Below are 144,179 nucleotides of genomic sequence, written 5' to 3'. Positions count from 1 at the left end.
ATTGTGAAAATGATATGGGTTGCAGGCTGGTCGGACGGCAACTATGCACTTGTTTAGCACTGTGCTAACTCCAAAGCAGCCTTTCAGAGGACAGCAATATTAAAGGAAATAAAAGATCTGCATCCAAATGTTTAAATAATGAAGACAACCGTGCAAATATGAATTATGATTTAACATTGAAATAGAATAACTCAGAACTATTTACCATCTACCATACCGCACCATCATTTTGGTGCGGTACACACATTAGACAGTATAGCCATGTTTATTTTGCAATTCACTTGTAATAATTTATTAAAACCTTCCCCCCTAAAGCAGCAGCAATTGCAGTGCACCTGTAGTGTATAGGCAACAAGCCAGGCTACTTCAGCACCAGCAACAAGCCCTCATTCAAGAGCAATTGCTGCCATCCATTTACATGTATTCACAAATGGCAGGATCTTAGCCATACATGGGAGGAGTAGGAGGGTAGACCAATCCACTCCGACTCACTTGGGAGAGTGGTTGAGGGTATTTTCCTCTGAAGAGGGTAGAAACAGCTCTAGGAGAGTATGGAGGCAGTGAAAATCTGAAAAATGGATGGAGAAGGCAGCCAGAGGCCGAGAGAGCGACAGAGCGCAGCGGGAGCCAAGGGAGGAGGATGTAAAGTCTAAAATAAGAGTGACGTTGTCAGGACGGAATTCGTTATTTTCATAGTCAGCAGCGATGCACCGTACTACTATGTTGTCAGAACACATCTGTGAGTAGAACCGAATGAGGGTGTAGATTTACAGTTGAAAACAGTAGGTCCAAATATGTAACCCCTGATGTGGCAAATTAATATACTGAAAGAGGTACAGTAAAGAGTGAGGAACAGTGTGGTAAATTCTGTGTTTCTGATATTCTTTAAACAAGGGCTATACGTGTCAAATATCACATATTTTGTGTGTGTGTGCGTGTGCGTGGAAAGCTGGGATGACATGGTTTGTTCCAACATAATGATTGTTTTTTGTTGCAACATAGAAATGATTTTCGATAGGCATACATCCAGACATTTTTTTTTATAATTAATCATACAGCCTCAAAGAGCAGAGATGAATAAATCAAACAAATCTACCCATGAGAGGAAATATCTCTATATTAATCAAACAAATGTCTGCTAGCAAGTTGCCCTTTAAAATCCCAGCTTCCCCTGAGGAGTGTGTGTCAGTTAATATTTAATACATACACGTGTAGTGTCCAAAATCAATCTGTCACACCAATTAGTTCAAATTAATTCACATAGTGGTCAAAAAGCCATTGCGCTAATGTGAACTGCTTGCTTGAACACACTGGATAAGTACAAGGACAATCTTGTTGTTGGGGTTGGAGACTAAGCGCTCAGACAATTACTATAAATAATATGTTTTATTTTCTCCTCCGTTGATTATGGCAACAGCGTTAGAGAAACCCAGAGTAGAACATGAGTGGGTGCTTTGTTATGTATAGTGCAGTCCAGGTACTGTTGGTAGGAGAGGGGTCTCCTCTAACATCCTGGGGATGCTATGGTAAACATCAAAGCAGCCGGGACGTTAAGCAGATACATGTAGCTGGCGTCAAGGTGGCAGCATGTCATACATATGCATGCATCCGGGGTCGCTTATGGAATGCAATGAGACATCATCATCAGAGATCAGCCCCACTGTCACACTCCTCTGGATAACCCATTAATAAACACAGAGCTCCACAGCCCTGGACCTGCCCCCCTTTGGGTTGGAGGGGGGGGGGGGGGGGTTCTCTTGGATGCTTGCCAAAGTCAAATCTTTAAAAACCTGCCAGTGGTGTGGTTTACAACACCATTCAGAACTAGGTGGCAGGTTCCCAAATGTCACCAATCTTTTTCTTTAAAGCAATATTCAGTCATTGTTAAGAGCCACAAGAAGAAGCCTTGTACTTGAGTCACACCATGCTTTTAAACCATGAATCTTCTCAAGGATAGAATAGATATGTATTTTACGCAACCATTCTTAAAGGCTTGAGGAGATGCATTAGATAGAGATCCAACCAAATACGATTAGATTCTTAAGATCAGATTCTTGCAAGATAAGATTCAACTTCCGTACTTAATAAATAAAAAATAATGTTGGAAAGCTTGACCTCAAGAACTGTCAGTTTTTATAGTAACAGTTTGCAGAAAGCATAGAATAGTTTACTTTTCCAACATAGTTGCACAAATGCATATCACTTTGGTAAGAGCGCTTAAACTAATTGTAGGCAGTGCATTTACGCTGATGTCAACAATTTACACAAGCACATGTGATGTGAAAATCCTTGCTTGACAGCACTTTGAAGGTTTGACTTAATCAAAGACTGTGGAAAACTGTGGACTTGGGCTAGAGTCAATAGAAAACCTCTTTCATCTCATGATTCCACGATAGTGGAGTTTGACTGAACACATGTAACACAGACAGAATATAGACCCTAAAGGTTTTCTCATGGTTTGAGAGCCCTCCTCAAAACAAAATTACAAGGTGTCTTAATGTAGTGTAGGCTATCAACCAATAACCAAATTACTAAATTAATTAAAGGCCATGACACACTGTTACCTTCTGTTAGATTCCTTCTTTCTGGGTCAGACTGGGAATAAATTCTGAGGTCTTGGTTAAATACATATCTATGGCAGCAGGTATCAGTATACAGCTGTGTTCCCATGTCAATGCATGATTAAATGCATTATTAAAATAATATCTAATCACATTTTGAATGTTCTATGTCAACAACAGCCAATGGCTTTTATATAAGCCTTCCTCCAATTTGTTTATACTGATTTGGGTTATGGTTATCAAAAATGTTCGCCGCGCACACGCTCTTCGCATGCCCACTGACATTTTGCAGAGTCTCACTCCAGCCAAAGTCCCAAAGTTGGCAACCCTGCATATGTTACAATCAAAATGTACTCAAAGGCATTTGGTCAAACAGGGATTATATGTATATAATAGCTGAGAAAAAAACAGAAAGTAGTTGAGGACTTGGTGTTGAGGTGTTTCACATAATACAATATGAACGGTGGCATCCCGTGTTTCTACTTTGGCCACATTGTGCTGCACATCGAGATCAGAATCGTAAGGCGAATCCTTTTATCTTTAAATAGTCATTTAAATTATCTGAACAACAATGGTATGGAATTGACAATATTATGACTCTTTCCTTCTGTTAACAACTCTCACTGATATGGTCTTTGTTTGAAAGTGCATCCAGTACTTCTAACTTTGTTTATCCTCAGTCTCCATTTCCAATGCTGCTGCAGCCCCAGGTGGGCAGAATGAAGAACTAGGATTGTGTGTGTGTGTGTGTGTGTGTGTGTGCTTGTGTGTGTTTATGTGCGTATGTGTGTGTGTGTGTGTGTGTGTGTGTGTGTGTGTGTGTGTGTGTGTGTGTGTGTGTGTGTGTGTGTGTGTGTGTGTGTGTGTGTGTGTGTGTGTACGTGTCCAGGCTAGCACCAGTTGGGTTTCGCTGAGAAATCCGATAATGGCTTTCCATTTTAAATGACCAGGCTTGGGGACTGTGGCGTTACTAAACACATACCTCTCAAGACATCGTGAAACAAGCATCACAATGCACATTATGAGAGGATCGTGATTATTATTGACAAAGAAACAAATAAAGAATGTAAAAAATGTTTTGTTGTTGATTACCTTTCTGCACTAATGGCTATAAAAAGACCATATAGGTTGAAAGTGATTTTATGTAATGGGATGTAATCTCATAAAAACAAATACCGTCCAACAGTCACCTTATTTATACGCTCTATGTTACATAGTAGACTAGGATGTGGAGCCTAATAGAATGCACTTTTATAAACCCAATCATTATAAAAAAAGCCAAGGCTTAAAGCAATTCATTTAGAGCAAAAACAAATACTTCTCTGCTGAGCCATTCGAACAATGCTCAAATAAGATGCATATTAAAAGGTGTCGTTAGTTAAATAAATTCTTAATATATGGGCTGGCTACATAGTTAAGATCCAATTCCACAAGTCCCCATATGTTATTGGTCTTTCAGCTGCATTCCACTCCATGGTGTCTTAAGCTCTAATTTATGGCTTCATAACTATAATTGCTGAAGGGCAGCTGCTCCATTGCAAGATTCAACCACGTTTTCAGGACATCGACTGCATCACCTGCTGTTCCGCTTGGAACTCAACATCCCAGGTAGCAGGGGGGGGGGGGGCTCCCTGATAAATGATGCCAACCCTCATCTTGGTTTTCCTGCCTTCACCTGGGCTGAGAGTACAGAGTCAGACTTTGCCTTACTTCACTAGGTTTGACGCACACACACACACACACACACACACACACACACACACACACACACACACACACACACACACACACACAATTACTAATAGTGTCCTGAATAGAGAAGAGCTGAATAGAGAAAATCACATGTGGTGTACTGTCATGCTAATATAGATGTAACTTTATTAGCAAATATTATACCATATGGATTTTTTTTTTTTAACAACTCCTGGTAATTCATCTATATGTTGGCCTAAAAGATTCCCTCTGCTTTGCATTTCAAATGCAATCACCGTCAAATCCTACCATGTATAATTGAGTGACATCATTAAGTGCATAACTGCACAACAGTATTTATCATTGCATTTAGAGATAACGATCCTAACTATGTTAAATCTTAAATGTAAAATTCACTAGCAGGGCATTGGAAGTATTGAACTTGAAAATACATAACTGATGGTTTAGGGGTTGGATCTCAGCTCCACGGTTTACAACAGTTTGCTACATTAAAGCAGGTCTGATGAGTTTACCCACCATTTAGCTATTAGTGTCAAAGTAATTTTTATGCATTTATGATACTGACATAAGGAAAGTGTGGGCTCAGTGAGAAGATTGGCAATTTTCTTGACTCTAATTGCATATGCATAACACCAGGTCATGTTTCTCACAAAATTGGACAAAAATCTGTTGTAAGTCTTAATAAGTTAGTCTTAATAAGTCTTTAAAAGGTTGTAGTGGGCATCGTGTCCCAAAGCATACAAGGAAAATGTATGTGTGTATGTAAAAAAAAGTAAAGCAAGCTATTATTGTATTCCAATAATACAAATAATGTGCACATGTGCTTGGTTTCGAGTAAAAAGACATGTTGCATGGTTGGCCTGTTAAAATGCAATTATTTTATATCAAAGTCATAAACTTTGCAAAAACATACTTTATAGAAGGCTGAATCCAATTTCCAGGTTTCATTGATAACACAATTAATAATTTCAGCTTAGCAGAAAACAACTTTTCTTATTGACAAAGACGAGAGCACAGAGGAGGGTCTTGGAAACGTACATCATTTTAGACACAATTGACAAATGTCTGCACTCTTTGCAGCACGCCAGCTTTAAGTCGAAACGATCTTCTGGGCTACAACAAGCTAACCACATTCAGCTCGGATAAATGACACCCTCCTCCGTCCTCTAGCCAAGCAGCTTAGATTAGACTCCAGAGAAATAACAGAAGATAAAGAAAGCAGAATACACTCCTTACAGCAGCCTATGAAACCAAACGAGAAAATAACAATGGTGTTTTTGAAAACACATCCCATTTTGACCTTGAATATATGGTGTTTATTTGTGACAATACGGTGCGATTCACAATGTTGGCTTTAATATATTGACCTCACTGCCCTGCATCACACTGTGGTAATGGTCAGACTGTCCTTGAGCTGTGTTTTATTACATCATACATGTCATATCAAAATTCAACGCCGCTGCCATTTCCTGTGGGACTACACCAGTGGCTTGCTTTCACAGCCTTCACTGCTGAAACAGTAAACCCCCGCAGTGTTGAGTTTGTGTTTATTTGGCAAGTCCATGTCCACAAGATTGCTCTGAATCGAACAACAGTCAACAGCCTACTAAAAGCAAAGCAAATAATCACAGTGAAACAGAAACGATGTTCCTTACTGTGTCAACAAATGCAATCAGGGTAAGAGGAGAAGGACATTTTGAAACATAATTGTCCACATGAAATCATATAAATCCATTGTATGTACCGTTACCATTCCAACCTCTACTGCCAGGAAGAGGTTGGAACGGTAACCTACATAATTGTCTGCATGAAATCATATAAATCCATTATGTGGGTTACCCTTCCAACCTCTTCCTGGCAGTAGAGTAGTGTCCATTGAATAGATCAATCACAGAAGTTTGTATTTACACATCTGTATGGCAACATGCAATTGCGGATTGTATCCGTCTCCCTATTATTCATCCAGAACTAAAGCATTCATCCTCATGGAAACTATTTGTGTGACCTTTGTGCTCAGAATAAAAAAATGCACAAGCATCGTTCTTCCAAAGATGTCAAACTCAAGTCCAGGAGGCGAAATAGTGTATTATGTGATCTTAACATCTTTCTTCTTGTATTCTTGTACACTTCATCAAGCAAACTTGCAGTTATTTCATTCACTTTCTATGAAATGCTTAATTATGAAATCTGATGTAATAGTAAAATCCATAGCAATACAATCACAAGGCCCGCCATGTTGATTCGCCATGTTTCTACAGTCATCCAGAACAGGCAAACGGCTCTGGAGAGGACGCCTTTTCAATTAACAATCATAATCTCTATGATCTATAGTTTTAAATACTAAATAATTAAATACAATTTATAAATCAAGGAACCTCATCATAATCGTAATAGACGATAACATCATTTTGAGTTGCAATCTGCAACATCACTACTGTATGCCACTGCTCTAGAGAGAACAGGTTTTATTTTATTTTAATCCACTATCAATGTATGAATTTAGGAAGGACGGAACCTCAACACTTGACTACTCAATGCTGTCGTAGACGATGACCTTATTTTGGAAGAATCTACCGGCACTTTACACAATACAAGCCAGTGCAGACCACAGAAGTCGTTGGAAAGGAAGGTGGGGGGGGGGGGGGGGGGGTAAAGTTGGTTAAAAAAATCCTCAAAATCCTCCTTCTTGAAACAGGGCCTAGGTTTGTATCACAATGAGTTGAGTTGCCATGGTAACTGAACTGAGAGACTTATCTTGGTATCTGAAACTGAAAATACTGTCTTTCCGCAAACTCAGACTTAACATATCCAATTAACCTGGAATCCAGCTTCTTGAAACAGGGACCAGGAAATTAACTTTGTAGCGAATTTTCCTGATTGGTATCGAGGTCGCTTTCTGACTTCATTATATTTTACGGAAATATTGCCTAATGCTCCTTTAACCTACCTTTAACATGTTAATACTTTAATTCTCACACGCACATATACGCCCACACAACAATGTTAAGACTGGGTGTGTTTTTCTATCCATTTTTAGACAATCAATTTGTTATCACTTGTGGTGCTAGCCTGAGCCTACTAAAACTGCCTTTTTATTGATCCATTTTTCTCAAATTACAAATAATACATTTAATGAAAAACACCAGCATATAGGACTGCTATTCATGGAACATAGAGTAGGGAAGCTATCAAATACAACAACTAGAGTAAATAATATTTTATATGTATTATTTAGAATTTGACAGTATGGTAGTAACAAAACAGCAGTCACATACTCCTGTTTTAAGGTCAGCATTATATAATATTTAATGATGATTGTTCATTGTTTATTTATCCAGTGACTTTCACAACTGACAGCATGTCAAGCCTCATTATGATATGATGAAAATAATATTGCATGCAGTAAATGTAGCTTGCTATGATCACTATTGGCTCAGCTTAATGGTCCATGTGCAACCATCTACGGCCTTTTCTTTTTTTTGTTTTGCTTCGAGTGTGGTACGGTGACATATAGATCTATTAACTAATTTTCAATTCTATCTTGGTGAGAACTATTTGGCTTATTAAAAATGAATGAGTTTTAGCAACCTACTAAAAAAGTGCTGTTTTACCATTATATTTGGTGCGGTGGTCCACCTGAGTGCAGACTGCAATGTTTGGTGTGGGAGGATGTAATTGTTTTGGACGGCCTCCAGCACTAAGAAAGCTTGAAAAGGGGCTTGGGTACAATGTGAGTCCAGCATTGCAGAGGATCAAATGGAAGCCATATTTTCATGGGGTTCCACTTCTATGACAAGGAGTCTTTAGTTAAATAGCCCAGGCTTACCATTATGTTTTGGGGGAATTTAAATGCCAGCTTCATTCAGAAACAGCAAATTGCTTTTCTGTTTGTTCATCAGTCAAAAAAAACTACAAAAACATCTGTCGACAGAATACAAACTTTAATAATTGGATGGGCTGGACATTTTAACACTGCCACTACAATGCCATGCCAGTCTTTAAGGCAATTTGTGGTTCCAGCAAAAAGCCTAAGCCATTTCGATACCAATAATGACATTGTCAATATAACTTGAATCTCAGCATTTTGCAGGCACATTGCCAGAAAATGCCAGTCCAAATGGTAATGTCTAAACATATACGTACCTGCATGCTCTGTCACTCAAGATGCGATCAGCAAGATTAAAGTAGAAGCCAATGGACACGATCAAATTGTTCCTAATCTGACAGGCTCATTCATCATCCACGAGCAAAACACTCCCTGTCGTCACCAGGAACTGGATCTGGTCTGATGTGCTGAACAGATTAAAAAAAGGTGAGTGCTTTAGTGCTTTGTTGTGTTCTCCTCGTCTACTAGCAGTAGTGATGCTGTGGAAACATAATGCACAACCACTTAACCTGCAAGTAGCCTGCATCAGCAAAAATCGAAATCCTAGCAGAATGTGTGTAGATGCAAAGATTTACCATTTAGCTTTAATCCACTGTGCGGTTTATGTCCCCCAAAAAAGCATTTTTGTACTTGCTACACAGGCCCACATTGTACTTCAGTCTGGCTGGTGTCTAGTGGGCCCCTGTGCTGCCATGTCCGAGCAAACAACCATTTAGGAATGAAATGTGTGATATTAAACTAAGCCTAGAAGGCCACTGGGTACACGTCCTGATAATTTCTTTACAACAAAGAAAATTAAAATGTCAGCCAGCAGAAATGATCTGCTTTCTGCTCTCTGCAGCACACATTAGTTCCTCAGTTGAAATCCAAAACAGATGATGCACAGCTCTGAAAAAACAATAGTTATCAAATAATTTACTTACCCTTTTTATATCCTAATTAGGCATATTTATTTTGGCAATAATCATTTTCAATTTCACGCCATTTTAACCTGAAGTTAATTAAAACAAGGCTGTTCATTAGCATCGTTCCAGACCCTTCCCCAGACACGGCACCTGCACCATAATGCAATGCAAATAGGTAGCACAGGGCAAGCTAAGTGCTTTTTACATTTACTGCATGAGAGTCTCTAAAGAGAATGGCAGAAATTGGATGGTTGAGAAACTAACTTTTCAACATTGTCAAAATGCAGCAAAAATCTGTATGTTTGAATGAACATACTATTCATTTGAAATATTGCTGACCACTTCAGGCCATAATGTGATGCAAATACTAAACAATGACTAAACATTAAATTATTGGTGATAAGTTGAAAGAGATTCCAAGTTGAAAATTGGAATCTCAAGAGGGATGTGCTGGTTTATCGAGCAGAAAATAAAAGATAAGGCTAACAGACGCATGCCATGATCATTCAGAAGTAAAGAATAAAACTGAAAAATGGCTTTTCAAAATTGCTATATATATATAGGAGGATGCCACTTTAAAACAATATATTAGACAATATTAAAACAATACCATAAAGAGCAGCATACCATTACTGAAGCCATCACTTTTGTGATGGCTGTGTTAAAGACTGCATGTAGGCAGTGTCTGCAGTAAAGAAGTTCAAGTGCACATTTAAGTGAATACCATGATCAATAACCTGCTATGCTCTAAAAGTTAAATAAAGAAAGATCATTTAGAAGAGAAAAACTTTTTACTCTGTGGAATGACCTTTAATATTCTCATAGTACTCAATTAAGCGTGATGTCTTTCTTGGAGGGTTTTTGTTTGGGAGTGAGCACAGTTAGGATAGCTACTTGTACACATAGTACACTTGTATAACACGTACATTTAGTTTAGTCTGAATCCTTTGGAAAAGGCCTACGTCTATGTCTGAAGGAACCCCTGTATTTTGCCAACTCAGTAGAGCCATAACTGTGCACAGAGGATAACAGATGGATGAACAATGATCATTTGGCCTCAGGATGATTTCATTACTGTTTACACACCTCAGGTATGCACACTGTTGGTAATGGATCAGTTGCATAAAAACTACTTTAATGTCTGAATAAGATATGGTAGGTTGTGGCATTAACGTAACAGACTCAATAGCATGCGCCCCAACTTTTCATTTGTCAGAGACCCGGGGTGCCACCAAGGATGCACACTGTTTTACATGAGGAGCCCGTTTCAGGCATGAAACCACTGCCGTAGTGGCTTCATTAGCAGGTTTTGGGTGAGGGATGGGGGGAGGGGGGTTTAACCATAGGCTTTGCAGGCCGCATTCACTCCTTGATTGATGTTTTTATAAGCAAGACCTTGCACTTCCTTCCCCTCAGGGCTGTGCCGTGCTTCCTGGCATCAATCACTCGTCATTTTCATTCCTGCACCATCGCCCGACAGAAATACTGTAAAAGTGATATATGTGTGTATGCGTTAAGTAATTATTAAGTGTCCAGCAGAGCTGATCAATCTTCCCACCTCTGCAGCTCCCAATATATTTTCTTTGACCCCTTTTCTTCCATCTTTGCATTTTCTGCACCCCGCCTCTGCTTCCTGCAGTAATAACAATGATAGAGAACACCCCCACAGAATCTGGTTCCTTTCTTACCCATTCCAACCCCAGTGGGCTTCCAGGGGTCTTTTAATTGCTGAGCCGCTGCCGGTGTGAGGGAGTGAGCTGCCAGTGGTGTTGTGTGGAAGCCTTAGGCTCCTGTGGCGTTAATGAGACGGTTGTCATCAATCAAGGGCTGTTGGAGATGACTGTAAATAAGATCCTAGGAGGTGTTCCGGGTGGGATGGGTTCGGCTCGGCTCCATTCCTTAACACTTGAAAGGTGTGTGTAAACATATGTCAAGATGACCAGTTCAAGGGCTTAGGCAGAACTCAGGACGAGATTAGAATGTGATTGGGAGTGTTATGAGAGCAGGGTGGTCCACATTAGCACTGCTGTTATGGCTAGTAGTGGCTTTGGATGGAAAAAGGGTATAACATACGCTTGGCAGAACATAAGTGTTCAGTCGAGTTTTTTGTTGTTTAACGCCAAATAGTGTATTTCCGTGAGACACGTCTGGATGATGCTTTCAGAAGGGAATTTTAATAAGTGTAAGTTTTGCAGTAGCCAGTTGTGTTGATGATTTTGAAACTTTTTCTAAGAAACACTAGATATTTTAGCTTGTCTTCCTACAGGGAAAAGTAAATTAAGTCAAGTTCTTCTTATTTACGTTTCTTTCTTATTTACATTCTTGCTTATGAATTGTATAATAATAAGCAAAATATTAAAGGTCCCATGACATGCCACCAGGTGTGAGTGTGATTAGCTGTTACAAGCCGTTTAAAAAATCGGGGCATGTCCACCTACCACTTGTGATGTCATAAGAGCCAGATTTTCAAAACGGCTTGTAACGGCTAACATGGTGATGACATGTCCCATGACATGGTATGTCATGGGACCTTTAAAGCTATAAAGGCTTATAAGTGAGGCACCTTGTTCACTTTTACAAAGCAAACAAGAGGAGAAGAATAGCAGCAGACACCAGTTTCAAATAATTGTGTGTGAGTGTTTGAAAAGTTGAATCAACATCATATTACGTTTTCAGGGGTACCGTATTAATTTTACCCCAGCTATCAATAAGGCAAACTAGTGAATAGAGCACAGATCAGCTGGTATTTTACTATTATATATATATATTTTGTGAGCATTTACAGAACTAATTTTCAAGATTAAATGTGAAAGCTCTGAATGTATGACTCAAGCCACCAGCCCAGTCATATTCTGATGCAAATGAGGTAGAAAATTACCTCTTTCACACTCAAAAAAATAAATAATTAAAGCTTCATAATTGTGTGTTGAAGCAAACTGAAGATAGCTCAAACCCTCTGCTATTTTTGTCAAAATGACTAAGGATGAAGTGATATTGGTTCTAGTTCAATTTAAAACATATATCCAATATCTCTGTCATACTGACAGTGATAAACTAATACTTAACATAATAACTAACAAACTGTAAACTAAATGGGGGGGGGGGGGAGATATAGTCTTTAGCAAACATTTAAAAAACATGGTATTGTAAAAGGATAACCAGGCACCATATATCTTCCACAACTACTACAAGCCCATTTCACGCATAAATATACAAATGGTAAAACATAGAATCAGTGGAGTATGCTTATGTTCTTGAAAGAACAATGTCAATACCCAGTACCAACCACTCTATGTGCATTATTCACAAATAAATCTGCGCCATAACACTGATACAGTTAAGTGGTCTCCAGAAGACATCAAAACTCTGCATTATTGCAACTCTACAGAGAACCTTAACAGTCCCTCCCTAAACAAAAGACATGTCTCTTTACAAACAAGCAACAGAACACCAACACCCTGAAGCTCACAGTTCCACAATGTTGCACTGCCAATTACCAGCGGAAGATGCTTTTGGAAAGCTATATCTTGCCTTTTCTTCTCACGCCATGTGTTATGTGACATGACATACTAGGAGGGTCACCGCCTTGTGCTTCATCCCCTGGAGGTGGGAAGTGTTTGCAGAGACTCGGGTGGTTTAAAAACGGGCTTTGATGCTTCTTCCTGTGGTGCGAGTGTCAGAGATCAGGCCTCTCTCAATACGACGCTGTGGATCCCAGAGTGGCTGCATGGGGCTTTGCGTGCTGAAGTGTGTCGCCCCTTGAGGTGGGGGCCCCTGTGCAACCACTGGCTATAATCACTCTGCATGGAGGATAGAGGGGGGAGGGGTGATGACCTCCATCACCCGTTCAGTCCCATTAACAACCAGTAGACATCGGCACCCCGCGCTCACACCATTACAAGGGGTACGGTAGATATATTGAGGTACAGAAACACTTCTTGCACTGCTCTCCGCAGGGCCTCGTGTTCGGTCATGCCTGCGTTCTTGCCCTATAGTCCCCGCTGTAATCCCCCCCCCACCCCCCCTCCACCACCACCTGCCTACGACACCTTTGTATCTTCTGAGGTGGCACGGGTGAGACAAAGAGACAAAGACAAAGAAACAATGATTTCCTACAGCTTCCGTGCGACAGATTGAGTAACCCCCTCCTCCTCCTCCTCCTTGTATGGACTTGGTGATGAAGACTGTCCAGAGCTGGGCTGAATAAATCAACCAGGCCGGTGGGTCCGTATGCGACCTTGCCCTACCCTCCCCGCCTTGCATCCCATCTCCACGGCAGCGGTAATAATGACATCAGCGCAGGTAATATTACCCTTCAATATGACAGCCCCATCCATATAGATAAGAGGGAGATACAGCCGCTACGCCCCGTTACCGTGATCAGTGTCCTTGCCCACAAATTAGCAGAGGCAAACTGTGCCTTATCTGTGATTATAAACACGGCGTAACCCTATATGGGAGGGGTCTGAATCTGCATGAATGAGATAAGCCCCTTCGCAGGGTACTGTGGGGGAAATTCTAAACCAGGATGTTTGTTTCATGTTAATAAAGGGTAATCAACCTGCTCCGTCCCGCCACCCCATTCACAGCCAGGTCGGGTCTCCAGTTCTCTGTTTACCACAGCACGTTGACAACAAGACTTTCCCATGGATATGCTACACTGACATTGTTGATACATAGAAGAAAAAGGCTTTCTCACAAACACAGGGATAATATAGCAAATATACTACGGGTCAAAACCAAATCGGCAGAAACCGATATGAGGATGAACGAAAGGAGCCTGATATCACAATGTTCAGATGTTTTGTTATGATTTGCAACATTGCAGCATTTGGTGGTGTGGTCTTACGCAAGAGGAAAGAGGAAAAATAAATTTAAACTGTAGGGCTTTATCCCTTCAGCTACTCTCTGCCCTGCTACACATCAACAAAAGCCGTGTGTAGATGGTGATTTTCCAGTTCAAACACATGAGGAAAAGGGGGAAGCCTTCGAATTAGACTCAATTCTTCAACCGTTTAACATGCCGGGCATGCCGCTGCAGAAGCATCGAGATGAGAGAGAGGCTCAAAGGGTTTAGTTTGGGTTGCCGAATGAAAAGAGCTGCGCTGGGTGAATGTATATTAATATAAACCTAGAGGATGGCTCTACAATGATTAGTCAAACGATGCTTGAGTGGGTTTGATAAATGTTGTTTTTCAAATCAATTTAGCGTGGCTATAAATGAAACAGCAAGACAGACAATAAGTCACGCAAACTTCATTAGGCTTTCCTATTGTGAGTGTGATTCTAGTAGTAACTTAATTTAACCCCGATACCGTCTATGTGATAATGGCTTATTAAACGTAAAGTTCACTGTGGTTGTACAAATTAATTCCAAGCAAAGAGGAAAAACATTTGGTTTGTTTTGATGTTGTTGCAATGCTTATTTAATTGCTTGACAAAAACAATCAATACATTTTATCATAAAACATGGATTACTGTACGAACTAGAGACTATTTTACTCCATTCAAGGGAACACCTCAAATGATTATTGGTTCTTCAGCCAAAGTAAAGGCTTCAACTGTCCCTGACTGGTTTTTGCCAGAGACCTCAATCTATATGTCATGAAATACGATTTCTTTTGAAGTGACAAAATTTGTCTCACTTATAATTGATCATCTTTTCAGAAAGCCGGAGTCATCCTTTTTGATCAAGGCTTGTGGCTCAATCTATCTGAACCAACCGACCAACTAATTCAAATATGAAAGAATGAAAAAGCAAATAACTCTGATAGGGGAAGTTAAGCTATGAATGAATTATACTTAGATTAACAGAGATCGTAATACCAAACAAAACATTGATAATTATGTTATATATATATATAGATATATTACTGACAAAAAGATATTCTTAAGGATCAACTAAAGACCAACAACTAATCACAGAAACAAGCAAGCAACCAAGCAATTCACATATCACAACATCTTACATGAAAAATACCTGAAAACAGAGAGGCACATGCACACAGCACACCCTAGTTTGGGAGCTGGGGATATGGCTTGGATATGAAGAGACTGTGTCGGAGGCTGCCTCTCAGCACTGAACCGTCTGCTTTGAAGCCATCAGATTTGAAATCATTTGATTTGAAACCATCGTATTAAAGGCCATCTGATTTGAAGCCATCTGATGTAAGGGGTTGTAGGTAGATAGATAGATGTATAATTTATTGATCCCCAGGGGAAATATCTAAATCCCCAGGGAAAACTACAGATAACAGGTATATAAAACCGGAAAGAACCCACCCTAAATTGACACTGTCCGATTTGAAGCCGTCCTCCTACATTTGCTTGAATGTAGGAAATCTCATCTACAAATCTCTCTATTAGTACTGTCTGCCTGTCCCTCTGATCATCCAGAACACACACACACACACACACACACACACACACACACACACACACACACACACACACACACACACACACACACACACACACACACACACACACACACACACACACACACACACAGGGGTTACAGATGGCTTGTGTTAGTGGCCTTGCTCTACAAACAAGCTTCGGAAGACGACAGCATGCCAAAACAGCTCATTAAACGCTATTAGCTAGTCATTTCGGCTAAGTGAATCCCCTCTCGACTCTTTTGGTAAGCAAACAGCCCTTGGGTCACAGCCACATGAAGAAATAAAAGACAGGCAAATTACGCTGGGGCCACTCACCCTAATGGTGCTTATGGGACAGAGAGGATAATGTGCTACTGGTGGTAACGATCACAGAGCAAGATGTGAATCTAATTATGCACAAAGAAAACCAATGTCTTTCTTGTATGCTTGTATAGACATGTCATTGACGCCTACTCCTTCTCAGGGTCAAAACTCTACTAAACAGGAATACCAATGAAATGTGGACGCTAATGGGATGTTTTGGTTGCAGGCTTCATTGTTTAACAGTACTGCAGTTTATTAAATATGTGTTATGTAAAATAATTAAATGTATTGTATACACAATTTTGAGGTAGACCTAAACTTTCCTAAGGTAATTAGTTATTTCATTGTTTATGATATGAATTATGTTGTCTCAATTCGGATATTGCCCATGAGGAGAATAAAAGCATAGGTAATAACAAAGATAATGGTTACATTTAAAATAGATGCCTTTAATATCTCTGCAAAATCTGCAAAACCCAGAAGGTCCTTTGGATATATTTGTTCACCTGACATTGCAAAATACACTGACGTATAAATCAAGCTGCCTCGACGAAGACAGACCATGTCCCAAATGGAGACAAACAGAAGATGAATGTGGCCCACGGTTTTGATAAAGGTCAATTTGGTCAAAGTATGCATCCTTTTGAAGCAGTTACCCCCAGTATCCTGGCTCCATCTGCAGAAATAGAGCTGCTATGTAGAACAGGATCTGGTGGTGCTATTATCTTGTTCTGTGCATGACAATATTTAGAATGCATTAAATCCTTTTCACCATATTCTTCCTGTAGCATCCCAGACCTCACAAACATTCATCTATAACTTGAAGATTTCAACAGGCATGTTGTGTCAGACATGCTGATCAGAGGCAGGTTTAGTGTGGACGGAAGGCCAGAATAGGGAAAGCTTTCAGGAAATAGTGCAAATTACACTGTGCGATTCAAAACACGGGCCTGCATCATGAACAAAGGCGTTGACTCAAGTCCACTCACCGGGACCACATGCCCCACAATTCTGGCAACCTTTACAAGAGGCCAACGCAACATTAACGCAAATGCACTGTGACATTGACCCAGATGAACAGGAAAAGTAAGCCTTTTTTAACATGGTTAACACAGTACCGGATGGGACAATAAAAAGGAAACCAAATCACCACAGGAAAAAAACAAAACAGGAACAAACTAGTCCGAAAAGTAGCAAGAGATTTTTGAGATAGAGGCATCATTCAAAAGCCCAAAGAACCTCACTGAAGAAGAAGAACTCAACTGAACAGCCAAAATAATCTTCCTGGAAATGACCCCTGGCACTCAAACTATGAAGGCCACCTGGGACTGAAAATGTAAGCAAAGGTACCATCCATCACAATAGAAGGTAGTACAACAACAGCAGTGAAATGCTTCTGGTGTCTTTTCTACATCTATAAATAATATTTAAGAAGAAGATCTCGGATTTTGTTGGAGAAAGCATGCAGCAGTTCATCCCTTAACACACATTTCACATTGAAGTAAGTAGGGTTTCTCTTTCCAGTTTACTTTGGGATTTCTATTGGTGACAGAAGCTTAATTTGCTCTTTGTTCTGCAAGCATTGTGTATGCACAGCCTATGGTGTAGAATAGTCTCAAAGGTTTTCTTGTTGAATTGCTAGACAAGGCTTAACAGCATTATAATAATATGATACAATAATTAAATTATTAATACACATTTTCTACGACAGTAATACAACTACCAGCGTGATGCTTAGCCATTAGACTTAACCTTTAAATAGAACCAAACCTTAAAATATTTTGCACAGGGGAGTTATCAGTTTAAAATGTGTTCATTAAATAGCTGTTAACGATTTAATATATGCATGTATCTGGAAGCATTTGTGTCTTCTCTGATTAAATTAATAAAAGGCGCTGATTGTTGATCCAGAAAAGCTGTTGCCATGAATAGTAAAAAGACCAATTATGCCTGCACAGGTCAGAAGGCCAGAGACATACACATCTCCCACATGAGAACATGATGACATTACCCTGCATGCTCTGTCTAATAAGGTTTGGATAAGTCCAAAGATAGGTAAATCCTAGGGTCTATGCTTCCATAACTTGACATATTGGCAAGAAAACCTGGATAATAAGCATGGGGCAAAAGATAGCAGGGATGGGATGAGGTCATGCACATGTGACAGACCATGTGCTAGCTGTGAGTTAACCTATGTAAGGGGGAGCTGAAATAATCAATTGTATATTATTTGTCTTATTTATCTTATTTACATATGAGGGGGAAAAAAAGGTTTATTTTGACACGGTTTTATTCTGACACCAAACAGACAGCTATTTGAATGTCAAGCCAAGACCATCTGTTTTCAGGCATAAACAAGGATGAAGAAGTGGAAAGTAAACACTAACATCTCCGTCACTGGCACAATATTGGTTGTGGCATCGTCAAGATTGGCTACGATCAATATAATTTGTTGGAAATTAAATTAAATGAATTCTACAATGTATTGACAATCATGACGATAAAGTCTCATCTGAGTGCAGTGGCACTGCCTTCTGCACGAACAGGGGTTTAATTAAACTTCCAAACAAGAGTTAAGGATAAAGTCTTCACTACTTAATGCCCCATCAGCCTGCCATGAATGTGAGCACTAGCTGGTGTTATTTACACCAAAGGGGACAGAGTTAAGCTGCCTTGATGCTCTTGGATCTCTAATCAGAGAGATTGTAAATATCGCAGAATAATCCACCCGACTCCTGTAGTGAGTTAGCTTCAGGACTTCAGCCATGAAAATAGAAATAGAGGAAATAGAAAATAAATTAATGGTTGCCTTTTATGATTTTAACCCTGAGACTTAATTGGAATGCAGCCAATAACAAAGAAATAGACCAGCAACCACAACCTAGAAAACCGAGCAGTTATAAGAAAACTCTTCTAAACTTAGCTCATTCCAGATAAATAATTCCCTGCACATCTGATGCATTGATAAAACAGATTGTCCGTTGTGGTGGGGGCTTTCTAAATATAAAGAAGCAAAACATGGATACTGAAGTACAAAAGCAATATCAAACACCATTTGGGTGCTTTGATGTGAATTGTGTGCCTTTGTAGGTAGAATAATTTCCAGATCTTTTTGGTCCAGAGACCAATGCAATGTCCAATTTGAACGATTACAAATTGATTGTTATTTTTTATTTAAATAAAAATAAAAGAATCAAATCACAATAATAGAGCTGGTTAAAAAAGTTCAATGGGTCAGTCTGAGAATCTTACAGTCGCTATGCATATATTTCTGGGTTTATTCACAATGTGCGTATACTGAGGAAGCCTTTAGGCCAAAACCTCTGCTGAAAGGATTAAGTTCAAAGGCAGGCAGGAAAATTACTCACAGATTCAAAGTCTTCAACGGCACAGCAGGCCCTCTTAAAGTGGCACGACTTCAGCAACTTTCACATGCACTGTGCTGAGCTTTCTTACAGCCTTTCCCAGTCGTGGCCACAGCAGGGCTCTCCTTCAATCCCAGTGAGCATTGTAGATCTTGGCGATGTAAGCAATTTAAAAAACACTTCTATGACCTGTTCTTGTGTGTACAAAGTTTTTTATATGCTTCATACACTGTTCACAAAGACCCAGAAACATGTAAAAACTATGTTGAGCTGTGTGGAAAAAAAAAGAGAACAATCTGTTGCAATATGATACAAAATATGGTTCATCCTGAGACATTGCAACGCTCGTGATTTTGAATGGTGATGTTTTTTGTACATTAAAATAAATAAAATCAACGTGTATCCATGATCCTGTAGTTAAAACCACCTAGCTAATTAGTTAAATACCTTTAATGTAGCCTATACATCCAAACCCTGCATAAACAACTGCAAAAACACCTGGCAAAACTGCACAAATTAAATCCGATAATCTTTGTGGAAGAATACTGACTATTCACGCAACCAAACGCTACAAAGGTGGAGTCTGTGTAGCAGGTAAAGAACCGCGTTCCAACACCCATATGTGAACCGTGTGTCCCATGTCCCATGTATCTCGACCCTAAGAGCTTCACTGGACACTAGCACACTACCATACTACCATACACTACCTCAGTGTATGGTAGTGGCCTTACAGTGAGGCCCCAATGGACAAAATTATTTATGTGAGGCAGACTGCTCCATTGACATTGAATTGGACCAGATAATGTGTCCGTAGGAATGTTGCATATATCTTACATATACATACTGCATATCACTGTTCCAAGGACCTGGAACAGTTTATATGCAAAAAATACCACAAACAATGTATTTTGTAAAGGTGCTTGATTTTCAGTGTCATGACCCATGATCGTTACACCACTATATTGAGCGGCAAAAGACCCCGTTGTATATCTCAAAAAATTGTTTTTGAACAAAGTGCTAGGCACCACGTTTACCATGTTAACAATGTAATATTAGTCACCTCTTCCCATTGTCTTAAATGCTCTTGATTTGTAAAAAAAAGCTGTGTTTATTTTATGATGATTTAAAGCTATATTCTGAAGCTGAATATATAGGATAGTAGCCTACTTTACTTGACCCAACACCAGATAAGTAGCCTACTTTATACGCCAGAGTGGTAAAAAAAAAAAACTGTACACATTTATTGTTGAGTGTTTATTTATAAATATTTATTCACACTGGGACTGATAAAGGTGGAATGAAAGCACATTGATCAAACCATTATGTTTGATGTTTGTGCCATGAAGGCAATGCATTTAAGTTTGCATTGCCTCTAAGTTTGAAATACCTATATGACAAACCCAAAATCATTCGATTTAAAGTGCCTTGTTGATATAAGCAACACTTAGTAAAATGGTTTTATTTTAAACAATAACAGTAACCCTACCGCAAACTAGGAATTCATTGGACAAAAGCTTGTGTATTCTCCCAGTCAAAGCAAATCCTAGGCAAATAAAAACACATTTTCTGTTAATCTTCTTTCCATTCAGTTGGTCCCTTTCTTTTTATTAAAATGGGACACGGGTGGAATAAACCACTTCTAAAACACAGATCTGGGACTTTAGACACACTATCAAACCTATTGTTTGTTACTGACTTAATAAGCAATTCTGAATTTCTGACATACACTAACATATATACAACGTATAATGACTGCAAACTTCAAACTTGAAATACAAATTTCCCTGATGTTTGCAATGACACAATAATACATTTGTAGATGCCTTTTAACGTACCACTAACTGTTATACTAATACTAAATATTACTGGTGATTATTGTAAAACCATTAGCTGAAGACAGAATGAGGGAACAATAGAAAGGTATGACAAATTAAATCTTCACAGGGCTCTTAAAGATGGGTTTAATATATCTTGTAACCTGCCTCATTAGAGCCCTTGTCTTTTGTGATGGTCATCCATCACACCCCAATGTCACACAGGTCCAGACCATCTGAGCCCTGCTAAGATCATATTGATCCAGCATGTAGGGCTACCTGGATTTCAATTAGCACGTCCACATTCTATTATGGTCTTTTTTCTTTTTACAAAACCACAGTGGGGCACAGTCCAGAAAAGACAACCAGTTTAATAGAAAATGTGCTCAAACCAGGATGCCCTATATATATATTGTGACTGATCATAATATCTGTCGGAAAAAAGATTGATGCTTGAGGTTCTCCTGAAGACAAGATAGTCCATCTTCGGAATACCAAAAGCTCTAAGATAACGTAAGAGAGTTCAATTGATAACAATAGGATGTGATACTGCTGACAATTATTTTCTTGGCTGTGAAAGACTTAAAAATAAAGTATATCTTGCCAATTACCCTTGGAAAGTTTAGTAAAGATATAAAAAAAATGTATCCTGTATGTTATTAAAAGAACAACCCAACAAACAACAACATTGAACCATTAAAAAAACATTTGGTAGTTGTGTTTGGTTTGTGTGTGTATGTTAATGTTAAAACAGATCAAATGAACTCCAATGAAATCCAAATAAACTTTGGATTGTCACACCGCGTTAAGCCATGAATAATTATGACATTTCAAATAATCTCTATATTGGCAGATAACACATTTTGCCAAAGTATGTCAGCCACAAGCAAGCTTTCTGACCCGACTATTTGCAGGATTCCCCCGTCATGTTCTGTGATGACTTGAAGCAAATCATATTCCAAGAAATAATAAATGAATATTGAGCAGAATATTTTAATCACAGATAACAAATAATAATGTGTTCTTCAAGGCAAGTCTATTTGAACACATTGTAAACAATGTTAATACACAATCCTCAGTGGCGATAGGCATTCTATTGTCTGTTAGCGTAGACCACAGAATAGAATAAATAATGTCTAATCCTCTCATTCGGTTGGTTTATTACTGCTGCATCATGTGTATATTGAAATCGCAGAACAACAATGCATGTTCATTAGACTGATAGTGTTTTCTAATCTCACTCAATTTGACTTTTCATATTTTTTACAATGCCTTAAAATTACCATTTAGTGGCTGCGCTGAAACAATTTTAATGTTTTATAGTGGCAGATACAACAGGGAATTGTTTTTGTTATTTGTAATTAGTTTCACTTAATTGTAATACCCAGATAATAGATATTCCCATGTATAACCAGGAAGTATCAAGGAAATTATAATTTATTCTAATGTTGTTTCTCTAGTGTTTTAACTGTTTACATGTAAATACAAGGTTCAGCATTTGTGAATGGGTGATTTAGAACTCTTATGTGGCAGAACAACATTAACACCCAGGCTGCAAAATGTAAGCCCAACCTAATCCACTTTACCAGGGCAAGCCATTAAGAATTTAACAATAACAACATAATCACAGCAACAGAGATTTAATGGGCCGATAGGGTTGAAAGAGGACAGCAGTTCAGAGAAGCTGTTCTTGGTTTTGTTTAAGATTTTTTACTCTATTGACAAGGTGATGATAATGATCACTATATTTTGTTACCCCCCAAAGAATGGTAGAAATTACTAGATTAACTTTTAGACACCTGGATGAGTGCCCTTATTTGTGAAGAAGAGCAGAGAAATATCCTGCTTAGTTATTTAATCCTGCTTAGGTAGTTATTCATTCTAATGCAGGTGGACTTCAGGGCTCAACCTAAAGGGGTGAGCGAGTCCTAGGCAGTCCTAGTAGCCCAACAATTGCCAAACATAAACAGGACTGAAATGATACAGCCATGCTGTGTCTGCACTGGTCCCAAGGGAGAACAGAAGGGTCAATGTCAAATAACTCTAATGCACCAAATGAACTTAGTTATTTAGAGGGGAACACTGAACCAGTGGTCTGGCCCGGTGGATTTAATAATCATTGCATTTCATTTTGGTAACCTCACTTCTGAATTACCCCTTTGCATAAAGAAAGTCCAAACCAAGGTGCAAACAAGCACAATAAGCCAACATGTGACTGCCTTCCCTAAGGATAATGTTGAGTTGGCAGACTCATTCTCACACACCATTAATATACACCACTACTTAGTCTTTATTCAACACTGAACAAAGACATCTGACAAAGAAAGATTAAAAATGTTTGTGCTGGTGCTGAAAGCAAAATCAGCCATAGGGCCTAGTCATTCAGAAGCATTCTAAATCTATTCAATATCCCTGTGGCAATCCTTCCTCCTTGGTTTTCAATGGGAATTCACACGGGCCCTGTTCTCTCACTAATTGCTTATTTTTTTGCCAGGGCAAAATGATGGCTGATCTCAGGGGGGAACAGATGAAACATGTAATAAATAAAACTCCAACATCCCTATAAGGCACTGATGAGTGCCGCTCAACCTTGAAAGTCATTTGACAGCCTTGCTGACTAGTACCAAGGGGACTGTATGCTCAACTAGCATCATAAAACTATCACATTATTTTCACATTATGATAAGACCAAATATAAGACGAGTTAAAGCTGTCAGTCTTGCAACTGTATATGCAAAATGTGTTTTATTTAGGAAAAAACACAAATATTAAATTAATATAAAAGAAAATATTAAATTAGAAAAATATATAAAGTCAAACGACTGATTGCTACGCCACTATATTTAATGGAAAAACACATTGGCTGTTAGACTGTTAGAGACCACTTTAATGAACCAGTAGTTGATAACAGGTTCCTGACAGTATAGCTAATGAGCAATTATTTAAGTATTGTCCCTGACTTACGACTTGATTTACTAAGAATTGGGTGGTACATGGTACATAATCAATAACTTAGCTCTCCATAAGTTATGATTATTGTGTACATACAGAGGTGCCTCATATGTTAGAAGCAATGCTTGTGTACAATTCACAAGTTTCTCCTTGGTAAATTATGATCTGAGCATATGAGACTATTAACACCCACAACACACACACTTCTTGAAAACACTTGTAAACGTACCTGCTCCCTTTCCCTTGAGTGCAGTCAGTGTGTAAGTTGTTGATCTAAAACCCATCTAATTAATTATTCAAGGGTATTATTTTCTACATTGAATCTATTTCTTGCATCAGCGATGCCAATAATGGCTCCCGGAGGATTCCTGAGGTGCCATACTTTGGTGTTCCTTGATATAGAACGCATCGGCGTCATGAAAGTGTTGCAGGCAGCATCAATACACGTACACATACACACACCGAGACACATACACACAAACACCGATGTAGCAAAGGATAGCCTTGTTCAATGATAGCCTCTGCAATGTAAAAGTTCCGACATTGAATAAAGTATCAGCTAACATAAAGGGCCCATGTACAAACTCAATTCACCCCTTACAGCATAGCTGTCAAAGTCAAGGCCCGCGGGCCTACTCCGGCCCGCAGTGTAATTAAATTTGGCCCTCCAGACAATATCTAATGTCTATCAGAACTGGCCCACCGGTATATCGCATTTCAGCGTTAACGCATTGACGCGCGTTTTGCCGCGTCAACTCTGGCACGTCAACTCCGGTAGCCCGTAATCCCATACCACCCTCCCCCCCTGCTCTGCCAACAACTCCGCCAGCCTGTAATTCCGTACCAACCCCACCCCAAACCCCCCCCCGTTATAATGCAATGTCCCCAATTAATGTAATGTAATTGGCCCGCAACTTTGTACAAGATTTCAATTTTGGCCCACTGTATATTTGAGTTTGACACCCCTGCCTTACAGCATGGAGGAGAAGCTCCTGGCCAGACTGGTCCTGTATTGCCTCCAGTCTTGTGTAACTTGTAATCTAACTCATTGACCATTTGGCCTAAATGCACTGCCACTGTAATGGCTTATCTTCAGCAAATTAAAGCAAAACCTATTGAGAGTTTATATTCGTATTCATCATGATCATATAATGAAAAGGCTACAACAGGTCCTTAGCTGAGTTATCTCTGATAAGAGAAGGTGAAGGACTATGGTTGACAACAAAATAGGTTATACCTGATGATGCCAATCTGAGTGATTAGCAATCGTTTCAAGGTTTGTTAAATTTTGTACAATTTGTATTTGTATTCTACGATTTGTTTGCCGTTTAAGAGTCTGTCAGCAATTTCAAGTTGAAGACAATGGTATCAATTCTTGGAAGTGTTCATTGAACATTTGTGGTCAATAAAAGGATGAGGATGTTGACAAATCCGAGGGACCCAAAGGGCTTCAGTGACAAGCAAAATGCCAAACGGAAAACAAGACATTGCTTGCTTTGTCTGTAAACGTCAATGTTAAACTGTGTGGATGTGGACGAGAGATTCCTTTCAAAACATGTTCTGGTGGTGCAATACCACGGGGGAGAAGTAGTGTCGTCTGACAAGCCTTACTGCTATACTGTAGTTGTCATTTTTTTTTGTTGCAAGTACTGATATTTGTGATTCTCACCCTTATCCATGCCCTGCGCCACTGAACACTCTCACAGCTGTGGTTTGTAGTGCAATTTGACATTGTGTGACAGCAATTTGAACCCTAACCCTAACAAAAAAATTGAAATTGAAGCATCCAAAGCAAAGTACCAAATAATAATAACAAATATTTTTGTTAAATATAATTCTAAATAAAGATTAGATCATTCTAGAGAGGTGGCCACCAAATATTACCTACCTAAAGATAACAACAAAATATATTGATTTAAATTTTCCTTGGTTAGACACATAATCTAAGACACAAGTGATACATTCTCTTATATTACTACAAACAACGTAACCATCCATTAGGCATGCTGTTTGATAATTAACATCTTGAATGTCCCTTCAATCCATGTGATGATTATACTTTAATAAAAATATTTTTTTTATTAAAATAATAAAATAATAATAAAAAAAGGTATGCTAAAAAAAATAACACAGCATTACTATTTACATCAGCTGCGATGCGAATATGCAGGAAAAAAGATCTTACCATCTTACTATCATAATCGCGCCGGTAAAAAGACGGATGGAGTTCTCAACTGTATAGCCTGGTGAAGACGCGCTTACGCTCAGTCCTTTTACCAAAATATCCTATGGAACATTCTTAAATTATACTGTAGTTGTTTAACTTTGAAATTCAAGTGTTAAATTGTGTTGCGAATGGCTGTTTGCGGATGAGTGGGTCAATGAGCAGTGGGTGTGTTTTGGAGACGTCAGTTTCCCTGTTCAATAACTGAAATAGGCTATCACCCTTTTCATAGAAAGTTGGTATCCAAAAGAAAACTGTTGTGATACAACAGCACACCTTCATAATATCAGCAATCTATATTCACGTACCGCAGAGCAAGTAAACATTGGCTTGTTGCGCCGACCTCCATCGAGATGAACGATCAATACATATAACAGATAGAGATAATTATAGGTCTATGATTGTAGTTTACCACTACGGATGGTCATACTCTCCTTGTGATCACTCACACTGATCAGTGATTTAAGTATTGATATACCAAGTGGACAAACATTTGAATGCTATTTTGAATATAACATATACATATAACATTTATATTGGTTTCCGCGCAAAGTATATTTTCTATGCCTCGGTAACTATCTTTTGAACTAAAATGAAAAAGCATTCTTGAAACTGCAGGTACAAAATTTAACAATGACTCATGTGAACATAAATTTGAAAATGATCTCTTCCCCAATATTAACTGTGGTAAAGAAAAACTGTGCAATGTCAATTTCCCCCCCAATAATGGCTGCCATAAATAGATGCTTGTTTCATTTAAATGAAGGGGACAAATAAATCAAATGTCCCATTATCGTGGGCTGATTATTTCTGAGTGTGTTCTAAACAATGTTTTTCGCGAGAATTGGCACCAGTCTGCATTCCACACAATTCCTGCACAAGAATTACATTGTTATCGCCGTAGCATGGAATGAGCAGTTAATTTAGAGAAAAATAAATGTTTTGAAAGATCACAACAGAATTACATGCATGTGTGAAGACAGATGAGTAAGGTGGTGGTGGTGGAGAGGTGTGTGTGTGTGTGTGTGTGTGTGTGTGTGTGTGTGTGTGTGTGTGTGTGTAGTATAGAGAGAGGCAGGATCGGGAAAGATGGTGTTTATAATAAAGGAAATGGGAAACGGACAAAGCCAACCAAAACTTGGTCCAATTTTAATATACAAAAGGTATATTAAAAGTAGCTCTGGTCTATTGTAATTTAAACTGAAGCACTGTTATAGAAATTGGATGATGAAAGTGGTGACCTCAAGACTCACCTGGAGAAGACTACAGCTTTTTATCTCTCCTTCACGCATAAAGACTCATTTGCATCACAGGAGCAACTGTAATGCTAAGAATTTGAAGGTATGAGTAAAATGTGAACATCTAGACACATTTTGGACAGCTGTACTGCAGCCCTATCTGAATACTTGGCAGAGCTCTTGCAACGTAGGCTGTGAATCAGCAATGGAAATGCAGTAATAACACAGTAGCATGCAGAACAGTTAAAAAACTGCTCTGTAACATTTTTAAAGCTGTATCTTTGAAATTCGACTTCCAGTGCATTGATAAAAAGAGTCAATAATTGTATATTTAAGTCTGCAGTCAGGCAGAGAGGAGATTAGATTGAAACGGCTCCTGTATTTAGCTCCAACTTTATGCATCAGTAACCTTAAGAGCTACTAAGAATAAGCTGTATAACATACCCCCAAGTGTGTAGTCTCTAGTTGACCCCTGGTGAGATGCGAGAGCAGTGAGGGATAAACCATATAGGGATCTGTGTAGAAAAAACCCATCCATTCACCAAGGAAACAACCTATACCCCTCATTTCTTACTCATCAAAATATTAAAAGGTGGCCAAAGGCATCTGCAATTGTGCTTAGCACTGCACCTGCCTCGGGCAAAGTGACTCAAGCCCACTGACCCCTCTCAAAGCCTTAAATGGTAGTTTACTTTGAATAAACTCTGAAAAACCAAGGACTGTCTTCTGATGACAACACACAGCTTACCCTTAAGGAGAATGTACACCGGTTCCCACACGGAAGCAGGCTGGGGCACGGCAACGTGTGGCTCCAGATCACGCACGTCTTCCATACCGTATCTGGTCCAGATTGGCCTTTACATTGACCAGGCCAAGGTCAACCAAACACAAGAGAGCTCTGTTCAAAAACGGTTACTGTCACACACACGCACGCACACACACAGACACAGACACACACACACACACACACACACACACACACGCACACACACCAAGAGTGCCCTCTGCTGGGGACAGACAAGTTCACCTCCCAATCCACTACCCAGGTTTAGCAGGAATAGCCTGAGGGCGTTGGATCAGAAAACAAGAATCTCAGTAACATTCATTAACAGAATAACAAATTTAAAGTTGAACTGTCCTCTTACCTGGAACTTCTTTGCATCAAACTCAGAGAGAGCAAACTCTTTGAAGTAGGCCATGGCATTCATCAAGAGATCTAGAAGCGATTGGAATTATACAAAAACATAAAAATATAAGAAATTAGATTTTTCATTTTGAAGTGAGGTATCATGGACAAGTGAAGAACACAAAACGCTAGGGACCCATGGCAGCAATAGTGGCACTGCCATGCCCAATTGATCTGTCTCTCAAATATACGATCAGTCTCGGTTCGGTCCCGATATGGAGCTTACTCAGAGGACAGGAAGACTTTGATTTGTTAGCTGAACATAACTAAGTTTGATGAGCCATCATAAGTTATGTTATCACGAGGGAATCATGAGGAGGCATTCCGACAGTTGGTGCCAGCTAAGCAAAAACATCCACACATCCTTTCCCCCCCCCCCCCCCCCCCCCCCCCACACACACACACACACCTTTAATCTTAATCGTGAGCAACCTGAGGGGCTTGGAAATGATGCAAATATTCACGCCGCTACCCCCCATGAATTTGAGATAGTCTTGCATTATGCAATGGCATGGCTACTGCTCCATCTAGTCACCTCCCTGGCTGCGACGGTACTGAGTGATTGTGTGCGTGGCTAATAAATATTGTAGAAGGCTACATTTTTGACCATCTACCCTATTGCATAAATCACGACTCTTTCCCGACCCACATGATCAAGGTTTCAATTGCTACTGACTGCACGGCTGCCTGCCCCATGGATGTATAATAAGAACTGTCCCCTCTTGACTCCTGCAACTTTTAATGTGGTCTGAAGGACAAATGTCTGTTTTTCCTGCCTTGCTCTCAAGAGACCAATGAGGGAGGAAATGTTGCAAATGTGTCACTTCAACCTTGACAGTCAATATGACACATTTTAAGGAATTAATGTGTAATATTAAGACCTAGGTTAATGTCAGGCAGGTAAAAGTTTGTTATCTTCAAATAAAAGGAATGACGTTAAAAGCAAATAACCAAAATGTCTCCCAGCATGAATTACCTTGTTGTCTTATTTTTAATAAGACAACAAAAAAATAAAAACAAAACACTGACCAGCGAACAAAAGTTATATCTTACAAGGTATATGTTTTGTTAAATACTGAGACATTAGTTGGACGCCTGCCTTTTAACTACCGTGTTTCCATCCTTTTTCACTATGCATATCTTTGCACTTTTTTTCAAGTTGTTATCGCTGATTATCTGGTTAAAGTATGCATCTCATCCTTAACAGATGCCTGTAGGCCTACATCTTGACATGTGGGCGATACAAGATTTGTACAAGAAAATATGAGTCTTCCACCCCCGCACAACTATGACCGCGACGCCAGCAACATGTCACAGTTTATGTAGGGATAATGTGTAGAACGCCGGTCATTATTTTCGATAATGGCCGGCGTTCTATACATTATCCCGCTTATTACACGGCTACTTGCGAAAACGAAAAAATAACTTCACACAGTGCGTGTTTTTACAATTCATTTGTTACCATTCGTAGTGTTGATCAGCAGAGAAATAGTTCGCCAAAAACGTTGACGTCGCTTAGCAACCGAAAACGCTAGGGTTGATAAGTTACCGGACTACTTGCGGGGTGATACGAAAGACGTGAATCAGAGGCAAAAAAAATCCACTTTCCTTGACAGCGGTCAATTATGCTAAGCAACGGTCAATTACCAAAAAGGAATTTACCGCCGAAATCGGGAAGGCCGATTCAAGTGAACGGAGCGTTCCCCAGCATTGAGAAGAGCCGTGTAATAAACCGTTATATCTTTCTACGCCGGTAACGTTAGCCCGCTTCCCGCCCTTTTCAACATGTGCAATCGGCGGAAAAGAACACCGAAGGCTTGAAAAGATCACCGACGGCTTTGACGACGGCCGATCGCACATCACACACAGAGCAGACTCAGGTCACCGAGCTCGCTAGACTGTCCGACGACCGATAATCTGGTTGGTGTGTCAGGGCCTTTAATCACACTGATCATTACCCATCCGTGTAAACCCACCCGTCGACGGTACGGTGAGGAACAGCTCTTGTTTGCCCCAAGGTTTATTTCCACGTAAGGGATAAATCACCCACGGGAAATGCGGACGTAATCATCCGTGCGTAATCATCCGTGCTGAGGGTAGAACTTTTCTGCCATCAGCGATGGGGGAATCTCGGGTAATTGTGGGAGAACTTCTGGCCCTGTGCCTTGAGAGGATTACAATGGAAAACGCATTGGCCACAGAGCTCGGTAAGACACGGACTGAGGGGGAGGAGGACACACGGGGTTTCGCTTTAAGTTCCTCCGTGGCATAAATTATCGATAAAAGGGCCAAATGCCTTAGGAGCACTAATAAAGGCCTAAAGGTCCCAGTGCACACTCTGGAATTTTGAAAGTCTCCTGGTTAATGAGTTCTCGTTAGATGAACCCATTGATTATAATCGTGTGCGTAGTAAAGAAGGAATGGTTGGAGAAACCCTAGTCGGAAGTGCCTGCAATAGCATACCTTGAAGCGCGTAGTCTATTCCAGTTTTTTTATTTCAGTGATTTCGTTCTTCCATTTGGACCTGTGTTTCTTCGTGGGTGACCGTAGCGTGTAGATTGGCATCAATACATTGATGATTGAATCGTGGTCATCATTGATCATTGATAAACATGTTTCATGATCGACACCAGAGTGCACGTCACACACCTGTTGTTTTCTCTACCATCACCCCTGTCCAGAGTTTGTTGAAGTTGTCAAAAGCTTCGAGTCAACCAGAAAGAAATGGCTTCACACGGAGCTAGAGATGAAGAAGTACAAGGAGCTCCTCGTCAAATCAGATGTCGCCAAGGCGGCTCTGGAGGTCAAATTGAAACACGCGAGAAACCAGGTGGACGTGGAGATAAAGAAGCGCTATAAGATTGAGGCAGACTACCAGTACTTGGTGAGTTGGTCGCACAGATCGATAGATTTCAGCCTCCAAACGTTCAACTGTTGCATTAACATAGTGATAAAAGATAAATCATGCTTAGAAAATCTCAGAACCATGGACCTGTTTAACCATCTGGGGATTTATTTTCAGGGTTTCTGTTTTCCTGATGTGGTTAATGAAAACCAAATAACTAAAGGTTATTAAATAAGTAGGGTTGTTGGATCTCAGGGACACAGCTGTTCTGTGGAGTAAGCCCTGCAGCAATGCACAAGGACACTTCTGCCTTTTTTCTATTGTCATTGCAGCATCAAATTATTTGCTGTTATTTTTGTGTGTGTGTGTGTGTGTGTGTGTGTGTGTGTGTGTGTGTGTGTGTGTGTGTGTGTGTGTGTGTGTGTGTGTGTGTGTGTGTGTGTGTGTGTGTGTGTGTGTGTGTGTGTGTGTGTGTGTGTGTGTGTGTGTGTGTGTGTGTGTTCTCTCACACGCCACTGCATGACTTGCTGTTGTCTCGTCCAGGAGCGACAGATGCAGCTAATGTGTGACATTCTGGTCCATGACGGCAAATCCAGCGCGTGTCTGAACGACGAGCAGAAATCACTGCTGGCCACTTTTGACCACAAGGGAAAGGGATCCAATGTCACCCTACTTAGGAGTGGTAAACGGTAAACCACTTCTGTTTTCGTTATTGTCTTCCGTTCAAAAACAGAAGGGGGGTTTTCTGATTTGAAAATCGATTGCTTACATGCTCAGTTCTTGTTTTCCTTAAGGTTTTCCATCATCGACGAGTCGTCTTTCCTGTCACACTCCGACATCAGCTACGATAGAACAGACGACGACCTGGTTTGTTCACTGCTCTGTTGTGGACATACTTTATCTTTTAAAGAGATCTGCCTTTTGGTCGCATGTAAAAGTAGACAACCTAAAGAAGTTATCTCAAATGTAACGCTTGCCATCTGACTCTGGATCCAACTGCAGGACCTCGACACCACTGTGATCAAGCCCCTGAGGTCCAGAGCTCGGGAGAAGAGGGTAAGCACTGCAGCAATGCACCGTAGGCCAACGCTGGGTTAACCCTTAAGGACAACATGAGGTCACACAATGGCACAGTGAGATGTTTATAAGGTAGAAGGTAGTCAATTGAAAGATTATTGTAAAAAAGTTGATTTAAAAACTGAACGACGTAAACCAACCGACTAAAACGGATTATTGCCTGCTGGCAGGTTTAAGACTTGTATAGTGGTTTCCCCTCTCTCTCTTTATTTGGCCTAGTCACATATGAACATGTGTGACTGTGCTTTAAAAGATTTCCATGTCTTTATTTGTTCTGACGTGTGTTTTAGAGGTCATCCATGGGACCAATGGCAGTAGCGGCGTCAATTGGTCATCGAGGAAGACTGGGAAACATCTCTGAGAATGTTCCGGAAAGAAAAGCTTTGGAAAAGGTATTTTTTATTTTTTGCAGCGTGGCTTGCATGCACGAATAATTAAAAGTACCTGGGGCTTCATTATGATTATCATATTTTCGTAATTTGGTCAACCTTATTTCGTTATTTTGAGACTATTAGTTTTCTAGTATTTTTGCTCATGGTGGTTGACCATATGGATAAAAACTAATTCATGTGGTTCACTCTTTGGATTTGGGTGGAAGAAGGCGTGCAAACAAAATTCAATTTCAGCAAAACTGTTGGGTGGAGGTAGATTTATACACACTTTTGCTGTATTTTTATTTTCTAGATGGTAGGAGAATGTACCATAGGCTATAAACATATATATAGAACAAGGGGGACAAGGCCTACATAACCCAATGGCCGCCACCAACTCACACACGTGTCTAATATGTCACTGTGTTTAACAAAAGATTAGCCTGGTCCCTGGCGTGACGAGACCTCACAGTGATTTAAGAAATGTTATTCCGCCCCCAATGAATTCGGGCACAGCGAGATGTCTGTTCCTATTTCATGGCTCATCCATCATATCTTGGTCCACTGTTGGTGACACCCTCCCTCCCTGTGCAGACAAGCACACCTGTGTGCTTGGCCAGAAATCCATCTGGACCACAGCCCAAAAGCTGGTCTCCGCCATTGGCAGATTGCCTGTGTACATTCATACACGCCCATACGGTCCCCGTTATTTAACCATGACCACTCTGTTCAATTTTTAAAGTATCTCCCTGACATTCCCGAGTTCACCTGCCCGGCCTCCACGCACGCCAGCTCCAGCCGCCTGGCCCCCGGTCAGCCTGTCGTCCTCCAGGACGCGGAGACCCTTGTGGAGGCGTCCCTCACGACCCCGGAGAACGGAGGCCAGGTTCGGATGGTGATCGCCATCACCCAGAAGACCCCGGAGAAGGGCGCCAGGACCCTGTCCCAGGAACGCCTGGGCAGTGTCGGAGGTGAGGGTGAAGTTGGGCTGCCGGCCGCAGTGTAAAGGTCCCACGACATGCCACCAGGTGTGCGTGTGATTAGCCGTTACAAGCCGTTTTGACAATGTGCTGCTTCTGATGTCACAGGTGGGCGTGTCCACCTAGATGTATGACGGATAGATGAGCAGGGTTTATACCTGGTGGTACAATATTTCCCCTTTAAGACCAATTCATTTTATGAACCGCGGGTGTTGGGCTGTAGATCCGGAGACCCGTTTCCCTGGATGTATACCAGAATGGCTTTCGCAATTTATTGATGTTCCTCCGCTTCTCCTCAGAGCAAACCTCTGTGTGGGGGCCTGACGATGAGACGCTAGCGGAGCCTGAAATCCTCGCAGAGACTAGGGTGACCCAGGCCAACGTTTACCAAGGGCCCATCTACACGCCCACGCTGGAGAGATCCCTGAAGCATGTTTTCCTCTCCAAAACGGTATGAACACACTTGACACACGCATGCAACACACACAGAAATAGTTTAGAAATAATGAGGGTTTTCTTTTTTCGTGATACCAAATGTATACAGGGTACTGCATAATCTTGGTTGTGGTAATTGTATTTTGGATTCATTTTGACAGAAGGAAGAATGGCAGTGTTTCTAAACGTCTTTGCTTTTCATTTTGAATCACAATGTTGCATTTCATTACAAATTTTTTTATGTTTTTAAGAACAAACCCACGTACAATTGGCAGCTCAGTCTCGGAAACGGGTCTGTGATTTGCTGAAATGGTTGCCGGGCGAAGCTGTGAAAAAAGACCACCTTTCTTTCAGGTGATCCGACCAGAGACGTGCGTGCCGTGCGGCAAGAGGATCCGCTTTGGGAAGATGGCGCTGAAGTGCCGGGAATGCCGCGTGGTGGCCCATCCGGAATGCAAGCTAAAATGCACTGAAGGCTGCTCGCCTTCCACCACGCAGAGCAAGCAAGCGGTACTGCTGTCTGTGAAAGCCCTGGGCCCATGCAACACTGAAGCATTCTAGGGTATATTATAGGGTACAAATAGGGGAGGCGATAACATCCAAGACCAATTTCAAATCCCCTAATCCCACTGTATCAGAAGATTACGGGATGACTCCAACTATATCGCATCGGATTCTAGTTTTAGTTCTCATTCTTTATCTGATCTTCGCTTCAAAGTAATTTATTCTAAGTAATCTGATTCCATGAAAAGTATTCAATGAGCCGTTTCCATTTTAGACCATTTTGACGCAAGATTAAAAATGTTAGGTATTGTTTCCCACCCCAGACCTGTTCCAATATTCATTCATACATATTTTTCGGGCTGGATACGGTTGTGTTGGCATTCCACTCAGCCTCAGGTGGGCTTGGATTCATGGACTTTATTTTTTTATTTTAAGGACACTTTGGACAGCTTTGCGCCTGCGACTCACCCGAGGATCCCTCTCTTGATCATACAGTGTGTGAATGAAATCGAGAGAAGGGGACTTGAAGAAGTAAGTTAATTTCATCGCTCAATTACAACAAATGGTTACTTCAAAAAAGTACTTACTTGTAGTACATTTTGGAACGCATTTGAGTTTGCTGCCACCTACACGCTTCAAAATGACCAGTTTAATAACATGGACTTATCGGGTTTGATGTGCTACTGTAAAGGCCACCTGCCTAATCCCAGATTTGAATAACATTGCCTCATCCACAACCATCCAATCCAACAAGGATGCACCTGCCTGAGCAGGAAGGGTCTAAAGCTATCACAGCTGCAATGTGGCCCATCCTTTTTTCTTTGAAGGTCCCATGACATGCCACCAGGTGTGGTGTGATTAGCCGTTACAAGCCGTTTAGAAAATCTGTCTGTTATGACATCACAGGTGGGCGTGTCCACCGAGATGTGTGCTGGATAGATCAGTCCACCAGCCTACCCAGTGGACTGTAGCAAACGTTGCTCATCTATCCGTCACACGTCTAGGTGGACACGCCGGCACGACAACAGACAGATTTTCAAAAAGGCTTGTGACGGCTAATCACGCTACAACTGGTCATGTCATGGGACCTTTAAAGAAAAGGAGACTGTGTTCCCTTCCTCTGACACCTCCCCCTGTCTCGCTCTGCAGAGAGGCATCTACCGCGTCCCGGGGGGCGACCGGCTGGTGAAGGAGCTCAGGGAGAAGTACGTCCAGGGGAAAGGCTCCCTGATGCTACACAAGGTGGGCGAGATCCACGTTGTGTGCGGCCTCCTCAAGGACTTCTTCCGGAAGCTGAAGGAGCCACTAGTCACCCACAAGCTCCACCGGAACTTCATGCAGGCGGCAGGTAGGGTCTGGATCGTGGCAGCAGGTCACGGTTTAAAAACGCCCGGGAAAGAGGGGAAAATCCGTCTGTGAAAGCGCCCGGACATTCAGCCAGGCTCTGATTGTTGTATGAATATCATCATTACCCATGACCAAGCAGAGATGGGAATAGCCTCATGATTTTGTCTTGGTTGAATTTGTGCACAAAACGATGAATGTCAAGAGCTGTGAAAATGTACCACGGCTCCATAATCAGCCCTGCAGTTAGTCATCTTCACGATTGCAGGCTTATCCTATTATCACCAGCCTATTTTCCTGTGATTGTGGTGTCATTTCAGATAATTGATGCAAGCTTTCTAGCGTTCCCAAGATGACACTCAGTCGACATTATGTTAAGCACTGAAAATGTTTAGATGCACATGAACAGAAGAACGCTTGACTAGAGGTATTTTGTTTTTTATATTCTGAATAGATTATATTTGATGTGCCGTGCCTGTTCCCAGGGCATGGGTATGAAGTTAATTTTTTGGATGCTAAATTTCCTTTTTTAACCAAAAATGGTCAATGACTGCAATACATAAGCTCATTCCATTGCCACCCAACCCGCTGGTGTCCTAGCAGCGAATGAATTGAATCAGGCACGTCCTGTGTGCAGTTTGAGAGTATTTTTTTTTTTTATTCCTTCCCATACATGCTTTGTCGAGGTGATTTGTGGCGACATTCCCATAGTTTACTAAACGGAAGTAAAAACTGCCACGCCACTTGGCTGTGCGGCCTGGAGACCGTACTTCCTTGTCTAGTTGAGGCATTCATCACACAGCAGTGGTTAGTGCCTTCTCATGCTGGGGTTACATTTGGCTGGGTCGAGCCGGGCGACAAATACACTCTGCCCCCAGCATGCAAAGTGGTGACATAAACAAAACACTGGAGTGGACTTATCTTCTATGGTACTATAACTTAGATTACCAGAATGAGCACATACTGCTCTTGGGTGCATTTTCCTATCTAGACATGACAGGACCCAACCCGTTACTCCTGCATATTGCTCCTGCAGCATATTCGTGGTGGATGCGTGAACGGAGTGTGTGCACGATGCTTTGGCACGCAGGGCAAGGGAGAAGGCTGGCAATGAGTGGCCAAATCTTGGTCTCCTGTATTACGATGACACTTGCGTTGAAGCATCATCATTCATACTTTATTTTATTTTTTTCAAAAAAGCTTTTTTTTTTAATGTGTTTTTTGTGTGATATTTTGTGCTATTATTGGAGCTATTCCTTGAATAATGTACGCTGGTCTTTATACTGCTCCGTTTATGTGGTGCTGTAGTTGTCATCATGCCAGTCTCTTGTGCTGCAGAATAATGCATACCCCTTGGGCACCCCGGTAAATCGTGGGCCCCACAATGCACCACATCCTAATTGAACCCATGGTGTCCGCACCAGAGATTCCTGATGAGGACAACGCCACGGCCATCATGTACCAGGTCATCGGAGAGCTGCCCAGGGCTAATCGAGACACCCTGGCGTTCCTCATGCTCCACTTGCAGAGGTTCGACCTCATTTATGGCTGGCACCGATTCTCCCGTCGTCTGAAAGGACTAACCGTTTATCACCATAAATATTTAATGTTCGGGTATCCAGAGAGGTCGATGTACATTATGGTATCGGGAGTATTGCATTTGTTTGATTTCGCTTCATTTACTCTGGACCATAAAACTGCAACTATAATGCTGTAGGTTGTTTTAGACTGGATCGGTGAATACGTGCCCAGAGTCGTTACGTTGACGGTGTTGTGATATTTTTTTGGGTCCTTTTTTACACAGGGTCATGAGGAGTCCTCACTGTCAAATGGACAAGACCAACCTGGCGCGGGTGTTTGGACCGACTATCGTGGGCCACGGTATGGCCGAGCCCCCGCCGAGGACCATCCTGAAGGATACCGCCACACAACCCAGGGTCAGTCTCCTTCACCCAGGTCTGGCCAACAGGCAACTTAAGACATTTGCTGGGCTTTTTCTAGTTGTACTCTGGTGTTTCTATGCGGGCGTGGACTTCTGAGGAAACTATGCATTATTCATTTGTAATGGAACAGATTGCATGTAATGAGGTTATTTGAAAGTTTAATAAGTGTCACCAATTGAAGAAATCAAAGGCTAACTAAACACTAAAATGAACCTTAATTATTTTCTTTATCTAGTGAAGTGGGTACGGGCGACATTGTATATGTAATGTGGCACGCAATAATGTGTAATAAAGTGCTATAAGCGCTCTGTCTGAGCCACACATCCACCCATTGAGGCTTTAGCATACCCTCAGTGCTGCCGTCACAAAGTATTGGACCGGAGGTAGAGCAGAGAAGAGCGTTCACAAAACGGTTGGGTGTGCGACTTGCAAACACATGGGATGAGAAACGCAAAAAATTACATGGACCTTTCCTTATAAAACGAAAATGTTCTGACACTTTAAAGGTTGCATGATTGTAACTGATGCAGTGCATTGGCTGACGGGCTTGATTTGGTTATTCCAGGTGGTTTGCTGCATGTTGTCCCTCCCTGAAGAGTACTGGAAACATTTACTGCAGAAGGAGCAGGATTTCTCCACGACTGACAACGCCAACAACAACACCCCCAATAACAACGGCCACGGTAAGCACATGTCGTCAGAAGCATGGTGATGTTTGCATCATTGAGTGGGGATTTAATGCCACTTTGTTTGTTTTGGAGACATTTGGAATGAGTGGTTGAAGGTTAAAGCGTTGCTTTTATTTACAGTGTCAATAAAAAGTGACAAAGGGAATCGTGTACAGATTTCCTGCAACAATTTGTCTGACACAAGGCAAAGTCTATATCCTACTTTACCAATGCATTTCAGACTTGCCTGACTTGCAGGACTTTGGAGGATTCTACAAACGACTGGCGTTTGATATTGCCAGATATCCCATCTGGCATTAATAAGTACATCTTAGGATTTTATTTAGCTCCCAATATAAAATGTTTAAATCCTTCATCACACTCAAAGCCTTGTCTCTGTGATTGTTGCAATGTAGCTGCAGTCCGACTCATAAACCCAAGCTAGCACCATGTGTACCCATGTTCACCCATGTTCCAGGGCTTTCCACTCGTCTGTTCACGCCGGTGACGTCCCCAGAGCTGAGCCAGGGCTACAGGCCACCCAGCAGGGCCTCCCTCCGCGGCCGCATCAGGAACTTTGGCCACCCCTCCAACAAGTGAGACCAGCCCTTATGTTGTCAGCGTCACCGCTGTATTGCTATCACAGTGGCCCGAGTAATCCGCAATTAATTGTAATGTTTTCACAAACTTCTCTGCACATCAGTGTCAAGGTGAAGGCAGACCCAGAAAGGAAATTCTTCTCCGCTCCTCAGCCGCCGTGAGCGCTGCGTGCGTTATACTAAGGGGATGGGGTGGGGAAATCTCCATTGAAGAAAATGTAGATATTAAGACGCAAGAACTACAAGCACTTTTGTTCATAAGTAATGTCTCTAACAGTTGTATGAAGTGGAGAGGGCGGGGGGGAGAAACTGTTAAGATAATGAATTCTGGATTGCAGCAGATCTACAAAGTATTATGGTTGTGGTCCAGTAGGACTCTAATAGGGTCCTAATGGTGCACTAATGAAAGCTATTCAATTTGTATAAAACTGACTTAATTTCTTTTTTAACCACTTGAGAGATGTGCATCCTTGAAAAGCACAGGTACCCCGTGACTCTAAAGAGTATCTGTAATAATATAATTGTTTGTAATAAAAAATATTTATAACTATCTTCAGCAAATATTTTAATGAATTGAAATAGGACCTTGTGTACTGACCCCAGTGTGACATGAGATTGGAAACGTTCTCTAAACTGTGCCCCCAAGAGATAATTATGCTCTTACAGGATATTTAGCAACATAAGGCTAACTAGATGTTAGACAAAGGCCCAATATTGTTATCTGGTATACCCGGATAACTTTACTCTGATTGCGACGACCTCTGTTGTAATGGAATCAAACGCCCCTTACTTGAGCTGCCGCAGGATACTCAAGCACCCAATCTCAGCCCCCCTAGTGAGTTTACATTTAAGGAAGGGAGGCGGCCTTGATTAGCTTTGAAATGCTAACGTTGCCTATTTATTTTCTGGGGGTGGGCCTAACTGTTAAAAGGCCTAAAGGCTTCAATCAGACCCACTGGTAAATTACCTCCTTGTAATAAGCACACACATTATCAACGATATGCTTTGCTTTTTTTTTTAATTATTACAAAAGGCTTTGTTGAATTTGGCAAGTTCCCAAACCATCGTCAGTCACCCTTGTTTGTCAAACGTCTCACTCCCATCTATCATCCAGTCAAATATATTACATGGCTGTGTGCTGTTATTTTAAAACACTAACAAACGTCATCCTATCCCAATATAAAGTTCTGGCATCACTTCAAGGTGAATCACTATGCATAATTTCACTGCTGTACTCTAGCATTGCTGACACTTGAGGCTTCACAAATATATATATATCTATAAAAATCTATCATACGACTAAACAAATGTCCCATACCTCTACCGTCGTGACATCCTATATACAGTAACTCAGCGTTCAGGGCGTTCATGTATCCTACATCGTGACACTCGGTGGATGTGGCAGGCGGAAGATGAACTAAAGAATGATTTGATTCTTGAAGCTGCGGTTCAGGTCCTTGTGCGGGAGGACAATGGAGTTGAGGATGATCACTTCTGAAGGTATGGTCACGTTGCAGCCTAGGAGCACAGGACACGATGGTGGTTAGAGTTGAACTGTTTTTGCAGTCAATCCATTTGTAAACTGATGAATGAAGACTGCTCTCCTACGTACAAAACATTACTATTACAGTAGCACAGCCATTTTCTCCTATGAGAGTATTACACCTATAGACTGCATTGAGCTTCAAGGTTAAATTGTGTCAGCTAACATGTTCTGAATTGAATCCAGAACAAAACTGAAAATAATTATTGTGTGTACTTTATGTTTGCTAGCTGGGTCAACATTCGTTTCACAAGCTTTAAGCAGACGTTTCCGATATTGCTGAAGTTGTACCTTGCGATCCTAAGTTGTATGCAGTCTCCTGCTCACTTGTGCCATCCAGTGGCACATTCTGGAAGAGCACTCGCAACAATTTTGAACTGGCTGAGGGTTCGATTGTTCCGATTCAGAGCATATCTTGTGTCCCTTGTGCTTTGTACCGGATAAAACTGACTTTTGCCGGCCTTATTTAAGAGAGCCATTTGGTTATTGGTTGTCAGTTAAAATACTGTCAAGAATTAGGGCCAGAACTTCATAACTATAGTAAACCGATTTTTCTGGATTAGGTGAGTAGTAATGACAATGTTGCTGTTCTAGTTACCCAGGATGGTGATGGATGGCGTCAGTTTGCTGTCTCTGAAGAGCGTCTCGCTGTCAATCTTTGCGTAGGGGTCGTTTGGGTTTGGGTCACTTGGGGTTCCCTCCACTCGCGCCCACTTTCCAATGGTGCTGTCCCATCCAACGATGCAGTTCAACACACAGCAGTGATCCTGAGGAGGGTGGACAGGTCATTTACACAGCAAAACAAACCTGTCCTGTCCTATAAATATCTCTATTCTACCACTGTTTTAATTTAGATTGTATCTACATTACAAGCTTTATATACCCTGGAAATCCAGAGTTCTCGTGAGCACAATTTGAATTTGCTCAGTGAGTCACTCTGGGAACGAGCAATATACTCACTCCCCGATTCCCCTGGCCCAGAACATTAACCAATCGCATCTGTGTATCTGATATAGGCGGGACAAAAGCGTTGCTGTTTTACCGACCGGATACGGCAATAGTCTTATCTATTGGTTAGCTCCGCTGGTCTGGACTGGATACGTCTTGTATTCTTCTGATTGGTCGTAGTGTTATCCAATTGCGTGCAGTGATATTTTCAAATGCATGCTTGGTGCTGCCCCTCGAGTTGGGCCATTTTCATTACTCTTTGCCAGCCCCTACAGCTTTCTAGATGTGGGTCTGGATTTCCAGGCTAAGCTTTATAATGAATGTCCTCAAAATTGGCACAGCGCTATTTAGGATGTTTCATATGAATCCCACCTTGCTTTATATAGGTTGACAGGTGACATCAGCTAAGCATGTGAAAACTACGAGAGCTTCCGTCTAGAGAAATGATCTCTAGCCATCTCTAGATTTAGTGTAGTAGTACACTTCCTCCGGAGGTGGTTTTAACAATGGATGTCGACATCAGCGGTTCTCAAGCTTTTGCGGACCACCTCCATATGCAAGTGGCCTTTTTATGAAGGCACATGCAGTGACCCATTTGTACAAAATATTTTCTGCAAGAAATTAACACAACATAAATTATATTTTTTCTATAATTGTCAATGATTTGTAAACAAGTTTACAAACATTTCCTGTTCAACCATTATGTCACTTTAGACCAAAAGAAATATGCATCTCAATCTCACCACTGTTTTCAAATCCCGATGTAAAATTCTAAATGCTTGCGTGAATGTGCTCCTGTGTGGCGGCGGTAGGCCCTAGCTTGTCCACGTCAGGTCAAGTGTATTAAGCTGGTCTCTAAGCATGTCTCCAGGGCGCTGCGTACCTGGAGTGTGGCTCCGTGCAGGATGATGGACTCTCTGACCCTCACTCCAGCACCGATGGTCACCCCCGTCCCGATGGACACGTTGGGACCCAGCTGTGGACACAGAGTCGTTGGTATTGCAATAAGTGGGGGTGGTTGTACATGAAACCTGTATTAATAAATTGTATTAAAGAGGGATTTTCTTTAAAATACTCAATACTCTTAAATACAGTTCTGTGACTAGAGGAAATGATGGACTGTATTGAATGTATTTTTTTTACTAAAAGCCTGCACTTCAGGTTTTGCATGAGCAGCCTTTAGTTTGTCTAGCTTCAGTTGGATAGCATTATATTTATACTTTGCATTAATTGTGACCATAAAAATGTAATAAGGACGCCATCTGGTAATGGGGCTAGCCAGTGAATCAGGCAAAGTCTGATTGTTCAACGTTAAAAGTGTGTGTGTGTGTTTGTGTTGACTGATGCATGACAGCCCATTACAGGCACAGTCCGTCCAAAATATCTGGGCCCCTTACCACAGCAGAAGGGTCAATATTGGCTGTTGGATGAATGTAGACAGTACCTGAACACAAACACAGAAATGTAATGTCATCACACACAAGCAGAAATACTGTTATTTAGATAAGGAAGGGATTAAAGAGGTTCAAAGACAAAGGGCAGCCCATGTACCGCTTATTTTGGGCCCCCCTTCCTGGTTGCAGGCCAGTCTCTCTGGGTGGGTTATGTGGTAGCGGTTGAGGTAGAGCCGGCTGGCGTAGATGGCCGACCTGTCGGGAGAGACGTCAGATCTGCTGGTCGAGAAGCGCTCCTGCCCTTTTTCTTCACTGCTTGTTATTTGTTAAATAATGAACAATGTTCATTGAGTTTTGTGTACGCAAAGCAGATATGCCGGTCTATACCCCCCGAAACCTGAATGTGCAAAAAAAACAACTCCTAAAATCCAAAACTGTGTTAAACATCCGTATGTTACCAACGACATGTATCACCACAAATCATATCTGTATCCAGCTGAGGAGTATCCAGCCAATGGGCCTTCAGTAGAGAGCCACACCAGGTAGCTCAACCCAAACCTAACCCCCGACCCAGATGTAACAAAAGTACCCCCTGAAATGACTGGACTGCTGTGGCCTTAGTTCGAGAGAGGAGTGTGTGCGGTGGGTGGTCGCGGTAGAAGGACTTACCCGGCGGACTTGATCTGGCTCCAGAAGCTGAGGGTTTTGTAGACGTACAGCTTGCCCTGCCCGGCCAGAGCCGTGAAGATGTCCTGCTCCAGGCGTATGGCTGCAGCCCGGTGCCAGCCGTTGGCCGGCTCCTCTCTGGATGAGGAAGCGCAGCATTAGGACGCACAGTGGAACTGTTGTTTTCTCACCAATAACCCGCTGCTTTGATATTTGGCAAAAAGAAAGTGTCAGAGTGCATTCAATTTACTCCCGTTTTCCACAACAGTGCATAAGTCCAGGCACGCATGCCACCGCAATAATAGTTTTGCTTATCTTTTGGGTTTTCACGACGACAAGGTAAAAACGAAACAGCCCAATGATTTAACCGTATTCATTCATTCGTTCACGCGTTCCACTACTAAATTCACTGTTGGGAAAACAAATCTAAACAGGTAATTACTAAAAAAAAAAGGATAGAGAAGGCTAGAGACAAAACTAAAATGTCCTAACCCCTACGAGAAAACAACTGCAAACAAACAGGCTGTTCAGGCTATTGTTGTTTTTGGTCCACTGGTAGTTTAACGCTCCCTTATATGACCAGGGGCCTCCATTGCAACCCAATAAGCAATTCAAAACAAAAGGTGTTGGAATAAGAGGCTGACCTGGTCTCTGGTGTCAACGTAGAGGAAGCGTTCACCAGGAGGCTTACCACCGTTAACACTAGTGCATACATATATCTGAATGTGTCATGGACGGCTTGCAGTTCAAAGAGATCTCAGTGGAGATCTCCAAAAAAAAAAGTGGAAGAGTCTACATACTCCAGTCATCACGTTGAGCACGCCTGCTCCTGGATGTTAAGAGAGCCCCAAAAGATGAAAGGGAGTGTTAAAAAATGGATGAAAGGAATATAATTAAAAACGGGGCCGTCAGACATCCACAATGGAAGTCTGTCCATAGGGACGGCGGCCGAAGGGTGGAGCAGGGAGGGGATGGAAGCCGAGCTGATTCCAAAGGGGTTTGAATTAAGAACTTTTTTTATCACTTTGTTCCTTAAAGTTGATACATTTTTATCAACCTCATGGTGAACCAATCATGGGTGGACGTGTGAAGCTATACCAGGTAATAATTGACTGACGAAACGCACTTCCAGCCGGTTTAATGAGACCCAGGGTGGCGCCGCCGATATTTACTTCTAGTTGTAAACCAAACGGCACACCACATCAAACACTACGCACACTGCAACAACACGCCGGGCAACGCAGCGTCACATTACTCACCCGTCATACGGATACCTGATGATTGTACGGAATGGGGGGTTGGGTAAGGGGGGGGGGGGGGAGGGGGGACAGAAGTAAACCAATGAAGAGCAGGCGAGAAGGAGGAAGAAAAAAAGACAAATGAGGTGAATCAAAATAAGGTCAAACATGAACTTGTGGGAAAGGCCGTGTCCTGATGGGACACTGGACTGGAGAACAGGCCGGAGGAGAAGAGGAGGAGGAGGAGGAGGAGGAGGAGGAGCAGCGAGGAGGTGGGACTCACAGCAGAATGTCCTGCTGGTTCTTCTGGAAGACGCCGGCGATGTGCTGGAAGATATCGGGCGTGAACAGGTAGATGCCGCAGTTGATGATGTCGCTCACAAACGTGCTGGGCTTCTCCACGTAGTGCAGGACCTGAAACGGCAGGACGCCGAGGAAGGCCAGATTAAAGTAGGCGCCTACTTAACGAGAGAATGAATCTGAATCTAGATCTAAATTATTTTTTTCCAATAATAAATGATTCTAAATTATGACTTATGATATATATAGTATACATGCCCATGATGCATTCATTAAATAAGAGTGTTTTAGACACATGACTTTAATTCAATGAAAGCCCATTCAGATACATCGTTATGAAGTGGCCTTTTGTTGATAGTGTAGGAGAGCTCTTGTGGAATAACAAAGCGAGGGAGCAGCAGTACCTCATTGGTTTCCTCGTTTTCAACAATACAGCCGTAGTTGAGCGACTGCTTCCGGTTTGCCTAGCAAAGACAAAAAAAAAAAAATCCTGAATCAAATCGATCCTTACAGGGTGACACCGTCTAAAAATAACAAGAACTATGCTCTGGCAGTTGCATGGCTGCTAACGGACCGCCACAGGTGTGCCCCTGATAGTGGGCAGGCTTGCTCTGATGCTGGCAAAGCATCTCAGACTCGGATCCGCTTTCATTCCAGCAGCATAAGTGCCAGCGGCTTAACCTGCTCAACTAAAGGAAAAGGTTTACTGTTGTCTATATTGTATTTTATATAGGGCTAGATCTAGACAGATACATTTGTAAATAAGTGTTTTTGTAACCACTTACAATCAGGCTGGTGTATTTATCTCCTGCGTGGTTGCGTTTCTTTTTCTTTGTCGGCCCAACCCATGACAGCCACCACCTTACCCAGGCTTCAAAAGACGTGTGGCTGTTTGTAGGGTCTCACCGTTGTGCCGAGGATGACCAGGCTGCTGGGGTCTCCGTGCTCCTTGTGGAAGGCCAGCATCTCGGGCAGGGGGAACTCCGAGCACACGTCGGCGTTCAAGACGAAGAAGGCCTGGGGGCCGCCCGACAGGATCTGGTCTCTGAAGTGGTACAGGCCTCCACCGGTGCCCAGCGCTGCGTACTCCTGCAGGTACCTGACGCCCAGCGGGCACAAGGGCTCAGAGTTAGATCAAACAGTGCGGGGGTTTGTGGTGAACTGGCCGAAATCCCATCTGGTGACGATTAACATTGATTAAAGGATTAAATACTTTATTCTTTACATTATAACCCTTTATATTTCTCTGAAGACGTACATGTTTTAATACAGTACAAGATCTGTTGTACTCCATTTACCTTATGGTGATTTTGAATTCCTGCTGGGAAGTGAACAGGAACCGCGTCAGCTCTTCGTTTGGCTGATAAAAGCCAATGAGCAGGATCTCCTTCATATTTGGTATCTTAAAACGAAAATAAAAAACTAACGTCAGCTTGATAACATGCAGTTATCCATGTGTCTCTTCAATTACTGCATCCAGCATTTCTACATGCTTAACTCTAAAGCTGGCGATCAGACCTATACAAATGCATGATGACAATAATCTGATTATTTAAATGGTTTATTCGACTTTTAAATTTGTGTATACAATTAATATGAGTTGCTTCTTGCCAAGACAACACAACAGATTTGAAAAAATAGTATTCGTATTTGGCTGCCTTTGACTACTAGAGTACAAGTGAGACCCCCACCTTTGCGCATGCTTCAATGTGATGCTGCAGCATAGGCACCCCGGCTACTGGAAACAAAGGCTTAGGAACCTCAAACGACAGCGGCCTGAACCGTGTCCCTGTAGAACATAATATGTTAGAGTGGTTGAATACTGGAGCTATTTGTTATTCTTAAAGATAAAACACATGTAGGCTTGTAGAGTAAAAGGCTGAAGATGATCAACCAGTGGGTCGGTGGAGCCATGAGATGAGTCATGAGTAAGAAATAAGAATTCAGAATGACAATCGTGTGTTTTATTCCTTTGTATTATTTACCAGCTGGTCGTACATGGCACACCATTGTTGTTGTTTTCAGTGAAATTATTTAAGGCTACGTTATAAAAATAAATACGATCAGCTGTTTCTCGACGTCATCTACAATTTAACCACCAAGTACTACCAGTACCAAGAACTGCCCGTTGCTCGTTTAAATGTTTAACGAAAGTAGGTCATCCTCACCTTTTTGGGGACCGCCAATTAAAATAACTGCCTTCAACATCTTTGATAAATAAACAAACAATACAGTAACACAGTAGCAGTCCCTGTCAGGCAGGATAGTGCAGCTTCCGTAGAGAGTTCATATCCACGTCACACTGTCCACTTCCTTGTTCCGGTTTGAAGGGGAAAACAGACCTGGATTTAGAATTATTTTTAAATATTGATCATTAAGGAAGTATGGTCTAAATCTGCATAGATACACACTGATGATTAAGAAGCTTATTTTTTTTTATTATTATTATTTGAATAATAGGTATAGAAGTAGTTCGAGTAAACTCGTTCTAGTGAGTTCTAGCTGGGTTATTTTCATTGCCACGATCCAGATCCACTATACGGATCGTGCCATGTTTTATATTTCACCACCAGGCCACCTCCCCTAGAGCCGTCGAACAAGGATGTTGCCTGCATGGCTGTATTAACGGGATGTGCTTTATCCCGTTGATACAGCCTGCCAGGCGGTGGCGATGTTTTCACTTCATTCAGTGAGTGCTGCAAGCAGCGCTCAAATATTCGATTTTTTAACCCGCTTTGTATATTTCCAGTTGGTCTCATGGAGTATTAATGTCCATGTAAACGCAGTCATTGACTTTAACTCTCTATTTTTTTCTCTCTCTCTCTCTCTCTCTCATATGAAGAGAGGATTTTTTTTCCTGTTGTGTGTTGCCTGTGTGTCTTATGTGTATTGGTCACTGTTGATGTTTTTAATGTATTTCTTGTATGCTTTTACCTGTTAACCTGTCTGCAAACCAAGTTTCCCTTTGGGATAATAAACCTACTACTTACTTACTTACTTATAAAAAGTGGAGGTAATGATTCATAGGCCTACCCATATCTTCTACTTGATCCAATATGGACACAATAAGTTGATTTAAACTGTAATTTCCATGTCCATGGAAAGGAATTCGAAGACATGGGCAAATCAAATAGCTCAAAAAAAACGAAGTGATTTTTCTGGCCAATCAGATCGCTCAAAAAGAAGAAGAAATTTACCTCGAAAGATTATTATTTCCAATCAGATCACTCGAAAATATTAGTATAATATATATTAAATCAAAAAGAATATAGATTTTATATATAATACTAAAGGGATAAAGCAAACTAATGAATAAATAATGTAACAATACAAAAATAATACTATAATATACACTACTATATCATATATTATAGTTATTATAAATACTATAAGACTCAATAAATACAAAATGCTAGGTCCATGTAATGACTTGGAAAATGAAATAATGAATATGGAATGATAGCATTGGTTGAAATAACATTGGAATGTTTAGTGTTAAACTATTCTTACAATTATATTTCATAGGAATATATCTCCACAAAGATACATTATTTCTGTGTATTTCTATATTAATGTTATAATTAATAATATTATTATTATTATTAATAATAATGATTCGTAATGATTCATAATTCTTCCTTTGATTATTATGCATGGTTATATTCATCAGAGAATACCAGCAAGAAGAACTGCTTTACTCACTTTCCAGTTGAAACTAAATGACAAGTCCTTTACAAGATAGCAAAATAGGCAAATGTGTATTTGTGTAACAAGCGACCATTGCTTTGAAAGTCATCTTATTCTAAAAGGAGACACTATGACAAGTTGTCTGGATGTGTTTGAGGGTGTGTGCGTCCAGGCATGATAGGCATCATCCCCTTTATTAAGATCACTTTCCATAGAGCTGCCACCGTGTGTTCACACCCCAAAATAGCAGCAGGCCAAGGCAGCGTGGCATGTGGCAGTCACGGTGCAGTAATACTCTGGCTGGTTTTAGACTATGAGCACAGTGGCGTCGTCATAACAGCCTCACACACACCGAGCCTGCGGTATGCTGCTCTCTGGAACCTTCCGGGAGCGTATATAACGGTGGTCTCAGAGGAAGGGACACACAGCAACAAACCCAACTAGAAGTGAACACGGGAGCCTTACGTCTGAAAAGGATTTTCCAACAACACGTCTGCTTTTTTCGTTTTTTTGAACCCTGAAACTCGTTACAGGATGCTCTGCCCCAGCGTGTTCCAGCCCTCCCAGGTCAACATGGGCCTCATGCCCATCATGGACCTGCACTGGCCCATCCGCAGCCTGTGGCCCGAGACCAGGCCCATCTTCTACCAGATGGAGCAGGACATGATCCGCCACATGCAGGAGATGAGGCACAACATTGAGTTTATGGATCGCCTCCACCAGAAGATCTTCGAGGAGATCGAACAGTCCCACTCCTCCTTGGGCTCCTCTTCATCCTCGTCCGTCTACAAGCCCATCGCCTTCCAGGTTGGGAAGGACAGCGGTAACTTTGCCCTAAGCCTGGACACCAAGGACTTCTCCCCGGAGGAGCTGTCCGTCAAGCAGGTGGGCCGCAAGCTGCGGGTCAGCGGCAAGACTGAGCGGAAGCAGGACGACGGCAAGGGCTCCTTCTCCTACCGGTGCCAGGAGTTCAGGCAGGAGTTTGATGTGCCAGAGGGGGTGGACCCCGACAACATCACCTGCTCCCTGGCGGCGGGACAGCTGCAGATCCATGCCCCCCGCGAGAGTATTTGTGACGGGAAGGAAAGAGTAGTGCCCATCCAGTTCACCCCGGCCATCACCTCCTCACAGAGCGACGAGGGAGCCGCCAGCCCCAGCCCAGCCTCCACAGAGACCTCAGCCAAGGCGGACTGAAAACGGACCCTGAACCCCTTTTTGTCTTTGTCGATGTTTTAGTCTGTTGTCATCATAACCTAGCTGGCTCTGGAAATGATTCCACTCCATAAACCCCTTGGTATGGTTTGGTAATAAATAGACATTGAAACCGCGTCCATCTAACTCTTTAACGGTCTGTTTTTCCTTCTGTCGAGGCCAAAAGATGTTCAGACCTATTTCCTCTAACTGTAACTCTAAAATCAAGCATGGCAATGGCAGAGTTAGGTGGGAAATACCTTTTGGGTCCACAAATACTATCCTTTACTATAATATTATATATTTACAAACTGAATGAAAAACTGAATTAAAGTATAAACTGAACGATATGAACAAGTGAGAAAACATTTCCTTCCACATTTATTTTGGATAATAAACCTTTTTTTGTTAATGACCTTGCACTTTGTTTTATTTGTGTTAGTCTATAGTTATGGTTTGGGCTTGTTTTTTAAACATGGTTTCACTTCAACTGGTGGTACTGCAGTGGATATAATAAGTAACTTACATATCAACATCAAAGGCCATGACACATTCAGAGGCTAAGCGTCTCATTGCAATGCGCCCAAAACAGCAAAACAAAGCAAGGAAGGAACAATGTAGGAGACCTCCATCATTTCCAGCAGAAAACACTTGCACATCCATGCTATCCTAACTCTAACTCAACACCCTTGCTATCATTATGGTATTATCTCATTTTGAGTTTATGTTCAAGTAAGGTTCTGAGAGGTAGAAGCATAAGGGCTATATTCATGCGCATGGCCACCATCTAGTGTTGACCAGGATAACTTCAGCCATTACATCAAACCTGAAACAGTTTCATACACCTCTAACAGACTGCGCCTCAAAATGCATGCTTCACTGTTTGAAGTGGATCAAACAGTGGTCCAAACCACAGGTGTGGACCAGTGGTTCTTTCATAATGCAAGTATTGTAGGCTACATGCATAGACAAACTAAGTTTTGACCTTGCCTCAGGCTAACATGTATAGATTGTTTAGGGATTATAGCCTATAATATTGGCCTATCCCCTGATTGTCCGAGTCAAAGCAAGCAACCGACTTTACGTTATATCCAATGCAGCTGGATTTCGTTGCTGCAAAGCAATACAGCACAGCAGAGGAACCACGGGAAAATCCAATTTTATCACTGAGAAAATCCAGTTATTCAATTTAATTTACTGAACACCTGGCATGGCTCCGGCGCCATGGATCCAAGGAGGGCAACACGGGACAGATTAAAACCTAGTCGTAAAACCTTCATCTTCTTCTGCCTGAGATCGGCTGATGTGTTTGGCCTGGGGAGGATTGTTTCCCCACCTGTCTCTCTGCCGGACTCGCCCAGAGCATCCGCCAGCAGGCTGGAGCGTATCCATGGCAACCCACTGTGACCTCATCGTCCAGACTTATTGATCCAACAACAGCAAGCAACGGTCGGCCGGGAGCCAGGGGCTGAACACGTGTACTGTAGACCCAAAAACACACATGTTGTGTAACATGAAGTAGACATGTGTCCATGACAGTAGTCCTACAGGGGGCGATGTAGTGCCAAAATCAACCTTGAGGGGTCGTTGATGGAAACAAAAAAAAAGGTTGAGGGTCCCTGTGAGAGACTACAGTCTTACTAGGTCGAAGTTAGGCCCTATAATATGTGTTTAAAAGTCAGCAGCTCCAGTGTATTTTTAAGTTTAAAAGATCAGTGAGTGAGCACTGATGTAAGATGAGCACTGTTGGCATCGTGCTTGCAGAGGGGGTGTTGAGGCTCGGCTGCTGGCAGTCGGCCTGCTTTCCGTCCTCCTTCACCTTCCGGTTCACCTTCAGTACCGAGGGGCTCTCGGTGCGGCGGCGCGCACCTCCTCGGGAGATATATACGTCAACGTCACGGTCCGCCGCACCCGATAGCGATTATACATTGAGCCGTGGAGGATTTGGCAGCTTGTTGGAAACGACTCGGGTCTAACCGCTGTCATAAATCCAATTAATGGCCCATTTAATAAATAAGAGGCCCGTCTAGCAGAAGTGCACGACAGTGTGGATCTCGAAGGCCGTACTCCATCTAACATCTCGACATGCTTCGGCAGTGATGGAAAACGCGTTTGCCACAATTGGCAAGCTAAAGTGTTTGGACTCAAACTCGACCTACTTGCTCAACTTTGTTACTCAATGTTCAATGTCAACTATTTTAGAAGGATAGTAGCAAGAGTTCAAAGTGCAGGCTGTGTGGCAACCCACTGAGGTCACCATGGGTTGCAGACCAGACAGATCATCCACTAAAAGCAGGGCCTGCTTTTATCAAAGCAGAGAAGTAACCTGTCAAGTAGAGTCATTCCTGTCAACATTGTATCCCATTCAATCAGGTGGAAAGAGATGAGCAAAGTTTAGGCTGCTTTGGCTCAAATACAGTAAAATTAATTTGACACAAATTTGATCTGAAAGGCATGACACTGTGCTGGTCCATTGTAATGGTTCCCCTTGTTTTCGCTGATCACCACGACAGGCTTAGGTCTGCATCGTGGGGGGGAGGGCCTCTATATGTAATCCGCTGGCCTCACCTAGTGGGATGAGCCTGTCAGCGGGATATATATAAATATGACGTTATATCTTAAGATCACTAGGTGGCGCCAAAGACTGCCCACTATCACGAGGGGGGCCGAACATGCTTATAAAACGCGTCATAATTCTGACCCCCATGCAATCTCCTCTAAACCAAATAGTTACCCAACGCAAATCAACCCCTTCAACCCCCGCGTTATGTAGGCCTATCGTAAAGTACTTTAGGATAGATTAACATAATTCATAGCATGATTCCCCTAATTCGGATAGAAACGATGCGATTGGCCCGAAAGCCTTTGGTAGACTCCAATGGCTGAATCTCCTCCCTCGATTCCCATCCGGCGGAGTGGTGGGAACTGAGTACGGGACAGACCAAAAAGCGCTATTTTTACAGCGCCGTGCTCCATCTGTAGAGAGTACTGCTCCCCCGGGACTGGCCGCCGGCAGCCACCCCTATGCCGCGGAATTTAACCCGGGACGGCTCCCCAGATGTGATGGAAAACATCTGGACAGCTGTCGTGTTCTAGGCCTACAACAAGGCCCAAGTGTTCATCTGCACTGGTGGTAGCCATGCTCTCCAATAGCTCTCCCACTACCAGCTAACCGCTAGTACCAGTGAGCCAACAGCACCAGAATCACATGACATCAATAAACAAATTAAAGACGCATTGTGCGGGCGTAATAAAAACACTCTTAGTCAGTTATTACTTATCATTGCTTATTTAATTTAAAAAAAGATTAATAGTAAATTTAATACATTGAGTTCCATTGAAACATGTCCATGTTCATCTCAGCGCAGGTAATTAGGCACACAACATGAATGAATACATCATTTCTATCCATCCTTCCATCATATACAGTAAACACACCAGAGAGCCAGAGCAGAAACGACCTCAGTGAAGACACAATGGAGACCGCGTCCACCACCACCCATCCTGTCCCCAGAAGGAAGACCAACAGAATCCCCACTCCCCTCCTTCCCCGCTTGTGTTTTCTGAGGCATTACAAAAACCACGTAAAAACATATATATATTTATATACTTAAACCATCATCGTTTAAGAGAGGGTACCCCGATAGACACTGATGGGTAGTGCTTTCCCCGCCCCACAGCAGGCACCGTATAGGAAAAAATACACCAGAAAGTGGTCCATACATTACCCTCCGCTGAAAACGACCGCGTGAAGATCATCATATTAAATATACTTCAAAACTATAAACGCACACTTACTCGCTGTTCATCGGTACGAAACTAAATAGGTAGCAACACCACGTTTGTACCAGGCTATAAGCATCGGCTAGTCACACTCAAAATCCTGACTTTTGTTCCTCCGTTTGCCGAGAAACACATTGCATTTATAAGGCCCATTAGCCAAGAGTGGGTCATGCACTACAATGGAAAAAAAACAACCCCCAATTGCAATGGCAACAACAATAGCAACTCCAACAGCACAGCAAGAAGAAACTAGGATGCTCTAGTGTAGAGTGTCCTCCCATGCCATGGCTGCAGCTAAAAGAGCTATATATGTACAGGTTGTGGTACAGCCAGGGACAGAACTATGTACACAGCACGATTCAATTCTACTGACAATTTCAGGTGTTTTTTTGGCTTTTTCCTCAAAGTTTTGGCTTGTTTTCCATGCTGTGTCACTGTGTAAGCGCAGTACTTCAGAATGTCATTTTTATTTCCCTTGAGAGACTTTTTGGTGGTAAAACCCAAAAATGTTTTGGGATCTGGGGAAATGTGATGTCACCTGCAAGAGTCTTGTCACTTTATACATTGATTTGGATTTGGGATGAGACAGATGTTGACGGAGGTGTGTTGTACTGGTCTATGCTGCTCTACTTGATTAGATGAGAGCATTGGATGAAAATGTAAATGCAGTTTTTTTATTTTTGCAACTGCACTTAACGCTAAGAAGCCTGGCATTGGTCAATGTGCTGTAAAGCAAATCAAAAAGAAAACCAATGTATTAAACGTGCAGCATATAATTATGCCCGTTTCATCTAATCTAACTTTTTGGCATCATTGTTAACATAAACAGTAACTCAATGCCTATATTGGGCTCTAGGTCAGCACTAGGTTCCTTGAATGTACAAAGAAATGTACACCAGATAAAAACACATCCATTGAATGGCACATAGGAGTTAAGGAATACAAAAGTCTTCTTTTTTTTTTGCTTGGCAAATCAAATTTGACAATAATTGGCATTTAAGGGGAATGGACAGTAGAAATTATCCGGGAAAACAATCAAATACCCCATCCAAATCTTCTTAATTTCTCTTTTCTTTTTCCCAGTCAAACCATAAAGAATATAAGTGCAAACAATAAGTCTATCAGAAAACCAATCTTAAATCCCAATTTGAAAAGCTCTTTGTAAATCTCTCTCATTCCTTCGTATGGTTGACTCGGTCAGATCACAGATAAGCCAAAGCCAGTCAGGGCTGTAGCGTGTCGCTTGAATCGTCACACAACAACCCCAGAGATATCTAAAGAATGGTACAAGATACACATATAATAATCAAAAATGACCATCTACAATACTTCCCCTTGACACCTTTTCGTGGCAGGCTACCCAGCAGAAGAGGGCTCTAAGAACCAGAAAAGCGGTGTCGTGATGAATATGATCAGGTGCCGAAAATAACGACGACGGCCATGAAAGAAACAAATTAAAAAAACGAAAACAAAATAATAATCACAATCAGATGAATAATTGCACAGTCATTTGGGAGTCGGGAGTTGAGGATGGGGGAGGGGTGGGGGTCTGGGGGAGAGGGCTTGGTCGGTTGATTTGGTTAGCCATCCTTAAGGGGAGGCTGGGCGCTGGGGGGGGGTGGGGGCTAGATGGGGGGTTCGGGGGTGGGGGGGGGGGAGGGGGGGAGCGCGAGGTGTTGTGGCGTGGTTACGCCGTCGAGGGCACGGACACCTCCAGCAGGCGGTTGTTCTTGCGCTTGCAGGACGCGCCGTTGCCGTTCTTCGGCGCACCCTGCACAAATTTGACGCACACCTTGTCCTGCTTGAACTGCACAAGGAACCTGCCGGGGGGAACACAGCGGGCCAATTGGTTAACGCCCGGCGTGGCCTGAGCCAATCACTGAACGACAAGGACGGCCACTTCTTTCTGTCCCTAAATAGTACAAGTGAAGACACAATTAGAACGACGTGGAACCACAAGAAGACATGTCCCTGGACACTCAATTTCGTACCAAATTCCTCAATTGGAATTTGGTCCAAGTATACAAATATGTGCAATTGACATACCCTTTTTTGGGCAGTTCATAATGAATTTGGGCGTGCATGTATATAGTGGGTTTGTATGGTTGCGCGTGTGTGTGTTAGGCACGCATGTGTGTTGAACGTGCAGGTGCGCGCGTGTGGGCAGGAGGCCTTACTCATCAGAGATGTCGATGTCCAGGCGATCGTGGTCTACGGCCGTGGCGCCCGTGCGATGCAGCTTGGTGATGATCTCTATCAGGTGCTCGCTGCTCAGCAGGAAGTCTCCTTTGGCAGCCCCGGCGGAACCCTGAACGGAAAAATAAAAATACTTAAACAGCCTGGCATCCCTTTGTTTGTAGATCAGTTGCCAACGACGTCTTTGTTGACATTTGCCACGACGCATTTCTCGGCAGGTCGGAAACGGATGACGTAGTATATGAATCTGGTGGAGGGATAATTATACTCTCCACAGGATAATGTGTGATGAGCTGCTGCGGAACCAGCCAATAAGAATCTCTCTGGTCACACCGGGGGGTCCCGCCCACCTCTTTGAGTTTGAGGGCGAAGAAGCCATCGTTCTGCGTGCTGACGGAGATGCTGGCGAGGTCGGGCAGCGCTACGCTGGCCTTCACCTGGCCCGTCTTCTGGTCCGCCAGCACAAAGTTGTTCTTGGTCAGCAGGAAGATGCGAGCGGCGCCCTGAGCAACCGCGACGACGAAAAAAAACAAAACGTGATTTCATTCTGCATTAAAGCCAACAAAAAGCTTTTCTCCACGACTCTGGGATTTCAGTTATAGGTGACATATTATACAACCAGGTGTGTGAGTGTGATTAGCCGTTGAAAATCGGCCTCTTCTGACATCCCGAGTGGGCGTGTCCACCTAGACGTGTGACGGATAGATGAGCAACGTTTGCTGCAGTCCACTGGGCAGGCTGGTGGACTGATCTATCCGACGGCTTGTAATGGCTAATCACACTCACACAATCTATAATTCATGAAACTAATCCAGTGTTAATTCTGCTCGAAAAACAAGAGCACCTGTGACGATGAGTCAGCCACAGACTTTTTAAATAAACTTCACAAAAAGGTTAAAAACCGTCCGAAATGGTTTCAGGTGAGGCATCTCGTCCTCTTTCTCCAACCGTGTTCCGGAGGGAACCCGCGCTGGTGTGTGTGCCAGTGGTGCTGGGTCTACCTTGCCGTTGGCCCGGTTGATCTTGTTGACCACGTCGGCCAGCAGGACCTTCTCGTCCATGGCGCTGCTCAGCTTCTGGTACTTGGGGTTCTTGCCGATCTCCAGGTAGTCCCCTCTGAAAGGCTGCCCCACGCTGAGGGGAAGACGCAGAACACCGTTGAGCACTCAGTGGGCACCAGTACACTCTGGGAACCACGGAGGTTCTGTGGTGAGAGTGCCAGGGACTTCACATGCTCTGAGATACCGTTGAGGGTTATAAAGAGAGCCATAGCAGAAAATGTCCAGTATTTTTTTAAATAAGCAACCGCAAAAAAAGGTTCCCTCCAGCTCTACTCCCACCCTAGGTTTCGCCGCCATTGCTCGGAGATGTATTCACGCTGTGATTCATTCATCTGTGATTGACTGAAGGTGGATTTCCCAAACCAATCAGTGAGAAGCCCTGGTCCGAAATGAGCCAGGGTCGGTCTTAATTAAACAGAGTTATGCTCGGACAACCAGAACAGATATTCTCACAGTGCATTTCCTTAACTAATAGCTGACAGATGGCTAGGACATTTCTAATAAGCTACGCTCAAATGATAGCTCTTAAATCTGACTACAGCACCTTGTATTTCAGAATAAAAACAGCCTTGTTATAATTATTAAGAAGTGTTTCTTCTGATAAAAAAACAACAACAAGATAGTAACAGTAACTAGATAATGGGTGATTTTGTGACAGGTGATCCTGTTGAGTTTCCGGAGCGTTCCTCTCTCATCCTTTGTCGGTAACGATCTAGGGGTTAGCGGGTGTGGCTGAGGGGGGCTGGGCAGGGGGGCTGTACCTGCTAGGGTACAGAGCCTTCTTATCCTTGAAGATCTCGCTGGCCTGCAGCTTCTCCTCGAACACCGCCTTCCTCTCGTCCGTGAACCGGCTCCTGTACTTCTTGCACTACACACACACACACACACACATACACACACAGTAACCATTTAGACTAGTTGTTCTACATGTCGCCTCAGCTGCTTCTATTCATATACATATCTATATTTCACCATGGGACTTGCCCTGATCTGATGCATAGAGCAAGCTGTGCAGCATCGCGAACCCTCAAGACATGATTCTCCTTGACTGGCAGCATTGTCACTCACAGAAATGTAGAGCCAGGTCCGATATGACTCTGGTGAATCGGGTTTATTCATATATTTTCATCCATGTGTTTATTCAGCCCGCAATAGATATATATATATATATATATATATATATATATATATATATATATATATATATATATATATATATATATATATATATATATATATATATATATATATATATATATATCTCTTTTTGGTAGACAGCTGGGGAATTGTATCAAATCACATTTTTACATCCCGTTTCTTCCGCCGCGTGGCTATTCCTCTCGATGTACTATTGCCAGCGTAAAGGGCTGCGATTGGTCGGGGCTCGCGTGTCAATCAAGACAGAGTTAACCGACCCCGTGTCCAAGATGCTCTGTGTGGACGGGCTTGCTTCGTGAGCCTACGTGACGCCCGGCCCAAAAGACAGGCGGCGCGGCACGGCGCGTGTCTGCGGGCGTTCCACCCACCCTCCAGTGGTGGAAGATGCCGCGCAGCTCCGTGTGGGCCGTGTCCAGGAAGCGGTAGGGCCGGGTGGGCCAGCTCCCGCCGATGGGCGACATGGAGGGCATGTCGCGCTTCAGGCCCAGGAAGTACTTCTGCATCTGGACACACGAGGAAAGGGAAGGCGGGCCGTCGTGAGCACAGGCTTCTGACTGGATCAGGTCTACGTATTGGGACGTCAAAGTGGAATACGCCTGGTTCTGGCTTTGTAGTTATTAGTTATTGGTCATGAAACACTGTTTTATGAAAGCCTACTACGTACGATTCTCTGGATGATGAAGCTGTAAATCTTTCGGCCCGCGTTGGCCCGGAAGAACTTCCTGTATTCCCGGCGGACCTGGAGCCAAGATACAAAACACACAGCCGTCAAATACCTCAGAGGAAAAGAAACACGGCACGGACCCACAGAGTGACGGGTTGACAGTGGTGTGTGACAGCAAAATATATCCACACATACACACTCCCAACGACAGACAAGACGTTTGGTTAGACACAGAGTACACATGTCTACAGTCGGGGAGCGAGTGCTAAAACAGTGAACACAAAGGTGACAGGGTTAGTCGGAATGAGTGACCATAAGCTAAGCCAACAGCACTGTGTCAGCACAAAAAGAAAAAGAAAAACATGAGCAACAACATTTAGCATAATAAAATGTTAATTCACAATTAACATGCAGAGGAGACAGGTTGCATTCCAATAGAATGAGACCCGACAGACAGACCAGAATTGCAGTAGCAACACCATCATTTGTGCCAGGCTACAAGCATCGGCTAGTCACACTCAAAACGCTGACTTCTGTTCCTCCGTTTGTCTCATCCCGAGCACCCGTCACTCACTCACCAGCCTGACCTGAGGAGAAGGGGTGGTGTGTGCGTCTGTGTGCGTGCATGCGTGCGTGTGGGAGTTGAGTCCATGGGTGCGTGCATGTGACACGTCTAGCTTGTCAAACCTGGGAATATGACCGATATATTAAGCAGCAACTTACTGACTTACTATGCCGGCTATTGAAATGCAAAGTTATGACACATGCAGAGAGAATGGAAACACTGTGGGTTAGTGGGGATAGTGGGTGGGAAGGGTGTGGAAGGGTTATGGTCTGGTGGCAAACCCCCAGACTGGCCCTGCCTGGGGGGGCCGCTGGGTACCTTGAGTCCCAGCCAGTAGGCCCAGATGACCGCCACGGCGTGCCTACGCCTCGCCTCCTTCTTCAGCCTCTTCAGCTCCCTACGCGCCTGTGGGAGGACGGTCGAGAGACACAGAGAGAGAGAGAGAGAGGGAGAGAGGGGGCGAGAGAGAGGACGAGATACATGAAGCAGCACTCTGGGTGGGGAGGGAGGGAGGAGGAGGAGGAGGAGGCTGAGGCGCTGTCTTGTTTGATCAGTTCACACGTCAAAACACTGCACACTCGCACACACACACGGAGACGCACACACACACGGAGATGCGCACGCCACATGACAGCCTCGGTGCGATCTGACTGGCAACAGGAAAAAGCGCTGTGGCAAAATGTAAAGGGGTTAGTAGCACTCCGTCAAGTGATGTCGACGAGTGTAACACATGGGAGCGTGAGACGTGGACGACCTTTTCCGGGGACGGTGGGGGACACGGGGAAAACAGGGCAGGTGTTAAATGGGTGTCAAGCAGCGGGGATCCAAACGTCCACACGCTAAGAAAGGATATCAAAACGGACACCCTCGACACTTCAATTCAGCGGGCAACAATTCAGCATGCAGTCTCGCCAAGACGTCGTGCAGAGATGTGTGAGAGATAGAGAGAGGGAGAGATAGAGGGTGAGAGATGGAGAGAGGGAGAGATAGAGGGTGAGAGATAGAGAGAGGGTGAGAGATGGAGAGAGGGAGAGATAGAGGGTGAGAGATAGAGAGAGGGAGAGGGAGAGATAGAGAGAGGGTGAGAGAGAGAGAGAGGGAGAGAGAGAGATAGAGAGAGGGTGAGAGATAGAGAGGGAGAGAGAGAGATAGAGAGAGGGTGAGAGAGGGAGAGAGAGAGAGGGTGAGAGATAGAGAGAGGGAGAGAGAGAGAGATAGAGAGAGGGTGAGAGATAGAGGGAGAGGGAGAGAGCATGCACAGGTCAGCGACTGAGTGAAGAACACACCAAACGTTGACTTCCCCCGCCCTGCCCCCCCCCCCCCCCCCCCCTACACACACACACACACAACACCAGCGTCCGTGGTTTATGTCCGTGCGTGTGTGTCTGACTCTGGCGGGCCGCACGTACGCGGCGAGCGCGTCTTCAGCCCCCCCCCCCCCCCCCCCCCCCCCCCGGCCGGCCGCCTGCCTCAGACACACGGCCCCACAGGGCCTGTAATCCACCGGCTGCATGGCAAAGAGGCTTAAGGTCTTTCCTGTGCTGCAGACCTCCATCCCTCCCTTCCATTAGCCCATCAGAACTAACAGTGTCTGGAAGGGACTGGGCGGACTGGTTTGGAGGAGGTGGTGGTGGTGGTGGTGGTGGTGGTGGTGGTGGTGGGGGGGGGGGGGAGGGGCTGGGTCTGGTGGGGTTAAGCATAAGCGCTTTGCGAGGGTCGCCACCATAATCATGCGATGAGCGCAGTGGCATCATGTGGGGTTGTGTGTGTGTGTGTGTGTGTGTGTGTGTGTGTGTGTGTGTGTGTGTGTGTGTGTGTGTGTGTGTGTGTGTGTGTGTGCGTGCGTGCGTGTGGACGGTGCGCGGAGTGACACACGGAGGCCCCGTGCATTACGGATGAAAACGGTCAGAGTGGATTGAAGCAGAAAAGACGTGCGACGATGGGATTGGTCGGTTGACGGGCGACCTGCGGTTGACGGGCGGGATGGGGGGGGGGGGGAGGGGAGGGGCGGTTGTTGGTTCCGGCGTGGCAAACAGACAGAACAATTTTAAAAAGGCGGGGAAAAAAAAAAGAACGCAGACGGGGTGGGTGGGAGGGAGGGAGGGAGGGAGGGAGGGAGGGAGGGAGGGAGGGTTGGGGGTCACAGCCTAGGTGAAGTACCTTGGTGCCCTGCCAGCCGGCCCAAATGACCGACACGGCGTGCTTATTCCTGGCCTCCTCCTTCAGCCGACGCAGCTCTCGTCGGCCTGGTGGTGGTGGTGGTGGGAGGGGGGGGTAGGGGGATGGGGGGGAGGGGGGGAGGGGTGATGGTGATGGAGCAGGAGGATGGGGAGGAGTTACATTTCGGTAAGTTAGTAGTAGTGAGTCGATGGCCAGTGGTACTGATGTGACTGGGGGGGGGTGCGGTTGTGTCGTTTAGGGGTCTCACTGGATCGTTAATGGTGGCTGTTATCGGGCAGAGATAGAAGACGATAAATAAAAAGGTGTAGGTGGATATACACCCAGACTATTGCATTGCCATTCAGGCTGCCCAGGTTTTGCATGTGGAGCAGCGTCATCACGGCATCGCGACGGCTGCCCGGGTTCAGACTACTATCAGGCCGTTGGGAAGATGGCGTGTTTAGTTTGCAGCGAGGGGGTGGAGTGAAGTTCACGGCTCATTACGACCGCTCTCTGATTCACCGGCGCGGCTGGAGTCCAATGCTTCAGGGCTTTAGGCGTGCGGGGGCAGAACAAATGGGCTTATGGGTCATCAGACCACTGAGAGATTCTGCTCTTTATCCTAATTCCTTAAGATTACCCGTCGATAAGGAAGCCAGCGCCCGGGTATCGTTAATACAACCGCACTGTAGAATATGGCAACCAAGAGACACTGGAGGAGACATTAGTCAATGGCAATGGGGGAGTGGGGTTTAAACTTGAGAAGATTAAACAGATTATATGTGGCTGGAAGGTTTACGAAGTGCCACCATATGTGCCGTGATGGGGCCATCTCCGCCCGATAGAGATGAAACGTCCACATTAATAAACAGGCTCTGGACATGAGCCCAATGGAGACTGCAGAGATGAAATCGACGGCACGTTACTATAGCCACACGCGGCCCCAGTCACAGGCCTGTGAAACGCCTGTCTGGAGGTGGGGCCCACGAGACATCAGCACCGCGGTAACTGGGAACCTCGGAGCGAAATTAAAACGGAAGAAAAACCAACAATAAATTCCGTCGAGATCAGTTAGTAGATTAACTTGGGAAAATGTAACAAGGACTAGACCAACTGTGGGAAGAGCGGGGGGGTGGGGGGGGGGGGGCGGACGTTGACTCACAAGTGACGGGCATTAGGGGCCATATCATCGAGGTCACGGCGGTTTTAAAAGGGAAGGGGCGGGGAGGAGTTGTCGGTTAGGAGGACGGTCGGGGGTTGGGGTGAGGGTGGTTGGTGGGTGTCCAGTGTAGCTACTACTGTTAACTACTCGACCCGAGCGCTGAAATACCTTGGTGCCCTGCCAGTACGCCCAAATGAGCGTCACGGCCCGCGTACTCGCCGCTACATACTTCAGCCGTCTCAGCTCCACCCGAGCCTTCACCACCGCGGTGTTGGGGTTTTCGTTGGGTTGGGGAGGGAGATGATCAGAGAGAGAGAGAGGGAGGGAAGGAGGAGGAGGAGGAGGAGGAGGAGGGGAGTGGAAATAAAGAGTGATGGAGGGCGGGGGGGGGGGGGAAGAAGAGGAAGAAGCAGAAACATTTGATTTGAAAAAAAAAAAAAAAAAGAACGGTGCGATCAGCCAACAGAAGCAGAATCAAGAGGACAGAGCAGTGATCAGGCTCAGAAAAGGCCTGCTCGGAGAACGCTTGAGCGGTGCCACTCAACAGAGATCCATTCTGGGGGGGGGGGGGGTGGGTTTTTTCAGCAAAGTGAGCAAACGCTCGCACAGGGGGATGCGTCGCTCAGCTGAATCCACAGCGCCGCAGCGCTGTGGGGATTGGGCCACGATTAGATGAGCTTGCATTAAAACAGGACGTTAATAAAAAAAGGCAGCAGCGGGAGGGAGTGTCCGTCCGTGGTGTTGTGGTTCCTCCCGACCTGACAGAGAGAGGGAGGGAGGGAGGGAGGGAGGGAGGGCGGGAGGGCGGGCGGGCTGCTGAGTCAGTACCTGGGTGCCGTGCCAGTAGGCGGCGATGGTGGTGGCCGCCTCCTTGCACCTCTTCTGGTGCTTCAGCTCCCGCAGGATCTTACGCGCCTGGTTCGAGGAACAACAACGCGCGCACGGTTAAGTCCCGGTAACGGTTCAGGCTAGTTTGTTTCAGATTTCCCCCCCCCCCAGCGTGTGTGATTGACATGCCTACCTTCCACCCCCTGGAGTACGACTGCACCATGATGGTGGCGCTCTTGATCTGCGTGTACTTCTTCTGTTGCTGTAGGGTGCAAAAAAAAAAAGAAGAAAAAAAAGAACAGAGAAAGAAGTCAGAGACCACCTTGAATCCATTTGGATAGACACGCTAGCCAAGGTGCTTGGTGTGTGCGTGTGTCTGTGTCTGTCTGTGTGTGTGTGTGTCTGTGTCTGTGTGTGTGTGAGATCCCCTACCGCGTAACGCCGGTACCACGCCGCCACCACCACCTGGCTGTGCTTGAGCAGCAGGAAGTGCGTGCGGCACTTCCAGCCGCGGTAGATCTTCTGGATGAGGGCGGCCAGGGCCTCCAGGCAGCCGCGGCGCTTCTCCTCCAGGAAGAAGAGCTGCAGCAGACACACGGGGGGGGGACACACAGAGAGCTCCGTCAAGGGCTCCTCCCATCAGCCAGGTCCCTGTGCGGAGCCGCCCCCCGTTGGTGCGGTGGTCAATGTGTCCTGGCGTTATCGACACGTATCTAAACAGTGCTTTGTCGTCCACGTTTACATTCAGGGCATTTAGCAGACGCTTTTATCCAAAGCGACTTAGTCGAATAAGTACATTTGTCATAAGAAGAAGTATGAAACAATATATCGCCGTCGGTACAGTAAAGACATAGAACCAAGTGCAAGTACTAACAATCGCCAGGCCAACCCCATTCCCCGTATACAGCAGTGATAGCAAGCTACTGCAGATGCTACATAATTAAGTACTATGAATAAATATAACGTACATTAAGTTGTGTACATTAAGTGCCAGGACGTACAACATACAATAGTGGGCGGGGGGGGGGACTGGATCAATAGTCTGCATTTGACAAAAAGGGATGCGCTTTGGGTGACACTTAGTATAACCTCGGGTCCAGCAATCCTTATGTGTCCCCGCAGAGCTGCTGGGGGCAGACGGCACAGAGCCCGAGCCGGAAACCAAAAAACGGCATGGGGTGAAATCAAGCCTTGTTTCGTGTTTTATAAGGAGATATTCTACCGCAGAACGCTCATTTGTGCGAGTCGATGAAACTTTCAGGATTTGAAAAGAGGATTTCTGCGGTGGCAGTTCGACACAGTGCTGCATTTGAAACCTTTGCAGACATCTACAGTTACCGTCTGCTGGCTGAGTTTGTGTTGGGCCAATTACACGCTCAAAGATCCCCGCTGCCAGCCACCTGATTGGCCAAAACTAATACGAAGCGAAAGAAAGGGAAATTCCCTGTTTACCCAGATTTTAGCTCATCTGCCGTCATACTTTAGGTCATCTAAAGTCTGAAATCGGAGACTACGGTTATTACAACAATAGCCAACCAGACTTTTTAAATAAAAAACAATATTAATAAGGCTGTGAGAAGCGATATCGACTCCAAACCAGAGGCTCGGGAGACAAACCGTCCTCTACCTCCCAGAGCCAACTGCTGCACAGGGAGAGAGGGGGCAATCGGATTGTGTAAGCCTGGCCCCACCAGACAGACGTAATGGAGGCAGGACCTGTTGTGAAACTGCCACCGGTCGGGACATGCAGGGCCGAGATGGAGTCACGCAAAGGGAGATGACAATCGGGGAATCGAAATCCCGCCAAGCGCAAGAGCGCGTTCAATGCTCCGGATGGTTCCGTGAGCCCGCAGAGGGGAAAGTCACTTTCTCTGATGCAGGTTTTAGAAACCTAAAAGGCTAGCATTGAGCATTAAAAACATTGAGAAAAAAAAAAAAAACGTTTGTTTCCCATGCTGGATATGTAAGTGATACCATGTGTTCCCAGAATGTTGGTTGTGTTGCTAATTGCTGTGGTGGTGGTGGTGGTGATGGTGGTGGTGGTGGTGGTGGTGGGGGCTGGTGGGGGCTGTTTGGACCCTCCTAATTTGAGAACAGAGAGCTCCAGAGGCGGGTAATTTCGGCCACTTGAAGACAGCCCGACCTTATCCAGCCGGGCACGGGGAATTGAAAGAGTGCTCGGCTGGGGTTCACGGGCCTTTGCCGTCGCTTTTTACCGTTCTGGGGTTCCTGATGAAGATCTTTGAGCGGCCGTAGGCAAATTCCTCCGTGGAGACTTGGAGATCTGCCATGAGCACCTCGACGCCCTCCCTACGGAACACCGCAGAGGTCACAAAGGGTCAGAGCTGTCCTGCTTTACACAGCAGTTAAAAACAACAGAAAACCAGCAGTGGGAAGCAGCTTTGCTACAACAGAAAAGCAGTGAGGCACATGAAAACACCCCCCCCTCCCCCCTCACCAGAGGAGGAGTGGGGGGGGAGGTAGATGAAGGATATATCTTGCACAATGCGTGGGAGAGGAGGACTCCATGACCCCTCTGGAGCTGGGTGCACCGGAGGCCAAGGGTTTGTTTACTAGAGTTTAACAACAAGACACCAAATGTTTGGTATCAAAACTGGCAATCAGAGAGGACCCCAGCACACACAGAGGAGAGGAGGTGGCTCCAGTGAATACAAAGCAGGCATGCAAGTCCGACAGAGGCAGAGAGAAGGGTAAGCAGTGGACAATGTTGGATGTGGAAAAAAAACGCATTAAAACGGTAAATCTGCTAGTTATGTTGGTTGCCACCGTGTACAGTAGACACCGGCACAAAATTACAATTATTTCAATTATTCAGTACGTCAGTCATAGAGGAATATTCCAGGAATATTTACTATTCAGATCATTTTTGGACACCTTCATTCAGATTAATGAACCACTAATGGGCAAAAAAAACAAAACATTTCTCAATAAGGCCCAATCAGATCGTGCTGAAGACGGCTCAAGAAGACACGGTTTCAAAAAGCACAACTGGCCTCAAAGCCAACTCAAAGTCAGAGCACTCAAGAAACCCGAGCTCCAGCGGCAGAGGGCTCCTACCTGGTGGGGCCCTTCCAGTGGGGCCAGGTCTGCTTGCAGAGCATCTTGTAGCGCTCCAGGCAGGGCTCGTAGGCCTGGCGGTAGGCGTAGCCGGCGCGCCTCACGCGCACGTTCTCCATCAGGCCCAGGTAGGCCACCTGGTGGCGCACCAGGGAGTCTGTGAAGATGTGGGCCGCCTTCTTGTCGTTGGGCTTCACGCACCTGGGGCCCCGAGAAGAGCAACCGCGGTAAGGGGGGGGGGATCGGGGGGGGGGGGGGAAATGAAAACGGAAAACGAGTTAAACTAATTAAAATGAGTTCACAGTACACAGAAAACGCAAAAAACAACAGTACTGAGGTTTTTTTGTTATCCATCACCCATATAAATGAGTCTGTGTTGTTACTGTGATATTACGTGTTGTGATTTGTGAATAAATACTATATATATATATATTTAAATAAAAATATTTAAATATCATATACCCATCAGTCTCTAAAGTCAATAGTTGTATAGAGAAGAAAGAAAAAAGATTATGTTGGGGAAACTGGTCAATGAATCTTGAGGCAACGTAGACCATTCAGCTCAGTCTTATACTACATCACAGAGAGAGACGGGGGGGGGGGGCTCTCTGACCTGATGTAGTTGGGGTTCTTGGTCTGCAGGTTCTTCATCAGGGTGCCCACCGAGGCCTTGAACTGGAAGCCGGCGGTGGGGGGCCTCTTCAGGTTGACCTTGGCGGGGTTGCCCTCGGGGAAGAGCTGCTTGATGAGGCTGTGGTTGGCCTTGTACATGGCCTGGGACAGGTCGCGGTACAGCAGGTCGTTGTTCTTGTCCATGAAGCCCTCCACGCGGTACAGAACCTGGGAGCGGACGGGCGATAACGTGGCCTCCGTCACACAGCGCTTTTGGTTTTAGCGGTTTTTCAAAATCAAATCGCTGTGCAAAGAGCGTCCTCTCTTACTGCTCTCGTGACGGCAAAACCCACACGAGCTCAAGCGAGCAGACGGAAACATATCTCGTATACGGCGGGACATTATCATGGATTAGAACGAGGTTGTAATTTAATCAAATTGGAATGTTCCGAGGATGAAAACGTTGTCTCTGCTAGGGTTTCATGAGTGCGATTCAGCCCTGAGGGAAGATCTACATTTCAGTCACGTAAGAAAGACTACCGTGGCACGATTCTGTCTTTGATTCCTCATTTTTTTCCTGTGGTTTGTGATTATGTGAAAATAAACGTTGGCATGGAGGCTACAGTGATGGGACATTTAACCGAACAGGGACATCACGCGTCAATGCGCAACTGCTTAAACCATGCTCTGCTCTGCTGAGCAGAGCAGCATGCACCACAGTGTGTCTTGCGGTGTGCTCCCCGGGCCTTGGGGTCTCCCGTACCTTGCCGGCGTAGTGCTGAATGCGGAAGCAGCTGTGGGGCAGGCTGTGGTCCGTCAGGAACTTGGAGTTCTTGCTGAGGCGGCTCTCAAAGTGCTGGTGTTCGGCGCACACCGTGTTCAGCTTGTCCAGGAAGGTGATGTCCGTGACCGTGCCGGGGCGCAGGCACTCCTCGTCCAGCATGGCCAGGATGCCGTTCTGGTTCTGCTCGCCGGTCGGAAACGACAAAACCCCCCCCCGCCGCGGTCAGAAACATCCACTCTGTTCCAGGCAAGGCCACATTTAAGTTCTGTCGCAGGCTTCATAGAGGCCATTCAAAAGTGCTTAGGAAAGTTAGACAAAAGACGATCAAGAAAGACGTCTTAAGGTTAAAAGGTGCCAAAAATATATTATTAAAAAAGATACGGAAGATAAAAAATAAAGTTGTGGTCGTGTTCGAATGTGCCGCCCGTCGCCGTGTCACACACCCTTCGTACCTTTACACCAGTAGTGTGTCCCATTCAAAGAAGGGGCTGACCCTATGAAACGGCAACGTTAACTCACACCAAGAAACTCTGAAATACTTGCACGGGTTGACTCACGTTTTCAATGAGGTCGCAGATGACGGCGTTGTTGAAATACTCGATGTTGGTCCACTCGATGTCCTGTTTTCAGAAAGACAAATCCCATGGGTCAGCGCCAGGTCATTGTCGGTTTCACTTCCACTTGAGCTCCTAATAAAGCCACTTAGCACTTCTCACCAACCTAAACACCCACTTACACAACTAAGGAGATTAACGGACATTGATCCTAAGTGGCTGGCTCGTTTCTCAGCTATCTCATATAAATTAAGATAAGAAGGAAGGGAAAGAAGCCCGTATCAGCACACTTAAGATATTTTGATCCGTTAAAGCTTCTCTTTAAAAAAGGAACGAAAGGGAACATTACAGCGGAGGTAATGTGTTGCTGGGCACAGGGACTGAGGAGTTACTAAACACCACAGAGACAGCCTGCACCATCATTTCATTACAATGGGCCGCTTCAACTTAGCCAACAACAGATATTTAGTTTCAGCGTTGATATGGACTAATGAATTAGACAATTTGTAAAATGATTGCAGATGTCTATTGGCCTGTGGTTTGGCTTTTGTTGTTCCCAAACAGGATATAATGGTATGACTCTTGATATATCGATATACATCATATATATATATATATATAGTGTGGGACGGAACAGTGATATTATTTGATGTTATCCATACAAAAAAGAAGAAAGCGAAAGACTTTGGGGGGGGGCACATTTGATGGAGGCGTGACCTAAAGTACAGTGTTTGATAAGTGCCTTGAGCTTCAGACTTCTGATTGGTCGCCCTTTTCTCTTTTTTAAAGCTGCCCTTTGTCCCCAGCCATGGAATTTTCCCATGCAGTCACACTGGATGGAGGCCAGGGAGTGGAATATCATGGTGGTGGTGGTGGTGGTGGTGGTGGGGGGGCTGACGGTGCGGTGGGGACTAGGAGGAGGAAGGAGGAAGAGGAGGGGGGGTGGGGGGGGTCAAGGGAACAGCACTCACATACTTGGAGCTTTGAAAGCAAACAGAGCCCTGAAGCCTCTTGGGGACGGGAGGGGGGTGGGGGTGGTGGTGGGGGGTGGATGGGTGTGGGTGAGGGGGGGGTGGATGGGGGGTGCGGGGGGGGGTTACTTTTGCCGGAGTGAGGGATCACATCCGTCCCCTCGTCCACACGCAGAGACCCAGGGAGGAGGGAGTGATAGAGAGAGCTTTAGAAGAGAGGGAGGGAGGGAGGGAGAGCAAGCAAGCAAGGCCGGCCCAGAGCGGTTTATTTGGGGGGGGGGAGAAATGTTGGATGCAGGTGTGGCGGTAGTGGGGGGCTACATACATAGACATGTGGTACAGGAAGCAGAAGGTATCTCAGGGAAAATAAATGGGACCCCTCAGGGGGGGAGGTGGGCAGTCAGACAGCCAAAGGACTCCAGTGGCTGAGCCTTGACCAGTGATGGGGAGAGGCAGCTCGGAGTGTCGGGGTGAGGCAACCATCGGCATTGTGAGAGGTGAGGGCCGTCTATACTCTACTCACCTCACAGTCACACTACCTCGCTCCGTCGACGGATGGGGACTTTTTTGACGTATCCATGCGTCTTCCCGGGTTGTATTACAAAGGCGATTTCTTTGGACAGTGTATTTGCGTATATTCGCATAACGGAGCCGACTTGATGGACGGGCCCACAATGCATTTCGAGAGTGCCCCATGCAAAGTCAACGAGATCCGTCGACGGACGCATGTAGTGCGAATGAGGCGTCAGGGAGAACGCTGCCGTGGACATGTGCATGTGTATGTATGTGCGTGTGTATGTATGTGCATGTGTATGGATGTGCGTGTGTATGTATGTGCGTGCGTGTGTATGTATGTGTGTGTGTATGTGCGTGTGGGAGGGCTCCTACCTCGCGGATGTACTCCTCCTGCTCCTCGCGCAGGGTCAGCTCGATGAAGATCTGCTGCAGCTTCTCGTTGCAGTAGTTGATGATGAACTGCTCAAAGCTGTTGTCCTGGGAGAGGGCGGAGCCCCCGGGGAGAACACCAGTTAGTATCAACACACACACACACACACACACACACACACACACACACACACACACACACACACACACACACACACACACACACACACACACACACACACACACACACACACACACACACACACACACACACTTAAGTTTTTCCCTCTGGTTTAAGGTTAAACATAATGTTTGCAGGATGCTTCTAGAGCTGAGCCGTGCTTCTTTTCTCCCTCTCTGTTTTTCCAAATTCCTACCTTTTTTTAGTAGGTTTGTGGAAAAAAAAAACACTGAATTTGTTACCTTCTTCATGGTCTGTTCTTACTGTGGCCCTTACTGTGGTTTGAGCCTGCCACATTGTCAACCACAGACTGTCACTAGTAACCCTAAAATGGCCCAATACAAAGTAGCTGTGTGGAGGAAAAGTCAACCTGTATCAAATTAAAACCAGTAGCACCAGCATAACATCGCAGGTAACTGTATACTGCAAATTGTGATTTGTGAATCCATTTCCTTATGACCAATTACAACCAATCGCGACCCTTGGTTTCAAGGGTGTCGACGTGCACCGGGTTAGTTGATGATCAGTCAAACCACAAAAGTCCACTCTCGGGGGGGGGGGGGGTTAGAGGCGACTAGTCTAGGAGATAAGCGGGCCAAAGGACGACGCTCTGCTTTCCCCGGCGGAGCACGCGGGCCTGAAGGACGCCGTCCTCCCGGCCGCCGCCGCCGCCGCCGCGGGGAAATCAATTCGCCGCCCCGAGCAGTCTCCAAATCAAAACACACAACGGCAAACGAAAGCGCGTCTACTGGCGTCCCAGCGGCGGTGTGCGTGAAGGCAGAGACGGGACGGGCTCGATCTGCGACGCAGAAGCTAGGAGGCTACAGGAGGATTACTTAAAGGTGACCTATTGTGTGAGTGGGATTAGCCGCTATGAAAATCGGCCTCTTCTGACATCACGAGTGCGCGTGTCCACCTAGATGTGCGCTGGATGGATCAGTCCACCAGCCTGCCCGGTGGACTGTAGCAAACGTTGCTCATCTATCCGTCACACGTCTAGGTGGACACGCCCACCTGTGATGCAGATTTTGAAAACGGCCCGTAATGGCTAATCACACTCACAGCTGGTGGTATCATATGTCCCCTTTAAGGCGTTCTAGGGAGTGAATATACAGGCTGGTGTTTTGGGTCTAAAGCTAAATGGAGCTCAACAAATCTCGCTTCTGCGCTTAGCTTTTTAAAAATGACTATTTTTCAGATTTCCAAACAGCTTCGTATCGTTACAATGTGGGTAGTATATGCAAATGACCAATGGTTAGCGGGGAGATCTGCGTGAAGTCGACATGTAGGAAATTAAGCATTGTGAATTTACATACACTTTGCATTCAATGATGCAACGCGGGTAGAAAATTGGCTAAAAAGTCAGAGAAATGGCTCTGAGGCTCATTTCAATATTTTGAATTGACAAAACTACAGTTTACCACATTCATCTTAAATTCAAAAAAGCCAACAATGTTTGTCACTTCACTATTCGCGTTCTGTAATGAGCCATCGTCTCTTTGCCCGCAGCGCAACACTTTGGCTTGGTTTCTTTTGTTTTAATTGTTTTTTCATTATTTTGAATCATAATCTTTTTTTCTTTTGCATGAGGAGCAGAATTAGCACTACAGATCCTCGGGATCACAGCATGCAGACTGGGCAGAGCGAACCCTTTCCCCAAGGACAGATGGTACTTACTCCGTCCTGGCCCCCAACACACAACACAACATGACACGACATTCAGGAGAGAGGGAGAGAGAGAGAGGGCGAGAGAGAGGGAGGGCGAGAGAGAGGGAGGGCTTGGCGGTGAGTGGTGGTGACACACAGAAGTATGAGAGCTTGCACTTGTGAGACATGCGCCTTGAACAAATAAACAGATGGGAAAGATAAAATATGAAAAAAATAAAGAGTGATTTGGACAGTACCCTTTTCCCAACCCTAGAACTCCAAGGGATGAGCTCTGGGACGTTTTATCAAAACATGCAAATGCAGGCTCATCCGAAGCAGCTGGAACAGTGTCTCAGGGGCAGCGTTTACAAAAGGTTTCTGCTCGTCAGCGTCTTGCTTTATCACTCGGAAATTAGCGCATATTGTAAAGGGTAAAAAAAAACTATGTATAAACACCACCACACGTTTTGGAAAATCCGTCCTCACCTCGAATATCTCGAAGCCGTAGATGTCGAGAACGCCCATCACCTTGTGGCGGGATTTGGTCTGGGCCTGGGGGGGAAAAGGTCAGAGGTCAACGCGGGGAGATCCTGGGGACCCATGGCCTGTCCACGCAGACCCCCCCCCCCCCCGAGGAGCCATACCCCTGTGGCGGTACACTACCTTAATGCTCTCGTTGATCCTCGTGACCAGCCAGCTGAACAGGCGGCTGTACAGGTTCTTGGCGAGGGCGTCACGGGCGTAGTAGGCCTGCGGGAAACCATCACAAGGATTGTAAATGGCCTGCATTTATATATATATATATATATATATATATCGGTTTTATCCAAAGCGCTTTACAATGTCGCCCACCATTCACCCATTCATGCACACATTCACACACCCGACGTCGGTGTCAGCCATGCAGGGTGCCAGCCGGCTCGTCGGGAGCAGTTAGGGTGAGGCGCCTTGCTCAGGGACACCTCGACACTCAAGCTAGGAGGAGCCGGGGGATCGAACTAGCAGCCTTGCGTTTACCAGCCGACCCGCTCTTCCTCCTGAGCTACTGAGCGCCACCTTTTTGTAATATTGTACGGCACGAAACAAAACAAATTACTACTAACTTTTTGTGTCACATTGCAAGCTCATCGCTCGCACCAAACGGACGACGGATGTTAAAGCACACCCGTACCGGGAGTCACTGGGACTAGAGGCCTGTGGTCTTGAATAGAGGGAGCTAAGGGAGTGCACAGTCCACCATGACACCCATTACTCTGCTCCATCTCAAGGGCTTCAAGGGTTCAATAGACTGAGGAAATGCTTTGGGACGGACATATCCGCATATCGCGCCGAGCCCCCGCCCTGAGAATGCTCATAAAGGTCCTGTTTGCGTCTGCCCAGTCTTTGTTGACTTTGTGTGTTTTATTAAAACAAAGCCTGTTAAAACCGGATTAACCTTTCCCACTGAGCAATCGATGGCGGGATCAGCAACGTCTTTTTAATACCCTTCTTACCAAATCAAGTTAAACATTCAAGTCCGAGCAAGCAACACAGTCATAACTTTTTTATTTTATTTAGTCAATCTTTATTTATCCAGGTAAGTCCCATTGAGACCTTTAGCCTCTTTTTCAAGGGAGCCCAGACAAAGGCCTCAAAAAAAAAAGAGTCAAAACTATTTCCTCCTTCCGCTTCAACAATTGCCCCTTTGCTGAGAAGTGACGTGGCGAGACAAAGAGGGTGCCACGCCGACACCTACACCCACGGGTGCTCACGTCCCCCGCTCCGGTGGCGGCGGCGGCGTGATAGCGGCATCATTTTCTGCTCCTCTAAAGCTAAAGCCCCATCTGCATCATCTCGCTGCAGCCGCCGCCGCCTCCCCCGGAGATGGGAATGAACTCCCCCCCCCCCCCCCGGCCGCTGAGAGGTGACCTACATTCTCTCCCGCGTCGCCGCTCATCTTTAATGGAGGACTCCCGGTATCTGGGTCGACGGCCGCCGGAGTGATTCAGCGGGACGTAATGTGCCGTCAAAAAATTTTGACGGCAAAATTTCCTGCACGCCGGCGAGTGTGTGTGCGCACGTGTGTCTGGAGCACGCACGCACGCACGCACGCACGCACACACGCACACACGCACGCCTCTCTCTCTGGGATTGGGAAGGGAGGTGTATGCACGTGTGACCGCACACACGCGGCTCTCGGGGATAGGGACGGACGGGAGGTGGGGGGGGGGCGGGGGGGTGGGGGGCGAAAAGGGGGAAGACTGCGTCCTCGCCTGACCGGGGGGGAGGGGACCGACCTGGGACACGTTGAGGGTGGTGGAGACCTTCTCCAGCTTGGCCTCCACGGTGCGGTAGCTGAAGGCGCGCTCCAGCACCGACTGCTCGATCCCCAGCAGCTCACACATCTCCTTCAGGTCTGCAGGACACACACGCACACGCACACACACACACACACGCACACGCACACGCACAGTATGAGAGAGTTCCTGTTTAGCATGAGCAATAACAGGCTCTAAGATGGGGGATAAAAGGATAAAAGGAAGATAACAAATTTAAGCTTTGTTCACATTCATCTCAATAAGTCATCTGCAAATCAAACTGTCCACTACCATCAGGGTGTCTGTGAATGCGTCTCTTAGTTCATGTTGATGGGACACAGATTTGAAAATCATCTAAAATACGAGTTCAATGAAAGATAATTGTCATCTGCTCATGGTGAAACGCTTCCTGTTAAAAAATGTGGAGCTGATGTCTCGGTAAATATTGTTCTGCTAGTCTGCTTCTAATCGGATCTGAGGTTTTAAACATTCAGGAGGAAAGCCATAAACCATCCCCAAAATCCCAATGCCAGTCTGTTTCGTGTTGTCCCGTGAGAGCCTGGGTTAACGGCGTGCGTCGATTGCTCTGGTAACAGTAATCTCATTAGTCACTCCCGGGTAGGAGTCCAGCTAGGCTTCCGGTACGGACCATGTTTAATTATAACCAAATAGACTGTTGTTGTGGCAGAGTAAATGAATAGGCTGGAATTTTCCTGCAACAAGCGACATGCCGGGCTGTGCCGGGGAGGAAAATGCAAATACCCAATTTACCTAATGGCAAACAGGTGTGTGACTAAGGACAACACTCAGGAGCCACCGGCTAAGAGTGAGGCTGGTAACTAGAGAGCTGCACACCAACACGAGCGCCGGACCGGGCAGCAGAGCCACCCATAGGGGGCAGTGTCTCAACAGAAAGCCGACACAGGAGGAAGACGAGGACTGGTGGTGGTGGAGGAGGGAGACTTCACAGGTACGCACAGCAAGGTATACACAACAAGGTACCTTCTACCACGGAGTCATCTGTGGGGGGGATGTCATGCAAGTGTTGTGAAAACATACAATGTGTACCGCAGAGTTAACAAGGATTTTCCCGAAAACGTTTTGAGGTTACCTGGTTTTAAATTGTCAAACAAATAGTTTGAAAGCATTCTATTCTCAGTAGCTGGTCTATCCGTGGTTCGGCCAGGGCGTTTAACACAGACCTATGGCCGTCGACACGACCCCTGGACCGTCGGCCCTCACCGTTCTTGTCTTTGACGCGGCTCTCGTCGTAGCCGTTGGAGCGAGACTCGGGTTTGAACTCGATGTTTCCCAGCTTCAGCACGGCCGCCACCAGCTCCAGCACCGACTGCACCTCGTCCTCCATGAAGCCCACGATCTGCATGGCATTCTGGGAAGGGAGAGCGCCACGGGCGGGCGGAACAGCAGCGTCAAGAGTCGTGGAGATTTCCCAACCCCCCCCCACCCCCCCCTCACGTAAACGCAATGGAAATCTGGAGGTGCTCTCATTTTGAGTTTGTGATTTTGTTTGACGTTTGTGCGTTTCTGTTTGACTTCGTCAAAGTAAAGAAGAGACGTCTGCCGTGTGCGTTCGTCAGCCACACACACACACACACACGGGGATGCCATCATACCCTGACTGTGCGGAAGTTGGCTGCGTCATCCAGAGCGGCGACGTTGGCCGAGTCCAGACTCAGGTAGTTGTACTTGCTGAAGTCTCGGTCGAGCTTCAGCTTTCCTGGGGGAACGGTTTCAAAACACTGCGGTTACATTTTGAAAAAAACAAAAACAAATTAAGTTTAGGTCACAGCTTAGAGCATATCAGACGAGCACATTGGTGGAGGATCTCACACACACACACACACACACACACACACACACACACACACACACACACACACACACACACACACACACACACACACACACACACACACACACACACACACACACACACACACACACACACACACACACACACCCTTGTGTGACAAAGACACAGACTGAGAAAGCCAAGGCTTTTTAAGTTGCTGATGCTCCTGAATCGATATCTCCTAATGCGGTGAATCGCAGAGCTGTTTGGCGAGGCGGCACGCAGCGGTGCACGCATTACTCAACATAGATTAAATGGATCTCTTTGAAAGAGAGAGAGGGGGGGGGGGGGGGGGAAGGAAAAGGAACACTGTATCTGGTATCAAGGGAATCTCTTCCTCTCCCCCGTGGCTCGCTCGCGTTTGATTTGGAGTCGCATTAAGGGCGGTCGAACCTGAGCCCTCTGATCTGAGGACTGACTTGAAGTCGCCGAGTGTCATGGTGTTTGTGCCGTCGGCCGGGCCGTCAAACAATGCTTTTCCATTTCACAGGAAAGCAAATAGAGGGAACAGGTTCCAGAGGCTTTTGTTCTCATGTCCGCGCGTTTGGTTATTTCCTCATTCTTGGGTTTGGCAGGAAGATGGTAACGTGTTAAGCACATGTGCCTGAGCACAAAGCGTGCTTTTAGCGGGGGGGAAACTTGAGTTAAAAGAAATAAAAAAAAGTGTGTTCCTGATGTTGCTTGAGGCTCTTTAATACAGCTCTGTCAGCGTTGTGGCTTCTCGCTGAGTCATAAGGACACCACCGCGGGCCTGACTCACTAATACTATTAGCATCCTTTCCAGTTCCTGCAATATTTCGTCCGCTCTACTCTCCGCTGAAACTCAATGTCTTCATGTCCGCTTCGCCACTCACTGAGGGTGTCGTCGGAGGCTCCAGACAGGAGCTGGTAGAAGATGTGGAAGTTCCTCTCCCCTCTCGGCTGCTTCACCACGCGTGACTTCTCCAGCAGATCTAAAAAGAGGAGATGGTGGAAATAATGGGAGAGGAAGAGGGACACAGAGACACAGAAAGGCAGAGGGAGAGAGAGGGAGAGAGAGGGAGAGATCTCAACAAAAACAATGGTGCTCCCAGAATAGCTTCTGGTAGGATATGATACATCTGGTTCCTCAAGCGGTTACGCTATGAGGCTATTGTTCGCAACCACATCTGCCCAGATCCGAGTTCACATGCACTTGCAACCAAATACTGCACGTTACCAAGGAAACCAGGCTGCGTGTGGGTTTGGCCTAATATCTGTGTGTATGTGTGTGTGTGAGCGGTGCGCTTGCATGAATGAGTAAATCCCAGCGTCGCGGGACAGGACGTCCCAGAGGAAGAAACAACAAACACTGGTTCCTCCTCAGCTGCTGAATAAAGAGCAGCGCGCTACCTGATCCAAGCGACCCACCGCGCCGCTGCCATCTAACCAGCGAGCCTGGAGCCTCTCCTCTGATCCCCAAAACAGTGCTTGGACGGCGCGTTACGACGCGCTGCCATGACACGCCGGCTGTGTAGTCGAGAGGCTGACACGACGTGAGGTGTGCCATTAAGTGTGAGGGGAAACTTACATCCCTGCCACAGTTCACCACACAGGCATTCAGTGCGCCGGGACAGTGAGAGAGAGCCAGAGAGAGCCAGAGAGAGAGAGAGAGAGAGAGAGAGAGAGAGAGAGAGAGAGAGAGAGAGAGAGAGAGAGAGAGAGAGAGAGAGAGAGAGAGAGCGAGAGAGAGAGAGCGCACACGCACACACGACGACACCAACAGAAAGTCCTTGCCTTGCGTCCCTCCCCATCCCGCGCTGGGTTGGCCCGCTTCTCTGCTTGGGCAGCGGCTGGGATCAGGCAGAGCCAGACCACTGGGAGGGGGGGGGGGGGGGGGGGCTTAGTCTCTAGCCAGAGAAGGGGAGGTGGGGGGGGGGGGGGGGGGCTTAGTCTCCAGCCAGAGAAGGGGAGGTGGGGGGGGAGAGCGATGAATGTTAAAGTGGCGCCCACAGGCCCTGGGAGCCAGGCTCCTGTTTGGGTTCAGACGTGCCGGAGCTGCCAGCTTATTCATTATGCAACGACAGCTTATGAGCGACTTGCGCACCCCAAGTGCAGAGCTGTTATCAAAGACCAAACAGAGGGCGGGGGGGGGGGGGGGGGGAAGACCCAACCTCTTGCTGTCTATTGCACTTTGTTAAGTTATTTCATGCAGGCCTCAAACTTTGGCAGACGGACTCCCGCGGGCGGCAGGGCGAGCAGAGCGCCGCAGCGAGGCCGGGAGTCACACACCGGATCAACTTTAAAACACATCCCGACTCCTCCCCGCAGGGGGGCTCCGCCGCGACCCTTCACCTTTTGTCCACTCCTCGTGTTATTGCTTTCCGGAACAGAACAGCTACACACGCTACAGCAGACCCAGACGGGGGTTTGCTGGGAGAGCATTTTGAGCCGCTCAGTTTCACAAAACCTCCCATTTAAAAAAAAAAAAGAGGAGGAGCAGACAGAGAAGTACAGAGAAGTACGACATATAGGCGGAGTCATCGAATGTGGTAAGCACAGGGATACTGCAAAACAACTCCCGGCCGTGAAATACACTTTAAAAATAATAATAAATAACAGCGGGTTGGCGTGTGAGATCCCAGAATGCGTCCCCCAGCGTTTCCCTCCCCAGTCTGAAAGCTGTTCAAACGATTAATCAGATAAGCAGAAACGAGACGGTTCACTGCTAAAGCACCAGGCATCGTTGCCTTCCAGTTTCATTCAGAACAATCTGTCTGCGTCTCGCCGGCCGTCTGGAACGAGCGAGAGTGTACGAGTTTACAAAGCTGTTGGGTGTCTCGTGACTCCAGCCCCCAGATGGACACACACACACACACACACACACACACACACACACACACACACACACACACACACACACACACACACACACACACACACACACACACACACACACACACACACACACACACACACACGTTTGTGGTACAGACATCGGCAGGTCTGTATTTCCATGACCTCAGGCAGAGTGGTGGACACAGACAAAACAAAGTGAACAGAGGAAAGATGGAAGCGGGGAGAAATGATGGAGTGAGAGAGGTGGGAGGGGAAGGGGGGCGTCCAAAGTAATTCTTTGTCATTCTTTGCAACTTTTTGAGTCTTTGAGTTTCATTGTTGGAGAAAAAAAAAAGAAGAGACTTAAAGACGAGTTTACACAGGACAGGTTTATGTTGTGGAAATTGTTTTGGTTGTTTAATTATTTTATCGATTTTCAATTTGCAGGTCAACTGCTCCGGACACACCCGGCCATAACGTCTGCGGTTACCAACCCGCTGGTGGCTCCTCCTTCCACGGTGATCGGCCAATGAAAGCCTTGACCCAGCGGTGTCTCCACTCTTTCTCAGCTCTGCCGCAGCTATGTGCATTGAGAGCTTCTAAAGTCTGACCCCACGTCCCAGTGAGTGAGTGAGTGAGTGAGTGAGTGAGTGAGTGAGTATGCTGTTGTGGCCATGCCCCACAAACTGATGTATAGAATATAAATTATATAAAAGGTACTAATATAAATTAAATAAGGTACTCACAGTTACTAATAACTCCTCCCAGTGGATCCCCTTTGAAGTCAAACTCGATGTCCATGTATTTCCCCTTTGGAGAGAAAAAGTGAAAAACCAACCACCATTATCAAACTGAATGTAAATTAAATAAAAAACATTTTAAAAACACAATGAGGTCCCAGTACAGCGTTGACATTTTACACAGACAAAATAAGATAATAAGGACCGATGGGACTGCACAGTCAGTCAGGACGGTGCTTTCAAGGCCTTTAATGTCATGAGGCTGTGACTTCACCGGCAAAAATCACAGCAGAACAAAAACACCTCGGCCACACGTGGGCCCTCGAAGACCCAATTAAAAGATCCACTTGCACACAAAAAAGCAGATAAGAGTCGGTCTCAAGGAGATGGCGCCGTAATCGCGAAACAGCAGCCACTCACACCGTTTCCTCAGAAGTAATTGGCTTCTGTGGAGGAAATGTTTTTTTTTTTCTATCTAGTCCTATTCATAAAGCAGTAAGACAAACTATTGGAAGCCTTGTCTGCCTTTCCGATGCGGATCTCGGGAGCCCAAACAGTGAGTCCTGTGTCTCAAACACTAACTTTTTACCACCCTCTTTATTCCCCCCCGTCCTACTGTGGTATTTATAAAACAGACAGCTGCAGCGCACCGCTGTGGCCAACGGCGTCCTTTGGCCAAAAACCCCAAAACACAGAAAAAACATTCATATCCAATTCATGACAGAGGAAGTGACAACCTTCAAAGAAGCTTCCGGGCCTTTTTCTGAACGTCGAAGAGGCCGTGGTGACGGAAAAGCATCTGGTGCGGCGTGAGGTGCCCATCTGCCCTTCCCTCCAAGGTTACCCAGATATAAGCTGATGAAGGACCCTAATCCGTAATGCTCCCTGTTATGGCTGCATGTAAGCCCCGAGCTGTGACGACACGCTCAGAGCTCTTGGTGCCATTTCAGAAGGACAAGCGTGCTTCTCATTTTTAAGGACGGAAAAAAAAAAAACATGGAAAAAATACCCGGCTGTGGTTGTAAAGTAACATTATTGGCACTTTAGACCGCTACTTGCTTAATGACTCGCCATTATATCAATGATTAAAACAGCATTGGAAAGTCTTTGGTTATAGTTAGGGCCTTTTATAGCCTCGGTAACAGTTAAAAAGTGACATTTTTACGAGACATTAAAAACCCCGCCAGCCTTTTGGAAAAAAAAAAAGTGTTTGTTTCCTCGTTTCGGTTTCGTGCAGCCGCATCACGCGCTAGCTTTCAGTTTGACACGCTGTAAAACGGGGACGCAGTGACCGACGTGTGCGTCGTCGTCCGGCACCGGACGCCTGAACCCGGTCTGCAGTGCAGTGAGCAACAACAGGGGCCACAGGGGCCACGCAAAGGACTTCAGGGCGCAGTTGAATCCCCCGTGACCTCCCCCCCAACCCCCCCCTCCCCCCTTCAAACAACTAGCTGCCAAGATTGCCGGCACACTAGCAAAGACGCCGGCCAGCTTGTGCACAAACGCCAATATTATCAAGGCCCGTAGCAGAGGGAGACAGTGGCTGCTCTGTGCGGAGGACAGAGGCTGGAGTCATACCGTGTTGGAAATCTGAGATGAGCATAAAACGGACAGAAAATGAAAACAGGAGACCAAGAATAGCTCCCTGAAACGCTGTAATGCGCTGCCAATGAAGTGATTGGGTTGCCGAGGCACCAAACGCCTGCAGTGGGGTCTGTTTGACAGGCCTTGCACACACAACCGATACGACCACGAGTCGTGATTGTTGCAGAATAATGTTTTTAATGAACATATGAACGTGGCGATAGTCCAAGAGTCCTCCTCCAGCTCAAAAAGCTGACAGAGAGAAGCAGTAACTGAGCGGTAACAGAGTGAACGGTTCAACCGTGGTCGGTCCGGATGAAGAAGAGTCAGAGCCCTGGTTTAATCCTCCACAAATGCAGCCTAATTTGAAAATGGTGCAGACACTCAATTGAATGGAACACCACACACACACACACACACACACACACAATACTCACAAATCTGGAGGAGTTGTCGTTCCTCACAGTTTTCGCATTTCCAAAGGCTGAAAATGAAGGGGGGGGGGGGGGGGCAGAGGATTAACTGCAATGTTAAGCAAACAAACCAGTCAGACTAATTTGACCGCAATGCAAAAGCCATTCCAGAGCCCAAGACCTAATAATACTTGATCCCAAACCATGAGGTGCATCACCCCAAATAGCCTTCAATCCCATGCAGGCTGGATCGTAAAGCCATTTGTATTGATGAAGCCTCATAATTCGGGTTGGATTAAGCAAAGTGCTTTGGTTTACCGGCTTAGGGAAAGGACAGAATACAGCCGCTGATGTGGCCACATGAAGGCCAAGTTGTTGCATCCACACAATAGAAAAGGTGCTGTCATGGTGTAACAAAGACTTTTGGCCAAGGTCTGTGTTGAACTAGACCAAAGTTTTCCCATGCAGGCGCTCGCTTGTGTGCTTCAGCGGGGAATGTTCTCTTGTCAGACCTTTTCTTTCTCGTCACTCCCCCATCCAGCCCGTGTCTTTAACATGGAAACTTTGTTAGCGCACCGCTGTATGAACTACTATGAGTTACTGCTGATACCATTTGTGCAATAAAGCTGCTATTCAGCCCAAAGAGTAGAACACAATACTATCTACGTTTCGTAAAAGTCCAATGACCTTTGAATGTTAGTTTTTAACACCTTGATAATGGTCAAGTCAAGTTTATTTGTATAGCCCCTCATCTCATTGACAGTCTCAATGAGATGGCTTTACAGGCCAATTATTTATGACACCCGGCCAACCCTAGCACCCCGAGGGCAAGAAAAAACTCCCTTAATTAACAAGGAAGAAATCTGCAGAAGGAACACACAGTTGGTGATCCCTCCTTCCAGGAATGCTCAGAGTGCAATGGGGGCCGTCATTAACATACATAGATGTAATACTAGCCCACATCTTTTTATATAATGTAGGGAAAGTTATTGTCCATGGTGCCGCGGCACTGGCCATAATATAATCACGTTAAATAGCTATGAGAACAGTCAGGAGGCTAAAGAGGGGAAGGCATTAACCCTGTTAAAACAAAAATCATGAAGATAAGACACACACTTAGAGCGGACGGATTGTGCGCTCGCTAAGACAAAGCGGCGTTGGTCCGGTCCGCTCCGTTCTGCGAGCGGAGGTGATCTCCGGGCTCTCCCGTTCCCCGCTTTACGAGCCATTACAGAGGCCACGGCTAAACTCTTGCAGATGTGCCGGAGTTCTGCCTGTGGCTCGGCCCTTGGCACACAGCTCTGTCGTTCATGGGCATTTCCTGTCTACTCGCCCCCCCCCCCCACCTCCCCGCAATTAAAAACACAGCTGTCCGCGTGCCAGCGCCGGGCGGAGCGGGGCCGCGGGCCGGGCCTCCCTACATGTGTGGCCAAGCACGCTGGGGAGAGACGCATGGCGTTGGGATCAAAGGGCCCGGTGTGGAGGACAGGATGAAGATGTTGCATAATCGTTTTTTTCCTATAAATAATGAAACATTTTCCAAGTCTGATCAATGGTGTGATTTGCCCTCTGTAAAGCCGAGAACAACCTTAGGGCGGCTGACGTTTTGGGTTTCTTGATCAACCTTGTTTCTGATTGATTGATTGGCATTTTAGTTTCGAACATGGAAAAGAAAATTAGAAAATGATGTTACACAAAATAGAAAGCATAATTAGATACATGAATGACACTGTTTTGAGTAACATGTTCGAAAAGGCGTGGGAAGAAGTTGACACTTATTTAATCCCACCCCTTCACCGTAACTCATTGTAATTAAGCTTCCTTAGTCATAATAATAATTATTATTATTAATATTTTCAATCATTATTATTATTTCTTATATATTTTACATTTTGAACGCATCCAAATATATACTTTTCTACAAATAAAATGTATTACTTATATGTTCATATCAAATATATACCATCATTTCTAAATAAAACTGTTTCTGGCTTGCTACCCGCCAGTGCGCTCGGCCACGTGGTCACGGGGTGCAGCGTCAACAGAGCTGTTGCTCGGGGAAGTTTAGCTTCTTCCCCAGACCCCGCGGTACCGTGCCAGCCCACCAACACGGCCAGACGGATCATCACTCACCCTCCAGCACAGGGTTGGACTGCAGCAGCTGTTCTTTAACCTTGTTCACCTCCTGGCCCTTCCCACACACCGCCGCCACATAGGACATCACCAGCTTACTGGCCTCTGGGAAGCAACACACACACACACACACACACACACACACACATTTACATTAGCACAACCGTCTCCCCGAAAGTTCCCCTTACATCATGGCCCCAGAGCCCCATTTGGTGCAGGGCGGGGAGGGCTGGACTTGTCTGGAGTGCAGAACGGGGGGAAGAGGCCCCGCACTTTCACACGGTCACACCGACGCCCTGCCTGTTTGCTTAGATGGGGATCATTATTACGTCAGATCTTCATCATCATCGTTAATATGATGAAAGTTCAATGGGAACCAACATAACCCTAAACAGATGTGATGACCAGGGTTGCGTTCACCTCAAGACAATTTGATTGCAGATATTAAGCAAACACATTAGCTTTATATCTCTAATTTAACGCCAAGCACAATGAGCATAAAAATGTCCACTCCTTACATAAACTGTAAATGTTCACCGCCAAGCAATACAGTTTAATCTGTGCGTCACGACGCATTTATGGACCACCGTTTCATTCGGCTTGTTCAAAACCCAGGAGTGAGCAGGGGCCAAAACCACGGCCCACCGACGTCAGCGGCGGGAGGTTCTGAGAGCTTTTGATTACGAGATGACACCGCGTCGCCGGGGACATCTTGCACTGTCTGGAGCAAATGAACATGATTCATAAGGAGCGTCTGCCAACGTCTGGGGTTATCTGTCCGTCGCACGCGTCACCGTCAAAACCAGACGCATGATGACACTGGTGCCAGGCCGAGCTGGGAGCAGTGGGGGGGGGGGGGGGGGGGGGGGGGGGGTGGGGGGAACTCGCACGACAGTAGCTGTGGGCGGGGACCACCGATGGGCATCAGCAGCCAGACATGTCCGGACACACTTCACATTCTTCACAGCCTGACGACGATAAGGCAACCAAAACGGCCACGATAAAAGACCAGATCAGATGTCGGGTCTTACAAAAAGGGTAGAAAAGGAAAAAAAGACATTGTACCTCGTTCTTCCAGGGAGGAATTTGTCATATCAGGCAGGACTTTGAAAAGTTAAAAAAAATAAAGATTTATCTCACTTTGCCATCTGTCTAAGGCGAGGGGATTTTACAACACTCGCCGAAGGCTATGCGGGCATCTCCCGATAACATTTTTGGTCCAAACTCCACCGTCCTAATCAGTGGGATCTTAAACCTCACGCAGAGAGAACGCTACCCAACCCGAACAGCGAGGCTGGTGACCTACAGAGGAGCAGGCGGGCAGTCTTTGGCTGTCCCACATGATGGAGAAGATTACCCACAATCCAAGCGGGTCTACTTTATGGAGCAAAGTTATTAAAGCTTTAATGAAAAACTGAAATGTTCTGCACCACTTTTAATCTGAACTCATGTTGGGTCACTTGTAATATTTGTTGTTCATTTCAGAAAAAAAACGCAATGATGTGCTTGGTAAAAGGCTCATCTGACCAGCCCGTATCAACAGCATCTGCTGTCTCACAGATAAGCAGGTTCCCCGAGTCAGCCTCCATGTTCTGTTTATCATCCTTTATTTTGGTTTACCAACTCTGGTGATATAAAGGCCAGCCACCGATGACGTTTTACACAGGGCCATATGGGAGTAACACAGATCAAAATTGTGATTGTTTTTATTCAGCTTGAAAAAGTTTCAGTCTGACTCTCTAGTCTAGACAAGCAGAGGGTATAAGTTTAATACAGCATGATCATGGGAAAATTTTTTAGACGCATAGATACATATAATTCTTCCAATCTCAAAAGGGAAAAAAAAACATGGTGTACATTTATCTTCTCTCGCTCTTGTTCCTGTAAAACCTATTATAGTTTAATAATAAATTGTCAAACCGCAAGAGGATATTCTGCTGTGTGGCACAATAGTCTGGCACAATAAACCTAAACTTGCTTTAACTTGGAAAGGCTTCACCTACTGGAATGTGAGTGATCTTGCCAGGATAAGACACTGGTAAGCTGGGTGACCGAGTGTCATGCAGTAGGAACCACGCCCCTTGAGTCATACGTTTGGAAGTGATACTAATAGACACAACATGTCTATAAATGGTGGCGCCACATAGAGAAGACACTGTATACAGAGTGACTTGAGTTGTATCATCGCTTCCACATAGAGAGACACTATTGTGCGTTTTCTTTTTAGCATTTCAGCAACAAATACACCAATAAAAACAATAAAGTATAGAGTGTACCGACAAGGATGTCCTCTGCAATCCAAGATATCTATCCTTCTTCGAACAATGTTTATAGTTGTTGTGCAATGGGGGGGGGGGGAAACCCTGTTTTAGTTGTGAAAGTGGTCGTTTTGGGTACAAACACGAACCGGTATCTTGGTGGCCTCAAGGCGAAAACATGGCATAATCTCAGTCCTTGCAGCGACCAATTTCCTTATCAAACAGTGGTGTGGAAGCCATGGCTCTCTGCGGGCCTCACGTAGCTTTGAACATGCAGCTGTTCGCTAGAACAAAAAAAAGAGGCCGGTGGCAAATTCAAGGCCTCCGGGGAGCCATTAGCTAGTTGGTTTGTTCATCTCCTTGGGTCCGTTATTGTAAAACACAACATACAAAAAACGTTCCCCCCCCCCCCCCCCCCCCCCCCCCCCCAAAAAAAACCAAAGAACCAGGGAACATTTATGGCGGAACAGCAGTGTGTGGTGGTACGGGCGAGGCGAGCGCCAGACTTACCAGTCTTCCCAGCACCACTCTCCCCGGTGATGAGTATGCACTGGTCCTTGTCCTGGTCCCTAAGCGAGCGGTAGGCCTCATCTGCCAGAGCGTAGCTGCAACCCACAAGAGCATTCTGTAAGTATACACACTGTCACTAGAGTTTCTAGGCAACAGGGAGGGCAAACAATCAGTTATGTCACATTGATGAACAAGGCTGGAGTGAAAGCTAATTATTAATTATGTTGTACCGTCATACGTATTCAGGAGCTTTGATGAGCTCTATTAGATTAGCGTTTTACTTAATAGTTTCTCCTATTATTGACGGTGTGTGTGTGTGTGTGTGTGTGTGTGTGTGTGTGTGTGTGTGTGTGTGTGTGTGTGTGTGTGTGTGTGTGTGTGTGTGTGTGTGTGTGTGTGTGTGTGTGTCATGTCATCCATTGTCACACACACATTCCAGCAAAGTCACACAATGGGGAAAGTGGGACAATTGGACCACCCGCTAAACATGAACCATTGGTTATTGTGTTGCCCTTCATGGGAACCATGCACGCTGGTTGTTGGGAACCTGGGTCTCTGGTGTCACATCCCTATGGCAATATCCTCACACAATCGTCCCGGGAACCAGCTAGTATGATGCTGCAAGATGATGCTAAGAGATGACGCTACAAAATGATGCAATTGTACAACTCCCTTTGGCAGCCAAGTAGTCTGCTCAGAAGCTACTGAAGCCTTGTTCCAGCTTTCTTTGCAAAGAGCCCACAAGACTTCAAACTGGGCTGCGAGGTCTGCCTTTTTCCCCCCTCGTCTGTGCTTTTTTTGCGACTTCATTCTCAGGAATTCTTTCCAAAGCCACGACTAATAATAGCTGTGATTGTTGGGAAATGTAAGCATGTAGTTTCGATTTCTCCCTCCCAAGTCCTGACAGAACTCAAATCCTGTCCTCTGTCGAGGAGCCGGTGATGGGTATAGACGGGGATAAGTGGGATTTGGCAACTCCCGAAGGACCCCCTGTCAGAAGGGTCGCTGTCAATTCTGGACGGGGCTGTCCATACTGGCAGAGCATCACACAGAGGCGAGGTTTCAGGAGAAGTAGGTCAAGCGCTCAGATGAAAAACTTCTACCACACAAAAAAAGTCCCTCTGAATGTGTCGTTGGGCATAATCAAAGGAAAAGCAACAAGGAATTGGGAAACATTAGCAAGGTAATCAGTAAGGTCTTATCTAGGGCTACAGTGGGGTCTTAAGGAATCACAAGAGCTGAAATCATCAATCAAGTCGGGGATGTGATAACGTACAACGGCATCAAATCTTTTTCATCATTTGTCAAATCGAAGGTGTACTGCAACAGTGTTCCAAGTAAATGTCATTCATTAAGGGATAAGCATCCCTAAGGCATCGTACACTGAGACAATGCTTCATGCTTTTCCGACTCAGAGAGGGACTTTCAATCATATTTACATGAGCTCGAGTTGACAAGACGAACCAATTGAGGGGGAGGTTTACAGCATCATTGTGAAAGTGAAAACAAAACGGTGAGCAGCCGGTGATACTGGCTACCGATAAGTAGCAAGGTCTTGGGATGGATAGCCTTCCAAATTTGTGAATTTATGAGCTATGGTTAGAGGGATGGATGAAGCATATAGTACATCAAAAGAAGGCTGAATGTTCATTGACCGCCATTGAGAAGTTGCTGATTGTTGCCGAGAAATATTAAGGACACGGGGAGGCCAAAGATGGAAGGCCCCGGTGAATGCCTTCATCATGCAGAACTGAGGAAATCAGGCCACAACGCCATCTCCTTTTAACCAAATGTATCAAGCCCAATCACACACAGCCACCAGCCGAGACCAGCTTTAGCCCCTTCTCTAACCAAGCTCTTACCCCCGTCCCTCTAACCCCTGCTTTTGTGTTTCACCGACAGGCTGTGGGGGTGGGACCATCACGTAATCACTGAAAAGTGCCTGGCAGCACAGCAGATGTCTGCTTTGTGCGGCAGCCTTGTCGTCACAATGAGCAAACACCACGCAGACACATTATCCTGCCCTCAGAGAGCGGCTGGGGCCTGCGTGGATAAGGCAGGGCGAATGGGGTAAGGGGCAGGGCTTTGGAGTAGGCGGTCCCCCCCCTTCTCCATCGGTGAGCCGCTATTGGCCGCACGGCACTTTGGCATGTCACAGCCAGAAGGCCGTCCTCCCTCCACCCCCCCCAGAAAAAAGACCATGCATAAAACAGCAGCAGAGAGCAGGTCTTATGAATATGCATGGTCTACATTAGAATGGGAATCGACCAGCAAGCTGCCGGCGTGTGCATTGGGAGGGCCCAGTGCAGGCAGGGGGTGTCCTAATCGGCAGCCCAACGTCGGCAAGACGAAATACAATTAAAAGAAGGGGGTAACGAAGCATAAAGGAAGCGTTTTGTGTGTGCGTGCAGTACAGCACCGGGCAGCTAGCGTGACTGGCGGGAGCAGGGGAGGGGTAGGGACGCCGCGCCGTAGACCTTGAAAACCCAGTGGGCTGAGTAGCAATTTGTACGTTAAAGTAATGACAAAGCACGGAGGCAATCGGGAGCAACAAAGAGCTACACCTTACCGCCGGCCTTTCATTGAACAGAACTGCATGTGCTGGGGGGGGGGGGGTGGGGGCGGGGGGGGGGGTGAAACCTGGGGCCGCGGGTGAGGAGTGGCTCCTGGCGGCCGCCCTTCGTGCCAGCCGACGGGCTGTAATTTGGCTCGCTTGTGGCAGCGAAGCCACACACGCCGGGGCCATGAGGTAGGCGGCAGAAAACAAGCCCCCGTCGGGCCCCTCCCCCCTCCCCCCCCCGGGGGCCCCAGCTGGGAGCGGAGGAGCAGAGCAGAGGCTCGGCGTAGGGCCACGGTAGGGCGGAGTCACCACCACCGCAGCCTGAAGGCTTGATTTATAGGCCTTAATGAAGTAATAACGTACGGAGGGGAACGGAGCCCGGCTATTAGGGGCCGCTGAGACTCGCCGGGCGAGTTAGGCAGAAGAGAGAGAGCAGAACCGTGACGGACGACACTCTTTGCCATCTTACATGAAAAAAATTGGAAGGCTTTTTTTTCCTCAAACTAAATATACTGTATATCTAACCGGTCTGCTGGTGTAAAGTGGGGCTAAGGGGGGGGGGAGCTGTGGTTTGTACAGTAGCTGGTGATCTCATTGTTAAGAGGTCGCTTCTTCGGGGGCTTCAGGAAGTCCGGCTGGAATGCAGATCCTGCAGCCCAGGAAGAAACTCTTTCCTGGGGCTGGAGGGCCAGGTGGCAAGGGGAGGCGGAGCTCAGTGTTGGCTAGACACCACACAGACTCTGTGTCACACAAAGTGTTTGAAAAGACATTACTTTAAAAAGGGATAACTCTGTGTTCATTCAATCATCTTGGTGGTCGATTTGTGGAGTCAAACTGTATCGTCAGGATCAGCCAGCACAACGTCACATCAGACTACAACAGAGTGCTTCAAAACACATTTGATTTACATACGCACGTCAAGAACCACAAACAAACAAAACACACACACACGCACACACACGAGAAGAATAGGAGAATATGGTTTGGACATACGGCGTCCATCTGTGGCAGTCCGGCTATAAAAACTCAGGGAGGGGAACCTCGTCAGCAAACGGGACAGGAAAACTATAAATAATCAGGCAGCGCAGCATCACATAAACCATTACAGTCAGACGTGGACTCCCAACAAAACACAGGGCAGCTTTTGTTTGTCTTTCAGCAAAACAGACCGGGCAAAGTACCTGTGGCCCATAAGCCATCTCCAATAAAGAGTGCTGCTTAAATGCTTATTTAGCCCCCCACAGCGCGCCCCCCCCCCCCTCTTCAGCTGACCCCCGTATGACTCAGAAGGGGTTCAGGGCTTTAGTCTAGTTCAGTGCTCAGTAATTTTGTGTTCTGTGGCCGGGGAGAGCACACTTAGAAGTTTCTGGGTCTGATTCTTGAAAAGACAGAAGGAGAGAAAACAGGGAGGGGGCTGAGGAAACCCATCTCTTGAGAGAAACAGGTTTTTGACCAGTGGACAAAGCAGAGTTTCTTCTATAAACGTGCAAACGCGTGCGTCTGACACACACACAGCAGAGCTGCAGATATAAAGAGGCCATCCGTCCGACTGCCCACCTCCGCTTAGCGCTGGTCACAGCCCTTTAGAAAATAAAGACGAGGCTTCAAGGCTTCAAGAGTTGGTTGAATGGCGCCATCATTTTGTTTTGCCGTTGCCAGAAAACTGAAAACTGAAGAAAACTGCCCAAAAAACGACAGAGAACCGATGCTATTCACAGCACAGTTGCCCCAGGGCTAGTGGATAGCGTGACCAGCCCCCCTGGGACCCTCCAGTCACACGGATGCACAGCATACAGCAGTAAAAGGTCTTGAAAGCAGAGCTCGGGGATTCAACATGCACTTGCCCCCTTTTGGTCACCTTAAACTTCAGTCTCCAATACTAGGCTACAGAGTGAAGCGGAAAATAGCGCAATTTACAAGTGCCAGGTCCATTTATATGCCTTGTGTAATAAAGAGTTGCATGCACTTTAGATAACCTACTACACAGGACTAAATGAATGTCAGAATCCAGCACACAAGAAAGAAAATCAGAAAATAATGGATCTGCTGAAATATTCCGGTAATACTAGACCCAAGGGACTTGGTATTTTAGCTATATGGGAATGTCTCATCTGAGTGGACAAGTGACCAAAGATAGAGTTTAAAGCCTCCAAATAGAGGGTTTTATAGAGAGGGAATACTCACACACCTACCCAAGAACCCAGATCTCCTTCCTTTTAGAACTATACAGTAGATTATAGAGATAGAATACCAGGTCAATTGAACATACAATGGTGCATTATATTGCTCGGACAGGAAGACACTCAATATTTGAGTAGCCTTCGTCAGTCAGAAGGATGTCTACAGCTACAACTAGACACACAGCCATTAAGAGGGTCTTTGTAGGACAGAGTCTCTGGACATCTTGGGAGGAAGCAGTGGCCTCGGGACGACCCGGCACCAATTACTACACAGTCCAGACCGACAACAAGAGGCTCTGTCAGTCTAGATGCTGAAGCCATTATGGGTACGACAAGCAATACCGGATTGCCTGTTGTACTAATAAAGGATGTGGGGCTTCCCCTCACATCCAGTTTCCCTAGCATATCACGAGCATTTCCCAAACCCACTGGTAAGGTAAAGCAAGAAATAACCAGGCACATTGTTTCCTTCACCTGAAGTGACATGAAACAATGAGAAACCTTCGGGAAAGAACAATCTGTGGTAAGAAAACGAATTGCAATCCCGATTTCGGATTGGCTCAAAATGGTTTTGGTGATGTGACCAAATGAGTTCAAATCTTTGCTATATGCACTTTGCCATCATCACCTTAAGATCAGAAAAAGCAACAGGATTTTTTTGTGTGTTTCCATACCATAACGCCATTTGAAGAAAGTTTAAAACTACCACATAGGTAAGTTACCGTCCAAGTCATGGTAAATACTTTAAGGAATGTTACGACAAAGCAAACACAGGGAAGGAAAATTACTGTATGAATAGACTCATTGGCAACAGCAGTTTCTTTTCCAGACTGTGTCAAATCAAAAATCGGATTATCGTCTGAAGACTGTATTTAAACCCTTTGTACCTCTAATGTAATTTATAGTACACAATTAACAATCCATTTGACCTTTCCACCAACACCAAAATTAATCTTTGGCTTCATCATTTTACTGTCCCTTCTGAGAAGTTTGCAAACAGTTAAGACCTTGGTTCTCAGCTATGGATCTTCCATTAGATATTGGCTTGGTTAATATTTTACCCAACATCTAATAATGTTGTCAATATCTTCCCGTTAGGGCCATGTCACATGGTTATGTAAGCTGTGTACACAGATAGAGGCTGCCAGCTTTTGTTCAGGCTTTGAATGGAGGAGGTTTTACATAGATGCCAGGCGATCCTGGCAACAATAGAGAATCCATAAACCATCCCCTTAAGATCACAAATATCAACCAAACAATGGAGGCCAGGCCCAAGGATAATTACCGTTCCGTATTTAACAACGGGGCGACACACAGTACGGTGAAAACAACTGCGTATTTGTATCTTTACTTTCATTTAATATTTCTCCATTGCCGAATAAGTTTACAAGAGGTGACATCACAAAGGGCCCTCCTAGATTTCAGTTGCCACCTCAAGCAATGTGCCCAGTTTTCAATCATCTAGGCAATGAACAAATATTAAAACTGTGGAGAGGGAAAAGCTTCACTGTTCAGGTCCGTACTTTGAATAGACTTAACAAGGCTTAGTCTACACAATGATGTTCTTTTTTCATGTAAAAAAGAGATTTGCATTGCATTATCACACTTCAGAGATATGGCAAACTGTTGGACAGAACGCACACACTCACAGCTAGGTCATCGAACATCCTGCCATCATATCTCACCTATTATGCAATCTTGCAATCTCTCTCTCTTGTGTGGGCGGCCTCAAAGTCAAAGCAAATGGTTCTTGTTACACAACACCAAAACACAATCACACCTCACAGCAGGACTGTTGCAGAACATCTACATAGGTGAGCTGGCTTAAATGACTAAACAAATTAAAGTAAAATATTAATCAAATGAGGAAAAACAGTACAAAGAAAACAGTAGGCAGAGCCTTTAGCATTGTCAGACAAAACATTGCATAGCTTTGTTTCTGTTGGAACCAATCCGACCAAAACTGGGTGTGAAACCAAGGAAGCAGATTACATTTCCCATCAGTCTGGTGATTGCAAGATAATAAAAACAATGACGACAAGTTTAGAACCTCTCCCTTGATGCCAGATCAGAATAAGAAGAGAATGACAATAAAAAAGTATAACCAATAGGCCATAAAAACAGTATTTCATAACGATACATAAATGGGATCCTTGTTCCCTTGGCAGCACTTTGTTGTTGTGTCCTCAACCAGAACTCTGGCATGCAAACAGAGGTGTGAGGCTGCGACTCCATAAACAGGTCCAAAGTTCATTGTCCATTAACGTGGCCGGCCCCCAGGCACCAATGATCGCCGCCACATAATGCCTCTCCTCAACAGCGTCAGACATATCTGGGGTTTGCTCAATGAAATGAGGCTGGACAAGCATGAACTTAAACTATCTGCAACGCATCAACTGAACAAAGATGCCAGGAGATTACAGCTGCAATAAGGCCAAACATCTTGCAAACACTCATAGACAAAAGAAAAAAAGGGCCGTTCTCCACTGTGTGGCTCCACATGTGGCAGAGATGTGCCTTGCGTTTCTAAGGTCCAATCAGGGTCTGATTGGCATTGAAAGGGTTTTAAAATGGCTGCCCCCCCCCCCCCATAATTTGTTATGCTTTAAAATAACATCTATCTATCTTCTACTTTGATGTCCGAGAGCAATTTGATCAGGATGTTAATAATTCTCACACACACACACACACACACACACACACACACACACACACACACACACACACACACACACACACACACACACACACACACACACACACACACACACACACACACACACACACGAGTGAAAAGTACGCTTTCTCAGTGTGCTGAGCAGCCCTTACAATTAGCGTACTCCCCGTGCAGTCTGGTTTTAATCAGGGCTTATACCACGCAGATCTACAGGCCCTTCCATGGCACCCTCTTGAAATGATCCGTACACAGAATAGAAGAACGAAAGGGTCAAAGGTCACGAGCCCGCCACCCTCTGAGTGCATCTCGACAGACGCCGTAAACAACAGACACACGCCAGTCTTTTATATTCGTGAAAGTTAATGGAAAATTCTATTATGAACCATCACACACAGAGGAAAGATAGCTGTATCCAGGTTTATCTTGGTTTTCTAGTAAAATAAACAAATATAAATCAACGACAAAAAAAAAAAAAAGAGGTTGATTTCTCTTTTAGAATTAGGCACATTTGCACTAGTCTAATAATGACACCTGGCCAAAATACAAGGCAAACCAATAATCCTACGCTTCAGAAGGACTAGCACATCACCGCTCTGTGTGGGTGCACTGGATGAGTGGGATCTACAAAGGGCTATTAAAAAACACCCACACAGCGACGCGCAGTCAAGATCTGAACAGGACTGCCCCCGCCTTGTGATCACAGCTCTCCAGGACCCACAGAGCAGGTGAAGGAGAGGAGCTCAGGGCTGTTCAGTGTGTTATGGAAGACATTTGTACAGCCCTGGCTTTGGGTTCTCTACTCACCGATTTATATTTGTAAACACTAGAGTGGTTAAATTCTTTGACATTTTTCATCTCCGTTGATGAGATGAAAGAACGGGAGGGGGGGGGGTGGGGGTCATGTAAATTGGAATCTAGCATATTGTGATATTTGGTCAAATAACCATAATGAATTATGCATTATGCAGATAACTTCTCTACAGTTGCATTAGAATGTAGCTAGTGAACACCTAATTAATTACTCAGGGTATTTCATTACAAATAATTAACTGTTTCACAACAGTCGGGCTTCATTCAATTCTGCACGGTACAAATTTATTTTTGAACAGAGAACCTACGCAAGCCCCACCCCCGGAGGTGCTTCCACGTGGGAGCCTGACCGGGGGGGGGGGGAGGAGAGACTGAGCACTGGGGTCTCAAACGCTCATTACACATGGAGAATCCCACCCTGGAGAGAGAGAGAGAGACACACACACACACACACACGGCTGTAGGCCATCTGCACGCACCCCATTAATGAGAGGCCTCGTGTGCGCGGGGGGGGCGTTTGCCTCAATTGGGCAGAGGATGTTCAAGGGGTTGAGAGGGAGTGACGGACGGCTGATACAATACTGGAGCGGTTAAAGGCAACAGAGACATTGGGCCCATCAAGCGCCCCGCATACTGATTCCTCCGGGCTCTTTGAGGCCACCGCTGGCCCAGTAATGGCCTCTGGTCCGACCAATAAGGGGCACTAGTCCATTAACGACCTGGGAGGCCATCTGCGCACACACACACACACACACACACACACACACACACACACACACACACACACACACACACACACACACACACACACACACACACACACACACACACACACACACACACACACACACACACACATAAAGACACTAACAAATAAGTACCAAGGGTGATCCACAAGATACCAAATAGGAAAAAGAATTTGAACGCTTCCCACAAACATTGTTCAATAAATTAACCACCAGTTAGTCAATTTGTTTACGCTAACAAATGAATTCAAAACTAGTTTTTTGCTAGTTTTGCGATCCCTGATTTGAATCAAAGATTTATTTTGACTATGTTGCCAACCCATTGTGTGCCACTTCTTAGAGAGACATTTTATTTAGACGTCTAGCAAAGTCATGTTTGTGTGTGTGCGTCTCTCAAAAAGGGCTTTTCCGCAAATTCTATTCCACACTGCAAATGAACACTTTCACTTGACACAGCCTTGTCATTTGGCCAGAGTGCATGCGTCTGTGTTTATAGTGTGTGAGGGCTGCTAGTCCAAACGAGGCTCTTGCTATTCGTCCTCTATAAAACGCTCAGCCACACACACACACACACACACACACAGACACAGACACAGACACACACACACACACACACACACACACACACACACACACACACACACACACACACACACACACACACACACACACACACACACACACACACCAACTCTTTTAACATATTTGTGGGTCAACAAGCGTCAAAAAAAACTCTGAGGAGTGAACTGAAACCCAATAAAATCATCACGGGATAAGCCTTTTAGATTATGTTTTCACATTCATGTAGTGACTTTACGTACAGCCCATTCAGCCGGGGTGGTCCGCCCCCACCCAGTTTCACCATAGGGCTGCTCAGAACAAACAACCCCAAGGCTGCAGCAAGTACAGAGCAACATTGCGTGAAGGTGCTTTAATTAATACGTGCATGTCACCCTCCATTCATGTGGTAAGGGTTCCTTTTTAACCGAGAGCTTTGAACTCTGTGGCAATGGCGGCCACGGTAAAATCCCTAAACTGTTCAAGGCCCCGTTTCCCTCCTTACGGGAGACGGCAGAGAAAGAAAAAGCACATCCATTTAGTTTTGCATGAGGAGTAAATGCTACAAAAAATGTTTTGGTTAAATACAATTAAAATTTAATGCCGAAACCAGCCTGTTCTCTTGAAGTGCCTCTAGAAAGTAATGAGAACCTAAGGAGGACGGGCCCACCTCCCCCACACACCGCGATGGTGGCACTTTAATTAGTGTCTCACTCGGACGCTCTCCAGAACATCTCTGGCCGCCCCCCCCCCCTGTGGAGACTCAGTCACTACATGGGATCCACTGGAAAACTGGAGAACATTTTAAAAACAGGAGCTCCGTCATTGTCATACAAAGCAAATATTTCCATTACATTTGCTTACTTTCTGCTTTCTAGGTCCTGCTTTGCATAACAGTGTAGTCAATAGTCAAATAGGGAAAAACCCACGCATGTTTCAAGCGGGCAATATTTGTGCACCATTGTACAGATAAAATAAATGGATAAATGAACAAAGAAGAACACTACTTTGATACATGGCAACCTTCAGTTCATTTATGAAAGGCCTACAAATGTCATCTTTAGTTTAATAATGGCTAGAATATAATACAAACAACCGGCCTTTAGATAATATTCAAACTAGGCAGGAAACTATCCAAGGTGGGCAGGGGTGATGCACGTTTTATCCTTGGTTTTGTGAGGCAGGGCTGTCAGATTGTCTGGAGTGTTGGACAGGAAGGCAGGTTTAGTGTTACAAGGGACCTAATGATGACACCAGACAAAGCCTGGTGCAGATGGTCTGACAGGAGGGTCAAGATCAATTTATGGACCATCTCTCAAAACAATCTGCCTCTTGCCGTGGTTTCAGTGCCACTGCTTGGGCCTGAATAGCGAACGAAGCCTTAAATCTTCCCCTTTCGAAGAATGCTGGCACAAAGCTGAGCAAACTGGATCCATTTCTCAGAGATGGATCTTGAGCCGACTGCTGAATCACCATTATGTGATTCAGATTGAACAGGGAATTGGAAACGGTATCACCTTTTGTAAAATCATCACTAGTGAGGCAGGACACACGTCAAGCTCAAAACCAGCCCAGCGCTGGGACAGCGTCAGAGCTCAACCTGGGGTCGGCGCCAGCCCAGGCGCTGACACACTTCAAATCCAAGAGCGGCATGCTGGGAGGAGGAGCCTATGTCCAAATCCCACAGTTTTTAAATAGTTTAAAGTTTCTCGCTGACCTTTTGGGCGACACTCGCCACTCATCAATCACATTTGAAATCTGACTGTGGCCATGACATTTTTTAATTATTCATATAAGGTTTTTTGTATTAATAATACATTTTATACCACTACACTGTCAGACAGCTATTAAAAATTAATTGTTAGAAAAATTAACGGATAGTTTGCGGCTCTAAACATCAGAGTGTTTTACTTGAGATTGTGTCAGGTTTGCTCCATCTGGTGATTGCAGTTGCCGTCAACGCCAGTCTAAACCAGCCTAGCACCTACCCAGGCAGTCTCGAACCCCCAACCTAGCGCAGGAGCTGGCCCCACGCTTGGTGCCCATTTCTGGTTGTCTCAGGAATCCTAGGATACCATTCATGACAGACCTCTCCCCACGACTCCCCTCACCTCTGACCCTGCACCACGGCCGAAGCCGATAACAATCTCAGACGTGGGCCGAGACGAGATTACTTATAGAGTTGCGGTTCTTGTAGTTGGACCAACAAAGGTACAAGAGTTAAGTAAAATCGTTTGTAAATTGTTTCTAAAACAAATATACCACACGCTGCTGCCCTTGTTCTGGCTATCAAGCTTGTAGAAAGTATTGGAAAAAAACAAAGAACTATTATCTGAGTGGGTTTGAGACATGGAGAGGAGATGGAGGTCGATAAAAGGTGGGAGAGAATAAATATCTGCATAAGCCAACGAGGAATCGAGAAACAGGCCGAAGAAGACCTTTCCTCTCTCAGGGTGAGGCACAAGGACAAGTGCCATGCTCCATGAAACAATAGCGGAGAGGAAACGGCACACTCCAGCCGTTTGGGTAAAGATAGTGGTTTCTCCCTGTAGAACCAGTCAGGGCTGGGGACCAGGCTGCAGCCCCGCCGCAGCCCAGAGAATCAGCGCCGGCTAATTGCTTGTCTTTTGTTTTAGCTCGGCAGACCGGCACTGGCGCTTGCCCAGCGTGCTGACGGACCGACGACCGCCCGCCATGCGTGACATGGACTACTGAATGGCCCCAATGTCACTCTCGCCGCCCGTGCACACAACACGGCCCGATGTAGCTTAGCGCTCGCTCTCTGGGCGTGTAATTAATTACCACGTCCAACCCATTAGCTAGCCGTCTACTGCGTACAGCAAACCCGGAAGCCGGCGCCAAGCGGTGCTTGCCAAGACCCTTTGACCTTTATTTGTACTACATGGACGAAGAGGTTGTGTCTGTCGACGCGGACATGGTTTGAATGTCGAACCCTTCTAAAAAAGGACGTTATTAACATGCCTGTAAATGACCTGAAACGATTGTAGTCTTTATCGTACAACTAGGTGTTGTTTTCACAACTAGTCATCAAAGAATGATTTTATTTGGAAGGGCCAAAAATGGCATTGTAAATTGAAAACTGCGAGTCACGTCGAACAATGAAGACTTGCTTCTCCTCTCTGCTCAGATGATTAAGAAACCGGATAAAATACCCAACAAGCACCACCGGCACTCAAAATAAAATAAATACAGAATTAGGACGTCCACTTCTGATACCAGAGGGCAACAGAGGGGAGGGGGGGGGAGGCCGGGCGGGCGGGGAGACTCACATGTGTGGACTGAGCTCATAAAAGTTCCTGTTGCGGTACTCCTCCACCTTCTCCGGGGTGAAGATGGGCAGGGACCTGTAGGGGTTCATGGAGATCACCACGCTGCCGATGTACGTCTGCAGGAAGAGGGCGAGAAACACAGGAGTCGGGGTGAACTCATTAACAATTCATAGAAGGAATTCACCGATACAGATAATGACCTGTGTATTTTTCCATTGAATGTCTAAATCAAACATGGATAAGAGAGGAGAAAACTGACGAGCATGGGTGGCTGCGCTGTTATTATTTTTAAATCTATTCTGCAATATTCTCTAAATACTGAACTAGTCCAAATCCCTACTGTTGAGCGAAAAAAGTTTCACATTGGATTTTTACTCTGTATTGGTGGAGACTCAAAACCGTAGTACTCATGGCTTTTGGTGCATTATTACAACAATATGGAATGATGGATAAATATAGTGATTGTGTTCAAATCCAATTTTCTATAACTATATCATATCTCCCTTGTCCTCACCCAACTGAAACATGGTGCCTTTAGAGAAACCAACAGTGTTAATTAATTAAAGTTAATTTGTCACTAAATAAGTATTAAATGAGTGACGGTTGATTAAGACACAGGCCATCCCACGCGCCGCCCCGTCATACTGCACACAGCACCCTGATGTAACCAGAGGTGTGAGGAATTTCAGCTTCCGTCAGCTCGCAGCAGCTGGGAATTCCTGATGTTTTGTTCAGGCATGCGCTCCATGGAGCCATGGGAGGCGGAAAGACAAAAGGGAACGCCATCCGTGGGATTACCATACACAGCGCCGCACAGGACAACCGGGCGGCCATCGGCGTCAATAGAGGTAATGACGCACAGGCCAAAGACGCTTATCTCAAAAGATACAAGGGAAAGGAAAACCTAACCCTGATTCTAGCTTTGGACTTTAATTAGATGAAACAATAAAGCAGTCACTTCTGAAGAGCAAATGTGACTCACCCCCTACACACTGATAGGATAGATATTTCCAGCCGATGTGTTAATGGCCGTTGCATAAATCGCTCTCATGAGAGGAGTGCTGGACCCGGTTGCCCCCAGCTCCCACGGCCCGTTGTTCAGAAGCCAATGGCGGACAGCGCTGAATAAAATCATTAGGTGTGCAGGAGAGAGACAACATGGCCATCCGTGCATGTAACACGGACAACAAATCCATGATGGCCACTTAAGTTAGATTTTATACCATTGAGCACCCAATTTAAAACAACGATGGTGCAGAAGAACCTCTGTCTAATTGACCTCCATCTCAACCGCCCCCCCCCCCCTCCCCAAAAAAAAAAAACATGGAGACAGAAAAGAACTGCAGTATGCTAATGATTCTTATCTTTGTTTGGATAAGGGCAATAGTCAGTAACCATTATCAGAGTTGCGAAATGAAGCCAAAGGGCAAAGAGGGTTTCTAGTTAGCTCCTTAGAAAGAGAAAGTGTTCAGAAAAACAACCAATGGCTATTAAACAAAAAAACACCTGAATGCTAGTTCACCATCTAGCAGGGGTTTGCAAAACTCTGCCCCACTGTGAATGAGTCCTGTGTGTTAGCAGCCCTTCCATGCAAAGAAGTGAAGTCAGAGAACATATTGGAAAAAAATACAGAGGGGGTTGGGGTGGGGATATAATCTCCATGCAAGAGTGTGTAATTACTAGCTGCACGGGAAAAGGAAGGGAAAAAAACCGGACTACGTCATCAACCGCAAAATCCAGACTTTTAATAGCATGTCGAAGAACTACATTCAGAACCCATTCAGAGAAATATTGAGCCATAAGGCAAGGTCAGATATACAGAGCAATAAAACTTGTGCTGGGGGAAATCTCTAGAGTTTCTATCCAGCTGTGACACATTGTCCCGGGGAGAGAAAAGTAGCCATGTGCCTTCATGCTATGGAAGCATGTCATATGATATGTGTGGCTGTAGGGGGGGGAGGGAGTTCTAAATACATTTACAAGGATATGCTCCACAGATCATGAGGATAAGTGTGGGTTTAGGAATGGTTTTGAAGAGACGACTGGTCACCATTTTAGGGGCGAGGCATCTACCTTCCATGAAGCTAAATCAGAGTTGAGCAATCAAAGAGTCCTTTTTTGGGTTTGTCAAATATTAGGACTTTTTTAATTCTGATTTGCCCTAAGGGCAAGGTGGATAGAGATATACATTAATACACACACATACATATATATATATATATATATATATATATATATACATGTATGTATGTATACATATATATATATATATATATATATATATTTATTTATTACTATACAAGTTATTTGCATTATACAAAAGAGTATTTGCAATTGCAGATGGATCAGAGTCAAACTGGAAATGCTTACACTTTAAGAAAAGGAAAACGTGGTATCTACAATGTCAAAACAGAACCATCCAAGCGCGTCGGCAGGAAGTGGCTACGGCTCGACAGAAAAAAAATGGATGGAGCTTGCCGGGCCAATCAGAGTCCTTTGTGGTGACATCATTTCACAGGGCCCCAGGCCCTTCTGGGCAAATGGGATTGAAAAGCAAAGCTGTAATCATGGGAGGTTGGTGTCTGGAGCAGCCAACATGCAGAGCGGAGAGCAGATAAACCCATAGAGTCGCATAGCACAAAGCCCATAGGCAACATGCTGCTCTAGGGACCCCGGTTCACACACACCCGGGCCAGCTCACTGCAGCGGGAAAATGGCCAGGCAACAGAGCCAGCCACACAGCTACGTCCCTGAGCTGGGGATGTAGTGCTTGGTTTAGAAGGGAATCATCTACATTCCACGGTGATGGGATTTATTGAATGAATGGTTGGTTGCTGGGTTAGTGTGGTCGCGCCATTTGGTCGCGCACAGCGTTGTTTCCTTGTGTATATTTTGTGTCAAAAAATGATGATGTGAAAAACAAAATGTACATGGATGTTTCCGTAAGGGAGGTTCGAAGTGGGCCCATTTTAACATCCGGGACAGAGGGCAGACTGGGACTGGTGCCGGATGGTGAAGTACATCGATTCGGTCGAGGCCGTTTGCCTCGTGCGACATGGCCCGCGGTACGCAGGGACTCACATAGATCTCGTTGTGGTCGAAACGGTTCCTGAGGTTCTCGATGAAGGTGTCCTCCGTCAGCGGCTCCAGGAGAACCATGTCGCCGACACCGATCATGTTGTCTAGGAGTGACGTCTTCACCTCCATGTCGGCAGCTGCTTCTCCCCCCCTAAAAAGAGAGAATCCACAGAGAAATTAATACATTGTATACACGCAGGCGGAGATGATGAGCCTCTTATTCCAACAAAGGGCTGTTATTTGAGTGGTCTATTAAACTCGGTGGAAAAAGGCAACGCGGAAAGGCTTTGTGATCAGATAGAAACAAAACACTAAATATAGCCTGCACAAATATACTCTAGGGAAGCCATGTTTGTTCAGTGGTGGTCTGAGGGAGTAGCAGTATGATTACTTCATACAGCCTCGGCAAGCTGTGTATCTGAACGAGTCCACCGGGGGAATTGCGTAACAGAACTCTGCTCTTGACCTCCAATCGTCCAGCTCGCTTGGGGTCTGCTGCTGCTGCTGCATTTAGCACCCGTTAACATCTAAGAACATTCTTCAAAATCCTCGACTACAGTTAACCATTAGCCTATGTATCCATATCCAAACAGTTGTAGGGTTTTATTTTGGGGAAGGCTATAGGGTCACGGCCCGAGGGCCACAGTGACAAAGACCCTGCTTGGGATGGCAGTTTTCTGTTCCAGTGTTTCCACCCTGGCCGCTCTGTCTCAGTAATCCTGGAGCTATAGCATGGGAGATAAAAGAGGGGCACATTCAAGGCCTGGTCCACAAAACCCATGCCTGCTGTTGTGACAGTGGGGCCTGAAGCTCATCCATCATTGTTCACTGCTGCCTTCAGCAGAGAAAAGAAAACACACTCTTTTACTTCAACAGCAACAGCAGTGATGTTACTTCAGTTGAGCCACATAGGGGCTGGTGCATTACAGCATCGGCCAAGGGCTATAGCGATAACAAATAAGGGTAGATGTGTTAAGGATCTTTTATTTTATTTGCATGTTGAAGATGAACAATCGATCTGAAATTACACAATGAAAAATGAGATATATTCAGAAGGAATATTCAGAAAGTAAAGGCTTTTTAGAAATTGCTTTTCCTCTGGTAAACGTTTTAGACGATGATGAGGATATGACTAAGGATATGCTTAGGAACTATAATTAATTATCATCTCTCACAAGTAGAGGGTTGACCAAAAATGGAGTATTTCATAGCTCATTCTGGATGTATTTAGGCCTAATGCACATACAAATGGGACTTGGTCGACTGTCAATAAAGAAGAGACTTATGAGGCAGGGCTGATCCTGGTTATTACATGGTTGGAGGGGAACTCCTGCAAGCTAGCGCTGAAGGAGAACAGGATGAATATCACGGCCCTCATCCAAGTGCCTTATCGCTGTCGACCCAGACGTCAACAACTCTGAGATGGGATCGCTGAATGTTAAGGCCTTCGTTTATTGTGAGACCTCTTCTTAAAAGCGTAAAGAGTATCAGAGTATTTAGACCTGGAAAACAATTAACACTCTACAAGTCTAAGGGCATTTCGGGGAGGACAAGGTTTATTTTTGGAGGGTTATTTTGTCCAAAAGTTCTGTCCAAAACAAATGTACTCCCTATGACTTCTGTTCTACTGGAGGGCACAATGTTATGAGCCCATAAAGAAGGTTTTCCAGTTCTTAGTAGGGGGGCCAGATTCTACTTTCAGAGACAGACTCATACTCAGCATGGGCACAAGCCCATTTTAAAAAGGGTAGCAAGCATTTTTTTATACTCTTATACTAAATTTTCCAAACAGAAAACAGAAAACCCTAAATCCTTAAGCATTTCTCAACTGACGTACTGAATATTCTTCAGTGCTGGTCTCTATCAATTTATCCCTGTTAAGAGAAAACACACACACACACACACACACACACACACACACACACACACACACACACACACACACACACACACACACACACACACACACACACACACACACACACACACACACACACAAGAATGTCAGAAAAGGTGTCAGACATGTCAAAACATCTCTTTAGTCAGCACCAATGGAAAAAGTATGAAACATGCATTTAGCCTGATTCATTGCTTGGTCTTAATCTAACCATTCCATTTATCTGAACTGAATGGAATCACTAAATGTTCCCATGAAACCCTATTTTTTTTCAGCAATTATGGTTCAGAGTTGGAGACCCTATAAATCCTACCTATAATACAAAGTGATTGACATTCAGTGGCTTTCCATAAAAGAAGCAACAGACCTGCACCTAAATTGCTTGGGCACTGCAGCATATATTACCAGTCCTATATGTGGCACAGCAATTACCAGAAGTTGTAGGCCATTTCAATGTAGTCAACAGAAGAAATAGTTGATCAAACTGAATGTGCAGCGTAAGGTCTATGTATTGGACAGCTGTGTCCAGAGAAACAGCTGTGCTTCCCCATTAGAACGACACAGAATAATTTGATGGAAATTATTAAAAAAGGGGATTCATTCTTTTGGGAGCAATATGCATCTAGTGTATTACTACTAGATTTCAGAGTGACTACATACTTAATAACAGTGCCTTGAGTCTGGACACACCCCTGGTTGTCGTGGGCTCATAACCCACTAGCCCAGATTAGAGGGGAGCTGCTATGCAGCCAGTGACACAATCCCATTAATAAAGCGTGTGTGGCTGCATGAACTTCCTGCCTGTCATGTCAAATCCTGCAAGAGAGAAAACCTGACAGCAATGATTAAATTCATACAGGATTACCAAGATGGGTGACTGTTATGGAGTTCACAGCAGACCAGGAGAGCATCATTGAGGTGCATCAGTTAATATAAGGCTCAACTGAATTTCCATACTGATAAAATATTTTGGATTTTGAATATTTCAGATAAAATAAGTTTGCTTTTGTGCAAATATTTTGCAAATGAAAAAAAATTGCAAATGAAAGCATTCAGGCAAATGGATATTAATGCTGCACCTCTTCATTTTCTCAGTGGTCAGACAGTCATAAACCCATTTGTGACACATTATCACGCTGAAAAGATCTATAATTCATACAGATCAATGTGCTGTTGTTATTGAGGGTGTGTTGACCCCAAATAAGATAAAATGCCTGTGTTATTGACAGAAGAGTGAGCCGATATTACCACATGCGTCATCAATGGATTTAGCAGCATGTCTTCTGTGCCCTGACAATGACCCAGATTGTACCACATGGTCATCTGGACCAAAAAAATATAAGATTTTCAGATACTGACCCAAATGCATGCATGCATCCCCACCCTTGCCTGCAAGCAATAGGTGCCTCTAGAAAAAAATACAAATATGCAGGCACAAAGATGTGAACAACTACTTCGTAATTCATAATAAGGGAAGAGTGAGTGTATCATAGGGGCTGGGAAAGGCAATACACCTCACAGATATTAGGAAACTACAATATGAGCCTGAGAGCAGCTGTCTGAAAACAGTGCAGAAAGTTTTCAGAACAAAACCAAAACTAAACTCGGTCATGACATTCAGACTGAGCTGGGGTGGGCCGCATCATCACACACACACACACACACACACAAACAAACAAACATTTAGGCCCTTTCTGATTTTCCAAAGAGCAGGTCAGAACACAGCTTTAGAGAGTGGAGAGGGATAGGCGGCTGCCTGGGATGACTGACCTGCTATCCAAGGGCACTACGTTTAAGGGGAGTACATGACTGTGATACACAGTGGACTCCTTCGGCTGATGGAGACTTACCAAGGGAGCTAACCTTTCCAGCTAATCATAGTGGGGAAAGGGCACAATGAAATTGGTTTGGGGCAAGTCGCCTACTCTAAATATAGAAAGAAATTCAGACTTTGTCCAAAGTAGGGCTGGTGGGGAATGTTTTTGAGAGCATCAAGACGTGCGTGACAGTCAAACATCAAGGATAGTATTATCTCTGCTGCATAAGAAGTTTCAATCAGGTGAATGCCTTGTATATTGAAATTTGACATCTACTGCCAGCAACTGATTTGAACTAAACAGAAACAGCAGTTTCAATAACTTAACTGCTTTTTCTTTAAAAAAAAAACAGTAACCCCCACAATTCACTGGACACAAGGGTCCGACAGTGGTGGAAATTCCTGGGCATTTGAAGTGAAGAAATATCCGGAATGCAAAGTTAATAAAACACACAACTTATGAACAAATACTTTTCTGTAACTGGCTTGAAAGCTGCTTCCTGCATTTTTCTCATGACTGTCTCACTCCTCGTTCATGCGTTTCAAAGTCCCAGCAGTGTCAGTTACATTTGTTGTGAAGTTCCACTATGGGTAGTGCATTGGCGATGTTTTTCACGGTGGTGGTGGCGTTCAAAGAAAATCACAGCTCACTACAAGACAATCGCAAATATAAATGATCATCATGGCAATGGTTGGATGATGCACACTACATTAGATGGCATGATAAACGTTTTTCAAATAACTGAAACGTTCCTTGATTAGGAGACGGCGAGAGAGAAAGCTGACTTCATAGACAAATTGTGACTTCTTTCTTTTCTCCACCTTTCTTACTGGCACTAATGAGCACATAAAGAAAGGGTGGCCATGGAGAAAATAGGCTCAGGAAGCCGGATATTTAACCTACTAGGCATCTGTTATTTATGTCAATATTCTTCTTCATTAAGTAGAAACCATACATCATCCTTCAAAGATGTTTTTTGTTTGATCCACAAAGATAAGCTGCCCCAATCTGCTCCACTCTGATGATAAATTAAGGCAAAATAGATAAATGGAACCAAGTATTGCTCAAACTGTTCAATGGTAAAGTGGTGTGAGACATCACAAAAACAGTGGTCACTAAGATACACACAACTAACAAACAACTGTCTTGAACTTCATGAATCAGATTTTAGAGCTCAAAAAAATAAGGTGCCATGTAAGCAGTCTTGGTCTTGGCAGTTGCCATTATACAAATATTCCATTAGCAGTGGCCACAATTCCCCCAGGACAAGTCTGAATGATGACATCATGGGTTACTTGCGACATAAATCATCAATCAGTCAATTTTAACTTTGTTAAAATAAAATACTAATTCATATTATATATTTCAAGGCCATCCGCCAAAATCCAGCATTGAACTTGGGTAAAGGTCTACAGCAGTAGAAAGTTTATTTTAGAAAGATTATTTTATAGTCCTAATTTAAGTTCCTGCATTTGAGCGTCCCCTCTTTGCAGTGTCAGCAAACGTATAAAACGTATAAAAACGTATAAATAAACAAACTAGTTTTTAAACGTGTGGTTGTTCATGGCTTGAATCGTGTTGGATAAGGATAGTCCACTAATTCAAGGATGGGTGTTGCAAGTAAGTCAGGGTTAGGGGGATGCAAGTAAGTCAGTGAGTCCATAATGGGGACCATTGAGTCTCGGCCAAAACAGTGAAAAAGTATACTTTTTATACTTCTGAGTGGACATGGGTTTTATTTCTCCTGCTGGACCTTCTCGATTGCTCCTTTCAAACATAAGCAAGCACGAACAAAGTTTCCAGTCTAAGGCTAATGAATACACACTGCAAACAACATAACGTGCAATCCTCAAACGCTGTCCTCACACTTTGACCAACATGTTTGTTTATGTCTAACGTTATCTTAAATCTGTCTTGAACGTGATGTACATTTTCCTGCCGACATTACAAACAGGCAGCATCAGTTAGTGTCGCCCCCTTTGTGGAGTTGTACTGGTTGTACTGGGATCTCTTAGTGTCCTACTGGAGATCAGAGAACGCAGATGTTGGCAATTAACGAGCCAGTCGTTCAAACACTTTGATTTGGATGTGCAAACCCCGACCACATTCCACTTATTTGGTTGTTGTTTTTTCGTTGTTGCTGTTGATGAAAAAACCCACAACCCACTTCTTGCACGCAGCGTAGATAGATACATGAATGAATCAATGAAATCGTTGTACTTTGTGAGTTAAAGTTAGGAACACGTTTTGTTGAAAAACCGCAACCAAGTAACAGAGGAGTCGGAAAGCAACTGCCGACATCCTCCACAAGGTTTTCAACGGTGCAACAAAAACATTTTCTTTTAAAAAGTGTCTACTTGCCTTTTTTTGATTCAGAAATGTACGCCTCGTATTAATCCGTAAGAATCCCCGGGGGTATATAGTCAGGTCTGCTGCAGTGGTTTCGGAACCCCTTCCCCGCTGTAATTGTTTTAAGTTTGACTAGTCTGGATGAGTTTGGACGCGTCTCCCATCCGGCCCTCAAGACTTTGAATGGAGCATAGGGGAGGAGGACTGGAGGTCCAGAGGCACAGGGAGTGGCTCAGGCTGGGGCAGCTCCTAGGATCAACGTCCCTAATCACCTTCTGCATGGGAGGAGGAGGAGGAGGAGGCAGCTGGAGGGATTTACATTTTTCATTGACTCTACATCTATGGCACATGACGGCACAACACCCCCCTCCTGTGTCATATTCGTAGATAGCAACAAAGTTAGTCATTTGCGTGATTGTGATTTCTCTGTGTGTGGCTTCGCGTTATGTATGGGGAAGCTCAACGAGTCTGGTCAGAATGGAGGTCTAACTAGGATTAATTGTAGAAAAGCTGACCGTGGGTCAGTTTTGGCTCCATAAAAATTTAGAAAATTGCGAGTAATTTGTATCTATTTATGGAGGATTCAATGTATACGAAAGTAATACGGATGTTATACACTTTTACGTGTATTCTAAAGCAATATATTAAAAACGAATAAAAATGTGTATATTATAGGAAAGACAAAGATCCTAACTTATTAACAATTCAAGTCTAGGTCTACTTCCCCTTAAGTGATTTATGAGTTTATAGTTTAAGATGTGTAACGTGAAAGGCCGTTGCATGACACATGCGCAGTGCGAACATCCATTTCCTTCTCAATCTGGGTCCGTGCTAGCCATTGTGTTGTCACATTCATTTGCGTTTTCTCGACAGTTTTTTGGACATAAATAGGATTCAGGTAAGTCGTACCTTTTGTTATCGTGTACTGTAGCACGTATTCACAATACATTTATTTTTAAATTGCGATTGTATGCAATGAAACATGGGGTTAGAGTTGTCTAGACACACGGCCTGGCCTAGTCTAGCTACGGGATGTAGCCCCGGACGCAACCTAGCTAGCTCCTTTTTAATGCATTAAAACCACCGTGGAGTAGGCTGTGGCCGTCATCCACATCCAACAATGTGTGGTCATCGTGTGTTTTAGACATGTGTATTGGATGGCCAGAAGAATCGCAGCGTTTCACAGGGATTCAGGGGGTTAGGGAGGAAATGAGTGGGGTGGATACATCACGACACACAAGCACATGGTTGTCTTTTCATGTTAATATTACTCCTATTCTTTTTTTTACTTGACTAGTTGTAGTATCATATGCACACATCGTATATCACAGTGAAGCCTTTTCGAATGAAACCATTTGTATCACTGACTTAAAGGGGCAACTTCTACAACTTCGTAATCACTTCTTATACCAAACATACACGCACACTCATTGTGTCTTAACACGTCTTGGTTAAACAGGTTTTTCCGTATGCATTACTAATTGCGTTCTAGAAAGTTCTGCTAATGCGCAATGATGAGCCAAAGCCCACATGAGGCCTATTGTCCAAACGGAGAGACGTATGGCCCACGTGTGACGTTTCTCCCCGTTTCTTTGATTTGTCTTCCAGGCCGTCTTTTATGAGTACTCAACGGCAGCAGAAGCCTACGCTTACAGGCCAGCGTTTCAAAACGAGAAAAAGAGGTGAGAATACAATTTTTTAACACCTTTACACTACAGACATTGAGTTGTAAATTCATTGGATGCTAAATACCAATTGGCTGCATGCCATATGTAGATCATGTACACATGTATGTACACGCATGCACTCCCCTGCATCAGTTCAACTGAGTTTCAGAATGGGAAGAGGCCATGGCTTGTTGGAACAAGGAGAAAAACAACTGGCAATGATCATTGATCCTGAACAATTTGTGGATTAGAGTGGCCTATGGAAATGGTTGAGATCGTGTCCCCCCCTGAAATTCAACTTCAGTGGGCAGAAGGTTTTCTGACGATGCACCACTTACCAGACTGTCTAAGATGGGCTGCGACAGCTGATGACCATGTCAAGTGCCAATGTTGTGTGCTCCTAGGGCGCCTTAATGACATTGCTTCCACTCCTTCTGTTGAGCACGCCTCTTGCTAATGACAGTATCAGGTGATAATTCATTATTTTGGTAATTAATTTTGGCAGTAAATGGCAGCACAGATGGGATGCTGCCGAGTCATACTTAAATGAGATGTTAAGCACTTGAACAATCATTGCTCTCAATAATTCGGAAGATGAACATCAATAACCTCCCAGTGAGGTGAAGCTCAACAGAGGCTAGCCCAGAAGTTGGGGGGGCAGACTATGGTTCACAATATTTTAAAGTGCTGTATTTGTTTGTGTGGATATTGTTGTTGAATTGATACCACTAGCCTACTCAGACCATCCATATATTCTAGTTTGCGTTTCACAATGAATATCAGTTTGGGTAGCAATTGATATCCACAAATTGGCGTGGCGTTATCTACTATAAAAAAAAAACTCTAGCTAATCAGATTAAAAGACTTTCAAGAGCATTGCTCTTGGTGGACCATCCTGATCCATTAATTGCCAAACAGAAACTTGAATATGTGGATGGCCTCATGAGGCTACCTCTCCATTCTTATGTTATTTGTTGATCACCTGTCTTGGTTCTGGTAGAATTTGAAACTTTGGCTGCTCGGGGGATGCACTTTGACCCTGTTTTCCTTTCCACAGATGAAAAGGAGAGGTTTGACCCTACCCAGTTTCAGGAAAGTATAGTGCAAGGTCTGAATCAAACTGGCTCTGATTTGGAGGCTGTCGCGAAATTCCTCGACGCCTCTGGCGCCAAGCTTGATTACCGCCGCTATGCTGAGACCCTCTTCGACATCCTGGTGGCTGGCGGAATGTTGGGTGAGTGGTCCCTGTGTGGAGTTTGTGCGGAGCTTGTATTTGCTTTTATATTAACGGTGCCATTGAACCTGAGATCGTTAGTCTCAGGTTCAATGGCACAGTCTTAACCAGTCTTCTAGGATCTTGGAATTGGTATTTGCCAATTCGGCACGGTTACTAAAATAAAGCGGGAAAAGAACGTGTGAAATCGTATATTTTTTTCACTCTCTGGCAAACGCTTTGTAACCGTTCTAGTCCGCTCCAAAATCGATCCTTGTTTTTTTTTCCGCGATTGTCTCTTCGGCGGCACTTCAACGTCATGAGAAAGCACGCCCACACGAGAGGGTATGCTACAGCTACCGTCTGCGTGGTACTTCCCATACAACATTGCTTTTTATAACACTCCTACTCAACTACGCGTGCTAACAAGGGGTTAGCACGCGTTGCCATGAGCCGTAACCATGCCGATATCACGGCTCTGTCAATGGCCAGCCTAAAACATGTTTTAAATCCCAGTGTTTGGAATACAAGCTGAAACGCGGGTTCATTTACACTTTCTAAAGGGCACATAGTTGAGGTAGGGATGGCGAAAATTTTAAATATTCTTGATCGACCACCGAGCCTTATTAAGCGATCAGATTAACATGTGCTATTTGAAATAACAGCCATTTCGAGCCGCGCCAGCCGCCTGCTATTTCATAACTCTGCTTATCTCTCTCCCGCTCTGCCTCCGGCTCACACACACACACACACACACACACTCTGCCCCGGCCCCGCCCTTTTACTCACGTCACTTTTTTAAATCCCCTACAGCGCGAAACATGGAGTCCAAATGGCTCCATAGTTTGGTACTGGTTTGGGTACAAGGTGATAGCGTTGAAAATACAGGTTTGAGATGAGCGGACACGGGGGTAGCACCCGGTCCGTCCGAGTAAGAAGCCGTGGCTCTAACAGCGGCGAGACCTGTGTTTGAATTGAAACACGAGGCGTGCTTATTGCAAGTTGACCGTGTGTAGAGAGCGGGCTCCAAAGCCCACAATGGTCTGAGATGGCGCGGACCTGGTTGAGACCCTGTGCGGGATTCACCAGGGGCCAATCGGAAGAGGGCAGCGTTAGGAGCTCATTTGAAACATTGCCGCGGCTCATTTAAGAAAATGACAGCTCCGAAGAGACACAACTTGTTTAGTTTTGAGGAGACGGTAGTGCTAATAACAATAAAGCAAGATGATGAAGATAATGATGAAGCATCATTACCTTATGTTACCATTGAAGATCCTGAAATGTAGTAATTTCCAAATCCAAGCCCATCATCTTATGCAGAATATTGCCTAATAGACTGCAACATGATAAAACAGGCACCTTTAGAATGCGTAGAAGACGCACCGGCCAAGGCAGGTCTAACTCACTGTGTGTCTTCTAATAACGGACAGAACAACTCTTTTTTTTGAGTGTTTTAGCCTGTAGCCTAAAAGTTTTACGTTTCGCAAACGTTGTGAGCTCGCAAACCCTATAAACCCTGTGACCTCGCGCCAAATGTTTTTCATTGGTTTATTAAGTACAAACAGGCAAGTTAGTAAAAAAAAATAATAATAATTTAGTGTGAGGGATAATTTGTTCACTTCACACAAAAAGATCTTGGAATGAGATGGCTAACTGTAGTCTTATAGCATTTAGTCTACTGTCCATAATAATTTAGAGATATTCTCCGCCTCTCATCTGATCTTTTTGTGTGAAGTGAAACCAACCCACACACTCCACAGTACACACTGACACCCAATTTTTTTTTTAACCGACAAGATTGATCAGTTAACGTTGATACGGTCAACCATCGGTTGACATCCCTAAGTTGAGGATAACTGAAGATGGCTGCATGAGCATCATTCCATTTTATATTCATACTAATGCTATTCCTTGTGTGTTCTCAGCCCCGGGTGGTACTTTGTCTGATGATCTGACACGTACCGAGTTCTGTCTCTTCACGGCACAAGAAGACCTGGAGACCATGCAGGCGTATGCACAGGTGAACATGCTTAATGACTTCACTTTGACTTATCCTCGCCTCACTGGTGTAATGTAATTCTGCTAATATAAATGCCACGATGTGCACCTCTTAATTCACCAACCCACTCCCTCCGATGTCCTTCAGGTCTTTAACAAGCTGATCAGGCGTTACAAGTACCTGGAGAAGGGGTTTGAAGAGGAGATTAAAAAGGTTGGTCTGTTTTGTGAGCAACATGAAGGCCTAGAGCACTGCTTCACCTCCCTTAAAGAACTTATTTGTATGGATTGACAGAAGCATTTTAATGTCTGACAAATGTGGGACTCATTCTGCCCACAGAGAACATTGAATGTTTGTTGTTTCTACCTCCTGCAGCTGCTGCTGTTTCTCAAGGGATTCACTGAGTCTGAGCGTAACAAGCTGGCCATGCTCACCGGCATCCTGCTGGCTAACGGAAACATCTCTGCCTCCATCCTCAGCAGCCTCTTCAATGAGAACCTTGTCAAAGAAGGTAGGCAGTGTCACTCTGTTGCAGCAGACGGAATCAGCACATGCAAGATTCACCAAATTATTACTACTAAAGACACCCACGTCAATTGAGATATTTAATTCTTTTTTGTCTTTGGAGTGTGTGCTTCTGTTAACTTTTTTTTTTTTGCTACAACGAAGATCTATATTATGCATATTCATTTAGATTTATATATATAAACTTGGGGTGGAATGATTCACAAGATTCACGGTTTTGGGGGTCATGGTTTTATGGCCCTTTAAAATAAGGTTGTTGCAAGTTTCAAATCGCACCGCTGCACTAGCGCTATTTAAGAGAAATGCACTATTGAAAAATAATAAAACGAGTAGTGTTTTTAATTTTTTTTTATCGCCACATTTCCATGTGTTTGGTTGTGCTTTGACTTATGTTTTGGAAATCATGGAGCAACAAGCACAGTAGTGCGTTACTAAGAACCTTGGTGTCTGATCTGCTCCAGCAAGCGTAAGCTCTCTGGGAGTCCTGCTGAGCAACTTGCCTGATAAAGACTCAGTTGTTGATTGGATTCATGAAAAATCATTTTTTGAACACAGGACAGGTGCTTGTTTACCGCTCCTGTCCTGCTGATGCTCAACTGCTGCGTCATTTTGATGAAAAAATCAACAGGATATCCCTGACCTGTTTTAATGTGTTTTTGGGGGACAACAATGATTGCTGTGGCACCTATGGTTAGCCCCTATCTGCTGCTTGCTAGACTGAGAATATTCTTCTAGCTGTAGAAATCATTGCAGCTTTTAAAAAAATCTAATATTTCGATTTTTTTTCTTATGGTGGCAATGGGCTATCTGAGATAAGAAAATAGAACATTGAGTTGTGAATGTCCTTTCTCAAAGGAGAGAAACGCTCACTATTTTTACAAGGAAGTACTGCTTTATACGCATCAACAATTTGCATTCATTGGTCCAATGTGGCACTTCTGTGAAGCGGTACTCCTCTTATATAAGAAAATATCCCAGTTACGGAGGTTTCCTTTTTAAGGCTTTGATTCTACAAGCAATAATATGTGTATTTTTTTCTATTTTCAACCGGTAGCCTTGGTAATAATTTTTTTTTGTGGCAGATTGTCCAACTTGAGCACTGATGCCACGTTCCACCACCACCCAAAGCATCCACATGACATTTACAGATTTATTTCTTTATCACTGTTGATCACTTAACAATGGAAGCCCTTTCCGTCAGTCACACAGGCCTGTTGCACATCAAAGTGCTAGTGAACCCAAATTAGTCTTTTTCTTTCCTTTGTGCAAACTGCGTGACGCCACAACAATTTGCACATTTTACTGACGCACACACTTGAGACGTCAAACAGTTGGAAGTACATTTAGCGTATCGTTCATGCATTTCCTTTTTTAAGCATAGCGGTTATCCATTGAAGGAAATTAGTATTTAATGAGCCTTTTTAGATTTGAACTCTTTCTAGGTCTGCATTCCTGTCTCGACTCTTTTTGCTTCCAAGTACCCATGGTTCTTTTGGGACTGCTGAGACGCTTCTCACTGCCCTCTTCCTCTGCCGTCTAGGTGTTTCATCAGCCTTCGCCGTGAAGCTCTTCAAATCCTGGCTGAACGAGCGGGACATCGGCTCCGTCGCTGGCAGTCTCCGAAAGGTCGGCATGGACAACAGGCTAATGGTGAGCATACACATGCAAATGGGATGTCCCAAACAATCCTCAACGTGGCATTTGAATGCCGTGTGTCTGCGGCTGCGTCCGCATGCGTGTGTGCAGTTGTTTGACTTTCCACGGTAAACCAATAAATCCTCAAATGGCGGCGTTGGAATCCTAGCGATTGGCGCGGCCGACCCAGAGCCAAGTGTAATTGTTTAGGACAACGCTCCCCCTCATCTCGCTGTTCAGTCTTAACCTTCCGTCGTCCTCAGGAGCTCTTCCCCGCCAACAAGCGGAGCTGCGAGCACTTCTCCAAGTACTTCAGCGATGCCGGCCTCAAGGAGCTGTCGGACTTCGCCAGGAACCAGGAGTCCATTGGGGCCCGCAAGGAGCTGCAGAAGGAGGTCCAGGAGCTGATGTCACAGGGGGAGCCCATCAAAGACGTGAGCCGAGATGTCTTTTCTTTCTTTTTTTTGATGTCTCCTCTTCATTACTTTCTCCTTATCAGACTGCCTTGCAGAACATTTGAGATTGCTTTTACTTTATTGTCCTCTGCCCCCCCTATTTGTTCCCTGGATCGTTGAATCGTGGGTGGCGGTTATTGCGATCCACTGTACCTGTTCTGAGTTTTATCAGCTCCTTACAAAAAACGCACTCTGTTCTCTTCACAAAGCTTCATATTCTCGGCTGTTTAAAGTGAATAGACTTGCTGCTAACCACTTTTGTATTGTTCATCATCTATAATTGGCCTATATAATCACTTGGTCTATAAACTGTGAATAATGGCAATCCCCATTCCAAGTTAACGGAGCCAAAAGTGGCATCTTAAATGTGCTTTTCTTGGTTTCTTCTGAAGAGCAGAGTTGACTCTATTGATTGAAAATACTTGTTTATCTGAAACAGAAACCCAGATAGTAGTTTTTCAGATATCTATGGGCCTTGGGCATTCATAGTAAAAACTATCGAGCAACGATAATTGTCCGTCGATCAACATCATGGCCCTACAAATGAACCGGCAGTCTTATTATTTTTTTTGGTCTTCATTATCTGTTCTATCTTGTGCTCTTTTGCAGATCATTGTGTACAGCAAAGAGGAGATGAAGAAAAACTCCATCTCTGAACAGACCATGATCAGCATGCTGTGGTCCTGTATAATGAGCTCCGTGGAGTGGAACAAGAAAGAGGAGCTGGTAACTGAACAAGCCATCAGACACTTGAAGGTGAGACCTCTTGTTATTATTTATTAAATTATTGTTCTGCCTTCCGACCCTTATATCCCTCTCCCTCTCTCTCATGCTGGGCAAGGCCAATCCTTGCTCTGGTATGCTGAATCTGTAATGGACTCAGAGATTGATTTGCAGGCACACCGGCAGCATGACTCTGCATGCATCTCCTGTGACCACTTGTTTGGAGTCTCGGCGTCTGACTTGCACAAATGCAATTGCAGCTAGGCATGTGCCAGTTAGGCAACAAGGACGCAAGCATCAGACAGGGTTGCAGATTTTATATTTAATTTGATTTGAAGACCTCTACAGTCGGGGCTTAAAGGAGATGGCGAACAACAGAAAATGTTTCATATACTAATGGTAACTTAACAGGCAATTAGGGTTTCAAAGAGGGACTGCACCACTTGCTCTCGGTTAGTTTTCCTCTAAAGATCAATTAAGTCTGTAATGACATGTTAAATAATTCACAGGCTTTAAAAGGGCAGGTTCATTAACACACACACGTAGCCTATCTAGGCAGTCTGGTCAACATGATGCAGCCCAATGGGCTTGTCTTCTCACAATTGGTCCAGTACTACTCACTGCAAATTTTCCCAACACAATTCAATGGTCTTAGGCGTGCAATGTCCAATATGATTCACTGAAACGGTCACAGGTGGTTCTCAAACAGCACCCTCAGGGTCCAGACAAACCTATCCTTCATTCTTCTTCATACAAAGCCAATGCCGGAGAGTATTTGAAGGTTTTAAGAAGCACCGTAGCCTGGCTGATGCTGTAAAACCCCCACAAAGGATTAACCAAGAACTCTACCTAGCTGATGGAACCGTTGGGTGGCCTTGAATCGGTTGTATGACCCGGTTAGGTTTTTAAATTCATCTTTGGTTTTGTAATGACACTTTCTTTCTAAGGCTCAGTCTCGGTGCTCGTTTCTCTGATGTGTTCGTGTAATGGCCACAACATAGGGACAATAGAGCTCACGGCTTGGGCCAGAGTAATTTTTTAGGAATTATCCATTTGTGTGCCTTTCATTCCGTTTCAATGCCGGATCATGGTGTGCAACTCCTTTCTTGACTCCTTGCGTCATCATTTGGCTTTTTGTGGATCCCTTTTTTTTTCCTCAGCAATACAGCCTTCTGTTGAAAGCGTTCACCTCCCAGGGCCTTTCCGAGCTCACCCTGCTGCTGAAGATCCAGGAGTACTGTTATGACAACATCCACTTCATGAAGACCTTCCAGAAGATCGTGGTGCTGCTTTACAAAGGTGAGTTGTCCTTGCGTTCAGTACCCCGTCTCTGAGCTCTACTCTGTAATTGTCGTGAGACAAAAGTTAATTTTGTAGGAAGAAAGTGAGAAGAAGTGAATTGCACCAGATGGCTCGGGATTATAGCCAAAGCCTCGTCTTGATTGATGCACCGAAGCTGCTGGGCAGCGATTGTTGTTTTAGTTGTTCAGGCACCTGCACATGCATCTGTGTGTCTGGCGTTGTTGTGAATGGATTATGAAGGGTGGCTGTTTAAAAAAACAAAATAAAAAAAAACATTACATTTGATTATTTTCTAGCGGATGTGCTGAACGAGGAATCGATCCTGAAGTGGTACAACGAGGAGCACCTGGCCAAAGGAAAGGGCATGTTCCTGGAGCAGATGAAGAAGTTTGTGGAGTGGCTGAAGAGCGCAGAGGAAGGTGAGCGGGCCCTCTTTTCACGAGCGTGGTTATGATAGGATGTGACTCCCATGTTTCTGCGATATCCTGGCGGAGATGTAGAAGATGCGCTTGGACGTCATTTTAGATCAAATGCAGGAGTCGCCAGGCGGTAAAGTCTGACAGTATATTGTGGGTTCTTGAAATTGACCAATGGCAATGTTTTCCAGAGTCCGAGTCCGAGGAGGAAGCAGAGGACTAAGCACCTCCAAGCCAACCACAACATCCATTCATCTCCGACTCTTTCCTCTTTTTCTTTCTCTATAGAGTGTACATAACCGGAAGTGATGGAATGTTTTGTTACAGAAATCCCCTCCCCTCCTTTTAATTAGAATTTTTTTACTATGTAACCTCTGTGTACAAAACCATCATGTGGTCTACTTTATGTAAGGGCTTTTACATCTTCAGTTAGGACAGGCATCCACAATCTTTGGCTTTGTTTCCTCCATCCGATCATAACATGGTAGTTTTGGGTTGTCCATTGTTTTGATTCGGTTGCCATCTTATGACACGTGTAAGACTACATTTGCCTGGAGGCCATCTTCAAAGTTTTGCAATGCTACTTGGATCTCTTTCAAGGCAAAATGTCTCCTCACATCATTGTATAATTCTGCAAATAAGGTGACAACAAATTGAGGCCACATGTTTAGCTCCTTTCGTAATTCCTTTTGACTGAACTGTTCCAGTTGTAACTCCAAAGGTGCTGGTGGCAATGCCCCTTATAAAACAAACTAATTGCGTTTTACATCTTCTGTAACATACATTCTACCTTCTAGATATGTTTTTTCCTTTTACCCCAAAATATGACTTTATAAATTAAAAATAAAATAATGGTTTTCATTGATGTTGCGTTGTGGCTGACTTACTTGAGCTGGACACCAGTCGGTTTCTGATCACAGGAGTCGACCTCCGTGGAGGTGTGAAAGACGAGAGCGGTACACTTCCTCGGTGCTCATCAACCACAGAGCCTCAGTCCGGGCGCCCACGTTCCCTTTGGTCTGCCACCTTCAGCACAGCCGTCTGAGTAACCGAGACAGTAGGGCAGGCTCTGAGACGACGTGAGCAGCAAAACAACCAGCCTGTCCAAGCCCCACTTTATCTCACTTTAAATGGTAATTACCGCTCAGTCAAGCATGCAAACACCCTGGACCAATTTGAGATGTTATGAAAACAAAGGGCACACTCGGACATCCCCCCCGCCCGGCAGTCAGTGTCCTCGTTTGTAATGTAGACGTCAAAGGTATTCTAGATGGAGCTTTTCTGGCCCACACCTGGGGAGAATGGGAATGCTGTCTTTTCTCAGTACGTTTAAAGGTCCCCTGACATGCCACCAGGTGTGAGTGTGATTAGACCTTACAAGCCGTTTTGAAATCTCCCTCTTCTGACATCACAGGTGGGCGTGTCCACCGAGATGTGTGCTGGATAGATCAGTCTACCAGCCTACCCAGTGGACTGTAGCAAATGTTGCTCATCTATTTGTCACACATCTAGGTGGACACGCCTACCTGTGATGTCATAAGCTTGTAACAGCTAATCGTACGCACACCTGGTGGCATGTCATGGGGTCTTTATGCAGGTGAGTGTGAGTGATTACTTTTTTTGAAAAATGTGGAGCTTCATGAGTTCCTCACTGGGAGATGCATACCACAAGTGTCTGATACGGGATTGTCCAGCAGACTCTTGGTATATATGTGTTTGCTTACTTGAGTTTTCACACCCTTTTTACCATGTTCCAACATTAATATAGAACAATTGCGATATGACGGCATTATGTGAAGTCATTTTACAAATTTTAGTTGTCGGGTCCACGGAGACTGTTGCAATCACCTGAAGAATTTCAAACTCAAGCTAATATCAAAGTTAATTCCACTAGGGATGTTTTGGGTGACAAGGCTCATGCATGAGAAGTTGTGTGGAATATTAAGTGTCTTCAGAGGGAAGTGTTTACACAGTCCTTTTAAGAGGGTACAAAGATAGTGGTCTATACACGCAGTCCCCTGAGGGTACAGAGATAGAGGTCTACACACACGCAGTCCCCTTAGCGGGTACAGATAGTGTTCTACACACACATCTTAGTGGGTACAGAGATAGTGGTCTACACACACACACCTTAGCGGGTACAGAGATAGTGGTCTACACACACACACACAGTCCCTTTAGAGGGTACAGAGATAGTGGTCTACATGCATTCCCCAGACTTTCAATTTAGAAGATGCTCTCTGATTGAACTGCTCCATATAGGAGCACTGGGCAGACACAATTCAGTTCCTGCAGAGGTCCTCCAGACTCAGATTTTTGGGTTTGGGATTATACAGGCTTGCTGATTGGCTCCCCCACCATCACACCCCACCCCCAACATACAAATGAGGGCAGATTTAAAACTTAAGGTGCACTAGGTCGTGCTCAAATGAAATTCATCATGGAGTGTTTACAAATATTTAACGTTTACTAATACAGACCCTGAGAGACATGGGCGTTAATTTAGCAATTAAAGTAATGTAGAACATATCTTTAATATATGAATGGGCATAATTATGATCGATATTATATTGTTTAGCTGTGGCCACAACGAGAATGCATTGATTTGACCATTGAGACCGTGAGTGGACAGTGGGCATGTGCTTCGTTCCTTTGTCTAACCTGGAGCGATTCGGAATGATGAACTAAAACATATGAAGCGAACATGGCCGAGGGTAGCATAGGTTTCTGCTTCTTGTTTCACTGCGTACCAATAGGTGGCAGTAAATCCTTATAGAGAAATGGACCGATAAAACCACACCAGCATTCAATTAAAACTTCGAGAAAATTTGGAGAACCTGCCTTTTCCCTCCCACTATGTCCCTTCCGGGCAAATATTTACCTTTTTTGTTGTTGTATTTAACTGTTTTCCAGACTAGACTAAACAGAAAGAAATTGTTCAAGCTAAAGGAATCGAGGAGATACAGCAATGAAGCTTTTAAAATGATGTAAGATGCTATGCTTAAATTAGCCTATAGTGCTGCGTGTTTTATGTTTCCAGCCTTACTAAATAATGTATGGAGTATTTGATGGCTTCTATCAGTAGGGGATAGTTTTATCGTAAACATTTCAATATTCACTTTCACAGAGGCGTCATGGTAGGACTGGTCCTAATGCATGACAAATACTGGTGTCGCTCATAACGCTAAATATGTGTCTGCTCCTTGTATGTGTCAGGGCTAGGGTATTCATTGGGTACCTACCCACCCAATGTTAATGGTCCGTGCGAACCGCTGCTGCGGCACCCTGCTATGACAACTCTGATAAGGGTCCATGGTCAATGATTGTTATCTTACATATGGCCTGCTCCCAGTGCCCTGCTACATACAAAGCAGCAGCCCCATGATTAGTGGTATGAGCCACACCTGTGTTAGTCCTATGGTTACAGCTCTGTGAAAGGGGTCTATAATGCAATTATAGACATGGATTTAATGATCTATAATTCAGAAATGTCACTATTTATCAGACATCTATTTTTTGAAAACTTGGATCAGGATAATTCTTACCTTTTATAGAGATGGCTAGTGCTAGGGTTACAACACAAGTCAACGGTTGGTTAAAATAGGGATAGAAGTAACAAATAGGTTTGGTGATAATGGCTACAATTCACCATTTGCAGCAATGCCAAGGTCTTTAAAAGACAGGCGGACAGGGGTATGTGTCTGAGGAAAGAACTTCGGATCAGATCCCCCTGCAGAAGTATCTGGCATATGCCATGTCACTCTGTTACTGTGTCAACGCCAGAAAAAAAAGACTTTGAGAGCAGGGTTCCAATAAAAGCCCAATAGTAGAGTACATGGGAACAAGGCTTTCACAGGAAGTCAGTCAAAGGATATCCGAAGTATACAGCAGATCTTCACTTTGGGCTGTCAACAAGTGACGCAAGAGTCGGTGACATAAGGGAATACTAGTAAGAGAGGTGTTAGGAGCTGAGCATGAAAAGAGCAATGGGGTAATTATTGAGACTGATGCACATAATAATGGAAAAAACACGGTCACAGATTAAAAGATGTACCAACCCTCTGTGCAGTCTCACTATTGGATAACATGGCTGGATACTTGGAAGTGGGAATGGATCAGATTCTGATCTTCCTCAGACAGGGGAGTCCAAGCCAAAAGGCCCTTCTGCTTCTTCACAATCACAGTTCCCCACCTGTACCGTATACTGGGTAATCTGGTAATAATTTATGTTCCAAAAGTAAGTTATTCCTTAAAACAAAGCATTTTGAATAGAACAATTATCGTCAGACCATCTAGTATCGACCTTACCTAATCAAGAATCCTCCTGCGACTGAATGTTATGTGTTGCATTCATTTGTACCATCCACATTACTCAATGACACACCCTGCAATATTTAAAATACAAATACAAAAATATAACAACATTTTAAGTTTTTAGAAGATGATGAACCATAGCCATACTTTCATTCTATCTGACTTGATAGTTTACTTCAGTTTACTTGATATTATGCCTACTATTTCTACTTGAAATCATTCTTTCACAAATTAATGCTATAAAATGATTGCGACAAGGCAAGGACCAACTATGTGATACAAATAGAAAATACTGTGTGTTCAGGTACCGTAAAGTCAAACAACTTTGTTGCATGCACTGTGTAAGCATAGGGCGAATCGGGCAAACATTTGACAGTTCTTGGATATTGTATTATGTTTGTATTATGTCTGAGATTAATATGCTATAGCAAACCTGGCAACAACGTCATTGCTTCATGTCACATATTGAGGTTAGGTTAATATATTACATTATATTTAAAACAAAATAAGAAAATAATACATATATAAATTCATAATCAAACAATACATTTTTAACCGATTAAACATTTTCCCCCCTAAATACAACTGTATTTAGTTGTATTTTTGATAATCGATTTAACAGCCCTACTATCAGCATACTATACCTCGTTCCCTTGTAAAAGTACAATAGCCTCTTTTTCGTCTTGTAAAAACAGTAAACTGTTGCATTGAGGAAGGGTATCCCTCTGTCGTTTTTGTTTCCATCTTCTTCTCGTCCAGGTGGATGTCCTCTTGGTGCTGTCTCATGTGGTGTTAGAACTAACAAGTCCTCACGGAACGTAGTTCTCTTCTCAAGCTTATACTACATAAGCCCTAGCCTAGCCATAGCATTGTGCATTTAGAGTTGCTTCAGCCAGCGGTGCCAGAATATACTCCCTATTTCAGTCATATTTGCTTCATTTCTTTCTTGTCTTGCATCACTCCCTAAAAAACACCTGTTCCAAGTTTAGAGAACATCCATTTGCACATTGTTGGGCTGTGGGTGAATGGGAGACGTTTGTTGTGATGTACTGTAAGGTAGTTTTTCGTGGGTAACCCTTACTGAAGTGTACATATTTGCTTGGAGAACAAAGCCTTGTCAATGCGCAAGGAGGTATATGGGTCACCTCTGATCCTTAAAGTTACAGCTAGTAGGTTCCTCGGGTTCGTGGGGGCTTAGGCTATTAAAAGTTTATGTAGTGGTCTTTTATGAGAAGATGACAGTCGTTAAGCTGATGGGAGGTAAAAATAGCACTCAAATAAGCTTCATTCATGTGTTCGCGGGACAAGAGTCGGGAGATGCTTAAGGTGATTAAAACAGGCGGGAGTGGGCGTCCTGGGCTGCTCTGTTTACACGCTCCATGCTGCTGCACTGATTAGTTCTTCATTCATGGCAAGCCATGCGGATGTGGCTCGCCCGCTCTCGCTTCCTTCTGTGACATTGAAATCCGCCGAGTAGCAATGGAACACATAAACAGCCCAAAACAAAAGAGGTCCCCCCGCATTACTTCCACTTATTTCTGGAAATGTCTTTCTCTCTTGCGACGGACTTCCTGCCTGGACAGAGTGTAGCGGTGCAGTGTGCCAGCAGACGCCAGGGGAGTTGAGGAGAGCAATTATGGTGGATTTCACACCGCAGCTTTAGTCAGTAAACATGAATCACACCGCAATGCAGAACTCATCTGAATACCGTTGTCAGGCAATACAGGCAGACGGGGTAAGGGCTCCTTTGAAACGAAACGGAGGAAAGAGGCTTGAGACAATTAACACAATAAGGAGGAAGCCTGGATACAGGGGGGGTCCCGTGCAAGGAAGGAGGTGTTGCGATTGTTTTCCAAAATATTTGCCGGTAATATTTGTACAATGTGCACTTCAAGGCAGCGGGCAAGTCCATCTGCCTTTGCGTTTTACCCGAGCCGTTACAGTAGTTGTTGTTTTTTGTTGCATTGTTTTATGGCATTTCAACCCTTTGTCAGGTCTGCAGAGCAAGCAAAGCATAAAAGCAAATATAAATGTGTTGGCTGGCCAAACGCCGGAGGAGGATCCTTGGCAGTGGCTGGTGTGGAGGGCCTTTAGCCCGGCTTCCTGAAGCGGCGGCGTGACCTCCCGACGTGGGCTTGGATGCTGCACAAACAAACGTAACGCCTCGCTAATGAGCAACTCTCCAAAAACTCATTCCAGCCCAATGGGTTGTTGGGAGTTGTAGGACTGCCTTGGCGGTGGCCCGTCTCCGCTCCACAGTAGAACCGCATCCAGCCCGGAGGTGAGGTCGCGGTCGTCCTCTTCGTCTATAAGCTTTGTCTTTAGGGAGCAGGCTATGCAAGGAGTAAGGCGTTGCAATCCTAGCTGTGGGGTATATACCATTCCAGAAAAAAGGCCTTTCCACTTGCCCTACATAGCATTAGCCCAATAATAAAAGATGAAGACAGGCCTTTCTTTTGGCTTGAAGGCCGTCGCTGCTTCCAGACGGTGCCAGCTCACATTTGTCTTGCTGGAACCCATTTGTCTGAGCTCTTCACAGTCGCCAAGAAAGGGACATTTGTCACTGCTCGAATTATGTAAATGTTTGAGTTTATTGTGAAAATAAATAAATAAGTCTAGGGCTGTCTCTAAAGACCTATTTACAAGCATTGAGTTCCTGCAATAGTTCTCAAAAGATATGTGTCTGCTATCAAATTGAGATAATCTCTGTCGGCGCAGGTAGTGGCAAGAAAATGACTCGGCTGTCACAAAGCAGATAGACTGAAAGAAGGCAAACAGTGTGAATCTCAGGGGACCCGCACACTACGTTGTAAGAGGAGAATTAATTGGTTGATGTGGGGTTTGGTGGGGTGTGTGTATAGAGGGAGCATCAAGTGTGTACAATGTGCAAAGTGGGTTCACAGAGCCAAACAGTCAAAGATAACTTCCATACTTTAAGTCTTTCTGGCGTCAGGAGACCACATCATCAGTGTGTGTGCGTGCTTGATGCGTGTGTGTGTGTGTGCACGTGCATATGTGCATGTGTGTCTGAAGCCCTGGCTGGTGAGAGTCTAGGGGACGGAGATAGGGAGAGAGAGAGGAACCCTGAGTCAACACTGCAGCTCGTCACAAACATCATTACTTTTTCTCAGCTTGTCTCCACTTCTCTCCACCCTCAGTGGCCCAGAGCTGCTGTCTCCTGTGTCAAGGTGGTGGTGGTGGCGGCGGTGGCGGTGGTGGGGGGGAGCGGTGTGGTTTGAAGGGCCGATGGCCCGGTTTGTTAAAGAACCTCGAAATGAGGACTCAAGGAGCTTCTGTTTACTCTGGATGTGCCATGGGGCCCCTGGGCCACAAGTCCAAGCAAACAGCAGTCTCACAGGTTCCTATACTGGGGCCCGTGTGTGTGAGTGTGTGTTGGACAGAGTGACCGCATCATTAGCGTGTCCTCCTGTTTTCGCTCGGTTTCAGGAGGGACATTCTGAAAGGCCCCGCTGACACCCCCACTGTGACTTTCTCGAAAAATGAAATTAAAAAAAAAAGTAGAAAACGGACCACAGCAGTAAGGATGATACCTTTCAGTGTAGCAACAGAGCTCAGTGTGTTTTATCGGCGTCAGTGCACCAGTGGAGTAATGGGTGCATGCCCCGTTGTGGAGTGAACGAGTGGAATGGGGATAGGCAGGGAGGCCCCCACCCCTCCAAGCTACAACCAAACATTTGGCCGTGACAAACCGCACAGATAACTCCCAAAAGGAACCAAAGTTTAGATCTCCGGGATGTTTCTTTAATGAGTCTCCGTAGGGAGCCGCCTAATGAGTAACTCCGGTATGGAGAAGGGGGGAAAAAGTTCAGTTGCAAGTATCATGGCGGCGATTAGCTTAATTTCTTCTTCTGCCATTTCATCAGTAGCTGGGGTAGGGAATGGGGGGGGGGGCAGTTTCACACAGATACTCCCCAGCCACACGAAAAAACGACTCCCAGAATAAGGGAAGCGAGGACCCATCCGTGCTAGATAAGAAGATGGGAGCACCCATCCGCAAGAGGTAAAAGACTCGAGGAAATGCCCACGGAGGCGACGGCAAAGCCTGAGGTCTACAGAGCCCACCATCCAACCCAAGCCGTGCCAGATAGAAGCGCAGCGCTTCATCAAACGAGATCTGTCATGACAGCACCAATGTGAATAACTGTGTTCTGACTGCATGTATGTAGCATACAATATATGAAGTATATATGAGATGTCTCTCAAACCAGTCATTTATTCATTATCGCGGATATAATTGTGTGTTCCGTCTGAAATGACAAATATATGAAATTTCTAACGAATCAAAATATGCTACAATATCAGCATATAAGCGGAGTTGTCAACTGCATGGTTTGTTATTTGTTCCATCATATAATTAAAAAGGTTAATGTTTGTTGCCATTGTTATCATATCCTACCTTACCCCTAAACAATGAAGGTCTTTCCTTGTGTAACCCCTCATACGAAAAACCCTACAGCCGTTTTGTCACTGGAATAATATCAACTAAACCGTTCCTGCCGTTCTGGCATGTGGCATAATATCTTCTAAACTTGGTGGGCCTAATCGGCTAAATTGTGTCTTTTATTTCTGATTGCAACTTATAGGATCTGTAAAATACATCTGTAAATACATACGACTTCTGAATGCAAGACAGCAGCTTGAGATTAAACGAACGTCTGTGAGTCTAATGTCTTAGTTAGACATGTATTCTCAAACAAATAAGAAAATGAGCCAGCAATCTGATAAATATTACAGCAGCCCACTTACAAATAAAATAAAACAATATAAATAAGCACACCACATTGTGCGCTGTCATGGTCTGACCACAGGCCCTCGCAGGGATGGGTAAATTGGTCAAATACAGGAGACCAATCACAACGGTATGTTGTTGGGTGTAAAAAAAGTATGATGTGGTGCCCAGAACCAGAAGAGCCTCCTATATGGAATCAGCTGCTGGAGAAGAATTATATGAGGCATGACATGACGTAAACGTAAAACGGGGCGGCATTAGCTCAGGAGGTAGAGCGGGTTGGCTGGTAACTGCAAGGTTGCTGGTTCGATCCCCAGCTCCTCCTAGCTGAGTGTCGTGGTGTCCCTGAGCAAGACGCCTCACCCTAATTGCTCCTGACGAGCTGGCTGTCGCCCTGCGTGGTTGACTCTGCCGTTGGTGTGTGAATGTGTGCATGAATGGGTGAATGTCAATCAACACTGTAAAGCGCTTTGGATAAAAGCACTATATAAATGAGGACCATAGTAAAAGAAAAGGTACGAAAAAATGAACTGCGTTAAAAGAATACCAGACGTATCCCTGAAGACTTGAATGTGACCGGTTTCTCCCTTTAAACCAACACAGCGACCTGCAGATAGATTTTCGTAATGATCTCAAACTCGCAGTCTCAAAAAACAAAAGCGACGAGAAGGAGAAACTGGCTGATTAAACAAACATAAAATATAATGGTAATCAAACTAAGAGGTGTAATTATTTACTGAGGACTTGCTGGGCTGGGTTTTAGCAACAAGGCTGCAATCAGACAAAGGGCAATGGAAACTGGTGGGCTTCTTAAATACACACGAGGAAACAATTAGCAAATCGACACAGGTGAAACACAATTAAGGATAATGAGGGGGAAGAAAAGAAGAGCCGAGGACATCTGGAGAAAGAAACAAAAACTGCACAGATAAGCCAAACGGCCAGAACAATTCAAACCATGACAGTCTTTCTCCCTTTCCTTCCACCTCTATTATTGAATAACCCGTATCAGACAGAGGGCTTTATCTAAATGTCAGGTAGCCACTCCACTTCACTTTGTTTTTCGAAAGGGAGAATGAATCTATTTCCTCATAATTTGCAGAGAGCAGGTAGGAATATCCAAAGGCTAGCCAGAAACCTGATGGAAATGCATGTGAAGATTCGATCGGGGGGGTGGGGAGATGTAGGATCAGCAACCACCATTCCTTGTTTCCTACTTTCATCTTAAATGATAGATAGATGGATATAAATGTATATTATATATGGTGGGCTTTGTTGAGTGTTTTAAAGTAGTTTCAAATCGCTACATTCAATAAACTTTATTTGGGCAAAATGTATTTGAATTATTTAAACTGAATGTGAACTTTGTGCTAATTTATTGCCTCAATTGCATATATATATATATATATATATCAGTACCTTATTTGTGACTACATTGTGAAGCAGATTTCTATGATGCTTACATTGGACCAAATAACCATTCAACAAGTACTGACCCAACAGTCAAGGTCATCCCAATTCACAACAGCTGGGCTCACCGTGCACACTGGAGGGTCTTTATGCATACTTTTATGTACTATGCACCAGTCTCCATAATGCGGTAGATTCAAAGTATGCAGCACGTAGTCTTTCTGTGTGTGTGTGTGTGTGTGTGTGTGTGTGTGTGTGTACACAAGTAGATCAATACAGGGTGAGCTGGGTGAAAGTGCGGCAGGTGCAGCTGCTTTCGTGCACAGAATAAAGCCTAATTATTTGTAATAGATCATTTAATACACCGTGACACATGTGGAATCTGTCCTCTTGACTGTGGAAGATGCACCTGGTACCATGGCAGCGCTAGTTGCTGTTGTGTTGATGTTGCAAGTCTGTGGTCCAAACTGAGATGCTGCATTAGAGCAGTTCCTGCCATTTATGAGCAAGGTGTCTTGCTCATAAATGTGCTGCTATCGGAATGCAACAAGCTCCTGTTAGGGTCTGCTTTTTGCATATATTGATCTTGTCCATGTGGTAACAGGGAAAAAGTTCTCAGAAGTTCTTTATTTTAGTTCTCATAAAGCAGTCAAAGGTGTATTCAGTCTAGATAAATATATAAAACGTGATATATATATATAATTTTTCTTTTATGTTGGTAGTGTATTTCAGGTCAGAGAATCCTCAACTGAAAACAGATTTTTTTGAGAGTTTCAGAGTAGTTTCAAATCGTTATATTCAATAAAGTTAGTTTGGTCCAAACGTATTGGAATTATTTAAAGTGAATGGGAACTTTGTGCCAATTTGTTGCCTTGACAAACACACACTTTTATCCTTTTATCCCATATACCTGTGTACGCGAATACAGGACAACGAAAGGATTCAGACGGATGTTTGGAACACATTATACTCTTATACTTTGTGACAAAGGGTTTGTCTCGTTCCTCCCTAGTCACAAACCCTGCTTGTGTTAACACCGCTACTCTCAGCAACAACGACGACAACAACAAAAGCCTCAAAAGAATTAAAATGTGTTCATTGTCGTATCAAGTAATAAGCCCTAGCCACGAGGCTTCTCCCCAGCAGATCTGGCAGCCAGAGGAGCAACGCTGGCCAAACAAAACCATGTCTACTTCTTGTGTGTTTCCTTCACCGTGGGGATTGTGATGGAGGTAGTGGTTTGGAATTAGAATAACCGCTGTAGCTTGTAAGCTGGGTAAAAATGTGTCGAGAATGAGAATAACCCGTGCGGTCGGCATCTCAGACACAAGGCCTGATTTATCCCCACCGGCGGGCAGAGCTGCCAGTGGGTCCAAGTCATGCAGAATATGTGCATTAAAAGCAGGCGCGCCTTGACTCCATAAACCATGTTTACTGAAAAATACAAATACTATATATACAGACACGCTGGGCCGCTTCCAAATTGATGGCCCGTAATCCATGGTATATGTAGCTGGGTGCGCAAGTGCACAACCACACACACACACACACACACACACACACACACACACACACACACACACACACACACACACACACACACACACACACACACACACACACACACACACACACACAAACACACACACACATGCACACGCACAAACACGCATACGCTGACACAGTTAAGTTGACATTAATGAAGTCATTTGTCCATGGTAATAGCTCAGAAAAAACAATTTGGAGCCGTTTTGAAGATGTATATATGATGAATGTAGTAGTATGTCTATATATATATATTAGGAATACACACACACGCACACACACTTAATGAATGCATGAATAAGCCAGAGTGGATGTGCTCTGTAAAATGGGTTTGCCCACTTCATTCCAAAGGCTGAGAAAGGTTTCATGACTGGCTCTTAACTGACAAATGTTGCCCAGAGCTAGAAATTCCAGATATGTTCATTATGTTGCCTTGGTTACTGATTGGAATTCCTTTTCAATAATGCGCATGCCTAGTGTTGCATGGCTTAGTGTTGAAGTCCTAATGAAAGCCCTGTATCAGTCAAAAGATGTGCAACATGCCAGGGGCTGGGGATCTCTGTTATGCGACGGACATTGTTAACCTAAGTGGAATGTTATCATTACAGAGGCTGTGAAAGATCACAGCATCCTTCTTCAAGTGCACTTGGAACACCATGAACAGAAGGGCAGAGCTTTCAGTTCCACAGCACATACTGGAAGAGATGGTGGTAAAAGAGAGAAAGAATGGCTAGCAGACCAGGCCTGATCTTGGTTAGGAACAAAATAATCATTAAAATAGCTTCTGTGACTAGGGCAAGATGACCCCCTCCCCACCCAACCCTTTGCATAAAACATTGTCTTTCTAAAGAGGGTTCTTGGACTGGCATCGGTGAATATATCAGGCCTGGACAGAGACTTAAAACATGTATACAGCCGACTCGTCCTATCTCCCCCGTGTGGTTTTGATGCCCATCAGATAGGAGATGGAAAAATCATGGAATATATGCGCGTCTTTTAACGTCTGAGATTAAACGAAACTGGAGTTTGCAGGAGTCATAATATAGATAAATGTATCTACAGTATATAATGCAATCCATACTGAATTTGCGCTACTTCCAATAGTCACTACGAAACGATTTCCATATTGAAAATCCTCCTAATGCAAAAAAAAAAGACCACACGAATCAAAGAAATTGAAGACGAGCGGAATAAAGTCAAATGTAACACTTTGATTATCCCGATTGTTTCATCTGATGATAACATGTCTCTGTGCTTTCAAAGCCGACAAAACGGTAACATTTACCCGGGCTTCGTAACAGGTAGCTCACCCTGGAAGGACCCAGTGATGAGTGCTGCTCCGAGGACTGAGAGATATTCACGGCAGAGGGCCATTACCGGGAGGCTGCTGTGCTCCTGTTCATATTGGAACTCATTTCATGCAGTAGGAACTTTCCAGCCAGCCAGAGGCTTTTCAATGAGAGCACAAGTACATAGGAAGTGGAAAAATAGTCAAACATAACGCCATTGGAAATTCAGGGATCACAGGATATCACCACGCTTCCACATCTGTGTTGGTTGGTACCTTCGTTTCTTATTATTCTTTCTTAGCCAGACAGCCATAACAGAGTTATGTTTACGTCTGTGGCCATTCAAGGCTTGCCTTATTAATTATTTAATATCATATCCTTTATGTCTATTCCTGGCTTCAAAACTTTGTTAAGCATTGCCTTACCCCTTCACCTGTTGTGAGACTAAATGTGCCTTTGTATTTGATTTTCCTTTCTTCCTTGGATGAATCTCAGAATCATATCCATGGTTGACGTATTTGACTGAACACATCAAAAGTCCCGTCCTTCTGAAAGTTTTTTTTAATGTTCTATGCTTTGAGATACTTTGGCTTTGCCTGTCAACTCCACGAATCCTCCTGAAGAAAGTAGGCGGCTGAAAGATGAACAAGTTAGATGCCAACAAACTCACAGCTCTTTTTTTATAACTGGCAAACAGGACAGAAGAAGAGCGCAAACAATAGCCTACAGTTCTCCAATTCCAATATCGTCCTTTGTATCTCAATATTTAAAAAACTCTCATGCCATTGACTGACGATGATGCCACAAGAACAACACCAGTGGTGATAATACAACACATCTGGTGCAAAGTCACAATGTTTGTTGGCAGGATCAGAATGGAACCATAATACATCCAAAACACATTTTAATCTCATTCCAGCTGACAAACACATTCTCTTCAAAGTAGGGGCGGAGCCAGAGGGGGGGCCGGGGTGGCCACCCCTGGAACCTGATTGGCCAGCCTAGGTGCCACCCTAGTTGATTGACAGTTCAGTGCATGTTTCGTTAAAAGCGTGATTTATGCTCTCGCACTCGCAGGCTCTCGGTCTCCCTGTTAACACGCAAAGCAATCATGCACCCCCCCCCCCCCCCCCCCCCCCCGTCAACAATTCAACAATTCAAGTACTTCCCTTTATTATGCCCGGTATATGGACCCCCTATAAAGCCTTGGACACCCTCTGGCCACCCCTTGTATAAAAGTCTAGCTCCAGCACTGCTTCCAACACCTAGTTGTCAGTAGCATAGGCCAATTTACTTGCCGGTGGTACTTTAGAAGTGGTTCCTCAAGGCTACACTGCTAGCAAGTTCATGTAATAGACTATCCTTGGTGCATGGCAAAGAGGGTTACTACTCCAACAAGCACTCCATTAAGTTTCCATCGCTTTCCCTTTTACAAGAGACACAGCTGCAGCCGTAAAAGCAAACATTGTTTTTGCAGTTAAGGCGGGGCACTAGTGCTCTAGTGTTCGTGTCTGAATAATAATCTGTAGGATAGCCATGATTTGATTTGAAACTGTGGGAGTTGATACACAGAGGATCGCAATGGCAAATCCTCAATTTGCCTATGATCATGTTATCCAAGTTGAGATTAATTAAAAAATCGTATCATACACTTATTTTCACAGACTCTTTGGACACTCGTCTTATGCGCAGTGGGTCGATCACTAGTCGTCTGCTCAGCAAGAGTTATTCCACTATTAACCCCGAGCCCTTTCTTGAAAGCGGACCCATGGGCTCATAGAAAGGTGTTCCCTGTCCATGTAAGATGGAACACAATATTTACCCATTAGCCGTCTGGCCGTTGAACCAATGTTCTCAAAAGCAAAAGGGTGGTTGAATGAATGTGGGCCTCTGCAGAAAACATCCGTCCTCCGCAATACAAGTAATGATGCCACGGTGGAGAACTTCATCCCCATATGGTGGAGCAGCTGCTTTAAGAACCACTTGCCAAGCACTCACGCCACAGAATTTTCCATGCTTACATCACGCACGGCACGTGCACAGGCTTATTTGTGAGCGCTGCTGCCCTTCTAATGAATATAACTGTTGATAAATGGCTGTGCCCTGTGCCACTTCGCATCCACAGCAGAGGAGAACGTATACGCTCCCACTCCGAAAACCCACATAAAGATGGGAAGATAAAAAAAAACAACAACAAGGTGTTTCCAATTTCAGCACAAACAAAAATACAAATACAGGTTATGCGTGTGATTGACCTGTATAGGCCTACGGTAAGCGTAGTAATAATTCTAGCTCATATCATCAATGTGGGACTTGTTTGTGTAAGTGGCGGAAATGCACTCTAAAGCACTATCCTGCTGGATCCTAATTGGCTGAAGGCTTTAATTACACTCGGCGTCTCATACTTGACTAATAGCCCTGTCCCATAGTTCCCGCCCCTTCTCAACGATCCTCGCCTGACTTTTTGGAGAAGTCAGCATTCCCTTTACAAAGGAATTCAGTTCAAAAGAGAGCACTTAACACCACCACTGTACACAGACTGCATGCCAACGATACAGAGAAAGCCACCGACATATCCAGGTCAAGGTTATTCATGAAGATTCTTTAATAACGACGCATCTCAATGTAAGCGAACATTGGGTCAACATTTTGTGAAGGAAAAGTGTCTATGTTGTCATTACACTTTTCCCCCAAAATTATTCATGTACTGAACATTATATTGGGTATTATATTTTCCTACTATTTATTTTTAGGTAACAAATACTTTAGTATACACCATAAACACATTTAAGTAATAAAAAGGAAATGACCCTGCACTGTGTGAATAACTGTGAATTTGTTATCTTCCAAGGTGCCCAAGATGTGTGCAAGCCTTTTATGTTCTGTGCTAGTGATTCAAATAATAGCATTCTTCCTGCTGCCAGAAAAGGCACTTTAAGTGAATGCTATGATTTTGGAGGTCTGGGTGTCAATTCCTTGCCCATATATTTAGTATATATTTAGTTTACTTCAAAAACGCATCCAGTCTCTGGTAACCTTTAGAAAACTGCAAACTATGAGCCGAAATGGTTTACATAGGTTTACATGGTTTACATCCAGGCCCCCAGGAGCAGTGCCTACTTCTGCAATCCACCAGGGCTTAGTGGCCAAGCCTGGTAGTGCAGTTTTTTAGCAGGCTGTGGACGGGTTGCGTATTTTTGAATCCTACTATGGCCACGCCAAAACCCTCCCTACTCTGTCTGTGATTGGCCGGGTTGCATGCAACTCAACTGGACGCTTTAGAACTCTACGGTACCCTCTCTGTGAGCATTCGAGAGCAAAAGAGCCCTAACCCTAACCATAAACCCTAACCCTAACCCCTAACCCCTAACCCCTAACCCTAACCCTAACCCCTAACCCTAACCATAGCAGCTAATATCAAGCCAGTAAAAGTGAGGTAGTCAAATCCATAGACAGTAGAATCAAAGATGGGGTGATGTGTGTGACGGACCAATCAGAAAGAGGCGGGTGTGTCTTTTCGGGATATTGGCGTGGCCATAGTAGGATTCGTAATTTCGCGGATGGGTCCCTCAATTCATGGGGCCCAGAAGTAGATATCCCCGTTCACTCCAATACAAGTGGGGAACAGGAATGTGTCTCTGCAATTTTTTACTGGATATCAATCAAAGGCTTATGAATAATCTTTAGACCATGTACTATTAAAATGTAAGTTTTCTCTTTTCAAAACGCCACCTCAAGCGTTTTATTAGCCGGAGAAGGAGGGGTGGGCAGCTTAAAGGAGTCGTAGTGAAACAAATGTTGTTTTGTAACCTATAACATGGAAACATTTAATAATGTTTCAAACCGTACTTCATCACCTTTTAAAAACTTAATCCACTGTCTAGAAATAGTGAGGAAGAACATATCTGTAGCAAAAAAGTAAACAAGGCCTAACTGCGCCCCTGGCAGTTCTTGATTTCCGGACCAGGCTTTGTGCCATCTCCCACTGAAGTTCTGTTATAACATCGTAGGATGGGTCCAATAGGCCTTTGTCACAGAGCTGTACTGTGTGTAGCCATACCAGTTTCTGTAGTCGCTGTCAGAAGATACACCTGTAATCACCCCTACTTACACCACCGGGATAAAGACTCAAAGTGGCCCCTAAGGGGTTAAGTGGCCCCTTTTAAGCAGATGCTTTGACAAGTAGTGCCTTTAGAGAAAATAAGCCTGTATAATTGCAATATCTGGTAATGTGCATACATACTTGCATACTTGAACAATGCACTTAATCATGTTTCAGTTATGCTCTCTAGTACGGTTGTTCCGGCCGGGCCTCCGAGAGAGCTCAGTGCACGGCTCCGTTAACTTCTCGTGGTTAAGGTTTTTCTTAACATGTTTTTTTTTACTTAACATGAACGACGTTGATGGTTTTTAGGCAATGAGGTGACTTTTTATCACTTAAAGTCGCCAATAGATTTGTAGATTGTGGTTCAGCTGTTGGACGCGTGCACTCAATAACTCTCACGTTCCTCTGCTTGTGGTCATTGCGATTCACCATTTATTGATTGACGGATACGGTGCGCAACTACTTTTAATTTTTTCCTTTATTCCAATTTCGGATCTTTCAGTCACAGTGAAAACCGGGGACATTACCGGGGACAGCAGTGGCCGGGGACAGGTCACTGAAAACGGGGACTGTCCCCGGAAACCGGGGACGTCTGGTCACCCTATGCTACAATGCTAACAATGCTAGAAAACGAGAATATTTCTGCATCCAGAACGTCATGCACTAGGGCGTGGCTAGGCTCCCATGATGTGGAAGCAATTCTGTCCTTCATGTTGCCCTGCGCCATTGAGCAGTTCTCATAGGAATGAATGGGCGCAATGTTTTAATCCGCTGTCCTTTTCTTTATAGGTCCATGGTGGCATCTGGTATTGGATAATTCACTTCATACACAAGACCAGTTATCCTTCTAAATGCCTCGCACTCAAAGAAAAGCAAGCCTGCGCATGAAGAATGTATCATCATAATGTCATTACTTTACTATATATATCTAAATATATATTTATACCTAGCTAGCAAGGCTGACTGCACTCTCCATCTTCTCTTCATGCTGTATAAAGTACATCAGGACGAATCTGCGGGCGGGAGACATTGCGCTGTTAACTTTTAAGGGATGGTGAAAACTTGAAGGTGTCACGATGGCGGGGTCCAATAAGCGTTTTGTCCCCTGTGTAGGGCTCCATGAAGCTGTGTAATCCCCCTGATGTACTGTATATGAGTCCCTATAAACCTGCTAGTCTTCTGGACGCTATCCATCTTGTTAGTTATAACTTAGAACTGTGTCCTAGTTTCGAATGATTACACTGTTTGCGTATTGTTTTCCCATCCCGAAACCCAAACGCACATTGTCCATAACAAATGTGCTGTGTTCATTTTTTAAAGAACATTACGGACATTGAATCGGCGCTTATCGGAACTCAAAACGACTAAAGCGCTGAAGCTGCTTTACTTATTTAGGCTACAAAAGCAGGGAGGTACATAACCTATAACGTGGAAACATTTAATAATGTTTCAAACCGTACTTTCAGTTTTTCTCAGCAGCTAAGCTCAGTCTCACAAATCAGACTTTAGATTCATATCTTAAGTGTTGTGGCAGAGAAGCTAAAACGGGGTGTTCACTTTCTTTCTCTTCATATCTGTAAGCACGTCATTGGCAAACAGAAACTGTAGCAGAAGTCAACTGTAAAAAAGTGTCAGTTTAAAAGTCAAAACCATGTAGACCAGCCACTGTAGAAATACCCTTATCAAATCACCTTTTAAAAACTTAATCCACTGTCTAGAAATAGTGAGGAAGAACATACAGTATCTGTAGCAAAAAAGTAAACAAGGCCTAACTGCGCCCCTGGCAGTTCTTGATTTCCGGACCAGGCTTTGTGCCATCTCCCACTGAAGTTCTGTTATAACATCGTAGGATGGGTCCAATAGGCCTTTGTCACAGAGCTGTACTGTGTGTAGGCATACCAGTTTCTGTAGTCGCTGTCAGAAGATACACCTGTAATCACCCCTACTTACACCACCGGGATAAAGACTCAAAGTGGCCCCTAAGGGGTTAAGTGGCCCCTTTTAAGCAGATGCTTTGACACGTAGTGCCTTTAGAGAAAGTAAGCCTGTATAATTGCAATATCAGGTAATGTGCACACAAACTTAAATGAACAATGCACTTAATCATGTTTCAGTTATGCTCTCTAGTACGGTTTAATGAAATATGTTTGAAAGAAGTCTTTGGGGGTTTTCTATTTATGCAGATAAAGCAGGTATGATGGTATGTTTCAACATCATATGATTGATGCGGCTGTATGGCCATAAACCTTCTAATCTACTGCTTACATCACCTAACAAACACTGAGAACAGAGTGTACTTTTGGTGCTCTCTCTCTCTCTCATATATAGAGTGTATATATACGGAATTGTGAATTTTCCTGACCAGTTATTATTTGCTGACCAGACCAACAGCTGACCAACAGCTGACCTCATCTGTTAAAGTACATCCACGGCGTGCGTCAACCGATACACGGGGTGTATCTGTGGATACACAGGGATCACTACGAGCTTACTCTAAGCCATGCTCTCCCTACGCCAGGGTCAGGTGTGATACACTTGCTCTGTCGCTTTAATTTATTTCCAATATATACCCCCTCGCTGAGTAAAACAGAGACGGGTCTGCCCCCAGTGGGTTTGAGGGCGGTGGGGGAGGGATGATGAGCAAGGGGTTCAGAATGATGGAGGTGCAAGTCCATTTACCCAATCATCGATTGCTCTATACGTCGAATGTGGAGTTGGAGTTTAATGTTTAACATTTTGCGCTTTTGCCCGTAGGAGATTGCTGATTGTGAATAACTTCTTGTTCCAAACATTACAAATTAGAATATAGCAACCATGCTTGAGAAATGTTCTGCTATTGATTTCCTTGGATTTTCTCATGACGCACTCTTTTGCAATGCTTTGACTACCTCCCATGCATTTTTTTTCCATGCATTTTTGTTCTTATTTATTTATTAAATTTTTGCGACACAATTTGGTCAACCGGTCAAACCTTGTAAAGGAATATGCCGTGGTGTTAAGTGACTGTCATCTGGGCCGATGTGGAAGAGCTTGCGCAGGTCATTTGAAGGGAAGAGCAGAAATGTAAGCCGGAGATTGTACATTTACATTAAGCAGTCATTAAGCTGACGCTTTTATCCAAAGCACCTTAGAAGTCAGGCCGATTTGGCCAAATAAGGGCTTTTAAGCACAGGACGAATTGAGGTGCTATGCGAGCATTTAAAAAATCATTGATGTGCTCTCTGCCGGGAGAGGCAGAGCGTGGGACAGACTTCATTTGGTGGGTGTGTGGGGGGCCGACAGGAAACAATGGTGGGCGAGGCATAGAAACCATATCATTATCAATCCAGCGATGTAACCTGGATGGCCATGGCGTCCCTGACACACACAAACACACACATGCGCACGCGCACGCACACACACACACACACACACACACACACACACACACACACACACACACACACACACACACACACACACAGGTGCACACTAATGGAGTGTGAAAGTGGAGGAGATGAAAAGTAACAGATGAGGAAAAATGAAGCTGAGCGGGTTCAAGACTTGAGATCCATTTTAACGATTCCAACGTGCCAATATGTATTGCTGAGGACCCTAGTAGCCAGCCTGCCTCGTTAATATGGAGACAGAGGCCTGCGGCGACCTTCACAATTACCTAGCTTCCTTTCAGGTGCTTTTTGCCTCATAAATATATCCCATTTAAAGACGATCGAACACAGAAAAGAGCAAAACAATACGAGACTGCAACCTTTTCTTTTTACAGATTTTCCAGGCAGACAGACCTACAGATGCCAGCGTTAATCTTGGATGATCCTTTTGCGCCCAATCAATCAATTCACAGATTTGAGCGCATCTGCCACATATGGGGGGTGTGTGTGTGTGTGTGTGTGTGCGTGCGTGCGTGCGTGTGTTTGGGGGGGAGGCGGGGCGCTGAGAGAATGGCGGCAAAGCTGTTGACATGAATCGCGTCGTGATTTGTGCGTCTCTCAGTGTCACAACAAACGAGAGGGGAGGCACGTGACGACGGCGGGGCCCCCTCCACTCCCATCAAACCCCCTGCCCGGGTCCTTCAGCAGCCCAGAGCCATCTCCAAATCAGTCAGGCTGAGAGTTAAATCAGAGGGACTTGTTCCATGATTTATCAGCGAGTCGTAGCGACAGCAGAGAGCAAGGTGGAGAGGAAATGAAGCGACGTATCATCATCGGCGCGGACAGTTCAACATGGTGCCATTGTAGTCCAATCATGGGCCCCCTTTTGCTCTGTTTTTGGTGCACGGTTGTCTGTGTACGCGTACGTGTGTGCATGTGTGTTCAAACATGTGTTTGTGTGTGTGTGTGTGTGTGTGTGTGTGTGTCGTAGTCTGTATGTTTGTGTGGGGGGCTGTCTGATGGGTTCAACATAAGTCTAATCAGAGCTGCACCCTGTAGCAGAGGAGAGGATGAGGAGAAACAAAGAGAGCAGGCAGAGAGAGCCGAGATTAGACAGGAGGAAAAGACAGTGGAGAGGAGATAGGAGAGAAGAGGCCATGTCGGAAGCTTATCCACGCACGCCTTGACTCCCCAAAAGTTTGCCGTCACCCCCTATCCTGCCCATCTAAATGGAAATGGCCAGATTGTGCTTGCAGCAACGCTTGCAAATCTGCAGCTGAAGGATTGGATGCACATGGGCCATATTTCCGCTGGGATCCCCTTTCTATTCAATGTCTCCGCAGACCAAAGGCAAAGGCAGCGGATGCCCGAGGAGGAGAAGGAAGGAAGAAAAAAAAGAAACCTTTCTCATCAAATCGGAGCCTCATTCTGCGATCATGTTCATTGTCAGCGGGACAGCTCAGTGACAGTGACACACAGAGATGGAGTTTCTAAGTGGTATCAATAGTACAAAGCTCCTTCTGGCATTGTTGTCGCTGAGCCAGGCAGAAGTGTTGGGAGCGCATTTTGGAACAGTTGATGAGCGAGAGCCCCGAGGCCTTAAGTCAGACAGCGTCTCGGTGGCCAGATGGCAGGAGTCAAACCAGGGGATGTTAATTAATGATGACTCGGTCTGCCTGCTTGTGGCTGGAGGGACAGGTGAGGATGCCGCGCCACAGCGCTGAAGGGACCGCATCCCGGTTCTACTACGTTTGATCTGCCAGGATCCTTCTCATCTACGGCTCGGTTTCACTTTACCGCCGCGTGGCGCTGATAAAAGAGCAGCTCCCTCTGACGTGGGTTCCACCGCTGGCGTCCGGGGAAGGAAAGGCCGGCGTTCGGACTGTGATTACCCGCTCCATACTGGGAGACCAAAGACCTCAAAAATGAAGGGTTATTACATCCATGTCAGGATTCAAGTGGGGTCGGAAAACGGATCTCAGGGATCACCTCCCGTTTGACAGCGTTGGTCCGCCATCTGACTGCACAACCATGTCCTTACAGACGTCTTCTTCATGGATGGGCTCTGCGGTAGAGGGACAATAGCGTAGAAGAGCAACCATGGCCGTCCGCGGCATGGAGTCTGGTGCGATTGCCAATCGAGGCATCGACACGTTTGAATCCTTCCAATGCCTTGATTGGGGAGAGCTCAATAAGTAATAACGTAACTCCACAATTAGCCCCTCCTAAAGCCCAGAGGAAATATAAATGATGCAAAGAGCTGATCACAGGAAGGTTACAAGGCTCTCTCGCTCGCTCTGTGATAAAAGCTCCCAGGCATGGAGAAAGCGCCAACCGGAGAGGTCTCAGACATGCTGACCTTTCAGTTCCCCGCCAGCAATATTTTCAAGGGCTCTTAAAAGGGGTGAATGCAAACGCCCTGGAGATTAATCGAAATCAGCTCTTAATGAAAACATTCCTCAGATGGCTTTCGCCCACTCCCACAGAGCGATAAAAGTGATCTGCGTGATGTGTTGTTCCAAACCTCCCTACTCTTGGTCGATGCTGCAAAGTTTGGCAAAAGAGAGGCATTGATTATTTAACTATTCAACACTGAATGAAAGTATTTGTATTTTGCCAAGGTCATTTTGAGGACGTGTATAAAAATAGCATTGAAAGTGGAATATTTCTGACAAAGCCTTGAACCATTCTACGGTGATCTTCTGAGGAAAGAATGCTTCCATGCCCTCCCTCACTAATTCCAGTAATCTCAACACGGCAAATCTGAAATGTCAGCCGAAGAGCTCATTGTTTGATGACACTCCGCCAAGGCATGGGCCTGTGTGAGTGCAAATGACTTATGGCTCATGCATACGCATATAACCTATTTTAACTCGGACACCCAGCAATGGACTTCAATGCGTCTGTACTTGTTAGCGTGGCCTCAGGAATTCACTTGCTAAATCATCCTGACAGGGACAACGGATCTCTGTGTTAATGGGCATGCAAGTTTATGATGACTCTTACCGCTCGGCTCCTGGGAAAGTTTCAGTATTCTGTGGTTTGATTCTGTTTGTGTTTGCCGTGTTTAAGTAGGGCCTAGGCAGAGATGTCGTCATTTGTGCAGTGTGTGATTGTTTCATTGGTGACAAAGAGGGTCTTTCTGCACATATTGCTGCCATCCGCTGCTGTTAATTCTGCCGACCAAGGGCATAGCTGCATAATGCGACAGGATTTAGCCAAGCATGGTACAGAGGTATGAATGTTATTGCGGATGCAACAGACAATGCAATGAAAAGCCAGAACAGGAGCGCCATTATAACACGTACCACTGAAGCAAACAGCCCAGTCGCGTATGCTTTGAAGCAATTCTTGCGGTTTTATTACAAAAAAAATCGGTCGGGAGAACAGAATAGGTTGCAAGACATCAAAAGTTGCACAGGCAAACATATCTCCCTAAAGCACAGTGGGTTTTGAGTGACCTTTTAAAGCTATTGGGGCAATGAGGAAAGATTACATTTGATTTAATATTTGCTTTTCATTATAGTCTGAAGTCTGAAGCAATACATTTTTTATCTTTATACTGAGGTCTTGTTTACCAGTCATTTCCTCATGAATATGCTGTGGTATGAATGTGTGAGGGTATGAACCTGTGCATTCCAGGACGAGAACAAAGCAAGCCCACCAATCTGGGAATGCTGGGAAAAACGAACTAACTCGGGAAAAGTTGGATCTTGCATTTCCCCAAACAATTCCAGATGGCATCACAAGCATGCGAGAGGCATAATTCATGCAAAATGATATGCATCCCCGCCTCCCTGACAATCCCTCTGTTCCTCCTTTACACTTTGTGGATCCCTGCTTTGCTTGTTTGCTTACCTAGAATAGCAGGCATAAGGAACGGAATAACCCGGCTCTATATAACGATTGAAAGTTTGCAGCAAAAGCAGGTAGAAAAAAAACAAAACATTGGCAGGCGTCGCAGAAAGTGCCAATGAAACTAATGGCGGCGGGCCTGAAAAAAAAAAAGCGTGTTAAACCATTGAGTTGTCAGATTGCTGCCTGATATAACATTTTCGGCTGAAGACGAACGGGGAAAACGCTCATAAAGCAAAGCGCAGCAGTCTATCATCACAGGGAGACGAGGGAGGAAGATGCGTCGCATGCAAGGTCACAGCGAAGAAAATGTGACATTAAAAACAGCTCAGACGTTAATTCATTCTAAATGTGCCATTTATATGCCAGGGGGAGCTTACCTGGCAGTATATGCCTTGCGAAGGCTTTGTGTAAAAAGAGGTCATTCGGAAGTTTCTCCGGTACCATTTCAGTGGCCAACTTTTAGAGGTGT

The 144,179-nt window shown here is 44.7% G+C and overlaps 5 protein-coding genes across 8 annotated transcripts; 3 read left to right on the top strand and 2 right to left on the bottom strand.

Moving 5' to 3' along the window:
• Positions 1-30,667: 30,667 nt before the first annotated feature.
• LOC311358255 (rac GTPase-activating protein 1) lies at positions 30,668-39,476 on the top strand (the record flags this gene model as incomplete). Its single annotated transcript, XM_084478254.1, has 16 exons — positions 30,668-30,755; positions 31,230-31,432; positions 31,937-32,082; positions 32,188-32,260; positions 32,396-32,449; positions 32,761-32,862; positions 33,584-33,812; positions 34,121-34,272; positions 34,611-34,766; positions 35,196-35,291; positions 35,910-36,108; positions 37,529-37,634; positions 37,909-38,041; positions 38,613-38,730; positions 39,194-39,311; positions 39,419-39,476. The coding sequence occupies 16 exons, from the start codon at positions 30,668-30,670 to the stop codon at positions 39,474-39,476; spliced, it is 2,031 nt and encodes a 676-aa protein (XP_084334380.1).
• An 839-nt stretch (positions 39,477-40,315) lies between these two features.
• LOC311358460 (mannose-1-phosphate guanylyltransferase regulatory subunit alpha-A) lies at positions 40,316-47,710 on the bottom strand. 2 transcript variants are annotated; one of them, XM_084478489.1, is made up of 13 exons: positions 47,572-47,710; positions 47,095-47,192; positions 46,702-46,805; positions 46,310-46,502; positions 45,808-45,867; positions 45,387-45,517; positions 45,125-45,139; positions 43,869-44,003; positions 43,357-43,454; positions 43,203-43,249; positions 42,689-42,781; positions 41,456-41,624; positions 40,316-40,832 (listed from the first exon to the last, which is right to left on the bottom strand). In XM_084478489.1, the coding sequence occupies exons 1-13, from the start codon at positions 47,609-47,611 to the stop codon at positions 40,732-40,734; spliced, it is 1,284 nt and encodes a 427-aa protein (XP_084334615.1). In that variant the 5' UTR covers positions 47,612-47,710; the 3' UTR covers positions 40,316-40,731. The 2 variants fall into 2 exon arrangements, with proteins under 2 accessions (XP_084334615.1, XP_084334616.1); XM_084478490.1 differs by lacking the exon at positions 45,125-45,139.
• Positions 47,711-49,435: 1,725 nt separating this feature from the next.
• On the top strand, positions 49,436-50,693 carry hspb9l (heat shock protein, alpha-crystallin-related, b9-like). The gene has a single exon (XM_084478824.1). It carries the CDS (start codon positions 49,625-49,627, stop codon positions 50,282-50,284), a length of 660 nt encoding a protein of 219 aa, XP_084334950.1. The 5' UTR covers positions 49,436-49,624; the 3' UTR covers positions 50,285-50,693.
• A 2,858-nt stretch (positions 50,694-53,551) lies between these two features.
• myo1b (myosin IB) lies at positions 53,552-109,376 on the bottom strand. Of its 3 annotated transcripts, XM_084478611.1 has the most exons (32): positions 109,149-109,376; positions 103,077-103,224; positions 99,996-100,111; positions 87,175-87,269; positions 84,407-84,511; positions 82,298-82,344; positions 80,283-80,346; positions 77,595-77,693; positions 76,502-76,605; positions 76,110-76,257; positions 74,847-74,965; positions 73,234-73,320; positions 73,057-73,122; positions 70,746-70,850; positions 68,890-68,952; positions 68,312-68,512; positions 67,550-67,776; positions 66,937-67,137; positions 66,075-66,168; positions 64,291-64,440; positions 64,052-64,120; positions 63,859-63,945; positions 63,168-63,285; positions 61,869-61,954; positions 60,027-60,113; positions 59,144-59,218; positions 58,848-58,982; positions 58,083-58,189; positions 57,262-57,394; positions 56,611-56,763; positions 56,242-56,372; positions 53,552-55,884 (listed from the first exon to the last, which is right to left on the bottom strand). In XM_084478611.1, the coding sequence occupies exons 2-32, from the start codon at positions 103,200-103,202 to the stop codon at positions 55,752-55,754; spliced, it is 3,531 nt and encodes a 1,176-aa protein (XP_084334737.1). In that variant the 5' UTR covers positions 103,203-103,224; positions 109,149-109,376; the 3' UTR covers positions 53,552-55,751. The 3 variants fall into 3 exon arrangements, with proteins under 3 accessions (XP_084334737.1, XP_084334735.1, XP_084334736.1); XM_084478609.1 differs by lacking the exons at positions 61,869-61,954; positions 63,168-63,285 and having other exon boundaries at positions 109,149-109,375; XM_084478610.1 differs by lacking the exons at positions 60,027-60,113; positions 61,869-61,954; positions 63,168-63,285 and having other exon boundaries at positions 109,149-109,375.
• Positions 109,377-109,932: 556 nt separating this feature from the next.
• LOC311358164 (eIF5-mimic protein 2-A) lies at positions 109,933-119,936 on the top strand. The gene is made up of 12 exons (XM_084478171.1): positions 109,933-110,034; positions 110,745-110,818; positions 111,861-112,037; positions 113,942-114,036; positions 114,163-114,228; positions 114,391-114,526; positions 116,081-116,190; positions 116,439-116,609; positions 117,240-117,386; positions 118,514-118,652; positions 118,952-119,074; positions 119,263-119,936. Exons 2-12 carry the CDS (start codon positions 110,755-110,757, stop codon positions 119,292-119,294), a joined length of 1,260 nt encoding a protein of 419 aa, XP_084334297.1. The 5' UTR covers positions 109,933-110,034; positions 110,745-110,754; the 3' UTR covers positions 119,295-119,936.
• Positions 119,937-144,179: the final 24,243 nt, after the last annotated feature.

The sequence above is a fragment of the Micromesistius poutassou genome, assembly GCF_964030765.1.
Source record: "Micromesistius poutassou genome assembly, chromosome: 14".
In the NCBI taxonomy this organism is placed as follows: Eukaryota; Metazoa; Chordata; class Actinopteri; order Gadiformes; family Gadidae; genus Micromesistius; species Micromesistius poutassou.
This window is presented reverse-complemented; position numbering and strand designations above follow the sequence as displayed.

Bases quoted from the DNA above. Each gene is read 5' to 3' on its own strand.
- LOC311358460 (XM_084478489.1), bottom strand. From the start codon at position 47,611: ATGTTGAAGGCAGTTATTTTAATTGGCGGTCCCCAAAAAG. The intron at 47,193-47,571 runs GTGAGGATGACC...TATGTTCTACAG, and splicing joins AATTGGCGGTCCCCAAAAAG to GGACACGGTTCAGGCCGCTG. The intron at 42,782-43,202 runs GTAAGGGGCCCA...CTGTGTCCACAG, and splicing joins ATATTGACCCTTCTGCTGTG to CTGGGTCCCAACGTGTCCAT.
- hspb9l (XM_084478824.1), top strand. From the start codon at position 49,625: ATGCTCTGCCCCAGCGTGTTCCAGCCCTCCCAGGTCAACATGGGCCTC.
- myo1b (XM_084478611.1), bottom strand. From the start codon at position 103,202: ATGGAGGTGAAGACGTCACTCCTAGACAACATGATCGGTGTCGGCGAC. The intron at 68,513-68,889 runs GTGAGTCAACCC...ACCGGCGAGCAG, and splicing joins TCTGCGACCTCATTGAAAAC to AACCAGAACGGCATCCTGGC. The intron at 57,395-58,082 runs GTACAGCCCCCC...TCTTCCCCTCAG, and splicing joins AAGGCTCTGTACCCTAGCAG to CGTGGGGCAGCCTTTCAGAG.
- LOC311358164 (XM_084478171.1), top strand. From the start codon at position 110,755: ATGAGTACTCAACGGCAGCAGAAGCCTACGCTTACAGGCCAGCGTTTC. The intron at 112,038-113,941 runs GTGAGTGGTCCC...GTGTGTTCTCAG, and splicing joins GGTGGCTGGCGGAATGTTGG to CCCCGGGTGGTACTTTGTCT. The intron at 119,075-119,262 runs GTGAGCGGGCCC...AATGTTTTCCAG, and splicing joins GCTGAAGAGCGCAGAGGAAG to AGTCCGAGTCCGAGGAGGAA.